Below are 144,179 nucleotides of genomic sequence, written 5' to 3' on the forward strand. Positions count from 1 at the left end.
CTCTGGATTAAACCGAAACATTCAGAATGAATAAAGCTCGACTTTATTCTTCCAGTTCCCACACAGATTTATTTGATCTATGCTAATGAAATGTATGTTTGTGGCAGAGATTCTCACATTTGTGTCACTGTTAACCTTTACAACCTTCCTGCTTCCTGCAGAGATTTAAAGCTGGACAACATACTGCTGGATGCAGAGGGTCACTGCAAGCTTGCCGACTTTGGGATGTGCAAGGAGGGAATCCTCAATGGAGTCACCACCACCACCTTCTGTGGGACGCCAGATTACATTGCACCAGAGGTAATAAACTGTTGTCACGCACAGAGAAGACTTAAACTGTTATTAGACTGTTATTCTTTGGTTTTTCACAGGTTTAAGTTCAGCAAACAGCTCAGCTCAGTTCCAGGAGGCATAGTTAAGACCCAATTTGTGCTCGCTGATTCCACGTGGGTGAACCAATTTAGGCAGAATCACCCGGTTCTATTCAATATTTTTTGGGTTAGCAACGCTAAATTTTTCTGTGCACGAGCTTGTAAATGGTCCCGGAACGTATACAGAAAACGGTGCTAAAAACAACCTACAAATGCCCACTGACAATGCTGTGGGACTTACTCAGCCGTAACTTCATATAATATCCATGGTATAAATGTTATGACAATAATTTACAATTATCTTAGGCTATACTGCACAGCACAGGCTGGCGGGCAACCTGCCCTGCTGCTGCCGCGGTACCGGCCTCCTGCCCTGGCTTGGCTTGCTGTCGGTGAAGTTGGCTAGGTGTCGGTGAAGTTGGCTAGCTATCAGTGAAGTTGGCTAGCTGTCTATGAAGTTGGCTAGCTGTCGGTGAAGTTGGCTAGCTGTCTGTGAAGTTGGCTAGCCGTCTGTGAAGTTGGCTAGTTGTCAGTGAAGTTGGCTAGATGTCAGTGAAGTTGGCTAGCTGTCTGTGAAGTTGGCTAGCTGTCGGAGAAGTTGGCTAGCTGTCAGTGAAGTTGGCTAGCTGTCGGTGAAGTTGGCTAGCTGTCGGTTAAGTTGGCTAGCGGCTGCGTCCCTAGTCTCCTGCTGTAGCCGGTTTTGCTTGTCAGCATGACCGCTGCAACTGCCCTTGTCTCCACTTGTCGAGGCTTTTGACTCATTTTGAAGCGTTGTGCAACTCTTCCTTCTTTTTGAAAAAAATACAGTAAATTCAACTGTCTTTTTGACATGTTTGCATTGAAAAGGTAAATCTTTGTTTGTTTTGTCTGCGAAGCGGGGTTTGATGACCAGTAGTTTTCAGAGCATCATCAACAGATCTCAGAGTCTTTCAAATGACGTCGTCTTATCTTAATAAACAACATGAAATTCATGGGATTTGTTCGGAATATTATTGTTTTATTTTATGCATTTCTTTAAAACTTTTTTTTAATATTAATATTTTTTTCGAAACAAGAGGTACCGGATCAGCCCAAATAAGTCCCGGAACACGGGCAGGCCAAAACCAAGCGGTGCCGGAACAGGATCCGGCACAAATTAAGCCCTGAGTATGACAGGTGACTCTCCAACAAAGTCTCTCCATGTCCTTCAGTGGCTGGTAGGGCTGCAGCGATACACTAATCTTACGATATTCAGCCAACGATTCGATGCGATTCGATTTGATGCGATTCGATGCAATTCGATGCGATTCGATTCGACAGTGTGATTTGACATGAATCGTCGCTGATTGGACCGGTGGTCCGACCTTTGACCCAGAAGGACAACACCGCCAGACAAACAGAAACAAACAAACACTTTATGCACTTTATAACATTTTTATTCACGAATTTATCACTGTTTTGTAAAATGTGACCCCTGGCATTGTATTGTATTATATTAATGTTCTGTGTTTTCACTGATTGTAACATCTGACTTTTCAATAAAGTTTGCTTTACAAAAAAATATATATATATATCGATACTTTATCTGGAAACAAAGTATCGATATATATCGCAGTATAGATAAAATTGCTCAGCCCTAGTGGCCGGTGGGTTTTCCCTCTATTGATCCAGAATTATTCTATTTTTCTTTTGAATTCATCACTTCATTCCGTCCTAATTGTTTAAAAGTGTATGTGGAAACTGTGAGTTCGATCTGTCGGGGCAGAAGGTTGCATCCCTGTTGTCGTTCCCACCTGCAGAGCAAAGCCAGGAATATTTGGACTTTGTCACTAAATTCATGTCTTCTGGCACGTAAAAACCAACCTATCTGTGTTTGTCTGCATGTGATTAGATCCTGCAGGAGCTGGATTACGGTCCGTCTGTGGACTGGTGGGCGCTGGGGGTGCTGATGTACGAGATGATGGCGGGGCAGCCGCCGTTCGAAGCCGACAACGAAGACGACCTGTTTGAGTCCATCCTGCATGATGACGTCCTCTATCCGGTGTGGCTCAGCAAGGAGGCCGTGTCCATTCTCAGAGCGGTCAGTTCACCTGTTTTAAGACATTTTGTGTTTGGTTTTTCAGCCACATTTTACCAGGATGTTCCAGGACCTTATTTCTCTCAAACTGCACTGATTCAGAGCCAGTTCCTCATGCTAAAGCAGCTCTGGACCAGGAAACTGGATCAAAGACAGGTTTACATCTAAAAAGCCCATACATTATGGGCCAAATAACAGTAACTAACTGTAACAGTAACTTATTCCACCCTTGTGTCTGTAAACCGGGATGAGATGCTGGAAGTTTAACTGTTACCGTACTCATTGATTAAGCTTCATCTGATCATGTAGAAGTGCGTCCTGCCATGTTGCATGTTCGGAAACCTTTTGAGGTATAGCCTTTGTTACTGCGTCTGCTAACTCAGTTAACTACACTAGTTACACTTTATGGTGTTTAATCTTAAAGGGATAGTTCGCCTCTTTTGACATGAAGCTTTGTGACATCCCATATTAGCAATATAATTTATGAACATTTTCTTACCCCCTGTGAGCCAAGTTCCAGCCTCGTTTTGGCGTTGACAAAAGTAGTCCGGCTAGTTGGCTGGGGCTTAAAAAATAAAGCGTTTTGCTTCTCAAAACAACATGCGTTCAAAAGAGTAAAACATTTGCATCACAAAATCGTTCTCCAGGAAAAAGTCAGACCTCACAATCGCTTGGCGCTATTTTCTCTCCCTTCGTATCACTGCCTGCTGCTGCCTGCTGACAGCCGCGCCTGTTACGGTGTTTGCTGCTCGGTCTGCACGGTCTACACAGCAGGCAGTGATACGAAGGGAGACAAAATAGGGCCAAGCGATTGTGAGGTCTGACTTTTTCCTGGAGAACGATTTTGTGATGCAAATGTATTACTCTTTTGAACGCATATTGTTTTGAGAAGCAAAACGCTTTATCTTTTTAAACCCCTGCCAACTAGCCGGACTACCTTCATCAACGCCAAAACGAGGCTGGAACTCGGCTCACAGGACGCAGCAGGGGCTAAGAAAATGTTCATAAATGATGTTGTTAATATGGGATGTCATACAGCTTCATCAAATCAAATCAAATTTATTTGTATAGCACATTTCAAAACAATTCAAAGGAGGCGAACTATCCCTTTAACAGTTGGTCAGAGCAGTAAACCAAGAGGCTCAAGAAAAGCAGAAAGAGACAATCTGTCCACACTGATATTCCTGCTGATTATAATCCACATTTTTCAGATGGATTTGATGCACTTTGTCTGAGTTAACAAGTTATAAATAATGTTGTCATGATGCACTAATTTGCAAGCCGGAGTTCAGTCAAATTCAGATTCCTTTTAGCATCTGACCCCCCTCTTTTTGACCTAATTATTACTGCAGGATGTCCGGTGCTGAAACACACATTTACACTGATGGAATGACACGATTCTGGCTCCCTGGAACATGGAAAACCAGTTCTCGTAAGGTTTTAAGGTTGAAACGGCTCCATTCTCCCTCTGCCGTCCCTAAACACCGGCGAGCCGCTGCTGATTGAAAACAATGAGGAGGATGTGTTTGTGTCCTAATATCAGTTCTCCTGTTTCTGTTTTTTGCCACATGGGAGCCGAGCTTCAGCTTTTTTCTCAGTGTCATCAGTTGATCCGTGTTTCCTGTTCCTCTGCTGGAAGAACACGAGATAATTCCCTCTATTCGACTCTTTGTGTTATTGCTCGTGTGCTGAATCGTGTGTGTGACACTCGTCCATTTGTGTGTTTGTTCACGCGGTGTTTCCATCACAAGCCCTGCGTTTACCTTGGCTGTGGGTGCAGTTTGACTGCAAAGCCTTGTGGGAAAGTGTGCGTGTTTATGTTGGACTCTGACCGGTCACATGACCAGAACACTGGACTCTTATTGGACAAGCAGGAAGGATTTCTTCCTGCATGTCCAAGGAAGGGTCAAGTAGAGCACAAAGACGTCTCGGTGTGTCTTTGTTGACTCTTAAGCTAACGTTAAAGCACATGAGAACAGTATTACAGGGATGTTAATGAGGCTTTTAGGAAATCTTCAAAACAACATTAAAACAAAGTGGGTTTTTTTGCCCTTTCACTGGTTTCTTATCAAACTGACTTATTATCTCATCCTGGACCTGAACTCTATACTTTAGCTCAATGGCTGTTAGCTGGGCAGCTCATTTGCTGCCTGCTGCCTTCAGTTCGTGCTTTAATAAGTGAGCAGTGACCAACAGTCAACAAATGAAGCTGAAAGCAGGACTTTACAGTCCAAATGTATAGCTTTTGGAGGAGTCTCAGACCTGGAAAAGTGCAGAAGGGGACAGTCAAAGCTTTGCCCCAAAGCTTTGTTTTAAATGATTTTTTGGGCTTTTATGCCTTTAATGGACAGTTTAAGAGTTTAAAACAGGAAGCAGGGGGCAGAGAGAGGGGGAAAGACATGCAGCAAAGGGCCGAACCGGGGCCAGCTGCAGCGAGGACTATAGCCTCTTTACATGGGGTGCCTGCTCAACCCACTACGCCACGGACCACCCCAAGACCTGTGACGTTTGAGGTTTTTTATCAATTAGAAAGTTAGTTTTTAGTGAAAGAGCAGGAGCTGCTCCAAGCCCACCGCTCTGAAGCTTAAAGGGATAGTTCGCCTCTTTTGACATGAAGCTGTATGACATCCCATATTAGCAATATTATTTATGAACATTTTCTTACCCCCTGCTGCGTCCTGTGAGCCGAGTTCCAGCCTCATTTTGGCGTTGACGAAAGTAGTCAAGTAGTTAAGAGTTTAAAACAACCAGAGTTGCAGCTTAAGTACTGCTTTAAGCTTTAAACTCCTAAAATTCTTAAGAATGCACTTGCATTACACATTTCTAATGGTCACATCCACAAATAAGCCTGTTAATGGCTGTTAATGTAGACCGTGCAGACCGAAGTGCAGACCCAGCAGTCCCCTGCTTCCGAGCAGCAAACACCGTAACAGGCGCGGCTGTCGGCAGCACGCAGTGATACGAAGGGAGAGAAAATAGGGCCAAGAGATTGTGAGGTCTGACTTTTTCCTTGAAAACGATTTTGTGATGCAAATGTATTACTCTTTTGAACGCATATTGTTTTGAGAAGCAAAACGCTTTATTTTTTAAACCCCAGCCAACTATATTCTCTCCCCTCTGACGGTTCCAGGAACAAACTTGGTGAAAAACCTGATTTTAACCTTACAGACGTCACAACATCGACACCCACATCTCTGCATCACATAGAAAGTGCTCTCACAAAGATAAGGACACATGAGGAGGACTCTTTCCAACCACAACTCAGCAAAGTTAAGATAAAGTCAGGATAAGATGATACATATAACGTCTTTTCTCCTTTTCCTGCTGAAGATTTTCAACAATAATTATCTCAGTGTGGTTACGAGTGACGCTTTTACTGCCTCATGGTGAAAGATGACAGCTGTGTTTCACAGGCAAAGCAGTGTCTTTTTCCCCTCGTTATCTGTTAAATATATCAATTTGTAAGTAAATAACTAAAACCACATTTATAGAAAATAACAGAAAATCCGTCAAATTGATTCTGAAAGTAATCAACAAACCATATTCTCTGCCAATCCCCTCAATTTGAACTTATACAGGTTGAGAATCGCCAAACGGCGTCCTCTGAAGTGTCCGTAGCTCCTACCTGTAGAAGTACGTCACTGTTGCTTTCTCTGCTGGTGTGTGACGCTCTGTGCTCTAAACAGGGTTGTTTTTGGTTTGTTTTTGGGGTAATTAAGTGCAACAAATGTTCTTTTCTCACACTTTCTGGACACCCGTCATCTCATTTGCTTCGGCGAGTGCATGAAATGAGTTCTGCTGCAGTCGATCAGCCGCCAGCTGTTGTAATCAGGAGCAATAAATAGACCTTCACACACGTGAAAACATATTAACGATGCCTTTAAATGAAGAAAATAATGAGACCTGACTGTTCTGCGCCCTGTTAGCACCGGCAAATTGATAAAATTGTTCTTCACTACGTCATAAGAACACCTGTTATCCTTTCATGAAGCCATTAGTGTTCAAATTTAGTCCGAACGCGTTGGATTTATGGAGATCTGAAGGCAGAAACACAATAACTGTGTTTTCAATCATTTAGGATCAGGGAAATAGGACTTTTTCATGTAAATGTATTTTATTTATACAGCCCTTTACAGATAATCCTTACGGTGTACCAAGTGCTTTACAGCAGGTAATAAATAAAGAGAAGAATAAGTAAAAACAAATAAAAGAACAGTGAAAGCAATAAAATAATATAAGAGTGCCATCATACTACTGGGTATTAAAAGCCATCCTAGAGTTAACAAATTGATAGATTTGGTTTTTGTGGTGGTGTTTTGTCTTTTTGTTTGTTTTCTTTCTTTCTTTCTTTCTTTCTTTCTTTCTTTCTTTCTTTCTTTCTTTCTTTAACTCTTGAGATTTATTTGCTTTGTTTCAGTTTTTCTCATAATCTAATACACAGCTCTACTGTCTAAGGAAAAGGTTGCTTGGTCTCCAGTTTATTTTATTATTTTATTTTTTGTTTAAAGAAACCCAGATGTTGATGTCCCAACATACCATGTACATTTCTGTTATATCCCTCTGTTCTTTTTATTTTAATAAAAAAAACAAAATGGAAAAAAAAAAAAACATAATAAAAATAAAAGCCATCCTAAATAAGTAGGTCCAGGTCAGAAATAAGACGCAGCTGGACGGGGGGCTTATTCCAGAGCCCGGGGGCAGCTTTGGAAAAAGGCTCGGTCACCCCAGGGTTTGTATTCTGACCTGGGCACTTCCAGCAGAAACTGATCTGCTGACCTCAGAGCTCTACCAGGACTGTTAAAAGCTCAGATAAATACGATGGGGCGAGGCCGTTAAGAGCTTTAAAAACCAACATTAAAAGTTTAAAACCAGTTCTCTAAAGGACAGGAAGCCAATGGAGGGAGTTAAGAACAGGAGTGATGTGCACACGTCTGTTGGTGTTGGTTAAAAGACGGGCAGCAGCGTTCTGCACCAACTGAAGGCGACTGAGAGAAGACTGGGAGACGCCCACATAAAGAGCATTGCTATAGTCTGACCTTGAACTTATTAGGGCATGGTTGGCTTTCTCAAGGTCATGACGACTTAAAAACATTTTAACTTTGGCCAGGAGACGCAGCTGGAAAAACTAGTCCTGAAGACATTGTTAATTTGTTTGTCCGACCTCTTCATGACTGCAGAACGAGCTGTTTCATCTCAGAGTCTGGCTTGTGTTTAAATCAGGGGCAGAACAGACGAAGCAAACACAAGTCGTATGTTTAGAATCAAGCATGAAGCGAAAGTTTGACAGAAGGGACGCACCAGGGCACGTTGAGGGTAACAGTGTAGGTTAACTGAGGTCATAACTTCATCCTCGACGGCACATTTTCTTTTCACCCCCGTCCTCCAACAGCTTCACTGGCTCCCGGTCAAATTCAGAATTACTTTCAAAACCCTACTTTACACATTTAAGGCTATCCACAACCTCGCCCCCCCCATATCTGTCTGATCTCCTCTCCATTGTCATCCCATCTCGCTCCCTCAGGCCTTCCTCCTCCCTACACCTCTCTGCACCAACTCTGGAACTCAATCCCACCAGACATCCGCAGCATTGACTCTTTACCCCTCTTCAAATCAAAACTCTTTTTTAGGGCAGGGCAACGATTAAAATGTTTAATCTAATTAATCACATGATTTCCCTGATTAATCACGATTAATCACATTTGGACGCAAATTCCAAAAATGAATTCAAAAGTAGTGTATAGCCTTTAGCATTTAGCTTTGTTTTAAATGTGCTGCCATATGAATGAAAGTGCCATAACATTTGTTGTGCAAACTAGAGATGTGCGGATGACGTATTTTCCCACCCGCAACCGCTGCAAAAAATATATATCCGCCCGCTATCCATTTGCACAAACATTTTTTCACCGATTTTCAAAACCGAACCCGCCCGCCATCCGCCGATAGGTGTAGGTCTATTGAAGGTGCCTTGGCTATTTGTATCGGCTTTTTCAAACAGCGTAGTTCATTATATCTGGTCAATAAGTCCGCCTACTACTATGTAGTGGATAATAGTGCTGTCAAAATCACTCCCAAGTGCTAAATTGAACACCTTTAAGACACACAGCCGTCACAAGCGATTGAATTCCTTCCAAGGCATTCACATTATCACTAGTTACAGGTTAGCATACCCTACGTCTCCCCACTTGTATGTGAAACATTAATACAGAATATAACTATATAGTTCTACATTTTGGATTAACCGATCTATTTCCAAGCATCACACAACCCTTCCATCACCTTGAAAAGGTGCATTCCACTGTCGTTTTGACATGTCTGCATTGAAATACTATTTGCAGCTATATTTCACACTCCATCAAGAAAAAAGTAAAACATGATGAGCACGGGCACACCGTTTTGAGTGTACGAATTTTTTTAAAGAATCTAGACAACAAAGTCCGTCTACATAGCACGATAAATCCATCCTTTAGCGCAAATGTTCCCAACCTACTTCAGAGAATGTAAAACAACTTCAAAGCACATAGTCTAAGCCCAAATCAACATGCCATGGCAGGCAAAATGAATAACCAGATGGCCTACCTTAAAACGCTGTCTTGATCACAGGATTCTTGCAATTATTCCACTTTAATCCACACGGTTTAACGCACCCAACACTGCTAGCAAGCAACGTAGAACTAGGGTCCTATGTGCTAACTGTATGGCCTTAGTAAGAGAAGACCTTGGCAACGAGAAGACCTACGCAGGAAATCTAAAACGTGGTTTTGTACTGTTTGTAATGTATGTTTTCGTTCGTTACCTTTGGAAAATTATTATTATTTTTTTTTTTAGTGCTTCAACCGCAACCCGCCCGAATTTAATTAAAATACGATTTTTCGGCGTGTCATCCGCCCGATCCGCGGATTCAACCGCCAACCGCGCATCTCTAGTGCAAACACACTTTTAACATCAGCATCTTTATGTAGTTTTTATGTAGAAGCCTCCCTCCACTGTCTGTTTCCTTGAATGACTTGCTGCTATCAGTTGTGTGTTTTGCCTTTAAGTGATATTTTAGACTGGAACTACTACGCTGAGAAGACAATTCAACTTGGCAGTGTTTACAGATGACTTTGGTTCTGTCGACTCCGCCGTCTGGAAGAACTTTAAAATGAAAATGGCCGAGTAAAAGTTCCGTACCCTTCTCCATGTTTGGTGGATCCGCCGATTACTTTCTTTTCCGGTTCCGCAGCAGACAGCAACAGACTTTTACAAAATAAAAGCCTGTGAGCGACACTTTTACAAAATAAAAGCCTGCGAGCAACAGATTTTTACAATAATAACAGCCTGTGAGCAACAGACTTTTACAAAATAAAAGCCTGTGAGCAACAGCCTTTTACAAAATAAAAGCCTGTGAGCAACAGACTTTTACAAAATAAAAGCCTGCGAGCAACAGACTTTTACAAAATAAAAGCCTGCGAGCAACTGACTTTTACAAAATAAAAGCCTGCGAGCAACTGACTTTTACAATAATAAAAGCCTGTGAGCAACAGACTTTTACAGTAATAAAAGTCTGTGAGCAACAGACTTTTACAAAATGAAAGCCTGTGAGCAACAGACTTTTACAGTAATAAAAGTCTGTGAGCAACAGACTTTTACAAAATGAAAGCCTGTGAGCAACAGACTTTTACAAAATAAAAGCCTGTGAGCAACAGACTTTTACAATAATAAAAGCCTATGAGCAACAGACTTTTACAATAATACAAAAAAATAATAAAGCCTTTGTTAATGTGCGATAAAACATTAATCGGCGTTAAATAATTAACCCAGCCCTACTCAAAACCCGTCTGTTTCAAGCTGCATTCTCCCTCTAGCCTCTTTTTAACTTGTGTTATTTTATTTATTGTGTTTTTAATGTGTTGTAAAGTGTCCTTGAGTGTTGAGAAAGGCGCTTTAAAAAAAAAAAGTAGTATTATTATTTACTCTTTTTAAATGTTTTGTGGCTCCTCAGTTCATGACGAAGAGTCCCAACAAGCGCCTGGGCTGCGTGGCGGCTCAGGGTCTGGAGGACGCCATCAAGCTCCACTCCTTCTTCAGAGAGATCGACTGGACGCTGCTGGAGCAGAGGAAGGTCAAACCTCCCTTCAAACCTCGCATTGTGAGTTCGTACACTGCATTACATTACATTACATTTCAGTCATTCTGCAGACGCTTTTATCCAAAGCGACTTACAATAAGTGTTTTCCACATCGGTGGACAAAAGAACTTCAGGTCACAAGAAATCATAAGTGCATTTCCTTCCAAAAGCAAACAGCTAAGACCATAACTAGCGGTAGAGTAAGTGCAGTACACTGAAAAAAACCAACTCGTAAGATTTACTTAAAAAACCCTTTGTAAGTATTTGCACTCAAATGATTTAAGTAATATTTAAAGCTGCAATATCAAGTAACACTCACTTGCCAGTATCAAGTAAATTTTACTTACCATAAAACATAGCAGTTTTGAAGATATTAAGTAACATTTACTTAATTACATCTAAGTTCTATTTATTTAAACAAATTAAGTAAGGTCTACTTGTTTTTCATAGGCAGGAACATCATTTTACTCAAAATTTTAAGTAAATTTTATATATCTGTAGTATTTGCTGTTATGAAGTAACTTAGTATATTTTAACGATACACTTTCAGAGTAAAGTTTATGTAGTATTTCTAGGTTTACGTACATACAACTATTAAACATTTAAATTGTATGAGGAAACCTAAGTAAAACTTACTCTTCCCCCATAATTCATGTATTACGTTGATAAAATGTTTAATTTTACTTAAGAAGCTCTAGTTCTTACTGAATCTTAAAAATACAAGGTAGAAATTATGACAGTTACTCTAAATAGAATTTACTTCACCAAAAAGTCACCTTTTTCAGTGTAAGTTAGGTACCGAGACAAATGGGAAGACAATTTAGGAAACAAATAAGTGCGGAAGAAAACTGCAACAATTTACAAATTAAAAGCCTGTAAGCAACATACTTTTACAAAATAAAAGCCTGTGAGCAACAGACGTTTACAAAATAAAAGCCTGTAAGCAACAGACTTTTACAAATTAAAGCCTGTGAGCAACAGACTTTTACAAAATGAACCCTGTGAGCAACAGACATTTACAATAATAAAAGCCTGCAAGCAACAGACTTTTACAAAAATAAAAGCCTGAAAGCAACAGACTTTTACAATCATAAAAGCCTGTGAGCAACAGACTTTTACAATAATAAAAGCCTGTGAGCAACAGACTTTTACAATAATAAAATAAATAATAAAACCTGTGCTAATGCGCGATAAAATATTTATCGGCGTTAAATAATTAACGAGTTAACGCGATAATAACGAGTTAACTCGCCCAGCCTTACTCAAAACCCATCTGTTTCAAGCTGCATTTTCCTTCTAGCCTCTTTTTAACTTTATTTATTGTGTTTTTAAAGTGCTGTAAAGTGTCCTTGAGTGTTGAGAAATGCGCTTTTTTCAAATAAAATGTAGTATTATTATTATTATTTACTTTTTTAAAATGTTTTATGGGTCCTCAGTTCATGACGAAGAGTCCCAACAAGCGCCTTACAAGCGCAAAAACATGGATTCTGTTTTCATGCATTGTGTAAATAAATTGTTTGCTCTCTTTTTGGAAAGAATAACTTATTTATCTTCCTTTCGACTGTTTGCACTGCTGCACAAGCAGCCGTCAAAGGTCCAAAGGCTGCAATCAATCGGACTTTATCTATCTATTGTTCTGCTCCTACAGAAAACCAAAAGGGACGTCAATAACTTTGACCAGGACTTTACGCGCGAGGAGCCCGTTCTGACGCCCGTGGAGGATAGCATCACCAAGCAGATCAACCAAGATGAGTTCAAAGGATTCTCCTACTTTGGGGATGAGATTGCAGCCTAGATGCACACACGCCGACACACGTACGTGTGGAGATTAACCACCACGCGGCGGTTAAACAAACACGGCCTTCTTGAGCTTCCCAGATTCAGGCTGCTCCGGGAATTATACCAGATCATTCGTCTTTCTCATTGATGATCCACTGCTCGTGTTGTTTGTCCATGAAACTGTGCTTCAGCAGCATGTGAGTGCAGGTCGGTGGCTGTCGGAGATGAGTCAGAACTCAACACGATGTTAGCGTGTTTGTCCGTGCGTGCGAGAGAGGGAAATAAAATGTGTGCAAGCGTGCATGCATGTGCTGTCATTCCTTCCCACCATGTGCTGTATCCCATCTGTGTTTATAGAATGTTTTATCCTCCTTAAACGTGTCTGTGAACGGAAAAAAAAAAAGAAATAATTGAACCGATGATTGTATTTAAAGATGAAACAGGCTTGAAAGTCCTTTATTCGCCTTGAAAGGAGGCGTTTTAAAGACCGCGCGAGATTAGAGACTCGGTCGCAGCTTTTCACTTAAAAAGCAGCTGCGACACTTGTGCGTTTTAAGGAACGCTTTTGCTCTTTTTGTGACGTTATAAGAGCACTGATGTTCCGGTTCCTCGTTAAAAAACCAAATGGTACCATCAGCCGCTACAGTAGCTTAACACTGGAAGCTTCCATTGTTTCAGTAACTCGTACTTGCAGTGTTAACGAGCTGTTTTCAATGTACCATAATACTTGACACTTGTCCAATGAAATCCAATAACAATCTGAAATCTATAAATCGTAATTGGGGAATCAGCAGGGGGTCTGTGTTCTGAAGCAGACTGATAAATGCAAAGCTCCCTTCTGTTGGGTCTCACAAGACTTTCTTCCTAAAAGCATCTTCCTAAAAGTTTTCTTTGCCAGCTTTTTCAAAATGTGCACATATTCATCCATTTTTGAAGACATCCGGCTTAAGAAATGTTTTTTTCTACATTTTAGAGACTTGGAAAACGAACTCAAACTCAATGTATTCACAAGTAAATAAGCCCTAAACTGCGTTATAATAAGAGTTTAAAACAATCAGAGTTGCAGCTTAAGCACCGCTTTAAGCTTTAAACTCCTAAAAGCCTCAAGAGTGCACTCGCATTACAATAATTTGTTGAAATACACATTTGTAATGGTTACATCCACAAATAAGCCTGTTAATGGCTGGTCAAAGTTAACCAGATAACAAAGTGATTAGTTGAACCTGCTTCATACTACAGACCTCAGGTCAACTCTTTAAATACTTTTAAGACCACCGTGTCTTTGAGAAGCAGTGTGCACGTGCATGTGCACGTGCGCAGTAACTGTACTCAGTTAATTTACTGGACCTGCGAGCTCCAACATGACAAACAAATCCACGGTTCTGCAGGGGAGTCGTGGATCGTGATGCAGGAGAATGTGACTGAAGAACGTGTGAAGCTGAATGTATTTGCTCGACTGTGTGTGCACGTGTGCGTGCACGTGTGTGTGTGTTTACCTATGCTGCGAGCCCTCTTCATGTTGTCGTCATGTTTAAATTTTTATTTAAAGCATCTTCATGTAGTCCTTGTTGTTGAGTTGTTTTTACCGGACGCCGTCTTTGGATTTCCTGTAATATGTTTTAGAGACGCTCTTCTTCCCTCCTCCTCTTCCTCTGCTTGCAGCTCACACTCGGAGGTAAAATAAGCTTCGATTAAATAAACTTTGATTAAATAAACTGTCCTCAGAGGAAACTTCTGAGTTGTGGCTCCATCTTGCAGGTCAGACAGAAAAGCTTCAGGAAAACTTTTTTTTCTTTCTCTCATCTTCCCTCTGAACTCTTGGACCTTTTGTTGCCTTCAACATTCACAGCCCTTTCAGTAAATACTGTAGCAAGATGTGCATGTAACACAGTGCACGTTTACATCTGAACAACTTTTAAAACAAATGCTAAAACATGTTAGTCTGTTAGTTAATCATACAAAAGCTGGACAGACGCATCCAGGTATCGAGTCGCTCCAGCATCTGTACAATCAAATAGAATCGAATGATCCTCGGTGCGCTCCTAGGTGTGCTCCAAAGTTCTGGCTTTTTGCTTCTTTTTGTGGTGTGCACGTACAGCCAAATTCCCAGTAAAGCTGTCGCTCTGCTCTAATAAAATCCTGCTTTCATGACCACAACGTCGCCTGACAGATTCACCGTTAAAGTCACTTAAAGGGATAGTTTGCCTCTTTTGACATGAAGCAGTATGACATTCCATATTAGCAACATCATTTATGAACATTTTCTTACCCCCCGCTGCGTCCTGTGAGCTGAGTTCCAGCCGAGTTTTGGTGTTGACGAAGGTAGTCCGGCTAGTTGGCTGGGGTTTAAAAAATAAAGCGTTTTGCTTCTCAAAACAATATGCGTTCAAAAGAGTAATACATTTGCATCACAAAATCGTTCTCCAGGAAAAAGTCAGACCTCACAATCGCTTGGCCCTATTTTCTCTCCCGTCGTATCATTGCCTTCGTATCACAACATAAAAAATGAACTCAAACTCAATGTATTCACAAGTAAATAAGCCCGAAACTGTGTTATAATAAGAGTTTAAAACAACCAGAGTTGCAGCTTAAGAACTGCTTTAAGCTTTAAACTCCTAAAAGTCTTAAGAATGCACTCGCATTATACATTTCTAATGGTCACATCCACAAATAACACACGAGCAACAAACACCGTAACAGGCGCGGCTGTCGGCAGCACGCAGTGATACGAAGGGAGAGAAAATAGGGCCAAGCGATTGTGAAGTCTGACTTTTTCCTGGAGATTGATTTTGTGATGCAAATGTATCACTCTTTTGAATGCATATTGTTTTGAGAAGCAAAACGCTTTATTTTTTAAACCCCAGCCAACTAGCCGGACTACCTTCATCAGCACCAAAACTCTTCTGGAACTCTGCTCACAGGACGCAGCAGGGGGTAAGAAAATGTTCATAAATGATGTTGCTAATATGGGATGTCATACAGCTTCATGTCAAAAGAGGCGAACTATCCCTTTAATTCTGACCTGGACGGTGTTCCTGTTCACTGTCGCAGTCGAGCTGCAACCACAGCTCGCTTCAACTCGGAGAAAAAAGACGGCAGCATTTTAACAACGTTAAGTTTACAGCAGGAGCAGATGGAAACTGATAGTGATTCTACAGGGAAACACAGAAAAGTTACGACTAAAGTCAGAGAAATTAGTTTGAAAATGGTGCAGATCATCCCAACGCTTCCAGAGAAGTTTGCTGAACTTTATGCATCATGATAAGAGGTTTAGAAAGTGCAGGTTCAGGATTTCAGAGGTTATCAGGGCTTTTTTTTCCACTCCATTTTACTGGATAAAAACGTGTGTTTTTACGAATATAATACGAGTAAATGATGGTTAAATAAATGTTCTTATGAAATAAATAAACATGTAAGTGGGCTAAACCAAATGAGTGCATATAAATAAACAGATGAATTAGTGTTTCCTTTTGGAAAAATAAACAACTTTTGTTTATTCGCTGTAAACTTTTAGTTCTAATGCTGTACATAGTTCAGTAAGAAGCAGCCCAGGGGGTTTTAATACCAATCCTCAAAAAAAAAAAAAAAAAAACGTTCATCAGACTAACCAGCAACTTACTTTGACTTATCGAGGTGATGACTGTGTGACCCTGAAGTCCAACATGGGGAAATAAAAAGAGCTGAGAAACCGATAAAAAGCTTCCTGAAACAGATCAAAGTTGATTTCAAAAGGAAACACTTAATTATTTATCCACCTGTATCTACTTGTGTATTTATTTCAAACGCTTTTATTTCATAGCAATATTTATCAGTATTTATTTTTGATTTATGATGGCCGTATATCTGAAGCTGCTGAGCCAGTAAATCTGCTTCCAGACGGGCGAATTTGCTCTGAATGATCATCATTTGATCCAGAGTTCGGGACGTTAAAACTGACTGGAACAAGCTGTCAGTATCAACTCCCTTCCGTATGCAGAGGCCACGTTGTGCTTTTTGCGGCTGGTGAAGGCCTTAAAATCTACAACAGTAACTTTGCAAGTGGAAAAGTTACCGGAAAGTCACCGATTAATGGTCAGAAACTGTAGTTTTGTTTCGACAAACTCTCGATTATGTCCTCGCAGCATTGATGCAGAACTGTTCCCACTTACATCAAGATGCATCTCAAATGAAGACATTTCCACACCTGTGGTTACTAAACGTCTTAATGCTGTAACATACTTTGCTATTATTACACAACAGTCTTCTTTCAGCTTTGTTGGAACAATATGTTGAACAATATTTGGTTTTATATGAGGTTTGTGGAGCCAGAATAAGTAATAGAATTACCATATCCTTGCATTAATGCTGATAGTTCTGTTAGAAAATCAGTATTTTGTATAGATGTAATGCTACAACATGTTGCAGGGTGATATTATTCGAGAGCCAATGGATAAAAGGGTGGAAAATGAGACGAAAACATTATTTCTTTGCTCTAGTTGGACGCTTAATATTTTGTGAAATGAACCTGTAAGATTTTAAATTGCTTTATTACTTTATTCTCTCCAATAAACACGTAAGGCATGTAGAGAGGGCATGACTGATTGACAGGGTAGTGATCCAATCATGAAGCCATTCTCAGCCTCAAGCCAAGTCAAGTGCCGAGTCTTTAACTTCCAAGTCCGAGTCGAGTCTCAAGTCTTTTATTTTTTTGTCAAGTCAAGTCACAAGTCATCAAAACAGCGACTCGAGTCCAAGTCACAGTGACTCGAGTCCCCATCTCTGGGATTTACTTCCATGCAGCCCTCAGAAGAGCTCCGGATTATGCAGACCTATTGGATTCTGCATCAGTGCGACTAAATCTGAGAAGGGACTTTTCTCCTTATTTCACCGACACTTAACCTTCGGTGTGTTGGAACAACATTTAAACCCTAAAAAACCCTGATACTGATGCCATGGCTGTATTATCAACACGAAAGATGTAAAAAAAACGTGTTTCTTTTTTTAGCTGAAAGCATTTAAACCTCCTGAACTGTACGTCCAAATTAAAATCTGTAAATGTGCACAGTTCGGGCTCTTTAATCCAGTTTTTTTTTTTAGCTTTCTACACTCTCAGAAAATAAAGTACAGAATTGTACCTTTAGGGGTACGATGGCTTGTCACTGGGACAGTACCCTCAGAAGGTATAGTTTTGTACCCTTGTGGTTTGTACCTTACAGAGACCAATGTTGTACCTCTGGTGGCAATTTTGTACCCTTATACTGAAGTAGCCTAACACAGACTGTCTATTGTACCCCAGCATGTAGAAAAAAAGGTACATATATGTACCTTTTGGACCCTCAAAAAGGTACATAAATGTACCTTTAGGTCCAATAATTAACCCTAGGGGGTACATTAGTATAGATTGTACCTCAGGGGACAAAAAAGGACTCGTACTGTACCCCTATTTCTGAGAGTGTTACCTAAATGAAACACAGACCTTTAAAGCTAAACGTATTCCATCTAATGCTACCGAAAATATATGTGAATGTGATGAATTAGAGCTGTTACACCAAAGTCAAGTTTCCCATCCTTTTATCTGCCAGTATATTACAGCTGTAAAACAGGCAGCAGTGCAACTGTAACAGCTAAAACCAGAAGCTTATTGTAGCAGCAGTATTTGTGGCAACTTTATTGCTACTCACACATGTTATAAGGAAACAGACGGAGGGCTCGGTGTCCCGTTTATCCTGTCCATCATTTCTCCTCCTCCTCCTCCTCCTCCTCTTCTGCTTCTCTTGTCTCCCGTCGCATCTTTGTTTAGTCTTTAATTTGAAAATGTCAAGTTGTTTGTCCCACTATGACCCAAAAAGAACATTGTGTCCCAGAAGTCCTCCACACACAAAAAAAAAACGCCAAATTTGGTGTCCCAACAAAAAACATGCTTCCTGTTCGAAGCTGATTTTCACATCAGTGACGGACGGATGGAGCTGGAGGTAAATTTCTCCTCGGTCTCATGAGGGCGATTTCAAACAGTGGAAACAGTATTATGATACATAAACTGATACTGAATGGACCTCGGGTCATACACAGAATGTGGCTGTGTATGTTTCGGGGTTGTTTGTGTATTTGTGAAGCTTTTTTCCGTACATTTTTGTAAACTGCTCTGTGGTTTCGGTCAGTTATTTTCATGCCCTTCGTGTGTGTTTCTGTTGATATTTTTCGTTGCGTTATGTGCCAAATGTACTGTATTTTTAAAGGATGTGAAGGTGTATTTTAATTTTTTAATTGAATTAAATATGCTGATGTCAGAATGAGATTCGTGAGTCCTGACTCTGATTGTCAAAAGGTTTTTTATGTAAGTGTGTGTGTGAAAGTCTGTCTGTGTGGCCCAAAATAATAATAATAAAATTAGGGCTGGGCAACGATTAAAATGTTTAATCTAATTAATCACATGATTTCCCTGATTAATCACGATTAATCGCATTTGTACGCAAAATCCAAAAATGAATTCAAAAGTAGTGTATAGCTTTTAGCATTATTTTAAATGTGCTACCATATGAATGAAAGTGCCATAACATCCATCCATCCATTTTCTATACAGCTGAATCCGTCGGTCGGGTCACGGGGGGGGGCTGGAGCCTATCCCAGCGGTCAATGGGCGAGAGGTGGGGTACACCCTGGACAGGCCGCCAGTCCATCGCAGGGCCACACGAGACAAACAACCATACACACTCCTAAGGACAATTTTAGAGACACCAATTAACCAAACATGCATGTTTTTGGATGGTGGGAGGAAGCCGGAGTACCCGGAGAGAACCCACGCGCACACAGGGAGAACATGCAAACTCCACACAGAAAGGCCCCAGCTGAGAGTTGAACCTGGAACCTTCTTGCTGTGAGGCAATGATGCTAACCACCACACCACCGTGCAGCCCAGTGCCATAACATTAGTTGTGCAAACACACTTTTAACATCAGCATCTTTCTGTAGTTTTTATGTAGAAGCCTCGCTCCACTGTCTGTTTCCTTGAATGACTTGCTGGTATCAGTTGTGTGTTTTGCTTTTAAGTGATATTTTAGACTGGAACTACTACGCTGAGAAGACAATTCAACTTGGCAGTGTTTACAGATGACTTTGGTTCTGTCGACTCCGCCGTCTGGAAGAACTTTAAAATGAAAATGGCCGAGTAAAAGTTCCGTACCCTTCTCCATGTTTGGTGGATCCGCCGATTACTTTCTTTTCCGGTTCCACAGCAGACAGCAACAGACTTTTACAAAATAAAAGCCTGTGAGCAACAGACTTTTACAAAATAAAATAAATAATAAAACCTGCGCTAATGTGCGATAAAATATTTATCGGCGTTAAATAATTAACGAGTTAACTCGCCCAGCTCTAAAATTTAGATATTAATTTGTTATGTAGGGACCATTTTGTGTTTGTTCATTTTAGAGTTCATAATTGAAAGACTTATATTTTAGGCTGTTGTAAAAAAACAAAGCTCACACACTGCTGATGGTATGATGTATGTTTCTAGAGGCAATGAGGCATAGGTTATTTAACTGAAACTATGCAATGAAGCCTACATGCTTATTCACATAGTTTTGGACTATATTAGTATAAATACAACAACAATGATGATAATAATTAGAAGAATTTGAATTGTAATTTTCTCAACCTCATTTAAACAAATCAGTACTTGTTTATAACATTTGTGTACGCACAAATTAAATATAATATGCATAAATATATAACTTTTATAAAGTCGATAGTCAAGCACAAATACATTTAAATACATGATTTCTATACCATTTATTTATTTTTTACTTTATTATCAGCACTACGAATAATAAAGGGAAGATTATGAATCAGCACCATGGAGCAAATTCGTAGCTATACAGCATGTGTCTTGAAAAAGTATGAAATATCACTGTGTGTGTGTTTTATGTGCATTAGATTATAGTTTATCAATCATGTTTCATTCTGCAGAGATGCCTCGTAAGGAGAGGACGTTAAAGCAAAAACAAAAGGAGTGTTTCATATTCGTGCTCCATGTGCCCCCTTTTTACTTTGAGCCCCTGCCCCTCCAAAGGTCTCTGCACGGCCCTGCGCTACGGCAATCTGCTCCATCTGAAATATTTGAGATGTTGACTCGGCAGGACAACGGGAAATGCCAGAAGAATTCATCAGTCTGTGAGCTCCTGAAAAATGTGGTGAGACCTGCTCCTGAAACGATGATTCAACCGCCCCAATGACGCCGGCTGCGCTGCTTCGGTCCTATTCATCCTTTAAATTATCTAACAGAGGTTCATATTCAAATAAGGTTGGACTGGTGCAGCCATGTTTTAACCATGTACATGTACAATGTACATATTATTATAGTGTTTTTTCTTTCTCTATGTGTTCTCTTTCTAGCATTTCTACTTATTTAACTGATCTTTTCATGAAGTAAACCAGTGTTGAGATGAGCATCTTATGACTTCTACACTTTGTACATACTGTTGTTTTTGCAGTTTTAAGGATTACCGTACATGAAGATAAGAAATCTTAAACTTTATTATTATTATTATTGTGAAAAGAATCTTATCTTCAATGTCATTTTTCTTGTTAAAGTAAAAAGAGTTTTCACAGAGTTGTGACGCCGCTCATCCTGTGATGTTTAATTTCCAATCCAATCCAATTTTATTTATAAAGCAGTTTTACAACAACCTCAGTTGACCAAAGTGCTGTACAGCAAAATAAAAACAAAAAAATTAAAAGAATAAAATACAAGAATAAATTAAAAGACATAAAACTGCTGTATAATTTAAACAATAATGATACTAAAATAAATTTAAAAAAAAATTTAATTTAAAAAATTTAAAAAAAAAATATATATATTTTTTTTTTTTAATTTAAAAAAATAAAAAAACAAAAAGATAAACCAAAAAAATGTAATTCATGAGCAGGCAGATACGAGGTGCTTTTCAACAGCAACTATTACAGACAACGCCACGACATGCACGCTCATCATGTTGTTTCGTGCAGGTTACTGAGATGATTTCATTAGCAAGGTCTAAAGCAAGGGTCTCAAACTGAATTGTTAAAGGGCCGGTGCTGCTGCAGGTTTCTGTTCCAACCCTGCAGCAACAACAGCTGACTTGTTTCATTCAATCAACTGAACCGTCTGCACTGAAGGCCTTAACCAGTGAGTCCTGACCTCAACCCAATAGAACACTTTGAGGTAAATGTCAAAACTGAGGTAATTGTCTTCAGAGCCAAAGCGAAACGATTATAGGTCACCACAGAGCTTCAATCTATACACCTAGAAACTACCAACCAGGCCAGAAATCTGGGTGTAGTGATGGACTCAGACCTAAACTTGGAAAAACACATTAAGGCAATAACAAAGTCAGCCTACTATCACCTTAAGAATATATTGAGGTTAAAAGATCTGATGTGTCAGCAGGACCTGGAACAACTAGTCCATGCATCCATCTTCAGTCGGCTTGATTACTGTAACAGCATCTTTACAGGTCTGCCTAAAGAGTCAGTCAGACACCTGCAGCTCATTCAGAACTCTGCTGCTCGAGTCCTCACTGAGACCAAAGAAGTGGAGCACATCAGTCCAGCTCTGAGGTCTTTACACCGGCTGCCTGTCCATCAGAGGATAGACTTTAAAGTTCTGATGCTGGTCTATGAAGCTCTGAATGGTCCAGGACCAGAATGCATCAGTGACCTCCTGACCCAGTATGAACCTTCCAGACCCCTCAGCTCATCTGGATCCGGTCTTCTATCAGTTCCCAGAGTCAGAACCAGACATGGAGGAGCTGCATTCAGCTTCTATGCTCCACATGTCTGGAACAAACTCCCAGAAAGCCTCAGATCAGCTGAAACACTCAGTGTGTTTAAGGCCAGGCTGAAGACACACCTATTTTCAGCTGCATTTGAATAAAGCTCCAAATCTGAAGCTGGAGTTTCAAAACTTAATCACATTTTAACTCCTGATTTTATTTCTTTCTTTTTTGTTTAAAATTTAAATCGTGCTTTTTATTTCTACTGTTTTAATGTCTCTGTAAAGCACTTTGACTCACCTTGTTGTTGGATTGAGCTGTACAGATAAACTTGCCTTGAATCAGAACAGAGACTGTGAGCCAGGCCTTCTGTCCAACATCAGTGTCTGACCTCACAGATGAGCTTCTGGAAGAACAGTAAAAAACTCCCATAAACACTCCTAAACCTTGTGGAAAGCTTGTCCTGTTATAGCTGCAAAGGGTGGGCCGATGTCATATTAAACCCTCTAGATTAAGGATGGGATGTTACTGAAGTTCATATGTGTGTAAAGGCAGATGAGCCAATACTTTTGGCTATATAGTGTGTGTATATATATATATATTCACACTATATAGTGTATATATATATATATATATCTATATTCACACTATATAGTGTATATATATATCTATATATATATCTATATTCACACTATATAGTGTATATGCGCACCATGAGCTTCAGCATCCGCTGACCCTGAATTTAATTATTTGGATGGGTGAGTGAATACTTTTGGCAATATAGTGTATAAATATACATATATGTATATGTGTGTGTGTGTGTGTATTCAAACAGATCAAAGAATGAAAAAATTACCCCCAAAACTGAGATAAGATGGGATAAAGTTAATTTATGCAAGGATTGAAGCGTAAAATATTATTTATAGATTATTTAGTTTTCTGTTATTTGTTTCATTTAATGAACTGATTTAATGCATCAATTTATATATGTATTTATTCTATTGCTAAACGTTTTTATTTAAGTCATTTCCCATTTTTTTTTTGTCATTTATGCACACATTCATTCTCATTTTACGATGTATATTTTTTTCAGTTAAATAACTATTCTTTTTTTCTTTATAGATGCATTTATTTAGGTGTTTCCTCTGTTTTTACATTTCCTTTAGCATTTCTGCCTCATTTTGCACACAAAGTGGGGCTAATGCAATAATAATATAAGGATCCTACTTTATTCTACTAAATGACATATTTACAATGTATTCGATAAAAATATATAGGCTTTATATACATATATATATATATTTATATTATATAGGCCTATATATTAAATTCATACACATTTTAATATAAATACAGTATTTATATACAGTACTTCCTGATTATGGCTGTTTTGGTTTTATTTTGCAGCCAGAATTGAAGGAGAAATAAACATATTTCACCACATTGATGTTGCCTTTCATGTTTTATGTTCAGATTCCTTTCAAACGTGTGAAAGAGTTAAATAAAACTTTGGCATTATTTCTCCGTGGCAGCTGTCAGTGGCGGGAACAGGCCTCCGGCTCGCGCACCTGTCGCGCATCAGGCTCCAACAGGTAGGGGCTCAGAGCTCACCGCGGGGGGGGGCGGGGCTGTTCTTCTGGGAGAGGTGGCTCCCGGTGGCGGCTCCAGCCAATCAGCTCCCCGGGCCGTGCTGTCACCGTGCCAGCTGACATTCAGGTCAGAGACAGAGCAGCTTCTGCCGGAGCTCTCACACCAGAGCGAGGAAAAGTTCGGACCTGAGGACCTGTGGGCGGCTTCCATCGACAGCAGCGGCTCAGCGTTCACTTCCAGCCCGCGGAGTAGGTTTCCACTGCGGGAGAGAGGCTGTACGATCCTCGGCAGTGTTCTGAGACTGTGCGGCCCCGGTCCCCTCCAGCCGAGCTTCATGGACTAACCGACCCGGTTCTCAGCGGCACGACACGGTCCGTCACACGGCTCCTCCCGACCTGAAAACCCGGCACTTTTTTTTAAAACTTCTGCTCCCTCTGAAGTTGGACTTAATTTAGATTGTTGGGGAGTTACAACTCTGAGATTGGGCTTAACCGACAGCATGACGGCGGATAAGGAGAAGAAGAGGTAAGACGGAGATTTTTGGTCTTTTTAAGCGCGTGTTTGGTGCCGGATTAAATAAAAAAAGAAGCCTGGTTAGAGAGGCAGAGACCTGTTGATATGGTCCGGATTCACACCGTTTCAGAGGCTTTGTGCAGATGTAATGTGCACAGCCGGAGTGTCCAACTCCTGCAAGTAAGTCTGCATTCTGGGATTCATTTAGATTTCATTTGGTTTTCCAGGGAGATTCCAGGGACATTTTCAATATTTTTCAGTCCAATCCAGCCTTAAAGCCTCCTGATCATCATTGATCTATTTTTATTTCTTTACTCAATTAAATGGTTTAAAGTAGAATTCACACGCCAGCGAGACGCGCCCGTTTAATGATGCGTTCACAGGCCGGGGTCTTTAAACACATCATTAACTTTTCCCTGAAGCTCTGAGCGCGCGTGCTTCAGTTAGTGTGTGTGTGTTTTTATGGCAGCTGTGGCCTCACAACACAAGAATCCGCCTTCCTGCAGGCCCACATGAAGCTGCAGGCTGAGCAGACTTCAGAAGGACACAGGTGGTGATGAAACGAGCTGATTTCAACATCCACATGAGGCTTTGACCCCTTCAGAACAGGAGCAGTGCCCCCTTTTTTTTTACGACAGAATCAGCAGTGTGGACCCCTGACTTGTTTTTGTCTGAGTGGGACAAACAATCACCAGTCGGGGACCTCAGCAGACATCAGACCGCCCGCTCAGGTTTCCAGTTCCCAGAAGCGCAGGTCCCTCCTCTGACAGCCACCTGGACTCCTTCCAGAACTGAAAAGCTGCTGCTGCCTGTTTGCAGATCTAACAGACAGAAGTTGCATGCATGACATAATTACATAATGTCTCCTGAAACCAGTCGGTCAAACAGGTTTGGATGAAAGCGCAGCTCCTGCGAGGCCTCGGCCTTTTCTGCGGCTCATCGGGGGCGCAAATGTTCGGTTTTTTGTTTGTTTGTTTGTTTGTTTGTTTGTTTGTTTGTTAATTGCTCACCAGCGCTGATGGAGTCTAATGTTGCGTAAGAACGCCTCTCTGGTTTGAGCCGGTCCCAGATTGTGTGGCTGCCCCAGCCCTCCTCTGTCCCAGCTTTCATCCCACCTGTGGAACGCTTCTTCTTTCTTTCTTTCTTTCTTTCTTTCTTTCTTTCTTTCTTTCCAATGAGATCCTGGACGGATGCTCGTGTTGGGAGGGATTCTCTGTGAGATCTTTAATCAAAAATAAAACCTATTTGGATCAGCAGCTTGTTGCCTGTCCTTTTCCAAACCTCTTGTTTCCCTCCTGCTCCTGAACACAGCAGGTTTTTTTTTTTTTTTTTTTAGACGGCGGACACAAACACCCCAGGGCCCTACGATGGTCTCAGACGAGTCAAAGACGAGCAAAGAGATGAAATGGCTCGAGGGGACGGAGGGAGACGAGCCGTTTCCTCGCTGAAAACACACATCGGCCATTTTGGGAAAGCTCTGCAGGGATGTGGGGCTGCAGCTGGTGTGTGAGAGCTCGCTGCTTCTTGCTTTCTGCCTCCCGCTCTGTGTCACGCAGCAGCTCATAATTGCTCAGATAGGTTGTATGATTCATGACAAACGATTGGTTTCATTAACCTTTCTCAGACCGGGGGAACTCACTGGAATGTCTTTGATACGACCGTCTGCTTCGTCTCGTTTTTAAAAGACCCAAACGACCAAGTTTGAGTGAACTTGTTGCACTTATTTCCAGTGAATAGCTGAGTAAATGAACCCCCCGTCGGTCCTCCTGTCAGAGGTTTGCACGTCTGACTGTGGCTGAGCGGACACAGTTTCTACCCTCGCTCGATGCGGTTTGTAACCCATCAGCAGCTACTTTCCCACCTCTGACTCCCATTAAAACGTCTTTATTTTTACACGTCGGCCGACCGACGGCAGAAACCAGCGGCAGGCGTGTGAGCAAAAGCCCTCTGGCTTCTTTCAAACATGTGATTCTGCTGGAAACAATGTCCAAAGGTCGGAGTCCGGGGCAGCTGCCAGGCAGATATACATTACATGACAGCGGGGGGGGGGGGGGGGGGGGGGGGGGGGGGGGGGGGTCCATACAGCTGGGTTCTGTGTCTGTTTGCACGGCCGCTCACCGTTATCAGTCAGGAGGGCTTTAAGTGAACTTACCTATGTCTCCACTTATACATATATATTTATCTTTGTATGGTCTCTTTCGTCTTTTATGACTTTATCATTATTCATTTGTTTTATTGGTGGCGTTTTCTTATAAATGTTTTTATGTATTTGATTGTAAAGCACTTTGTGATTTTTATCTGTGAAAGGTGCTATATAAATAAAGTTTACTTACTTTCTGGCACAATATGTGAAGAATATATGAAGATTTAACGGGATGAAAGGGCAGAAAGTCTGTTGAAAAGGGCGTGCATGATGAGTCTGCAGGGTTTTAGACTCAGCATTCTGAGTTTTCCCACATATTTATCTAAGAAATACGACTTGTGATGCGTTTTTTTATCAAAAGTGTCTGCATACCGACCCCTGTGAGGGTTTGAAGCACTGATTTGTGGCTGAAATGACATCAGTTTTTGTTGTGTGAACGGAGATCCCAGGAAAATTGCAAGAAGGATGAGGACAGAAGCTGCTCGGGCTGGTCGGCTCAGCATTTTCACACCGCCGCAGCACTCTGCTGCGAGCCGAGGCCCGGTTGGCACGGTGCCGCCGGGCCCTCTTTTGTATGCTCACCCCCGGCCAACTGGGCCTTCCAACACTACCAAAACATCACGCCACTTACAGCAGCAGCTCTGTAAGACAGAGGAATGCACGGAGGGGCAGGAAGTGGGGCTGTGTGGGTCTGCTGCTCCTTAAACACAAGTTAACGGGCTGCTTTCTGACATGATGCAGCGGCTGAAATCCTTTCGCTAGGATTAGTTACTATGAAATGTACCACATTCTCTGGAATCCCAACCAAATATTCACACATGTTGCAAAAGAAATTGAAAGTTTGATAAGCGTTTCAGCTCCATCTTCTTGTGATTTTCCCCAGTTCTGCACACGAGTGTTTGCAGGTGGTCACAGCGTGAATAATACTGGATAAATGGCTGTTTAGTGGGCAGGGATGATCTCCTGTAACGTGCTCTGTTGCAGTGAAGCTGCAGAAACCTCTGCCTGAACACACCTTGTTGTTTGTGCAGCGCTGTCCATCCCCAGCTCAGAGCCAGCTTCCTGTCTCTCTTCTTCAGGTTTTTACGGGTTGAGTTTATATTTTTCTTTTTCCCCTCTTCTTTGATTGCTTTAATTTTTATTCTATTTTTTCTTTTTTTTCTTTAAATTGCTTGTTTTTATGCTGTTAAATGCCTTGTCTTTATGTAAAGCACATTGAGTTGCCTGTGGTATGAAATGCGCTATATAAACAAAGATCCCTTGCCTTACTCTCAGAACTTCAGACCTGTTATCTCCTGAGGTTTTCTCTCCTAAGAGGAATCCTAATTAATCTTCTTTACCCCCTCTGGAAGCTCATGTCTGCACATAAGAGCACCGAGACGCTTTGATTTCTAACAGGAAAGCTGCGGAGACCTTTAAGGTTTTTTCCCTCCTTGAGTTTTATCTCATCCTGACATAATTTGGAGTATTGTTGGATCTCTGGTTCTAATTTTATCTCTGAAGTCAAAGGCACGGTGGGGAGCTTATTTTGAGCTTATTATGAGCTGCTCTGCAGTCTTTTTATACTCGTATGCAAGCCAACGTCGCACAAACACCTCAACAGAACGGCTTGAGGAGGAAAGGCCTCCATAAGAAGTAATCCTGCTGTATGCTTCCTGAATCTGAAGCTCCTCCAAAGCCTTCCATGGAAGGAAGACGTCTGCAGTCACGCTGCATCTCTTCCTTGTTTGTAATCACTTTGTTTGGAAGTGGTGAGGGATTTGGAATTTCCCATTTGGGATCGGTTTGATGCCCGTAATGACTCTCCGACCTGAACTGAACTTTGCCGCAGATGTCTGGTTTGGGCCGACTTTAAAGAAATATGGCTCTGACTGCAACACACGGCAAGATAAAAAACCCAAATTTAGTTTATTTTTTGTTGTTTTTCTTGTTGAGCAAACGGCAGCAACACCAAAGGCCACTTGAGTTTGTTTTGTGAGGTTTGAGTGTGCGGGGTTAAGCAGTTTAAAGCCCTCATTCAGAGTTTGTCTGGGCGTAAACAGGTGAGAGGAGGATGAGGACGGAGAGGCCGGAGCAAAGCGAAGCAAAGGAGCCCAGAGTTTGGTGCAGATTCAGTTTGTTTCCTGCAGTTTGGTGCGGTTGTGAGGAGGGGAATTTAAAGGCTCTGATCCAGAATTTAAAGGCTTTGATGCAGAATTTAAAGGCTTTGATGCAGAATTTAAAGGCTCTGATGCAGAATTTAAAGGCTTTGATGCAGAATTTAAAGGCTCTGATGCAGAATTGAAAGGCTCTGATGCAGAATTGAAAGGCTCTGATGCAGAATTGAAAGGCTCTGATGGAGAATTGAAAGGCTCTGATGCAGAATTGAAAGGCTCTGATGCAGAATTGAAAGGCTCTGATGCAGAATTGAAAGGCTCTGATGGAGAATTGAAAGGCTCTGATGGAGAATTGAAAGGCTCTGATGGAGAATTGAAAGGCTCTGATGGAGAATTGAAAGGCTCTGATGGAGAATTGAAAGGCTCTGATGCAGAATTGAACGGCTCTGATGGAGAATTGAAAGGCTCTGATGGAGAATTGAAAGGCTCTGATGGAGAATTGAAAGGCTCTGATGGAGAATTGAAAGGCTCTGATGCAGAATTGAAAGGCTCTGATGGAGAATTGAAAGGCTCTGATGCAGAATTGAACGGCTCTGATGGAGAATTGAAAGGCTCATAAAGGTGCTCAGTGGCTCATAAACAGCACTTTTTATGCCTTCTGTCACAACTGTTTATATTTGAGTTATTTTTCCGTTTTTTTTCTCACTAAAAGCTCCTGTTCCACCTTTGTTTTTACTGCTAATGTACAGCTGCTGTTTCAGCATGAAGCTGTGACATAACTACTCCCACGATGTTGAGCTTGACCCGCAGACTTTAAAGAGCGCAGCTGGGCTGCGTGGAAGGCGCTGACGGGTGATAAAGGAGGCTTTAGAGTTACAGAAGGTGCTTTTCTTCTTACTTTCTGCTTCTCTGTTGTGAAAGAATCCCAACAGAAGTTTAACAACAGAAATCAAAGTGCATCCTTGACGTCTTGATGCTTGTGAGACCCCCGGTCAGCTGCACTTGGAGCCCAGCTTGGCCCTCGGGCCCCTGCACAGCGAGGGGAAGCAGCGTGGGAGGAGAGGAGGGGCTCTGGGAAACCTCTCTCTGCATCTTTTCTTTGTTATTTTTATCTCCCTCTGTCTCACCTGCCCTCCCCCCCTCTCTTTAACCTTTCCATCTTTGTTTTCCCTTCTTGTTTTATGTTCCTACCTCTGTCCTTCTGCTCATATCACCATGTCTGATATCCATCCTGGACTCCTGGCCGCGCTGCTGGCCCGGCTGGCTTTGTTGTTGTTGTTGCCTCCCCTGTTCCCTCAGACCGATGCCTTCTCCTCTCCTGCTTCAGAACTCTGTCTCCCTGCCGTTTCCTTTTTCCCGTCCGCCCTGCTTCCGCTTCCTCTGCTGCCGAATGGGCCGAGCTCCACGACCGGCTGCATGTCACCTGGCTGCGCTCCATCTCCCCTCGGACTTCCCCTCCGTCAGGCCGGTCGCGACAAATCTGACTTTAAAGCTTGAGAAAGAGTCGTTGGAGGAAGGCGGCGTGTTGGGATACTCGAGACATTTTAATGAGTTCTTAGTAAATCACTGCAGCCACAGTCTGGTTCTGTAGGGCGATGGATGGCTCGCCAAAGCATCAAAATTTAAACCCAAGTCAAATGTTTCCTGTTTTGTGTTGTTAAAGAACACATTTAAGGCATTTAACAGCCTGAACTCAACTCAACTTTAAAACAAAGTGAAGTACATAAATAACAGCATGAAGTATAAGGCATAAAAAAAATAGAACAATGTAAAAACAATAATAAACAATAACAATATTAAAACAATAACAGAAACAGAGTCTCATGCTGGGTTAAAAGCCAGGGAATAAAAATGGGTTTTAACTCAATTCAATTCAGTTTTATTTATATAGCGCCAAATACAACAAATGTCATCTCAAAGCACTTAAATAATAAAGTCCAATTCAAGCCAATTGGAATTCAATTAATTGAAATCATAATTATTTATAAAATAATCCAATTCATTCATATAGAGCCAATTCAAAAACAATTTCCTAGCTAAGGAAACCAACAGATTCCACCGTTTTAAGTAGGGCTGGGCCAGTTAACTCGTTATTATGTAACACAGATAAATATTTTATCGCGCATTAACGCAGGTTTTATTATTTATTTTATTATTGTTAAGTCGGATTAGTGTTAAAGTCTGTTGCTCACAGGCTATTATTTTGTAAAAGTCTGTTGCTGTCTGCTGCGGAACCGGAAAAGAAAGTAATCGGCGGATCCACCAAACCTGGAGAAGGGTACGAAACTTTTACTCGGCCATTTTCATTTTAAAGTTCTTCCAGATGGCGGAGTCGACAGAACCAAAGTCATCTGTAAACTCTGCCAAGTTGAACTGTCTTCTCAGCGTAGTAGTTCCAGTCTAAAATATCACTTAAAGGCAAAACACACAACTGATAGCAGCAAGTCATTGCTGGGCAACGATTAAAATGTTTAATCTAATTAATCACATGATTTCCCTGATTAATCATGATTAATCGCATTTGTACGCAAAATCCAAAAATGAATCCAAAGGTAGTGTATAGCTTTTAGCATTTAGTTTTATTTTAAATGTGCTGCCATATGAATGAAAGCGCCATAACATTTGTTGTGCAAACACACTTTTAACATCAGCATCTTTCTGTAGTTTTTATGTAGAAGCCTCGCTCCACTGTCTGTTTCCTTGAATGACTTGCTGCTATCAGTTGTGTGTTTTGCCTTTAAGTGATGTTTTAGACTGGAACTACTACGCTGAGAAGGCAATTCAACAAATAAAGAAAACCTGCGTTAATGCGCGATAAAATATTAGATGTTAAATAATGAACGAGTTAACCCGCCCAGCCCTAGTTTGAGGACATCCTGAACAAAGCGGTCGTTTTAACTCCAAACATTGTGTTTCCCTGCAGGCGGTCGGGTTGTTTCTCCTGCTGCTGGGACTAAACTTCACCCACAGCCCTGTTGCATCACACAACACGATTCTGTTTTTCAGGAGCATTTGAAGTCCTTTAAGATCAGAAACACGGTTTATTTAAAGAGCTGCTCCCCAACACTCGCAGAGTTCATGGAGAACTTGTGGCCACACGTGCTGAAAAGGCCTCATGCATGGCACACACGAGTCCTCGGCCATAATCCCCTCTGAGCCCCCCGCGGCCCCTCAGGGCTCAGTTTAGTGCTACCAGCTGTCAATCTGCGAAAAAAGACAGAAGCTTTCAACAAAAACATCACTCTCTGAGGTCAAGGAGGTCTCCGGGATCAGAAGGATGAATAACACGTTTGTCAGTTGGTGTTGAAAGGTTTTCAGCTCCGACTTTTAGGAGTTCTACAAATAACTCGGACACGGTTCAGGATGTGGCGAACACTTAACTTACACTTTCCAGGAATATGGGAGCTTTTTCCCCGAGTGGTTCAGCCTTTCAGTGCTGAGAGGAAGCAGAGAGATAAAGGTTTCCCCTTCCGTTTGTCCTCCACATACATTCAGAAAGCGTCTCTGCAAAGTCGAACCAGAGCTGAAAAAAAGCTGAGAGCCAGAAACCGCCCGACAGAGCAGATCCCCCTCATTACTTTCTGTTTTCTGCCTTCAGATCGGGTCACAGCAGGGGTTACAAACGCCCTTAAAATGCAGCAAATGGATCAGTAAATCACAGCAAACATAGGACTTAAGATGGGTTTTTATTTTTTTTATCTTTGTTTGGACACTTTTGTAAAGAAATGAATCAAAACCAATACTTCAGTCTCAAACTTCCTCTCAAGCTTAATCTCAAACCTAAAGCTGGAATGTTCCTGTGGGAATGATGACAAAGTGAAAACCTCACATTCCTTCGTCTTTAAGTCCCTGTAATCCTCTTCTGCAGATTACATTTGGTCCTGTTTTCACTTACAGTATTAAAGCTAATGAAACTCTTTTCTCCTCACACCTGCAGCATGATTCCAAGCCAGCATTTAGAAATGATATTTCTATTTCCAAAAAAAAAAAACATATACAAATTGGAATTGTTTGTTCTTCCATGCAGGAAAGGTCTAAGGAACAACAACCAAGGACGACCAGAGCTTCGAGTGAATCAACTTTTGATCCCAGATCTGGATCCTCTTTTTATTTTTTAATTCATTCTCTTATTTGTACGTCTTGGTTCAGTGTCGGCAGAAAGGATTTTAAGGCTGAAACTTGAGCTCTCATGTCACAGTTTATGCACACAAAGCTATACGAGCTGAACTTAAAGTTTGGAAATGTTGCATCAATTCAATTAAATTCAATTCAGTTTTATTTATATAGCGCCAAATACAACAAATGTCATCTCAAAGCACTTAAATAATAAAGTCCAATTCAAGCCAATTGGAATTCAATTCATTGTAATCATAATATATTTATAAAATAATCCAATTCATTCATATAGAGCCAATTCAAAAACAATTTCCTAGCTAAGGAAACCAACAGATTGCACCGAAATCTGAAATGCATCACTGTGCATTAAGTCCTGATTCACTCCTCATTTTCTTTTGCTTTTGCCTCCAAGCAGCCGGACTCTCTGGAACTCTAAAAGTGGTTTTGATCAACAGTTCTCCAGCTTCCTGAAGGTCTTACAAAGTTTTTATTTTCTGATTTTTCTCTCATTTTCTGTCCTTGTACCTGACCTTTTTTAAGAGGAATGCGTTCTTTCTTTGTTAAGCCACATAACTCTGACCCCTGAATGCTTCAAACACAAAAAAAGGCATTTCACTAAGAGCCCACTTTAAACTGGATCTTTAGGCACTTTGTTCCCAGCAGCCTGTCACAGAGACACATCATTTGTTCCCATTTCTTTAGCTGAATCTGTGAAAAACAGCTTCATAGTTTCAACTTTGTTGAACATTTACGTTAAAACTGCTTTCAGTTACCAAAAGAGTCAAATTAATATATGAAATTCAGTTTAAAAAAAATCCTAATCCCAAAAAATGAATGTTATCACGTCTAAAAGCAGGAAAAAACAGACAATAAGAATTAGGTTATTCAACATCAAGAAAAAGTAAATAAGATTCATTTTAAAGCTTAAAAAGGAATATAAGATATAATCTAATGACTAATTATGGAACAATTAATATAAATTAAATGATTAAACTGTTTTATGCCACCAGAAATGAATAATCTAGAAGCTCTTTGTGGGTATTAGACTGGAATTAAGATTTGTTCCCATTTCTTTAGCTGCATGTGTGAAAAACAGCAAAGATAACACAGTCTGACAGACAGAAAACAGGATTTCTGCAGCAACAAGGTGATTCCCAAAGAGCTGTTAGCTGAAAACTTGGCATATCTCAGCATGGTGTGTCCTTAAAACATTTGAGGAAACTGGACGAGTGGAGGACAAAAGAAGAAGTGTCAGGCCTAAAGAAGTATCTGCAGCAGATGAACAGGATCTGAAAGTGATGTCCTTAAGAAAGAGGAAAACATCCAGCAAAGACCTGACACAGGAGCTGAGAGATGCATCTGGACCTTCAGCTGATCCATCTGCTGTTGGCCCAAGCCTCATCAGAAATGGGCTCCATGGAAGGGTGGCTGTCAGGAAGCCGTTCTTAAGGAAGGGAAACAGGGAGAAAAGGCTGAGCTGTGCCAAAGGACACAAGAAGTGGACTGAAAATCAGTGGCAGCAGGTCTGATGGAGGGATGAATCCTCCCCAGAGCCCGGAGCTCAACATTACTGAAGCAGTGTGGGATCATGTTGGCAGAGAACGGAACAAAAGGCAGCCCACATCCAAAGAAGAGCTTTGGGATGTCCTTCAAGAAGCCTGGAGAACTGTTCCTGAAGACTCCTTAAAGAAAGGACAGAAAGCTCGTCTGAGAGGGTTCAGGCTGTGTTGGAGGAGAAAGGAGCTCAGAGCACATATTCACTTTAAAGCTGCTCAGAACTCTAATAACTGTGCTTAATGCCTTATTTACTGTATTTCAATATATATTTACATATTTCTTAATAAATCGCTGCATCTATATCCCATCTTTCTGTAAATATATAAAGAAATTAGGGGTAGCTCAAACCCCTGTAAGGTACTGTAAATAAGAGGCAAAAACTGCTTCCTGGACACACTCAGATGTTATGATTTGTGGAAACTCTCCAGTTGAATTAATTGCATGTAAATACTGACAGTGAGATAGAGCAGATATTCACTTTAAAGTTGCTCAGAACTGAACAAACTCTGTACATGTTTCAGTAAATAACTGCATCCACTTCCTGTTTTCCTGGAAATATAGAAAGAAATAGAGTTTGGGCGGAGAGACTTTTGACTTTTGACCGTGGTTCCTGGCGTTAAAATGATCAAATACGCCACAAGATTATCTAATTATAGCATTTTCATCTGTTTTAAACCGACTGCTGGAGGGGAAATATGGACTCCGACAGAAAGCTCGTCTGAGAGGGTTCAGGCTGTGTTGGAGGAGAAAGGAGCTCAGAGCAGATATTCACTTTAAAGCTGCTTTAATGACAGAATGTAAGAAAATAAATTGTATAACAGTAATAAGCTGAGATGCAAAGTGTGGAATTAATGGAATAAAAGTTGTCTCAGTACACTGGAAAAAAAATGCCCCTCCAAAAATAAGTAAAAAAACAGCAAATACAAGACGTTTTTGCTTGAAATAAGCAAAAAACATAGAAAATATCTCAAACTATTCAGTTTCACTGGAAAAAATCAAAGTCTTAACAAGTAAATTTGTCTCATTTCTCGTCAAAATATCTCATTACACTTGATATAAGACACAACTGCCTAACAAGCACTATTTCAGCCAGATATAGGGACTTGTTTGAAGACAATACATCTGGAATATCTTGTGAAATGAAAAAGTCTTGAAAACAAATAGTTTTGAGTCATATCATATGAAACAAGCTTTTTTGACATTTGAAGAGGTTTTTAAGCTAATTTCAAAATCACTTTTAACTCAAAAGTCCCAAATATCACATCTTATTTCAAGAAATCTTGACAAGCCGATTTACACTAGTTCCATTGGCAGATTTTGTTTTGTGCTTATTTCAAGCAAAAACGTCTCGTATTTGTTGTTTTTTTACTTATTATTGGAGGGGCATTTTTTCCAGTGTTGGTGGAGGAGGAAGTTCCCATCATCTGTTATTATTATCACCACTTTGCTGTAATGTGGATCAACCGGCTGCACAGGTCGACCAACATTCAGCTCGTCTCGCTGAACGTTCTGATCCACACATCCACACGACTCGTTTGATATTCTGCAGCAGGGTCTGCCCAGCTGAGGCCCCCCGTCCTCCACCACCTGTGGTCTGGCTCTGGCTCGGCCTCTCGGCCCCCTCTGTGCCTCTTTCAATCAGCCAGTCTATCCCGACCATCAGCGTGGTGTGGGCGGGTTTGCTTGTTTGTGCCAGACAGAGTGTGTGTGTGTGTGCGCCTCTTTCATGGACTATCAGAATCATCAGCAATCTCCTGCATCGTTCTTCCCTTGATTGAGCCAAAGTCGGGGCCCCTGTCTGGGATAGCTGTTTGTTCGTGTGTGTTTGGCTGCGTTTCCAGAACTCTCTGTTCCTCAGGATCACAGATTAGCCTGTACTGTATTGTTGCTCTGTGTTTGTGTTCGGCCAGGCGCCACAACTACAGGAAGAGCCACTGTAAGCAAGGAAAGGTGTGTTACGGGTGTGGGCAGCTTTAAACCACTTTCTTAATTCACCGTAAAACAACCTCGAAATACTTAAGAAAAAAAACAAAAACAAACTAAAAGAGTAGTTACCGTCTCAGACACATCAACAGAATGAAAGGTTTTCTCTCCCAAAAAAACCTCTGTGACCGCTGTGTTCGAAACCGCATACTTCTCCTACTTCTCCTACTAACTTTTTGAGTTAGTAAGCGAGTTTGAGTAAGCGAGAAGTTCCTGGATGCATACCAGATTCTCCGAAATGTTGGGTATGCATCATGAGGTTACTACTCATACTCAAACTACCCAAGATGCAACGTAACGTGACGTCGCCGATCGTCATGTCCTGTCAAAACAGCAGTTTCAAGCTAGCTACAACGAGGGTAGGTTCACTTCCTGTTTTCAAAACAAAAGCACCAATTGTATCGTAATGGCTTTCCCTATGATAAAAGGCAACGGGTATTTTATTTTGTAAAAATAACCGGAAGTGCGTTGCTCACTGCGGCTAGCTTTAGTAGCGCCGAATTCGTGGGAACAAAATTGTAAATAGCCGGTATTTTGTCAGATTTTCAACACGTTGGGGATCTAAACGACTACTTTCTCGCCTGAAAATGTTTCAAATGTTGCTAAAGTTTACAGAGTTTAGAGCTTAAGTGAAATCAGCTTCGAGCATTTCGGCTCGAGCAGGAGCGAAATGCATTGTGGGTAAACACTCTGCATACTGTCTGATCGATGAGTATGCCGTTTGCTTGTTTCGAACACAGCCCTGGAGAAACTCATCCATGCATTCATCTCCAGTAGACTCCATCACTGTAACGCTCTTTTAACTGGACTTCCCAAAAAGAGCATTAAACATCTGCAGCTCATCCAGAACGCTGCTGCTGGAGTTTTAACCCGGACTAAGAGATCTGAACACATCACAGCAGCTTTAAAATCTTTACTCTGGCTTCCAGTCAGTCATAGAATAGATTTTAAAAGCCTGCTGATGGTTTACATCTGTGATCTGTTCAGAGAATATAAAGCCAGCAGAGCTCTTAGATCCAAGGACTCAGGTCAGCTGGTCCAGTCCAGAGTCCAGACTAAACATGGAGAAGCAGCATTTAGCTGTTCTGCTGCAAACAAGTGGAACAAACTGCCAGTGGAGATTAAACTTTCACCAAATGGAGACATTTTTAAATCCAGGTTAAAGACATTTCTGTTCTCATGTGTCTATGCATGAAATCTGCACGATATCTTTGAACTTATCTGGACTGTTGCTTGCTTTTAATCATTTAAATGATTTTATTTGTTTCTCTTTATATTCTTTTATGTATTTTTAATGCTTCTTCCACTCCCTGCTGCAATGCTTTTATTTTATGTAAAGCACTTTGAATCGTTTGTACATGAAATGTGCTATACAAATAAATTTGATTTGATTTAATTAGTTTTATTCGCACAAACCTAGAAAAATAGATCCAGATGATCCCGTTTGTACCTTTTGTGACGGTTACAGAATTGCATTTTAGGTCTGAGCAAAGCGCTTTGACAGTCTGGCGCCCTCATTGTCCACTGGCTGCAGAGTTCAAGTTGCGTGCATCAATTTCAAACGGCGACGACACAAATGTGATCGCATTTCGGAGCCGTGTATTTTCGATGGAGCGAGGCTCACGAGTCCTTCCAAAAGAAAGATTCTGATCTTTTTCAAACAAGTGCACTGTCCCTTTAAGAGGGGGGTGGGACGGGTGTGGTCTAATGTTCAGGTTTCAGCCGATGTCAATGAAATCTGTACATCTGGAAACAACAACAAACTGATTACAACATTTTTAGTTACAGAGCAGAACAGCAAATGATCCATGCAGAGCTGTGGTGAAGCTGTGGCCCACACACACTGACACCTGCTCCGGTTACAGGATCCGTTTCCTACGAGCGCCTCCTGCCCCGTTATCACAACAATCACACGGACACCAGGACCTGCGCTCCGTGCATTTGATTGCATGTATTTTTTCCTGCACTTTGTGTTTGTGTGATGAGAAAGCAAAAAAGAGTAAAATGTATAAGTTTTTCTGTTTTATAGCACCTGCACTGTTGAGTGTGCAGGATAAAGTACGGCAGGAGAACAGAACACTGTCAGTAGTACAACTGCATCCTCTTTTCCAGGGTGTCAAATTCTTCAGTTTAGTCGAACCCTTATGACAAGGTGTTCTTTGACGTCTGCATCCTGGGGTCTGAGCTGCGGTGATATTATACCCAAACAACAAACTCTATCTCTGTATTGTCTTCTAAAGAAGCAACAAGGTCCTCATAATGCAGCCGGATGGTTGCGGGATTTAAAAAAAACCCAGAACCACCGGCTTTTTATTTCCACTCGTTTAGGTTTAGGCACTAAACTGACTTGCTTAATTTAAGACAACATTTATTCATTGTCAGAATTAGAATAACACCCTTTTACTGCTCTGACAACTGCAGATTATGACAATGTCAGAGTGAGAACAAGATGTTATTCAACGATAAGAAAATGTACCAGAATGATTCAGATCTGTACGTCCAAAAGTAAAAAAATGTGAGTAAAAGTGAGCTTTTTAAATGTTGCTCCACAGAAAACTGTCACAGGCTGACTTCAGTGAACAAGCCAATCACGAACAGAGTAGTGGTCGCTTACTGGAAACTAAACTTGGAGCAAGAAGACAAAACCAGCGGCTTTGGGTCATATACAAAAGCCAAATTAAGCTCCAGGAGCTGTTGTGATTACTCTTTCACGGCAGCATGATGCACAGCTTCAAACTACTGATGCGTAGAGCTGGTAAAGAAATGATCCGGATCAATCTGACGAGAGCAAGTGAGGTGCTGTGAAAAGGAAATGTATTTCAGGCTTTTTTTTTAAAGGCAGAAACGGTGCAGCAGGCTGATTTATTCTAGTAAAAAAAAAGGAAGCAACTACAGTGGACACCGCTTATAGTGGTCACGGATATAGTAATCAACCGCTTATATAGATCAAAAGGCTTGGGACGGAATCATTTCTATACAAATGCTGTTTAAGTAATTCGTTTATAGTGATCAAGAAATCCGCTTATAATGTTCATTTTTGGCCATTTTATGAATGTAAACATGTGCAAAAATAATTTGAAAACTACGTGTAGCTATTTTATTTTTTACTCCCTTGATTCCTTTCTGGACGTCTGCTTCTGCCTCGCTAGCCAACGTAAAGGCTGATTCATACTCGGCGCAAACGCGCAACTGTTCTGGCTCGAGAACCATTAATAACGTCATCGAAAGCGCCAGCCCCTTCACAGTTCCTTCAGCTCATAAGTGCAGTTTGCGCTGAGAATGCGTCACATTTGCAGTTCTCTCCAGACCAGCGGGCGTCACTGTTGAGGAAACAAGCTGAAAAGCATACGAAGAAAGCATACACAATGCCACCTGTGGTGTCACGTCAGCAGAGGCTGGCACATCTGATGCGGAATGAATTTACTCTGGGTGTAGAACTGTATATGTATCTCAGAGCTAAGCGGCTGCGGCAAAAACAGAAGAGAAGGTGGAATGTTCGTCCTTTGCAACGAGACGAACTTTGTCAAACGTTGTCCCAGTGTAACTTCATAGACGTGTCGTACAGATGTTTGTAGAGGCGCACCCTCTCGGTCACCGTGGTCTCTGCAGTGTTCATGTTTTCTTTTTCTTGGTCAGCTGTTTCCGGTGGAGCGCGCGCAAAGTCAGAAAAAAAGTTGTGTGCGCGCCCTTGCGCCGCGCGAGGATTTTCTAGCTTGCGAAGGGGGGCGTGGCGGAATTTTGGGACACGTGACCGTTTGCGCCATTTGCGACCAGCTAGTATGAGCGAGGTTGCGCCGAGTATGAATCAGCCTTAACGAGTTGACACCGGGCAGCAAGCGCGCGAATCATGGCTGGAAAAAGGATGTCAAGGAGGAGCATGTGTCCGAGGATGGGTGCTGGAGAGCGGATTGAATGCGCGTGTGATCGCTGGAAGCTCCAGGCTGGTTCTTGTAAGATGGGAGGCCGGTGTTCATTCGATTTCTCCTACTTGTCGAGAATTGCTACTTTGTGGTTTTGCGCATGCGCCAAGCCGATTTTCTAAGTTTCGTTTTCACGCCAAGTACTGTAGCACAAATCGACAGAACACCGGCACGGAGGAGCATGGATCCGAGCAGGGGTGCTGAAAGGCGGATTGAATTCAAACTTTATTTTCTGACTTGTAAGACAAAAAATGCACCGGCGGCACAGCAGAGAATAAGTTACGTACTGTATTTGAGTTAGCCTACAGTTTGTCTGCGCACTGCGCAGTACTGTAATTAAACTTGCATGATAATAAAATTCAGTAAATGCTGAAGCTATCCGTTTCATTTAATTTTTCTCATTGAAAAACTATACAAATGGCATTTAGATGATATTCTGCATAAAAAAATAAGTGAAATACCTGTACTGTAATACAACTTCGGTTTTAGTAATCAACCGCTTATAGTGTTCAAATTGGCTCTGGACCAACGTGATCACTATAAGCGGTTTCCACTGTACTGTATGGAGTCACGTGGTGTTAAAACCTGACGTGTGTGTCCCTCGGTTACATGTTCCATAAGATCTTATTATTTCTGTGTCATGTAACAGTTTACCTGTGAATGAGCTGTCCTCCAACATCCTGATCATGTTAGCATGCAGACACACAGTTATTAACATTTTATTAACAGTTATTAACATTTTATTAACAGTTATCAAAACATTGATTAACACAGTTATAAACACAGTGATTAACACAGTTATTAATGTTATTAATGCAGTGATTAACGCAGTGATTAACAGTTATTTACACAGTTATTAACACAGTTATAACACGGTTATTAAGACGGTTATTAACAGTTATCAAAACATTGATTAACACAGTTATAAACACAGTGATTAACACAGTTATTAATGTTATTAATGCAGTGATTAACGCAGTGATTAACAGTTATTTACACAGTTATTAACACAGTTATAACACGGTTATTAGGACGGTTATTAACAGTTATCAAAACATTGATTAACACAGTTATACACACAGGGACTAACACAGTTGTTAACGTTATTAACGCAGTTATCGACACAGTTATCAACACAGTTATTAACACAGTTATTAATGTTATTAATGCAGTGATTAACGCAGTGATTAACAGTTATTAACACAGTTATAACACAGTTATTAACATTTTATTAACAGTTATCAAAACACTGATTAACACAGTTATAAACACAGTGATTAACACAGTTATTAATGTTATTAATGCAGTGATTAACACAGTTATTAACAGTTATTGACACAGTTATTAACACAGTTTTAACACAGTTATAACACGGTTATTAACAGTTATCAAAACATTGATTAACACAGTTATAAACACAGTGACTAACACAGTTGTTAACGTTATTAACGCAGTTATTAACACAGTTATTAACAGTTATTGACACAGTTATTAACACAGTTTTAACACAGTTATAACCCAATGCAGGTTTCTTTTGCAGGGCTCGTAGACACAATGTGTCCGAGAGCACATCTCGCGCGTCGTCTTTGTTGAGGTTTAGGCAGCTTTTACGCTGTTATTTGTGAGCGTCGGGGACGCTGCGTGTGAGCATATGTGCACATGCATCCCCTGAGGCTCTGGTTGCCGCCATTGACGGACGAGTTAATCACACACGCGGTGAGGAAAGTGAGTGAAATAGTTGAAGGGTGTGCAGTAAAAGGGAAAAAGAGGGGAGTGCTGCTCTCACACCATCTTAGCTCGGCTGCATTGTTTCAGTCTGAAGCAACCGGCTGGGAGGCCCGGTGCTGATTTATTACTCTTGATGACACACAAGCTGTAATAAAAACAAATCCTTAAGAAATATTCTGAGTACTCTGGCCCTGGAGGGGACTTTAACATGTTTAATGGTGATTTCAACAAATGGAGGGTTAGATGAGGGGGTTACGAAGATGGTTTCTATCTGCTCGATGTCACTTTAAAGGCTTTTAATATCCACTCAGGAAAAGATGGAAAAGGCTCTCTGAGCTGGTGATGTTTAAAGGACCAAATGTGCAGGAAGTTTGCATTGATGTCCCGCAGCTGCAGCTGAAGGTTTAGGATAATCACAGCAGTAAAGTTTGAACTAACACCTGAAGACCCCATAGCTCCAGCCGATGGAAAACCTGATGTGTTATCATCCAGCCACAGTCTGACCAGATGCATCGCAGCAGAAGATTATATCCTAAAGATTCTACTTCATCTAATGATATTTAATTACTCTGCTGACAATGTTCACTTATAATAATATATATATACTGAATATATATACTTTTTTGAGAATAAGTAGTTATAGAAGGAAATAATTTCCAGTTTTATGAGTCCTGTTAAGTGTGTGTCTTGTGGATACTTTTAAACAGCAAAGCTCGCCTTGAAATAAATCCTGTGGCAACATCTCCCACATGCTACAAATCTCCTTTATTGGCCGAGTGGTGAGAAGTGCCTGCAAGTCATCTGTGGAAAAAACCGCAAACGCCCAGCAGATGTAAGAGAAACGGCCACAGACGTAATGATGATTTATTTTTTTTTGTGCCCGTTTTAAGCGGTTTTCCTGTGGGAGAATCCCAGTTAAAGGCAGCTGACTGTGGAAAGCTCCAGTTTATTTACTGCGTCTGTTGCTCGTTTTGTTTCAAACTGCTTTAATCATTCAGCATCATGTGGAGCCACAGTTTCGCCAGTGTTTCGCCAGTGTTTCGCCAGTGTTTCGCCAGTGTTTCGCCAGTGTTTCGCCAGTGTTTCGCCAGTGTTTCGCCAGTGTTTCCCGAGTGTTTCCCGAGTGTTTCCCCAGTGTTTCCCCAGTGTTTCCCCAGTGTTTCGCCAGTGTTTCGCCAGTGTTTCGCCAGTGTTTCCCCAGTGTTTTGCCAGTGTTTCACGAGTGTTTCACGAGTGTTTCCCCAGTGTTTCGCCAGTGTTTCACGAGTGTTTCCCCAGTGTTTTGCCAGTGTTTCACGAGTGTTTTGCCAGTGTTTCCCCAGTGTTTCGTCAGTGTTTCACGAGTGTTTCCCCAGTGTTTTGCCAGTGTTTCACGAGTGTTTTGCCAGTATTTCCCCAGTGTTTCGTCAGTGTTTCACGAGTGTTTCCCCAGTGTTTCGCCAGTGTTTCACGAGTGTTTCCCCAGTGTTTTGCCAGTGTTTCACGAGTGTTTTGCCAGTGTTTCCCCAGTGTTTCGTCAGTGTTTCACGAGTGTTTCACGAGTGTTTCCCCAGTGTTTTACGAGTGTTTTGCCAGTGTTTCACGAGTGTTTTGCCAGTGTTTCACGAGTGTTTTGCCAGTGTTTCGCCAGTGTTTCACGAGTGTTTCGCCAGTGTTTCACGAGTGTTTTGCCAGTGTTTCACGAGTGTTTCGCCAGTGTTTCACGAGTGTTTCGCCAGTGTTTCACGAGTGTTTTGCCAGTGTTTCACGAGTGTTTCGCCAGTGTTTCACGAGTGTTTCCCCAGTGTTTCGCTAGTGTTTCCCGAGTGTTTCGCCAGTGTTTCGCCAGTGCCTCACCACCGTTTCGTGCGAGCCGGGCTGTGTGTGTGTTACACGGACACATGTGACCAGCTGTGGTTTAGAGTGACGGCCTGACTTCTCTCACCGAGGTTTCAGAATGCCTGCTATTTGTTTTCTACCTGTCTCACTCTGCATGTCTTTCCAACTTTTTCTTTTTTTTAAAAAATACTTCAACCTGTCTCTGAGACCTTCAGTAAGAAGTACAAAGAATCCTTTTTGTGCACAAACACAGCTGTCTTGGCAGGTTTCGAGCTCCCCGTTAATGCTCGCGTGAGTGCAGGACGATGAAAATAGCCGGCGGCCCGCATTGTCCCGGCTGCGGTTGCTATTCTCACAGGTCTAAAAGCATCATCATGTGCCAGAGAACTGAGGCAGAACAGAGAATGTTATCTGTGCTTTTATATCATTGTCTGGTAAAAACAGAAGTCAGTGCTGGGATGTTTTCATGCTGCATGACTGCGCTGAGAGTCTGCTTTTTGGGCTTTTTGTGTTGGCGTGCGTTCAGCTTTCACAGTGAAACCTCCGAGTGAAGACTTGTTGCTCACCCCCCCTCTGCTGTGACCTCACTGCGTGTTGTTGTGTCGTGATTGCATGTTTGGTGTGTCAGGCTGAAGGGGCAGAAACATGTGGTATGTTGGGGTCGTGGTATGTTTGAAATGTGGCCCGAGCACAGATGATGGGGGCCGTGCCAGTAGAGAGTTTGGAGCTGCTGAGACCTTTTTAATCATCACAAGGGCTGCTGCTGTTTCCCGCTCACATATCTCAAACTGGCTCCAGTCGAGATGCTGCGTCAATGAGCTGCATAAGAGACCGAAGCTCAGTACTGGCAGCGCTGCGTATGACTGACTGTTAACAGCCAACAGAGGTGGGTAGAGTAGCCAAAAACTGGTTGCAGGATTTAAAAAAAAGCTGAGAACCACCTGCTTTTTATTTCCACTCAGTTAGGTTTAGGCACTAAACTGATATTATACCCAAACAACCAGTGGTGGGTTGAGTAGCCAAAAATTGTACTCAAGTAAAAGTACTGTTACTTCAAAATAATATGACTCAAGTAAAAGTAAAAAGTAGTTATCCAAATAATTACTCGAGTAAGAGTAAAAAAGTTCTTGGTGAAAAAACTACTCAAGTACTGAGTAACTGTTGAGTAACGTCTGATTTATTTGTTAACACAAGCATTCAATCAGACAGACAAAAATACTAAATAATCAACTTTAGGCAAATTAGAGTTCATCTAATTGATAAAATAAATTAAATTAATTCATTACATATTATCTTAAATTAAAATAATCCAGGTAAATTCAAAACCTTCAATAAAAAATAAGAGAGACTTAGGAAATGTTTAAAACATATGTAACCCATATGTAACCTAAAAAACAAACATTCACCTATCCATGGGGAAAAAAAACGAATTTAGGAAACTTACCGCTACATGTTTCCTCAAGTTAGATGTTGAGTTTCTGCTGAAATGTGCGTTTGTTTTGGTTGACACAGAAGACACATAATGTAGCTGCTGTTTCTCACTCTTTGTAAGGTAAACATGCTTTCAGTATGAGGCCTCGTCTGCGTCTTCATTTCCCACCGTTGATTCTGACATTTTTCATCTGTTTCTTTGTTTGTTTGCTACGACTGTAAACTGTAAAGCTAACCCGTCCCGCCGCTGAGATTGAGTATGGTCACGTGACCAGACTGCACGGCTACGTCTGATTGGTGAAACACAGTCAGGTGGTAGAGCCTTTGGCGGAAGTCTCTCTCTCTGTCAGAATAAAACATTAAAATGAGGCGTACGCGGGGGGATAAAAATAATGAGGCGTAGAATACCAAAGAGGTAAGAAGAGAAGTAACCAGCTCATTGTAGCCTAATGTAGCGGAGTGAGAGGACAGTTTCTTCTGCACACATCTACTCAAGTAAAAGTAAAAAGTATAGGGATTTAAAACTGCTCCTAGAAGTATAATGTTTTCAAAAACATACTTAAGTAAATGTAACTCGTTACTCCCCACCTCTGACAGCCAAACATACCTGCAGTGCATTGGTCACCTAAACAAGATTATGCCTCTACTAGTTCTATAGTTAAACAGCTGATAGTTCAGGATCACCAACTCTCTGAAATTGATTGATTTTCACCGTCAGTGAGATTTTTTTTATGTCTACAGCCTGATTATCTCGGCTGTCCAAGCTGGATGCCAAATGATGTCATCCTTTCATGTGATGGGCCTGGTTACCCAACACAGGTGAAGGAGGTGTTTTTCCCTGTCCTGCTTCTGAGCACGGAGGCTAAATGCGTTGCTACCGGTAACAGGAATTTATCCAATCGGCTTGTTTTTGCAGTTTTGAGCCCAAATTTAAAACGTTTGCTGCTTTTGGTGTGAAACCTGGAGCATGTTTTGTGAAATTCATCCTGGTATTTTTACACATGTTGGGATGATTGTGATATTTCTGATATAAAAACGTCATTGTATCGATACATTTAATGCTTTTTTTAAATTTTTTTTTATATCCCATCTGGGGAGTTTGGAGGCTGCGTAAAAAGTGTTGTTGTTTTAATATAAATTCTATCTGTCGGTGGTTTAAACGTGGCTGATTATTGGCCCTGATTTTTCTTCTTGTGGTCGTCTCACCGACTGCTGCTCCATCTCTAAAAGAAAAGAGGCGGCTTCTCTCTGCCAATCAGAGCCGAGGGCAGGAGTTTGGTTTGGTCCTTTGGGTGCACTATAATGGTGTAAATGAAAGCCCTCCATAAGCTTCCATCCACCCGCACCAAATGTGCCAAGAACAACAATTTCAGCAGCAAACAATGGTCAGAATAAACTTTACTGCACTCCGTGAACTTCTTTCTGAAAGCGTCCTCGTGTTTGACTGATGGGCTTCAAACTCTGGCCCAGTGCTACTGTCCTGTTTGTCATATTTTCTGATTTTACAGTTTATTTTCTCAAATGAATATGGATTAAATGATAAAAGTTTTGCTCTGTGGACAAAATGCACATAGAAAGGCCGTGGGTGGCAGCAGGTGGTTTGATTCTTGCACTTCCGACTTGATTGTTTAAAAAATATATGTAGTTTATTTCCAACAAAAACTATGAACAAAACAATAACTAAAAAAATCTCCTACAATTTAGATCAAAAACGAAAGCTAACTTAATCTGATTCTACAAGCTCAAAAAGTGGTAAAAAAAAATATTTTTTACCAAAACCTCCCGTCTTCACAGCGGACATCTGACAAACAAAAAGCTCCTCCAACACGCCCCCCCCAGGTGTGTTCTTAATCTCTCTAATTAATGGGTGGGTCTAAAAGTTACCAAAATAATCTAAATGATTTCAAATATAAAAATTAATTACAGATTTTGATTCCAAACTAACTAAAGTATATCCTAACTGCCTAAAGAAAACTAAATTGATAGAATTTATGATTTACAAACATAAATGGCCACAACAACATTTATAGTATAAATAATCAGAGGTAAAATAATCTCTCTTTACGCTTATTTTCACCCTGTTTTCTATCTGATAAATGTTCGTGAATGAGCCTTCATGTGTCGTAAGATCAGAGTTATTATAACATTACGAGCCCTCTGAGGCTAAAACTGTTTATTCAATTTCACATTTCTACTTTAATCTTGATTTCATTTGTTTAAATGAACCAAATCTTTAGGAGATACTTTTATTCCAACTTGCAGAATGTGTGATAATAACATTTTTGTGTCCTAAATACTTTGTAATCGTGCGTGTGAAGCGGTCACATTTAGCCTGAAACGATTTAAAGCATCACATCTGTTTCCTCACATCTGTTTGCAGAAGTTTAATTCTTTTCCGAGCCTTTAGTGTGCAGCATCCAGCTCCCGTTGGGCTGAGCAGAGCAGAGCGTCTGACTGTAATTGGCTGAGCTCAGTACAGTGTTTTCCACATGGTTGGATCACATGAACTCTGTCCCCTCTGCAGCCAGACTGTTGTGTCTCGTCCTCTGAGTGGTTGATCCTCGAGTGTTACGGTGTTTGCTTGGAAGCAGGGGGCTGCTCGGTCTGCACTTCGGTCTGCACGGTCTACACAGCAGGCAGTGATACGAAGGGAGAGAAAATAGTTCCAAGCCATTGTGAGGTCTGACTTTTTCCTGGAGAACGATTTTGTGATGCAAATGTATTACTCTTTTGAACGCATATTGTTTTGAGAAGCAAAACGCTTTATTTTTTAAACCCTAGGCAAACTAGCCGGACTACTTTAGTCAACGCCAAAACAAGGCCACTGCTGTTTTTATAAATCTTTTAGCTTGTATATGTATTCTTTTAAAATTTTTTCTTTTTTCTTTACCTCCTACTTTATATATATATATTTTATTTCATGTTTATTGCTGTTTTGCACCAGGGATATGGCACCACATATGGCAGCATTGACAAGGACGCAGCAGGGGGTAAGAAAATGTTCAGAAATAATATTGCTAATATGGGATGTCATACAGCTTCATGTCAAAAGAGGCGAACTATCCCTTTAAGGACATGATAATGTAGCTGACATGTTTCTATTCCATCACATTTGCACATTGATCGTGTAAAAGCAGAGTTTCTTCATGCTTTGCCTTCTTTCGTTGAGGTCTGGATGGAGAATAGAAAGATGCGATGACAGGAGGAAAGGAGGGAAGATGTACATTTTTAAGCTGCACCTAAGTGCACTTTGTAGTGACCTTTGACCTCTAGCGTGTGTGTTAGTGAGCTGAAGTGTGTGCAGGGTCAGCCAGTACATCAGAAGACTCGGTGCCCTGGTGAAGCGCTGCGACTCCCATTGTTTGGTATCCTGAAATAGTCGGCTGCAGCAACAATGGGCCCAGACAATCAAAGCGTGGAAATGCACACACACATGCACACACACGTGCACACACACGTGCACACACACGTGCACACTCACATCCAGGAGCTGGTTGAAATGGGCCCTTCCAGTTGACTTGATAGCGCGGCCCCAGCCAGTAGCTGTCTGCTGTCAGCGTGCTGGCTCAGCAGTAACGAGGGTTCGGGGTTAATGAGTTTAAACCTCAGAGAGACGAGCAGAGAGACGATGGGACACGATAAGATAAGATGAGGCTGCTCGGCCTTTCCTGTTAACTGTGTGCTGTCTTCTCCCTACTGTGTGTTTGCATGTTGGGTTGTGTTGTGTCTGCGGGTCTGGATCCCTGCCGGAGGGATTTTAATATATATTTCATGCATTGTAACCACATTGGTTGGATGGATGATTTTAGTCTGTTTGTTTTCATCAGAGCTCCGTGTGGTTTCCTCATCAAAACAGTCAATTTTATCACCTCATTTTAGGGTGAAAGTATTCTAGAAAATGCACGGATCAGCCACGATATTAAAGAGGTTGTATCTTGATTTTGTAGCCAACATTTCTGCCACAAAGTCCACAGCAAAGAGATGTATTCCCTAACAAAATACACAAATGTTCAGGCTTCTTTGACTTTAAAAAAGCCATCAAACATATTTGTTTTGACACCTCAAACGAGCAACGAGCCTTTACACTCCATCATGTTGGGTCAGTCAACTCGACAGCTGACATACAGAACGAGCTAAAGGGCAGCAGCATCTGCCCGCAGGCCGCCTCGAAGCTTCTGAAGGACACAACAAAGAGCTTGAGGCCATAAGTCAGCATTTCCAGATCCTAATCTGACTGAGCATCCCACAGCCAAACACCGTGCAGACCTCACAAACGCTTGGCCCTATTTTCTCTCCCTTCGTATCACTGCCTGCTGTGTAGACCATGCAGACCGAAGTGCAGACCGAGCAGCAAACACAGTAACAGGTGCGGCTGTCGGCAGGCGGCAGCAGGCAGTGATACGAAGGGAGAGAAAATAGCGCCAAGCGATTGTGAGGTCTGACTTTTTCCTGGAGAACCATTTTGTGATGCAAATGTATTACTCTTTTGAACGCATATTGTTTTGAGAAGCAAAACGCTTTATTCAAACCCCAGCCAACTAGCCGGACTACTTTCGTCAACACCAAAACTCAGCTGGAACTCGACTCACAGGACGCAGCAGGGGGTAAGAAAATGTTCATAAGCGATATTGCTAATATGGAATGTCATACAGCTTCATGTCAAAAGAGGCGAACTATCCCTTCAAGATGTCCTCTGTTTGGGCTGAAATGCAACAGATTTGTCCTCTGAGTGCAGTTTATAAACTGGTAATCGGACTTTTGGCCTTTTATCAAGACCCCACATGTAAAGTCTCGGTGCATTTCTGTGTGCATGTCGTCACTTTACAAGCTTCTGAGGACTAAAGGATTCAGTTGTGCTGCGTTCAGGCTGCAGGGAGCTCCGGCTTCTCCTGCTTGCACACAGGTCGCTGCTTGTCTGGGAATGATAACGCGGTGCAAACCCAGCAGGATGTGCTGTAGGTGACGTTATGTTTATGATGGCGTTATTAGTTATGAGTCGCATGCTTGCATGGGCACCTCAGCCTGCTTTCTGAGGCTCATTCGGATCATTTCTGCACCCGGCTTCCCCAGAAACACGCTGTACACTCTGGATAAAGGCTTTAAATGTGTTGTAACAGGAGCACATGACAGAGGCCAGATGAGGCCAGACTCCTAAATATGGACGGTTGCTGCTCGCTAGGATCAGAGGTTGAACTTTTGGCCATTTTTCGTCTGTTTGAGTTTTCAAATCAAATCCGACTGATTTCAGAAGGCAGAGCCAGAAAAGGGAGCGGATCCTTGGAAAAGCTTCGGATTCGTTAGAATACAGACGTTACAGCTGCAGCCCAAATCTGCCCTCAAACAGCTGCCTAATCAAGCCGAGGAAACTGAAGTAACCACCCGGCTCTGCAGTCTCTAAGCAGCCAAAGCGCCCTGGTTTCCCTGAGGTGGCGTAGACCAAGTGTCCTCCTGTTTCCAAAGTTCAGATGGAGCTAAATATGCAAACAAACCGATGCAGCAGGGTGGTTTTTTTTCAGTATTATCTGTTGAGTTGATTAGAATAAAAATAGGGGCTGATGGAAAATGAGGCAACTTTTTATCAAAGCTGCAAACACGGATAAACTTTGAGTTGTCTCTCATCTTCTCTCTTTATTCAGATAATCACGTTGTATTTATTGTGTTTTTGTTATCATTGAACTGATGATATAAAAAGGGTTGAATGAAGTAGAATAAAAGGATTAAAATGCCTTCAGGGTAATCGTTGGAGTGTATCATTTCACCAGCACCAACACGTCGTGAGCTCCAGATTAACCTGATAGAAGTGATGACACGCCTCAGTGGGGGGAAAACGGCTTTGTGTCATGAGAAACTATCTTATCTGGTTAAAAGTCCTTCTATTTCTGGCTCTTCTATTGTACCTGTGCATGTGGTTACTCTTTCCATCGCACTGGAAGCGTTGCGTGCGACTCAAAGCTGCCAAACCACACCAGCTTCAGCCTGTTCAGACTTCCTGCTTCGTGTGAGACGGGAGATCCCCTGCAGCTCAGAGGCCGACTGGCTTCACAGCCAGATGAAAAGCTGGAGGAAAGAACGTGGAAATGCACAGATAAATGGCCGTTATCATGCTGAACTAAGGCTCTTTGCAGGTCAGGGTGGAATCGCATCATAAAAACAGGGGAACGGAGGCAACAAAGAGCTCTGATTCCCTTTTATTTATTAAGGGACCCCGGATTATTTACAAAGTGGTGACCAGTGGCAAGGTTGACGACAACAGGTTTCATCAGCTAAAGCAGTTTTTATTCGCATCAACGATCATCAACAATCAAACATTATGCACTCCAAAAGTAGCCGAACTATGAATGTTTCTAAGTCAACCCTTGAAAAACTACATGTAAGTGACAAATAACTATTACTACGGAAGGCCAGCGCGGACGTGGCACGTATAAACTTTTTTCTGATGGTTTTCTCGAGATAACGAGTTAGTTTACCGATGGTTTTCTCCCCAGTCTGCCCCTGTTTATATGTGTTTATATGTATTTCTGGCAAAGGTTTGTACCCATTTTTTACCCCCCTTTCATTAAAAACTGAATAACCTTCTCATAAAGTTAGTTCTGATGGTTTTTAACCTCATGAGCAGTGATGGTGGACATGTGCGCTGCTCTCACTGCCAGATCTCAGCGTGGAATCTGACCGATGGGCAGTTTAAATGGTGCCCCGGCACCAGAGCCACATTTATTCTGACAATCTGACTCAGCTTTGGATCTGCAGGTAAACCGTAGTCGATTGACTGAAATGTATTTGATCCAAGGTTCCATGTGCTGATGAAAGAGTGCTCAGCAGTTTGTAAGATGCAGCTCAAACACAGCAGGCGCATTAAATGATCTGTGACTGAAATATATAAAAGTAGGTGTGAAAGATTTAAACTGGAGTTTAAAGTCTGGGTTCTGTCTCAGTATCCGTCCGAAATATTCTGTTGTGGAGTGAAAAGGTTGCTATTTCCATAAAGTATGCGTTAAAAAGAGCTGTTACCCTGCGTTTAGGCTGGTGGATGCTGTGTTTTAACCAGCAAATGACCCTCTGTTGCATGTGGAGCTTGTCGAATCACATATAAGGGTCAGTTTTTACTGTGCAGTCTGCCTGCAGCGATGTGTAACGGGGATCTGGGAAGACAGTGAGTGCATTCATACCAGATTATTGATGAAAAGTGAAAGAATCTAAAGCATAATCAACAAAAACCTGCTCGATAAATGTATTTTATTTATACAGCCCTTTACAGACGATCCTTTCGATATACCAAAGTGCTTTACAGCAGGTAATAAATAAAGAGAAGAAGAAGTAAAAACAATAAAAGAACAGTGAAAGCAATAAAATACAACAAGATAAAATAAGATAAAAGTGTCATCATACTCCTGGGTATTAAAAGCAATCCTAAATAAGTAGGTTTTTAGCCTAGATTTGAACCAAAAATGAACCAAACGGGTCGATCTCAGCAAATTGATTTCCAGGGAAACCCTGGAACGAACGGAGGGTGTAACGGTTTTGTTGTGTTTGTGGTGCAGGAGCAGCTCGGAGCGGCGCAAGGAGAAGTCCCGGGACGCGGCGCGCTGCAGGCGCAGCAAAGAGACGGAGGTGTTCTACGAGCTGGCGCACCAGCTGCCTCTGGCCCACAACGTCAGCTCTCACCTGGACAAGGCCTCCATCATGAGGCTGGCCATCAGCTTCCTGCGCACACGCAAGCTGCTCACCACAGGTACGAGCACTCTGACACGCACAGAAACGCTGCACGCTGCAGTCAGGGAGGTGGAAATGTCATGCAGAAAGGGGGAAAATGCAAATGTTCCCACAGCTCGTTCTCCGACACGTTAGCGCAGATCACAGGTTTGTGTGCGGGCGCTGGTATGCGTGACCTATTGTCCAGTTCAGTGGGAAGGTACGAGCGGACCACCTCTCCTTCTTCCTCTTGTCTTAGTTAAAATTAGAGGCTGAGGAAGCTCCACAAAGCAGCGGATCCATTGTTCCTCCTCCTCTCCAAATGAGATCAGAGGTAGGGAAAAAAAACAGAATTCTAACATCGGTGCTCGACGCTGCAGTTTGTAAAGAAGTGTTTATTTTCCCTCAGCAGGGTGTTTGTGTGTTTGGTTAACACCGGAGAGGAGGCTGAGAGCAAAGAAATGTTCAGTCCTCCACACCTGAAGAACATCAAACTTCCTCGTGCTTCATTCGCGGTCAAATCTGAGTTTTCATTTTGGGAAATTTTACGCCGTAGAAGCACGTTGGTGGGCAATGCAGGCTTATTTGTGCAGCACCAGGGGTGGAGCAGTGATTTTAAATGTGGGGGTGGCACATGAGCGCCACATCAAGCCCATAGACACCACGCTGAAGTTGGCATCCGATTCGCGAATTAAATGGATCGGCATAAAGGGGCATTTCACTGCATTTTTTTGCATTTTGATCACCCTGAACTTGGTCCTGTATGGAAACTACAATAGTTACACTGCTCAAATCTGGATGGAATTATTCTAAAGAGGCTATAGACTTATTAAAATCTTGTTTGGGATTTGTGAAACCTTTTTCTGATTTGTAAAAATGCAGAACAGGGCCATTTCGCTGCATTTTTTTTGCATTTTGATCACCCTAAACTAGGTCCTGTATGGAAACTACAATAGTTAGACTGCTCAAATCTGGATAGAATTACTCTAAAGAGGGTACAGAGTCGTTAAAACACATTTTATGATTTGTTAAAACTTTATTTGGTCATTGAAAATTCAAAAAGGTGAAATCATCTTGCTGTAAAAGTGGAGGTGTCGAAACACCCCCATCCCCCACGAGTGCGACGCCCATGTACGGCACAATTCAACAACAAGGCGATTCAAAGTGCTTTACAACTACATTTTAAATTTTAAACAAAAAAGAAAGAAAGAAGAACAATAGATAAAATCAGGAGTTAAAATGTGATTAAGTTTTGAAACTCAAGCTTCAGATTTGGAGCTTTATTTATAATCATACCATCAACACATTAAAAAGCCCGGTTGGGAGGGAGACAGAGGAACACATAAAGGTGGCAGGTTTAGGCATAAAAGGAGTATCCACCAAAGAGTTAGTCCTTCCAAGCAGGGATGAGTCGTGGCTCAGCACTTTGTCCCAAACTGTGTCAGAGAATCATCTAAACGCTTCAAAAACACTCCGTGGGGTCACATGGCACTGAAAGGATCGGATAATTGGCTAAATTACAATAAGAATGAGTTGAGCAAGGGTAATTCTCCTTGGATATATGGCGGTGAATAAATGGGATCAGAGGCACAAAGCGTGTCATACCCCGGTATGATAGGTGGCGCTGTACCCATTCCAACTATTGCTAATAGAGCCACTTCCTGTTGACCTCTTCACCACCAACAACAACAACAAACTCAGGCATTGGAGAAAGATGGAGAACGCAGAGCAAGATGAAGCTACGTCCCTCTACATTTGGTCTGTGATGAGCTGCTTGTTGCACAAACTCGATGCCCAATGGAGCATTCTCCATCGTGTTGTTTGTTTCTTTCTGACGGCGACAACAACAGGAATATCGTCTCCTGTGACTTCCGGGTCACGACCCCGGGAAAACATCTGGAGCATGCTCAGAACGCAAAGTCTAATTCACCACGTGCTTCAGCGTCTACAAGCAGGTTTAGAGTGTCTTTCAACCCAGTTATCTCAGGGTCTTAATCCAATCCAATTCTTAGTCAGATTAAGGTGTATACATGCACTTAATAACTCAGTCTGATTGTAATTTAGCCAATAATCTGGTCCTTTCAGTACCATGTAACCCCACTGACTATTTCTCAATGCAAAACACCCATAGAGCAGAATAATGTGAAAAGATTCAGGGAGTCTGGGGAAATCTCAGCGTTGAAAGGCCAAGGACAGAAAGCAGAAACCGTCGAGTCTCAAGTCTTTTATTGTTTGTCAAGTCACAAGTCATTAAAACAGCGACTTGAGTCGACTCGAGTCCAAGTCACAGTGACTCGAGTCCCCATCTCTGCTGATTATATACACTTTATACAGTAAGTGCTGTTTAGGAAGGAGAGCTGAACAATAACGGGCAGCTCAACAGTCTGTTATAATAATAAAATGTCAGTTGAACAGGAAAGCATTTCTGATTTATATAAGTTATCTTTACACAGGCTACCGCCATCAGTCTGCTCTTATGCAACCTTTTGCTGTTCTATTTCTGTTTTAATGAACTGCTGTGCATTGTGTGCAGAGGAAACGGTGATGCATACAGGCGACGCTTCCTTAAACAACAGCGATCGCTGCTTCCCATCATTTTTTTTATTTATTTGTTCTCCATAGTGAAACGAGGAATTAATCATTTCTTTATTCCTTCAGCGGCTGAAGGACTCTCAGTCGGTTGCAGTAAATCAGCTGAAATATGTAAAGAATACAGGGGGAAGGAATCAAAAAGACCTGAAAGTTTATTTCTGTAATTCCTAAAAGTCCTTTTAGTGCCGTGAACCCATTAATCAAGTTAATTTGTGTAAAGTTTAAAAAGTTCACATCACTCCTGTTCTTAACTATTATTATAATAATAATAATAATAATAATACATTTTAATTATAACGCACTTTACATTTACAATAAAATCTCAAAGTGCTAATTTTGGGATAACAGTTAATAATAAAGTGGGATAACTCCCTCCATTGGCTTCCTGTCCTTTATAGAACTGATTTTAAACTTTTAATGTTTGTTTTTAAAGCTCTTAACGGCCTCGCCCCGTCGTATTTATCTGAGCTTTTAACAGTCCTGGTAGAGCTCTGAGGTCAGCAGATCAGTTTCTGCTGGAAGTGCCCAGGTCAGAATACAAACCCTGGGGTGAGCGAGCCTTTTCCCAAAGCTGCCCCCAGGCTCTGGAATAAGCCCCCCGTCCAGCTGCGTCTTATTTCTGACCTGGGCCTCTTCACATCTAGGCTAAAAACCTACTTATTTAGGATGGCTTTTAACACCCAGTAGTATGATGACACTTTTATCTTATTTGATTTTGTTGTATTTGATTGCTTTCACTGTTCTTTTATTGGGTTTTTTTGTCTTTTTTTTTTTTTAATAGGGCTGGGTGAGTTAACTCGTTATTTTCGCGTTAACTTGTTAACGATAAATATTTATTTTTTTTATTTTTAATTATATTTGGGGCTTTTGTGCCTTTTAATGGATAGGAAAGTTCAGAGAGACAGGAAGCAGGGGGCAGAGAGAGGGGGAACGACACGCAGCACTGGGCCGTCCTGTTATATTTTATTGCTTTCACTGTTCTATTATTGTTTTTATTTGTTTTTACTTCTTCTTCTCTTTATTTATTACCTGCTGTAAAACACTTTGGTACACCGTAAGGATTGTCTGTGAAGGGCTGTATAAATAAAGTACATTTACATTTATAATTGGACAAAAGGTGACCTAAAAAAACAGATGTTAGTGGTTGCAGTTTTATCTGCTGGGACCAAGACTCGAGGCCCAAAGAAGTTCCCCTTTAAGGGGGTAACCTGTGGATGGAAGAAGGGGGGAGAGGTGCAGGAGGAAAGAATGTGAGGAAGAGGAGGGGTAAAGGTAATGAGGGTAGGAAAGCAGTGGGTGAGAGGGGAGGAGAGGACGGGGAGATCCGAGAGATGCAGCAGCAGATAGCGTTATCGGGCCGGTCTGATTGCTCCGTGATGGAGGGTGAGATTGGAGAGGAAGCAAAGAGCTCTGCCCATCGTTGGGCTGCTGCTGGCATTATACCCGCTAGCCATAACACCCGACTGCCTTGGCGCCAAACGAGCTGGCATGCATGCTCCAACACACACACATATCGGTGTACGTGGAGTCGAATACACACATAGGAAACACCTCTGTCGCACACCACCAGCTCGGCGGAATCTGAAGAACGAGATCAAGAGCTGTTAGAAATTTTTTACACTGAAGTTGGATTAAAAATATTCAGAGTTATGAGGAGTATTTAGCAGTGTTTGTGCTTCTTCTTCCCTGTTCTCTGATCAGCTGTAAAATCCTGATGGGTCCTGAAGCATCATTATCCCTCACAAGTATCTGAGCTAACAGAATAAGTTTGTTAGCTTTTTTTCACTACCGATACAGAATAATGGTAACAAAACGGTGTGGAAAAGACTGGGGTCATTCTGTTGTGCAAGGTGACATCACACTGGACTTAAACATTTCTTTGCTATAAAACAAATAAACAGATATAAATGAACTGAATTACTTATTTATTTAATAATTGTATACCAGTTAAACAATCTTAACCTTAAAAATTATAAGAAACTGATGCAGTTAGGGATTAGTTAGGGGGGGGGGGGTGAAAAATAAAAAATAAATAAAAAATCGGCCGATATGGATCAACCCATTGTCACGATACCCGATCTCGTATTTTCTTTGATACCGGTACCGATATCCGATCCAAATATCGGATTGGTGCATCTCCAATAATAAGCCATGCAGACATGATTTGAACTATATTTCTTTATATTGTCTCTTTATGTAGCCAGAAGGGTTTCACTGAAATACAAAAATCTCCTCGTTTAATCTCGGTTAAGATGGCAGCCTAAAAACAAAAAGCACTGATGCATGATACACTGAATTAAAGCTGCATAAAACGGAGAAGCTGCATGCATATACACACTATATCCAAAATTGATTTGATTTGTTTGTCAAATAAAAGCCACTCCGTATGAATGTTAAATGAGAGCTCGTTATCTATCCACACACTGAAAATAATTACCTTTTATTATCTGAACATTTAAAACAAATTGAAAGCTAAGTCAATTAAATGCAATATAAAGCTCCTTGCATAGCCTGTGTTATAGAGTGTCCATGTAACTAATGGTGTCATCAGCGTAGAGGTGTGTTTTTTTTTTTTTTATTTAAACAACCTTTGTTAAAGAAAAAGCTGACTTTCATTCGGATGACTTATAAATACAGAAAACCTTGGGGATCGTCAGAATTGTGACCCATGACCCTGACATGTTGGATGCTTTCATCCTTAAGAGCTTCTAGAGTTCCAGTAGCTATTTGAAAAACAGTGTCGACCCGACAGCCTTGCAGGAATTTTCCGATTTTTACTTTTTTTTAAATTCTTGGGATTATTTTCAATAATGTAACGAGCAACCTGGCAGTTAAAGGTCGACTCTGCATCATCTCACTCTGGGCAGGGTGAGTAACTTTTCAGGTTTTCAGTCAGTTCTTAGCTTATTGGATCTAAATGAACTTTAAGTTGTAACAGGACCATTCGTATGGCTCCTCGTTGCACTTTAAGTGTCTTATTTGTAAGATTTATTGCCTCACATGCTGTTTTTACAACTTCATTAAGTGACACTGAAGTCTGTCTGTATTTTTTTTTTGGTCCCTTGTTATGAAATCCCAACATGGAAAACATGAAATATGTGCCTCAGTCCCTGAAGGCCAGATCAGAGAGTAGGTGATGCTATCGAGGTTTCCTGAGTTTTGCTGGGAGTCACCCACCCTAAAGTTGGTCCTTTCATGTTTTCTGTTTGAAACGGTTATGAGAGCAGGCGTCAGAAGACCAAAGAGCCTTGAGCTGTCCTGTCAAAATATTCTGTCCAGAACAGCAGAGCAAATGTCACGAAAAAGAGGCAAAATGATCTGCTCTGCAGCTGCCCATCGGACTCCGTTCTGCACCTCATTATTTTGGATCGAGGGCGGTTACGCAACCAAAGAACAACAGAGAGAAGAAAACTGCTACTCAGTCCAAATGACTGGTAATCACAGCTAAGTATGTAGGCCAAAGGTGATGCTGGTCACTGGATTGGGTTTTTCTGCTTGCCGGGGCCCATGAGAAAGCTGTGGGCTCCCAGGGGAGCTAACGCTAACAGGGCCGGGCTCCAAACTCGATCCCCAGGCCTCGCTGGGAGCCTTGAGAATGCCTCTCTTATCACAGGGAAGCACGGCGGAGGAACTGCGAGCTTCCCACCCTCCACCCTCGACTACTGGGCTTTGTTCAGCATGAAGCCACTGTCCACACACACTTGCACATGCACGTGCACGCCCTTCTGAGGGGCGAGATGTGTTATTTCGGAGGATTTTTCACTGAAACGAGACCTCATGGACAGACTGAGTCTCTGTGTGTAAATGTTTGGATACTGCACTGAGTATATTTGAACATAATTGCATAACATGGGAGTTCTGCTTTAAAAGTGGGCTGCTGTTATACTGTAAATGGCAAGGCAATTTTATTTGTAGAGCACAATTCAAAGTGCTTTACAGCTACATAAAATCACAAGAAGGCGATAAAATCATTCCAAAAGAACCCCATAAAAAATAATCATTAATTAATTCATTTAAAAGTGCAGATAAAATACTTTCAGGTGTCATATGCACAGCTAAATAGAACTGTTTTCAGCCTGCAGTTTAGATGTAATTTGTTTGGGTGGAGGATCAGGTGTGGCCCGAGCTGCAGGAGGGAAAACAACCCTGATGTTCACACAGATTTACAGCCATGCTCTGAGAGAATCCCGTTTGTAAGTGTAACCTTTCTCTCCTGCCAGGTGGCAGCGGCAGTGGCAGCGGCAGTGGCAGTGGCAGCGACAGCTACGAGGACGCAAACATGGACAATCTGTACCTGAAGTCTCTGGAGGGCTTCATCACCGTGGTAACGTCAGACGGCGACATCGTCTTTCTGTCCGAGAACATCAACAAATTCATGGGCCTCACACAGGTACACGAGCACTTCCAGATGACTGGAACAGAACCTCAGACACGTGCGCGCACTTTATGAGCCTCGTTCCTCTGAGGATTCGCTGCTGGATTTATTATTTATTATTTTATTATTTATTTTTCTTGGTGCATCAGTGTCAACAGCACAACATGCATCAGAGACGATGAAAGCAGGGGGAGCATACTTTGTAGTCCTTATAAACACTAAATGGTATTTAAGATGAAGACATTTAATTATTAACGACTGAACAACTTTATCACCTGAAGAATTTTATTGAAAAACATTTCTCCTGTTCCCCAGATGTTATACCAGAAGGTAGTTTTCTTTTCTTTTCAAATCGAAATCAAATCAAATTTATTTGTATCACATTTCATGTACAAAACAGTTCAAAGTGCTTCACATAAAATAAAAACATTGCAGCAGGGAGTGGAAGAAGCATTAAAAATACATAAAAGAATATAAAGAGAAACAAATAAAATCATTTAAATGAATTTAAAAACAAGCAACAGTCCAGATAAGTTCAAAGATATCGTGCAGATTTAATGCATAGACACATGAGAAAAGAAATGTTTTTAACCTGGATTTAAAAATGTCATTTGGTGAAAGTTTAATCTCCACTGGCAGTTTGTTCCACTTATTTTTGCCTGATATTATTGGATTTGACATAGATCGCATGCACATAACACATTAATTTATGAACGTACTCCAGAGTAAAAGAAGCAACAGATGCTATTTGATTAACAAATACATATGACGACTCCAAGCTGCAAAACACGAGAACATTTCAGGTCAAAATAAAAGCAAAATGTGTAAAAAAAATTTTCCTTTTCTTAACTTTTAGTTGTTGCTTTTCTTGTTTTGAAGTTTGTTGCATTTGGTCATCATAAAAGTGTCTACACTTTAAATTTAGTTTTCCTCGTTTATTTACCAAAGAAGAAGAAGAAACGACACAAAGTTTCTGCTTTTCTTTCTCCTGCGCACCTGTCTGAAGAGACGGGCTGTGTTCGAAACCGCATACTACTCCTACTACTCTTACTAACTGTTTGAGTTAGTATGCGAGTTTGAGTAAGCGAGAAGTTCCCGGATGCATACTAGATTCTCCGAAATGTTGGGTATGCATCATGAGGTTACTACTCATACTCAAGCTACCCAAGATGCAACGTAACGTGACGTCGCCGATCGTCATTTCCTGTCAAAACGGCAGTTTCAAGCTAGCTACAACGAGGGTAGGTTCACTTCCTGTTTTCAAAACAAAAGCACCAATTGTATCGTAATGGCTTTCCCTATGATAAAAGGCAACAGGTATTTTATTTTTGTGAAAATAACCGGAAGTGCGTTGCTCACTGCGGCTAGTTTTAGTAGCGCCGAATTCGTGGGAACAAAATTGTAAATAGCCGGTATTTAGTCAGATTTTCAACACTTTGGGGATCTAAACGACTACTTTCTCGCCTGAAAATGTTTGAAATGTTGCTAAAGTTTACAGAGTTTAGAGCTTAAGGGAAATCAGCTTCAGGCCGGCTGATTTCGGCTCGGGCAGGAGCGAAATGCATTGTGGGTAAACGCTCTGCATACTGTCTGATCGATGAGTATGTAGTATGCGGTTTTGAACACAGCCACAGATGTGCAAACTCTTTGCTCGGCCTTTGCGCTCCACACTTTATTTAAAAGACGACGGAAGGAAGAAGGACATTAACTCGAGACGTGGACGTAAACTGGCAGCATCACGAGCCCGTCGTATCCGTGTGTATTCTGCACAAACAGCCAGAGATTCAACTCTAAACACAATCAGCATTTTTCTTCTGTCATTGGTACGGACTTCGGAAGCGAATCATCGAAGAGCGGAAGTTTACTGTAAACGACTGTGCTTTTTTTTCTGGGCTCGCGGTGATGAGTTTGTTTTGTGTTGACACGATCTGGGTTTCTGAAGGTGACACGGTTCTCGTTTTTCACGCTCGCCAGCGGTTTCTTCTCCAGTTTATCTCAAAACAAACTGTTGTTGCTCCGCCAGAATTCAGAGACGGGACCGGCGGGTGTTTTGTTAAAAACATTCAAACGTGTCTTCTGTGTCTTAACTCATGAAGTTGTCTTTGATGTGCAGGTGGAGCTCACTGGTCACAGCATCTTTGACTTCACCCACCCGTGTGACCACGAGGAGATCAGAGAAAACCTCAGCCTGAAGACAGCAGGTCAGCCACCATAATTCCTTCCTAAACAAATCTCTGTGCCGAGCCATTTGCGTGGCAAACCGCCCACAAAACTGATGTGATATCTGCTCAAAGTTGACATTTTGACCTGATGGAAAACTCATGGAAAGACCTCTGGGGAAGTGTGAGCGATCCACTGATACTCATGAAAATCTGGCCGTGAATATTCAAAGTCCCTTGATGTGGAGCAAGAGCTTTGTCATGGAAAATCGCAGGCAAAACAATCCCCGACTGTACGAGTGTAAGTGTTGGGTTACACAGCAGGGGAAAAAACTGAGAAAAATGGGGTAAAAATGCAGAATTCCCACTTAGATCACACCAGATGAATGTGAGGTATCACAGTGCACGTTCATGTGGATACATGTCCTTTTAAACAAAAAGCTTTTGCATGATAAAAAGGATTTTATGTATGTTCGCCTGTGACTGGCTGTGATTTTCCAGCCATTTTTCTTTCAGTGAACACTTTAACTGGATTTTGAGGTTGAACTTTTGCGACATACAAGGTAAAAGAAGCAAAAAAGGCATTATTGCGCATTAACGCAGGTTTTATTATTGTAAAAGTCTGTTGCTTTCTGCTGCGGATCCACCAAACATGGAGAAGGGTACGGAACTTTTACTCGGCCATTTTCATTTTAAAGTTGGACATCACCGTTACAGGTGCTCCTCGGTCTCTGTGGGAAGCTCACGGAGCTAACCGGCGCTACTTCCTGTTTTACTTGTTTCAGTAAATGCAGGAATTTTAAAAAAACTCCTGCATTTACAGCCAAGTTGAATTGTCTTCTCAGCGTAGTAGTTCCAGTCTAAAATATCACTTAAAGGCAAAACACACAACTGATAGCAGCAAGTCATTCAAGGAAACAGACAGTGGAGCGAGGCTTCTACATAAAAACTACAGAAAGATGCTGATGTTAAAAGTGTGTTTGCACAACAAATGTTATGGCACTTTCATTCATATGGCAGCACATTTAAAATAAAACTAAATGCTAAAGGCTATACACTACTTTTGAATTCACTTTTGGATTTTGCGTACAAATGCGATTAATCGTGATTAATCAGGGAAATCATGTGATTAATTATATTAAACATGTTAATCGTTGCCCAGCCCTAGTAAATATGTAATATGAATGACCAAAGAGTAAGAAATGTGGTTATTAAAGCCCAAGATGAAGAGAAGAAAGAGTAAACAAAATAATTTAGCATTCAGTGTTGAATTTCTATGAAATTATCTCATTTATGAGGCTTGAAGACAGTTCAGCGCATCAAGAAAATCGAGTCCGGTCTTCTGCTCTCGACCGATAAAGGACTCGGTCATCTTCCTTCTTTGGGACCTTTTCAACGGACGTCATTGCAAGTCTTGCTTCTCTGAAAGGGTAAATCTTTTGTATGCAGCCTTTCAGCCACTAAATCTTTATCCACAGCCGTTCGTTCAGAGCTGCGAGTGATGACAAATCTCACATGGCGATAAATAGACGCCAATATGAGGGCCAAGAAGTCAACGCCCTGCAACTTGGGGAAATAAAAGTGCAGCTAATTTATGTAAAACAATGTCAAATCAATTCTATTTGACATTTCTTTTGCTAATGCGTGCAGAACGGTTTCTGGGGGCACAAAAAGGGTTCTGAAGAGGGATTTCAGCTAATAATGATAATACAACTCAAATGACCAAAGCTAGCAGGGCTCCAAATCTAAGGCACTTAACTGGCTGCCTTTCAGCCACAGTTTCAGACTTGGTTCATGCTCTGAAACAGAGAAATATGTGAATGAAAAGCAGCTTCATTGGGAAGTCGGTGTATGAACAGACGGATGCAAAGGACTGGATTCATTTTCCAAAACCACTCGAGAAAAATCAACTTAAAAAACATTAGGGCTGGGCAACGATTAAATGTTTAATCTAATTAAACACATGATTTCCCTGATTAATCCCGATTAATCGCATTTGTACGCAAAATCCAAAAATGAATCCAAAAGTAGTGTATAGCTTTTAGCATTTAGTTTTATTTTAAATGTGCTGCCATATGAATGAAAGTGCCATAACATTTGTTGTGCAAACACACTTTTAACATCAGCATCTTTCTGTAGTTTTTATGTAGAAGCCTCGCTCCACTGTCTGTTTCCTTGAATGACTTGCTGCTATCAGTTGTGTGTTTTGCCTTTAAGTAATACTTTGTAACTTCTCAAAAAGCCCATTATGGAGCTCCCCCTATAGGCTTGGAGGTAATGTACGGTTAAGACACTGTCGTAAATGTCTTTCTCTTCCTTGCTTCATCAGTCAACGTCTTCTTCTGTTTCTTCAGTGCCTCTGCCATGATGATCGTACTGACAATGTTGCGCTAGCTTAGCCTTATACCTGGGAGCGTGAGAGGGGTCTATTTGTTTTTGCGGTAGGTGTGCCAGAAAGCAAGTCGAAGTACTTCCGCTCAGCTCCCGGGCCGGTCCAGCAAAGTTACATAGCGCAGTTTTTCCAACTCAGACCCCCGAAGGGCATAGGAGACAGGCCAATCGTAATATTAAAACTCATTCCAGCCGCACAATTTTTTTCAAACTGTTATTTTAAGGTAGAAATGTTACATAGTATTGCTTTAAGTGATATTTTAGACTGGAACTACTACGGTGAGAAGACAATTCAACTTGGCAGTGTTTACAGATGACTTTGGTTCTGTTGACTCCGCCGTCTGGAAGAACTTTAAAATGAAAATGGCCGTACCCTTCTCCATGTTTGGTGGATCCGCCGATTACTTTCTTTTCCGGTTCCGCAGCAGACAGCAACAGACTTTTACAAAATAAAAGCCTGTGAGCAACAGACTTTTACAATAATAAAATAAATAATAAAACAGGGGTGGTCCGTGGTGTAGTGGGTTGAGCAGGCGCCCCATGTACAGAGGCTATAGTGCTCGCTGCAGCTGGCCCTGGTTCGAGCAGCTGGCCCCGCATCGGATGGCCCTGTGCTGCATGTCGCTCCCCCTCTTTCTGTCCCCTGCTTCCTGTCTCTCTGAACTTTCCTATCCATTAAAGGCACAAAAGCCCCCCCCAAAAAATTATTTTCAAAATTTTCTTTCAAATTTTTGAAAACATTGTTTAAAAAAAAAAAAAAACTACGTTAATGCGCGATAAAATATTTAGCGGCGTTAAATAATGAACGAGTTAACGCAATAATAACGAGTTAACTCGCCCAGCCCTAAAAAACATTAATAAAAACATGCTGCTTCAATCACTCAGTTTCAATCGATTGAAAGTGCATTTCTGTGTTTGCACGTGTTCTGTTGGCTGCAGCAAAGCGTGCCTTCGAATGAAACATGCTCGTCTGTTTTCACACGTTCAGCTCTCTGCACCATCTTCCAGTGTGGGATGTTATGTAATACCGTAGATCTAATTAACAAGCGTCCAGTAGGAACATGAGCACAGAGGGTCAGAGGCCAGAGAGGGTGTGTGTGTGTGTGTGTGTGTGTGTGTGTGTGTGTGTGTGCGCACAGAGGCGAAGGGAAGAGGATAACAGACCTCAGCATGAGGACCAGGAAAGACACTGATAAAGTGGGATGGAGCATTATCGGGCAGAGATAACGAACCTGACGTTCGTCTGCTGGTGAAAGTCGACTCAAACTGCAGCTTTTTTGCTTTTTCATCGACGTCTAACAGCGGACGCTTGTGTAATGATATCCGTCTGACTGCGGTTTACACGGGAACGCCATCTTCTCACACACATGCAGTGCGGTCGCTTTGCTTGATAACTTATCAGCACTGCGGTTTAATTTACGCTCCCTTCCTGTTTCACATACTTTCACCGACTCGCATGTTTGAATCCACGCCGCGTTCGTTCTGGCATTTTCTGCACCGTTTGTTTTAACTGAGCGCGGCCACACGGAGATAAAGACATACTTGAGAGGAGACTGACATAAGACACACTTCACCACTCGGCTCTGCGGCTGCAGCTCCAGGCTTGAACTCTGACCTGTGACGTCACAGCTCGACCTACTTTCACGTCCTCTTGGAAGAAGCCCTGATAAGGGGAAATGTTGACTCTAAGCAGCAGGATGCACATATTTTCATTTTCAAGAGACAAAAGTGTGTGAATGAGGGTTGAACATCTTTAGAAAGTTGAACTTTAGAGATTCACATGATCTGTGCCAATGGTTTAGTCCATTTCAACTCAATAATCTTTTTTTCCTCATGATGTACGGATGCAGACATTTGAGTTTGTTGTTGTTTGTAGCTGAGTTTGGACTCCACCTCCACTTCTGTCCGTTAATACTGTTAATACTGTACATTTCAGATACCTTATACATTTATTTTAGGGCTGGGCAACGATTAATTTTAAAAAGTAGTGTATAGCTTTTAGCATTTAGTTTTATTTGAAATGTGCTGCCATATGAATGAAAGTGCCATAACATTTGTTGTGCAAACACACTTTTAACATCAGCATCTTTCTGTAGTTTTTATGTAGAAGCCTCGCTCCACTGTCTGTTTCCTTGAATGACTTGCTGCTATCAGTTGTGTGTTTTGCCTTTAAGTGATATTTTAGACTGGAACTACTACGCTGAGAAGACAATTCAACTTTGCTGTGAATGCAGGACTTTTTAAAAGAAAAAATTATTTTGAAATACGTGCTTTTATGTTGAAACAAGTAAAACAGGAAGTAGCGCCGGTTAGGTCCGTGAGCTTCACACAGAGACCGAGGAGCACCTGTAACGGTGACGTTACCTGCTAGTTTATCTTTATTTTATCACTCCATGCTTCGTGGTGTTTGCTGTAACTGTGTGAATGTGATGCATTCAACAGACTTTTACAATAATAAAACCTGCGTTAATGCACGATAAAATATTTATCAGCGTTAAATAATTAACAAGTTAACGTGATAATAACGAGTTAACTCGCCCAGCCGTAATTTATTTTATATTTTTTATTCATTTTTATTCACATTTCTTATTCAATTTTAATTTTCTTTTTATTGGTATTAGGACAAGGAAGAATTTCACTGCACATTGTACTGTGTATCATTGTGTATGTAAATGTAAATGTGCTTTATTTATACAGCCCTTTACAGACAATCCTTACGGTGTACCAAAGTGTTTTACAACAGGTAATAAATAAAGAGAAGAATAAGTTAAAACAAATAAAAACAATAAAAGAACAGTGAAAGTAATAAAATATAACAAAATCAAATAAGATAAAATAAGATAAGTGTCATCATACTACTGGGTATTAAAAACAATCCTAAATATGTGACAAATAAAACTATCTTGAATCTTGAATCTCTTGTGTTTGCATGTGTGTTTCTCCAGGAAGTGGCTTTGGTAAAAAAGGCAAAGAACTGAGCACGGAGCGCGACTTCTTCATGAGGATGAAATGCACGGTGACCAACAGAGGACGCACCGTCAACCTAAAGTCAGCCAGCTGGAAGGTAGCGTCTGCACACATTCCTACACACTCGTCACTTTGAGTTGAACACGAGGCTAAAGAGCCGATTATGCATTAGGCCGATTTATCGGATTTTCATTGTGAAGCTAAAATATCCAGTCTTAGGATATAAGTCTTAGAATTTAGATTTATTTTATATTATTTGCTTATTTTTTGGTTGATTATTAGTTTTTTAGATAATTAGATTTTTGTTTCATTTTAGTTGTTTAGGATAAATTGGTTGGTAATTAATTTAATACATTTTTTTGTTTGGGAAATGGGCGTTTCTCACATAAATACATAGGTTTTAGGTAGCTCTGAACGCACTGGGGTGGTCACATGGGTTTTTTACCAGTCGTCAGTCACCCAGTCAGTCAATCAGTGGGTGAACAGGTGAGGCCATCAGGCAGAAAGTGCGGGGATCAGAGCAGGAGAAGCAGGAAGGGATCCTGTGAAGCTTGCCATGTTTGGTTTTGCCTGCAAACTTGGAATAAATCCATGATGAACTACATTTTTTGACTTTTTGGACCTTTTTGTACTGCGTAAAACACAGTGCATCAAGTGACTATTTGAGTTATGTTTATTTTCAGTTTGGTCACCTTTAAGTTAAAAGTTTTTTTTAATTTTTTTTTTATTATTTTCATAGACAAATAGTCACTACACAGTTAATGATAATTTTAACAATAAAATGTTGTGTTTTTTTTAACAATAAACAACGCAAAAATGTTCCCTCCATGACTCCCTCCAGGTGCTGCACTGCACCGGCCACCTAAAGATATACGACAGCTGCCCTTCACGGGTGATGTGTGGCTACAAAGAGCCCCCGCTCACCTGTGCTGTCCTGATGTGCGAACCAATCCCGCACCCATCCAACATCGACACGCCGTTGGACAGCAAGACCTTTCTGAGCAGACACAGCATGGACATGAAGTTCACCTACTGCGACGACAAGTAGGCAGACAACACACGCATGCAGGCATTTACTGGATGTTACAGGAAGTAAAACTGCTGTGCAGTCAGGAGGCTGAATTTATGTCGACTCTCAGCTTTAGGGCAGGGGTCCCAAACTGCTCCGTTAAAGGGCCGGTGTGGCTGGAGGTTACTGTTCCAACCCTGCAGCAGCACCACTGACTTGTTTCATTCAATCAACTGAACTGTCTGCACTGAAGAACTCTGTTCGAAACCGCATACTTCTCCTACTTCTCCCACTAACGTTTTGAGTTAGTATGCGAGTTTGAGTAAGCGAGAAATGCGTACTAGATTCACCGAAATGTTGGGTATGCATCATGAGGTTACTACTCATACTCAAACTACCCAAGATGCAACGTAACGTTACGTCGCCGATCGTCATTTCCTGTCAAAACGGCAGTTTCAAGCTAGCTGCAACGAGGGTAGGTTCACTTCCTGTTTTCAAAACAAAAGCACCAATTGTATTGTAATGGCTTTCCCTATGATAAAAGGCAACGGGTATTTTATTTTGTAAAAATAACCGGAAGTGCGTTGCTCACTGCAGCTAGCTTTAGTAGCGTCGAATCTGTGGGAACAAAATTGTAAATAGCCGGTATTTTGTCAGATTTCCAACACGTTGGGGATCTAAACGACTACTTTCTCGCCTGAAAATGTTTCAAATGTTGCTGAAGTTTACAGAGTTTAGCGCTTAAGAGAAATCAGCTTCAGGCTGGCTGATTTCGGCTCGGGCAGGAGCGAGATGCAATGTGGGTAAACGCTATGCATACTGTCTGATCGATGAGTATGCCGTATGGAAGTATGCAGTTTCGAACACAGCCAAGGTTCAGTTGATTGAATGAAACAAGTCGGCTGTGCTGCTGCAGGGTTGGAACAAAAACCTGCAGCAGCACCGGCCCTTTAACGGCTCAGTTTGAGACCCCTGCTTTAGAGCATTAAAGTGTCTCAAAACTCACAAAACTGCCCGAAACGGCTCATTTGTAGGTCAGAATTAAACATTTTAATCATGCTGCCAAAAAACTGGCACTTAACATCTTACTGTGTCGTAAAAATGGAGACAATTTACCAACTTTTCTGGAATATAGTGAGCTGATAAAAGCCCACATTTTCAGTTTCTGTCCCTTGGATTTCATGAAAAAGAGGAATTACGAGTTCCTGAGTTCTCCGTCAAACAACTGACCGAAGGTAAACGATCTTAATGCAAGAACAATTAACAGGATGTAAATCAAAGATTACAGCCCCTTAAGAAAAGAAACAGTTCTCTTTTTACTGATATCTTCACTTTTTAAGATATTATATTGATTGAGAAATGCCAATTATTTAGGAAAATCTTTTATTTCACAGAAAAGAATCACTTTAAATGGCACGGAGCCAGAAAACCAGTTGGCAAAAGAACCTGAACAGAGTCAGGTGGAGCTGAAATAAAGCGTGGAATCCTTCCAGTTAAAACACGACCATTAAAGCACCAAGAATGCAGATTGTGTTGACTGATCAGCTTGACTTGGCAGGGACCTCAGCATGAACCCCTCAGCCAGAGATTAATACTTTAATGGGATGCTGTCACGATATTGTCGGTGCGCGCCAAGTCTTACAGCTCACAGAAAAATGTGTCGACTCTGTATAAATCCACGCCGGATAACTCGTCATCCATCATGGTTCCTTTCCAGGTCACCTGTTTGTTGCACATGTGAAATGTTTTGTCCGTCAGACGCGCAGCAGCCGTCCTGAGGCCAGAGATCTGGTCAGTTTGCACTCGGATGTTTCTTTCCCACCGGCGCACCGAGTTGACAAACTCTCCCAGCGGACTTACACGAGCACATGTGTAATTTTATCAAGCTGCTCCTGCTGGACAAAGGTTTCTTATGCAGGAAAAGTGCAAACAAGGACCCGCTTTCATTTTCTGGCCTTTTTTTAGTGCAGTTTAATAGTTTAATTACGCTAATGAGTTTGCTGTAGGTGGGTCACCATGCTGCGCCGGGCAGGGACCTGGAGTCGTTGGAAAAGGGACAGAAAGCTTCTTTAGCTGGTTTCTGGCAGTGTGAGAGGCTGCAGAAGGAAGCAAAGTAAGAGAGGGAGCGGGGAAATGGAAGCCAGCTTCCAACAAGTGACAACAAGTCCACACAACTCCAATCCAATCCAATTTTATTTATAAAGCACTTTACAACAGCCTCAGTTGACCAAAGTGCTGTACAGAAAAATAAAAACAAAAAATTGAATAAATAAATAAAAATAATAATAAATTAAAAGACTTACCACAACTATATAATTTAAAACAATAATAATACTAAAATAAATAACAATTAAAAAAAAATAATAAAAATGATAAAAATAAAATAATAAAAAATACAAAACTCATAGAATATATACCCTGAATGTAACAGTTTCCTGGATAAAATACTAGGGCTGGGCGAGTTAACTCTTTATTATCGCGTTAACTTGTTAATTATTTAACGCCGATAAATTTTTTATCGCGCATTAACGCAGGTTTTATTATTTATTTTATTATTGTAAAAGTCTGTTGCTCACAGGCTTTTATTCTATAAAAGTCTGTTGCTGTCTGTTGCTGTCTGCTGCGGAACCGGAAAAGAAAGTAATCGGCGGATCCACCAAACATGGAGAAGGGTACGGAACTTTTACTCGGCCATTTTCATTTTAAAGTTCTTCCAGACGGCGGAGTCGACAGAACCAAAGTCATCTGCAAACACTGCCAAGTTGAATTGTCTTCTCAGCGTAGTAGTTCCAGTCTAAAATATCACTTAAAGGCAAAACACACAACTGATAGCAGCAAGTCATTCAAGGAAACAGACAGTGGAGCGAGGCTTCTACATAAAAACTACAGAAAGATGCTGATGTTAAAAGTGTGTTTGCACAACAAATGTTATGGCACTTTCATTCATATGGCAGCACATTTAAAATAAAACTAAATGCTAAAAGCTATACATTCCTTTTGGATTCATTTTTGGATTTTGCGTACAAATGCGATTAATCGTGCTTAATCAGGGAAATCATGTGATTAATTAGATTAAAAAGTTTAATCGTTGCCCAGCCCTATAAAATCCAAATAAATATGTAAACTCTAAGTTTCCACCATGTAAACTACATGTTACTGTAATGGGTCACCATCATAAGCGTGCACCAGTGTTACGTCCTGTTCAGGAAATGTTGTGTTAGTGACAGCATAACAACATAAATACGTAGATAAAAATTGTGATTTAATTTAAACAGATTTATCAGAATCAGGGCCATTCTGTCCACTTGTGTTCTTTAACTCGGCGGTTGGGGAGAAATCCCAGGATGGGTGTCAGTGCTGGTTAATGCTGCTCCGTGGATTCCCTTTCATGTTCTCATTTCTGAGGAAGGATTTAAAGGAACAGTCCGAGTGCTGCTGCTGTCCTGATGAGGGAAGGTTTTATTTGGGTTTTAAGATGCATGGACGCTGCTTTATCAGGACAGATGCTTTGAGAGCAGTGGAACAGCTGGAGGCCATTTTAGATGTGCCCATGTTGGGATGTGATTCAGTTTTCTGTCTTCTTCACACATTTCATCTTTCATCCTTCCTGTTCCTACGATCACAGCTTCTTCTTCTTCTTCTTTTACCAGCTTTGTTCTCTCTGAAGATGCAGCTCTCTGTAAACTCTACTCGCTCCTTCCCTCCTTCCTTCCCTCTCTCCTCACTCACTGCTTCCCTCACTCATTCCTTCCCTCCCTCCCTCCTTCCTTCCCTTCCTTCCGCCCTTCACTCCTCTCCTCACTCCTTCCCTCCTTCCTTCCCTCCTCCCCTCCTTCCTTCCTTCCTTCCCACCTTCCCTCTCTCCTTCCCTCCTCCCCTCCTTCCCTCCTTCGCTCTCTCCTCTCCTCACTCACTCCTTCCTTCCCTCTCTCCCTCCTTCCTCCCATCACTCCTTCCTTCCTTCCTTCCCTCATTCCTCCCCTCCTTCCTTCCCTCTCTCCTTCCCTCATTCCTTCCCTTGTTCCTTCCCTCACTCACTCCCTCCTTCCTTCCTTCACTCCCTCCTTCCTTCCTTCCTTCATTCCTCCCCTCTCTCCTTCCCTCATTCCTTCCCTTGTTCCTTCCCTCATTCACTCCCTCCTTCATTCCTTCTCTCCTTCCTTCCTTCCTTCCTTCCTTCCTTCCTTCCTTCCTCCTTCCTTCCTTCCATCCTTCCCCCCACCCTCTGCCACTGTGAGGGCGACACTCTGCACCACTACCTTCCTTCCTTCCTTCCCTCCTTCCCTCTCTCTTTCCCTCCTTCCTCCCTCCCTCTCTCCTTCCCTCCCTCCTTCCTCCCCTCCTTCCTGTGAGGGCGACGCTCTGCACCACTACACACCCTCTCGGCTCTTTCTCCCACCCGGTCCACCACATGAACCATCATGCTCACGTTGTAAATCTTTATTTAACTCAGCCTTGACGAACAGATTCATCTTCACATGTCCTCGTACATCCTGCAGGAATCCGGAGAATCTGAGCTGCCTGCTTGTGTAATGGAGCCTGAGTGATGGATGATGGCTGGGAACTCGCAGCCCTTCATATTCGTGTGCAACGTGGAATCAATCACAGTTAATAATAGTTCAACTCTGGGCTAAAAAAACCCAGAATTAAATGTATTTATTTATTTTAGGTTGGAATTATTCACCAAACATTCAGATGTCTTTTACTGACAAATAAGGACGAAAAGCAACATTTGAACATTTCAACAACAACAAAGTGAGAAAAGTCCTGATTTAGTCTTTCAAAGTGAAACTGAACAAAATCAGATGAATTCAGCACGAGTTGCTCAGGTTTAGAGCAAAAGTGAATCCTGTTCCTGTTTGTCTACAAACCAAAACTGGTGAACAAGCAGTCTAATTCAGTGAATGCAGGACAGGTTCAGTAACTGTCTCCATGCCAGAGACGGATTATGGTGCCAGTTAGCTCTCACTCATGTGTTCAGTACCAATAAATCTTTGTTTTTTTCTCTTTAATCTTTTCTGATTTGGGGATATTTGTCAGCAGGGGGGCTTATCTGAGAACGCGTATTACATCATCAGTCTCAAAAGCGCCGTTGCTTCATCCTGCTTATTCTGTTATTAGCAGTTATTGTAAGAATTCCCCCCTAAAGTACAGTTTGAATTTCACTTCAGCTCCCAGTTCTGCTGTTTAACTTCAGCCTTGGTTCGGGGGTTGAAGGTTTGGGTCGGGTTCTTGTGTCCTGTGAGCCGATCTCGATGATTTACACCATAAAAGCACATCTGTATTTAAGTTCTGCACTCCAAACAGATGAATGCATGCTGACAGAGAGCCTGGGGGAAATGAAAGAAAAGGGGATTCCTTTGATGAACAAGGTGAACTCGTGATGACGGACAGAAAGAGATTATCTGTTCCCAGAAGCTCAGGCAGTCAGCACAGAGGGATGTGAACCACTCTTATTTTTGGAGGCACCGTCCACCTTTCTGTGTGGTTTTCAAATCACGTGTGATGGTGCAGGATGGGATGCAGGATCTGTCTCTGAGGCATAGCGTGAGTTACATAAAAGGTCAGATTAATAACCTCAGTTAAATGTGTGTCGCAGGGTGACGGAGTTGATGGGCTATGCTCCGGAGGATCTGCTGGGCCGCTCGGTCTACGACTTCTATCACGCCCTGGACTCTGACAGCGTCACCAAGAGCCACCACAACCGTAAGTCCCATCACAAACTCACAAGCTCACGGGCTGAACAGGGGCCTGAATCCCAGCTGAGGGATGTGCTGCAGAGCGCTGACCACAAGCTGCTCCTGAGCACTGCTTCCTTTTCTTCTGTTGAGACTAAACCTCCTTTTTTGGATGAAGAATCATCAAAACTACAAACCCCAGCTCCATAAAAGCAACAAAACCCTAAAACTGTCAGATTTAAATAGTTTGAACCTTCACAGACCATCTTAACTGAATAACAAAACAGAAGCAGACGTCATTCATGATGTTCTGATGGAGTTTGGCACAAAGCGGTGAGCCACAACCAGCCTGGCAGGGAAAGACCAATCCTTTTCTTACCCCATCCTGACGCCCTCACCCGTCATTAATCTGAGGGTTGGACAATCTTCCAGGATGCTCTTACTTTTATATATTCTATAAACTTTTGAGTGTGCTACTACATCAGTTCTACATTTACAGTTTAAAGCAGGGGTCTCCAACTGCTCCGTGAAAGGGCCGGTGTGGCTGCAGGTTTCTGTTCCAACCAGCTGACTGCTTTCATTCAGTCAGCTGAACCGTCTGCACTGAAGGGCTCAACCAGTTCAGCTGATGGAATGAAACCAGTTCAGCTGATGGAATGAAACCAGTTCAGCTGATGGAATGAAACCAGTTCAGCTGATGGAATGAAACCAGTTCAGCTGATGGAATGAAACCAGTTCAGCTGTTTTCCCAACGTCTCTGGAAAGAAAAGAGAGACGGAGTCAACCATATAATTCCTTTCCCGATTCCTTCCCTCGTTCCTTCCTTCCTTCCCTCACTCCTTCTCTCCTTCCCTCCTTCCTTCCTTCTCTCCTTCCTTCCCTCACTCACTCCTTCCCCTCGTTCCTTCCCTCTCTCCTTCCCTTCCTTCCCTTCCTCGTTCCTTCCCCTCTCATTCGTTCCTTCTCTCGCTCCTTCCTTCCCTCGTTACTTCCCTCGCTCCTTCCTTCCCTCACTACTTCCCTCGCACCTTCCCTCACTCTCTCCTTCTCTCCTTCCTTCTCTTTTTCTCCTTCCCTCACTCCTTCCCTCCTTCCTTCCCTCATTCCTTCCTTCCCTCGCTCCTTCCCTCACTCTTTCCTTCTCTCCTTCCCTCTCTTTTTCTCCTTCCCTCACTCCTTCCCTCCTTCCTTCCCTCATTCCTTCCTTCCCTCGCTCCTTCCCTCACTCTTTCCCTCCTTCCTTCGCTCGCTCCTTCCCTCGCTCCTTCCTTCCTTCCTTCCCTCGCTCCTTCCCTCACTCTTTCCCTCCTTCCTTCCCTCGCTCCTTCCTTCCTTCCTTCCCTCCCTCCTTCCTTCCTTTGGTCCTTCCCTCTCTCCTTCCCTCACTCTTTCCCTCCTTCCTTCCCTCCCTCCTTCTTTCCTTCGGTCCTTCCCTCTCTCCTTCCCTCACTCTTTCCCTCCTTCCTTCCCTCGCTCCTTCCTTCCTTCCTTCCCTCCCTCCTTCCTTCCTTTGGTCCTTCCCTCTCTCCTTCCCTCACTCTTTCCCTCCTTCCTTCCCTCCCTCCTTCTTTCCTTCGGTCCTTCCCTCTCTCCTTCCCTCACTCCTTCCTTCCTTCCTTCCCTCGCTCCTTCCCTCACTCTTTCCCTCCTTCCTTCCTTCCTTCCTTCCCTCGCTCCTTCCTTCCTTCCTTCGGTCCTTCCCTCTCTCCTTCCCTCACTCACTCCTTCCCTCCTTCCTTCCGTGTCTTCCCTTCTACTTCCATAAATCCAGAAACAATGGCTTCTAAGTGTTGTTTGATGAGATAAATTTAAAACACAAGAAGATACTAATTGCCTCAGAAGCACAGCCATATCAGAGCTTCAGCAGAAAGCAACTAATTCAGAAAGCTGCTTTATCTAAAGTGTGCAGTTGGAACAGAATGTCTCTTTTATTTTCACAGATATGTGGACATCCCTGCAGCTCCGTTTCCCTTTCTGTTAGTTTCTGTTTGTGTTTGAGAGCAGAGGAGGGTATTAAGCTGTCTTTTATCAAATTAAGTGAAGCCACGGCCGGTCTGATGAGGTTTGCACACATCTGGTGCCGCAAACACGGTGGACAAGGGGAGCAGGTGGCTTCTGTTCCAATCTAATGACACTGTTTGTGTGCCTGTGTGCAGACAGAGCTCTGACGAGTCATGGCTATTCTCTGCATTGTTGGATGCTCTGAGCAGCAGTGGCAGCAGCTCATGTAAAGAGCATCAAGTCTGTGGTCCTGTGGATAAAAAAAAGGAAAATCTAACCCTTATATTGGTGCCAAAACAATTCCACACATTCAAAAAGTTGCAGAAATCTTTTATTTTACATAACAATTAGGGCTGGGCGAGTTAACTCGTTATTATCGCGTTAACCCGCTAATTATTTAACGCCGATAAATATTTTATCGCACATTAACGCAGGTTTTATTATTGTAAAAGTCTGTTAAATTAAAAAAAATTAAAAACTTTTTTTTGGGGCTTTTGTGCCTTTAATGGATAGGAAAGTTCAGAGAGACAGGAAACAGGGGGCAGAGAGAGGGGGAACAACACGCAGCACAGGGCCATCTGATGTGGGACTCGAACCGGGGCCAGCTGCAGCGAGGACTATAGCCTCTGTACATGGGGCGCCTGCTCAACCCACTACGCCACAAACTACCCCTTTTTTATTATTTATTTTATTATTGTAAAAGTCTGTTGCTCACAGGCTTTTATTTTGTAAAAGTCTGTTGCTGTCTGCTGCGGAACCGGAAAAGAAAGTAATCTGCAGATCCACCAAACATGGAGAAGGGTACGGAACGTTTACTCGGTTTTATTTATATAGCGCCAAATACAACAAATGTCATCTCAAGGCACTTAAATAATAAAGTCCAATTCAAGCCAATTGGAATTCAATTAATTGAAATCATAATTATTTATAAAATAATCCAATTCATTCATATAGAGCCAATTCAAAAACAATTTCCTAGCTAAGGAAACCAACAGATTGCACCGTTTTAAGTAGGGCTGGGCCAGTTAACTCGTTATTATGTAACACAGATAAATATTTTATCGCGCATTAACGCAGGTTTTATTATTTATTTTATTATTGTTAAGTCGGATTAGTGTTAAAGTCTGTTGCTCACAGGCTATTATTTTGTAAAAGTCTGTTGCTGTCTGCTGTGGAACCGGAAAAGAAAGTAATCGGTGGATCCACCAAACATGGAGAAGGGTACGGAACTTTTACTCGGCCATTTTCATTTTAAAGTTCTTCCAGAGGGCAGAGTCCACAGAACCAAAGTCATCTGTAAACACTGCCAAGTTGAATTGTCTTCTCACCGTAGTAGTTCCAGTCTAAAATATCATAAAATATATAAGGCAAAACACACAACTGATAGCAGCAAGTCATTCAAGGAAACAGACAGTGGAGCGAGGCTTCTACATAAAAACTACAGAAAGATGCTGTTAAAAGTGTGTTTGCACAACAAATGTTATGGCACTTTCATTCATATGGCAGCACATTTAAAATAAAACTAAATAATAAAAGCTATACACTACTTTTGAATTTAATCGCGATTTAATCAGGGAAATCATGCGATTAATTAGATTAAACATTCTAATCGTTGCCCAGCCCTAATAATAAGCCTTCCCTAAAGAACACACCTTTCTACTCACAGGAGTGGAAATCACAAACCAAACAGGAGTTGAGTTTTTCTCGCCGCAGAGTGCCACATTTTTAGGATTTTTGGGCTACCGACAGGATTCTGTCAGCACATACTGATGCTGTGATACAATGTTGAGAAGTTTCAGACCTGAAAAAAGAAGTTTTCATGGTCCTGGACCAGTTTAAATTAGTGTGAAAGGGGGGGGGGGCGCTTTAGTGCACTAAATCATCTGCGCAGTTTGGTCTGAACTGGCTGAAATTTGTGGAGATAAAGGGCTCTCTATCCCAGTGTCTCATGCACATGCACATGCACACGCACACACACATGCACATGCACGAGCCGCTCTCACGGCCAGCGTGACCAGCCTGTTGATCAGCAAATGCTAACTGTGTTCTGTGCTACATGTAACGTTGCCCCAAAGCTCTCTCACACACACACACACACACACACACATACTTGCACACACACATGCACACACACAGTGTCAGTGGCCTAATGTACGCTTTCTGACCTGTCCTGCTCGTTTCCCACGCCAGCGCTGAACTCTGGACCGCAGCCAGCACATCTCCTTTTCAGCTCAAAGTCAAACATCCAGCTTCGTCCTGCCAACAAATATTTGATTATATCGAAGCTTTATGTAAAACAAATACGTAAGATGTTTAATAACTGAAATACAGAACTGTTAATCTGTAAATAATGGGATGTTATTGCCAGAAAAACAGGAAGTAGGTGCAGCGATTTATTAAAAAAAAAAAACAGAGTTAGTTCAGATCTGAGCAGCTTTAAGGTGAATATGTGCTCTGAGCTCCTTTCTCCTCCAACACAGCCTGAACCCTCTCAGACGAGCTTTCTGTCCTTTCTTTAAGGAGTCTTCAGGAACAGTTCTCCAGGCTTCTTGAAGGACATCCCAAAGCTCTTCTTTGGATGTGGGCTGCCTTTTGTTGCGTTCTCTGCCAACATGATCCCACACTGCTTCAGTAATGTTGAGCTCCGGGCTCTGGGGAGGATTCCTCCCTCCATCAGACCTGCTGCCACTGATTTTCAGCCCACTTCTTGTGTCCTTTGGCACAGCTCAGCCTTTTCTCCCTGTTTCCCTTCCTTAAGAACGGCTTCTTGACAGCCACCCTTCCATGGAGCCCATTTCTGATGAGGCTTGGGCCAACAACAGATGGATCAGCTGAAGGTCCAGATGCATCTCTCAGCTCCTGTGTCAGGTCTTTGCTGGATTTTTTCCTCTTTCTTAAGGACATCACTTTCAGATCCTGTTCATCTGCTGTAGATAGTTCTTTAGGCCTGACACTTCTTCTTTTGTCCTCCACTCGTCCAGTTTCCTCAAATGTTTTAAGGACACACTGCACACCATGCTGAGATATGCCAAGTTCTCAGCTAACAGCTCTTTGGGAATCACTTTGTTGCTGCAGAAATCCTGTTTTCTGTCTGTCAGACTGTGTTATCTTTGCTGTTTTTCACAGATGCAGCTAAAGAAATGGGAACAAATGATGTGTCTCTGTGACAGGCTGCTGGGAACAAAGTGCCTAAACATACCATTTAAATTGGGCTCTTAGTGAAATGCCTTTTTTTGTGTTTGAAGCATTCATGGGTCCGAGTTAAGTGGCTTAACAAAGAAAGAACACACTCCTCTGAAAAAGGTCAGGTACAAGGGCTGGACTGAAAATGAGTGAAAAAGCAGAAAACGTCCAAAGAAAAACTTTGAAAGACCTTCAGGAATCTGGAGAACTGTCTGGCTGCTTGGAAGCAAAACATAAAGAAATGAGGGATGGACCAACACTTTTGTGCAGGGACTGTAAATGTAAATGTATTTTATTTATACAGTCCCTTACAGACAATCCTTACGGTGTACCAAAGTGCTTTACAGCAGGTAATAATTAAAGAGAAAAACAAATAAAAACAATAAAAGAACAGTGAAAGCAATAAAATACAACAAAATCAAATAAGATAAAAGTGTCATCATACTACTGGGTATTAAAAGCCATCCTAAATAAGTAGGTTTTTAGCCTAGATTTGAAAAAAAGTAAAAAGGGAAGTAACTCAAAACAATCCTTTTTTATTAAAGGGTTTTAAGTGTGCTATCCAAACCATGAAACAGGTGGAATGCATCTTACTTAATCTAAAGGTCTTTTGGGGTAGCAGCTGTGCTTCCAACATGAACCCAAACTGACTGAAAGTAGCTTCGGTTAGGCAGCACACTCATTGCTCTGTGGTCCCTTCTGTCTCTCTGCAGTGTGCACCAAGGGCCAGGCGGTGAGTGGTCAGTACCGCATGCTGGCCAAGAGCGGAGGCTACGTCTGGGTGGAGACCCAGGGAACCGTCATCTATAACAGCCGGAACTCTCAGCCGCAGTGCATCGTGTGCATCAACTCCGTCCTCAGGTGAGCAAAGTCCAGGCCAAAGAATGTACCCGAGCTGGTGGAAATTCCAGAAAAATGAGCCTGTCCCATCAAAACATTTGTTTTAACAAGTGTTGTGGCTCTTTATCCAACTCACTGTGACCTCATTAATCCTGCAGCGACATCGAGGAAAATGCCAAAATCTTTTCCCTGGAGCAAACTGAGTCCCTGTTCAAGCCGCAGCACATGAGCGGCTTCTTCAGCACGGGTGGAGTGAGCGCGAGTCCCGAGCAGGAAGACGGCCTCTTCGCCACGCTGAAGGAGGAGCCAGAGGACCTCGCTCAGCTGGCTCCGACTCCTGGAGACGCCGTCGTTTCCCTGGACTTTGGTTAGTACTACAGATGCTGCCTTTATCAGGGTTTGATAGGAGGAAAAATCACATGTCACATGTGGAGTTCCCCAAGGTTCCATTCTGGGACCTCTTCTGTTTAAATTCTACATGCTCCCACTGGCACAGATTGTAAAAAAACAACAAAATAAACTACCATAGCTATGCAGATGACACGCAGATATACATTACAATGTCACCAGGATACCGAGGCCCTGTACAGGCTCTTAGTAAATGCATTGAGGAGATTAATGACTGGATGTGCCACAACTTTCTCATATACATCAGTGACCTCCTGACCCAGTATGAACCTTCCAGACCCCTCAGGTCATCTGGATCCGGTCTTCTATCAGTTCCCAGAGTCAGAACCAGACATGGAGGAGCTGCATTCAGCTTCTATGCTCCACATGTCTGGAACAAACTCCCAGAAAGCCTCAGATCAGCTGAAACACTCATTGTATTTAAGTCCAGGCTGAAGACGCACCTATTTTCAGCTGCATTTGAATAGAGCTCCAAATCTGAAGCTCGAGTTTCAAAACTTAATCACATTTTAACTCCTAATTTTATCTATTGTTCTTTCTACTGTTTTAATGTCTCTGTAAAGCACTTTGAATCACCTTGTTGTTGAATTGTGCTGTACAGATAAACTTGCCTTGCCTAAACTTCTCTTCCATTTCCAACTCCTCCTTGCAGGTCGCTGTCAGTTCGACGAGCCGCAGCAGCCGGCAGCTTTCACCCCGGTGTCCGCTGCATCCATGCCCCCTCCGGGACCTTCATCCTGGGCCAGCGACAGCCACCAGCCTGCGGCCCAGGCCCAGGCCCAGGCCCTGGCCTCGGTTCCAGGGGACATGGCGAACATGGCGTTCACTGTGCAGCAGAAAACTCCAGCGGGCAGCGCCACCCCGAGCCTCAGCAGCTGCTCCACGGTGAGCAGGGTTCAGAGGCCGATTGTTCGGCTCAAAGGAGTAATTAGTTAGTGAGTCAGCCACTGGTTGATTGGGTTTATTTGGTTTGTTCTCTGCATGTTCAGTGAGGGCACTAAAGTGTGTGAGAACATCGGGGGTGGACATTTGGACGGGACAGGCTGTTAGTATAGCAGTGAATGGAGCCTTTGTTGGAGCTCGTCTCTCTTTTTGTCTGCCCTCATCTTGTTCCTCTGTTTTTCTTCGTCCTTCTTCCTCTGCAGCCCAGCAGCCCAGGTGATTATTACAGCTCAGCGGAGAGTGACCTGAAGGTGGAGCTCACCGAGAAGCTGTTTGCTCTGAACACAGAGGGAGACGGCTCCGAGGTACGAGTGCGAGAGCAGCTGAAGAACTCAACTTAACCTAAAACTGAAGTTTTTACCAGCAGAGAGTCGGCGAGTTGCATTTTATTTGTGTTGAAGGGATCATACAAACCTTTAAGACATCGAGTTCACCTCTCCTACTGTGTAAAGAGATACCACGATTTTTTTACGCCTTTCAGGCAACAAGATCACATTTTATTTCCATCTTTAACAGTTTCACTGGAACAAAAAAGGGAATCCAAAGCAAAGGTTTTACTGCTCTGACTTCTGCTTTTGTGAAATCATTTAGAAATATAGCTGCAAGCAGCGATGGGGGGGCCTAGCAGCATGGCACAATAGGCAAGGCTTGGGCTGCTCAGGGAGGCGTCATGAGTCCATGCACCAAGTTTGGCATCGATACATAAATGCATCGCAGAGATATGGCCTAACGTCCTGTTTGCGCGTCAGCGTAGAGTTTGATTGGCTGCCACGGGCAAACAGAAGCAAAATGAAAAAATCCACATCATAACTTATGTGCAGCTTGGTCTGAAGATTCTATGTGCCAAGTCCCGTGGAGATTGGACAATAGGCGTGGCCTAAAATGCTTTTTTAAGGTTTTTGATAAAAATTCAAAATGGCGGAAAATGACGTCATAGGGTTGGACTCGTCTTGATCCAAGGATTCAAACGATGCCTCATTTATGAAATTTGGATCGAAGGAGTCCAAAGTTATGCAGCTGAATGCACTTCGAACTTTGACGTGTTGGTGGCGCTAGAGAGCACACTGTTGGGGCATGAATATTCTTGAGGTCGACTTTGACTTTGGCACTGTGCTGAATACGTGTGCCAAATTTCACAACTTTTTACCATAGCGTTCATGGGGCTGCCATAGGCTTCAACTGCAGCAGAAACGGATCAATAATAATAGGACAAGCTACTAACACAATGGGTTCCTGCAGCTTTGCTGCTCGGCCCCCAATTACTGCTCTTTGATGCTCAGGTTGTGTGGCTGAGTGCCACGTGGAAACCCTCAGTGTGCCCTCTTTAGATTTGGAGGCATATTTAGGATCATTGTCATGTTATAGAAGCCATCTTCTTGCTGCATTTGGGTATTTATTTACTTGATTTGTCCCTCTGTTTAACCTGAACAATCCACAGAACTTTGGGCTGGTTTAAATGTTAATTTGGAAACTCTGAAAGCTGAGTTTTGGGAAGGCAGGAAAGGTTTTCTTCCATAAAGAGCAGAAATAGTGCCACAGTTGGAGAGCATTCTGGATCTCCTTTATACAGAAGCCCTAAACGGCCATAGATACATACATTTTATTCCATCCTTTTCCCGTTTTCAATGAAAGGGGGGTAAAAATGGGTACACCTTTACCAGAAATACATATAAAAACATATAAACAGGAGACTGGGGAGAAAAAGTGGCCTCGAGAACCATCGGTAAATTATCTCGTTATCGCGAGAAAACCATCAAAAAAAAGTTCATACGTACCACGTCTGCTCCGGGCTTCCGTATCTTGAGGCTTTTTGACAGATTTTAAATTATTTGAGCATCTCTTTCAGACCACATCATGAGCTGAGCAAACAGCTATCTGATAAAACACTATAATTTGTCCAGATAACGTGCACATATGAGCCTGATCTGGGTTACTTTTTTTTACTTATGGCTCAATCACAGCACATCTCGTGTCATGAGGGTCGGGAGCTGGGCCTAACTTGGGTTGTATGGGCCAGATGTGGGTCGGGAGCTGGGCCTAACTTGGGTTGTATGGGCCAGATGTGGGTCGGGAGCTGGGCCTAACTTGGGTTGTATGGGCCAGATGTGGGTCGGGAGCTGGGCCTAACTTGGGTTGTATGGGCCAGATGTGGGTCGGGAGCTGGGCCTAACTTGGGTTGTATGGGCCAGATGTGGGTCGGGAGCTGGGCCTAACTTGGGTTGTATGGGCCAGATGTGGGTCGGGAGCTGGGCCTAACTTGGGTTGTATGGGCCAGATGTGGGTCGGGAGCTGGGCCTAACTTGGGTTGTATGGGCCAGATGTGGGTCGGGAGCTGGGCCTAACTTGGGTTGTATGGGCCAGATGTGGGTCGGGAGCTGGGCCTAACTTGGGTTGTATGGGCCAGATGTGGGTCGGGAGCTGGGCCTAACTTGGGTTGTATGGGCCAGATGTGGGTCGGGAGCTGGGCCTAACTTGGGTTGTATGGGCCAGATGTGGGTCGGGAGCTGGGCCTAACTTGGGTTGTATGGGCCAGATGCGGGTCGGGAGCTGGGCCTAACTTGGGTTGTATGGGCCAGATGCGGGTCGGGAGCTGGGCCTAACTTGGGTTGTATGGGCCAGATGCGGGTCGGGAGCTGGGCCTAACTTGGGTTGTATGGGCCAGATGCGGGTCGGGAGCTGGGCCTAACTTGGGTTGTATGGGCCAGATGTGGGTCGGGAGCTGGGCCTAACTTGGGTTGTATGGGCCAGATGTGGTTTAAGTGAATAGAAAATGCAGTTTTGGGTCATGTCTGGTGCATAAATGGCTGAGTTTAGGCACCCATACTTGCCTGACTCAAGGCGACAACCCAAGGCCAAAGCTTGCACATCTTCGCCAGGACAATTTAAAAAGAAATTTTTACATAAATCGTTTTATATTTCCTGGTTGAATAGAATTTAAATAAGAAATGTTCTTTGCTTCTTGGGTTGCAGCCTCCTTCACGCTGTACTCATTAATTAGAGTGAAGCTCAGAGTGCTTGTATGAGAGTTTATTGCTCCTGAATGTTCAGTATTTATCACAAAAATAAGCTTACATCACCTGACCTTGTTGTTTTCATGCAACAGTTGCATTAAATCAGAGGAACTGCCCGTGTTCCCCATCGTTTGCTCACACAGAGGCAGCACATTAAAGTAGGAGATATCTTGGGATAATTAGTTCTCACAGTTCTCTAATCAATCTTTTAAACTCGAGTTAACTTTAATCCATAATTTATTTGAATGTACACAGAGTAATCCTACACTCTCAGAAATAGGGGTACAGTAGAAGTCCTTTTTTGTCCTCTGGGGTACAATCTATACTAATGTACCCCCTAGGGTTAATTTTTGGACCTAAAGGTACATGTACTCAAGTGGTACCTTTTTTTCTACATGCTGGGGTACAATAGACAGTCTGTGTTGGGCTCTACAAATGGCAGTAGCCTAAATATTAATATGTTTAAATAATTACTTAGTATTTTTTCAGTAGGCTAGTAGTTATGTTTTTTAAATGTGAGGGTTTCACTGTTTCCTTAAGTATTCAATGAAGATTTTTATCTTCTAAGCCATTTTTTAGTATCCTTGAAATTATTATTTTTTTCTAACTGCAGAGAGCTCTGACAGCCAATCACAACCTTTGTAATGTAGATTTTACAGACAAAGCTATCCAACGTGTGTCTGAAGTCTAAGTCAACAATGCGAATGTTATCATTTCTGTAATTTCCAGTGTTATTTTCATGTATGCAGTTTTAAAGTTGGTGGAGAATGGAGTTGCCTGCAATGGACAGTTTTACATTGCTTAAAGTGAAATTAAATTGAAATGTGAAAATAAAAAGAATACATTCTGATAAATTTCAAAGTTATTTATGGATGGATGGATATACAGTACCCTATGAAGGCAAATTTTGTACCTTTTTTAAAGGTCCATTTTTGTACTTCAGTATAAGGGTACAAAATTGCCACCAGAGGTACAAGTCTGGTCTCTGTAAGGTACAAACCACAAGGGTACAACACTGTACCCTCTGAGGGTACTGCCCCAGTGACAAGCCATCGTACCCCCAAAGGTACAATTCTGTACTTTATTTTCTGAGAGTGTATGAAAACACTCACTTCTGCTTCTCCTCTCCCAGAAGGACCTGAGTGACTTGGAGCTGGAGACTCTGGCTCCTTACATCCCGATGGATGGAGAAGACTTCCAGCTGAGTCCCATCGTTTCCAAACCTGAGCCCACTGAGGCGACTCAGGCCGGATCCATTGGGAGCAACCTGCCCACCCAGCTGAGCTTCAGCAACATAGCCAACCTCTTCCAGCCGCTGTCCTCCCCTCCCCATCCCCAAGGCTGCTACCAGCACCAGGCACAAGCATCCTGGGCCACAGGGGACAGCAGAGGCTCCAGCCAGGGGGCCGTGGACCCCAGTGGAAGCCTGTACATGCAGAACCCCTCGTACAAGTCCCCAGCCAGCACCCCTCTGTCTTCCATGCAGTGGCCTCCAGATCCGCTCATAACCTACCAACAACAGCCCCGGCCCACCAAGGCCTACCTGCTGGACAGTTTGTCAGGAGAGGAGCGCCCGTCCTGCCAGCAGAACATGTTCCAGCCCATGCAGAAACAGAGGTGATGTAGCTCCAAATAATGACTTTAAACCCTTTAAAGCCACGTTTTCCATAAGGAATCCAGCGATAAATTAAAAGCAACGTTATCCCACCGCCTTTCAGTATACAATGTGGATTTAAAATGTGGATTTTTCTGCATTTTCTGTGTTGCAGGTCCATGGACAATTTTGTCCAGGCTTACAAAGACATCCAGAGTCCAGCCCGATTGGCCATGGCCAACAGCATCAAGCGCTCCTTCAACCAGATGGCTGAGGTGAGCTTCTCTTAGACCTTGGCTATGTATTTAAACTAGGGCTGGGCAACGATTTAAACTTTTTAATCAAATTAATCACACGATTTCCCTGATTAATCACGAGTTTCAGTCAGACAAAATAAATCTATATCAGGGGTAGATTTCAGTGCAATCTGTTGTTTTCCTTAGCTTGGAAATTGTTTTTGAATTGGCTCTATAGGAATGAATTGGATTACTTTATAAATAATTATGATTAAAATTAATTGGACTATATTATTTAAGTGCCTTGAGATGACATTTGTGGTATTTGGAGCTATATAAATAAAAATTAATTGAAAAGATTTGTTTAAAGAGGTTAAAAATAGGGCTGGGCAACGATTTAAACTTTTTTATCTAATTAATCACATGATTTCCCTGATTAATCACAATTAATCGCATTTGTACGCAAAATCCAAAAATGAATCCAAAAGTAGTGTATAGCTTTTAGTATTTAGTTTTATTTTAAATGTGCTGCCATATGAATGAAAGTGCCATAACATTTGTTGTGCAAACACACTTTTAACATCAGCATCTTTATGTAGTTTTTATGTAGTAGCCTCGCTCCACTGTCTGTTTCCTTGAATGACTTGCTGCTATCAGTTGTGTGTTTTGCCTTTAAGTGATATTTTAGACTGGAACTACTACGCTGAGAAGACAATTCAACTTGGTAGTGTTTACAGATGACTTTGGTTCTGTCGACTCCGCCGTCTGGAAGAACTTTAAAATGAAAATGGCAGAGTAAAAGTTCCGTACCCTTCTCCATGTTTGGTGGATCCGCCGATTACTTTCTTTTCCGGTTCCACAGCAGACAGCAACAGACTTTGACAAAATAAAAGCCTGTGAGCAACAGACTTTTACAAAATAAAATAAATAATAAAACCTGCGTTAATGCGCGATAGAATATTTGTCTGCGTTAAATAATTAACGAGTTAAAGCGATAATAACGAGTTAACTTGCCCAGCCCTAGTTTAAACTATCATCTAAGCCCAATGCAATATTTATGCACCATGAGGCCACAGTGATGGATGTTTTTCTTTATCTCTTAATGATCAAACGCACGTCTTACAGAGTGAAGGTAAGCCAGCGGATTTCATGTGGAAGAAGATGAGGAGTGAGAGCTGCATGGACCGCTCCCTCAGCATGGGATCACTGATGGGTAAGTTGCTGCCGTGCAGCTCCTCCGTCTCCCCGGGCAAACTCACCTTTAACCTCCGGCTCTCCTCTCTCTCACACAGAGTCAGGGATGGGGAGGATGCTGCCAGGCAACACGTCTTCATTTTTCAGCTCTCTGCAACAACACAGGAAGTCTCAGTATCCAGGAAATGGGTTAAGTGGTGCAAATGAGAAAGCGTTTGCCCCAAAGAGCTGCAGCTACACAGAGTATAACATGATGCCTTCTAACAAAGCAGAGGGTGAGCAGAAAGGACTCCACGACTTAATTTAAACTTCATTTAAACCTGGCTGCCATCACTGATTTCAGCCTAAAGGGATAGTTTGCCTCTTTTGACATGAAGCTTTATGACATCCCATATTAGCAACATCGTTTATGAACATTTTCTTACCCCCTGCTGCATCCTGGGAGCCGAGTTCCAGCCTCGTTTTGGCGTTGATGAAGGTAGTCCGGCTAGTTGCCTAGGGTTTAAAAAATAAAGCATTTTGCTTCTCAAAACAATATGCGTTCAAAAGAGTAATACATTTGCGTCACAAAATCGTTCTCCAGGAAAAAGTCAGACCTCACAATCGTTTGGCCCTATTTTCTCTCCCTTCGTATCACTGCCTGCTGTGTAGACCGTGAACAGGCTCAGCTGTCGGCAGTGATTATGAAGGGAGAGAAAATAGGGCCAAGCGATTGTGAGGTCTGACTTTTTCCTGGAGAACGATTTTGTGATGCAAATGTATTACTCTTTTGAACGCATATTGTTTTGAGAAGCAAAACGCTTTATTTTTTAAACCCTAGGCAACTAGCCAGACTACCTACGTCAACACCAAAACGAGGCTGGAACTCGGCTCACAGGACGCAGCGGGGGGTAAGAAAATGTTCATAAACGATATTGCTGATATGGGATGTCATACAGCTTCATGTCAAAAGAGGCGAACTATCCCTTTATAACTAGTGTTTGGAACGCTGTTCAGCTTCCAATGCACATTAACCAATTGCCTGTTTTTATTTAGGAAATGAACTTGATTAAAATAAGAATGTCTCTTACGGACATTAACTCCCGTTCTGTCCTTTCAGGCATCGTCAGTCGTCTGCTGGGCCCCTCGTTCGAGCCCTCCTGCTTGCCGCAGTTGACTCGTTATGACTGCGAGGTCAACGTCCCCCTGCAGGGCAACCTGCACCTCCTCCAGGGCTGCGACCTGCTGCAGGCCCTGGACCAGGCCACCTAGAGCCCGAGATCCAAACCCTGACCTGGACTTACAGCCCGTGAAGCTTTAGTCTTTCTTTACCTTTTGTACCTCTGAGGCTAACCTACCCACAGAGAATGGTATTTATGACCACATCCTGCCTTACTCAGCCCCCACGCCATTTCCCGTCCTTCTTTCTTTTTATTTTTTGTAGTTCTCTATATAAACAACTTAAATATGCAGAATCTGGGGATGAGCAACTGAACCCCCCCCCTCAGTCAGATCCAGTAGAAGAGTTTGTGTTCGAAACCGCATACTACATACTTCCATACTGCATACTACATACTTCCATACTGCATACTACATACTACATACTTCCATACTGCATACTACATACTTCCATACTGCATACTACATACTTCCATACTGCATACTCATCGATCAGACAGTATGCAGAGCGTTTACCCACAATGCATTTCGCTCCTGCCCGAGCAGAAATCAGCCGGCCTGAGGCTGATTTCACTTAAGCTCTAAACTCTGTAAACTTTAGCAACATTTGAAACATTTCAGGCGAGAAAGTAGTCGTTTAGATCCCCAACGTTTTGAAAATCTGACAAAATACCGGCTATTTACAATTTTGTTCCCACGAATTCGGCGCTACTAAAGCTAGCCACAGTGAGCAACGCACTTCCGGTTATTTTCACAAAAATAAAATACCCGTTGCCTTTTATCATAGGGAAAGCCATTACGATACAATTGGTGCTTTTGTTTTGAAAACAGGAAGTGAACCTACCCTCGTTGTAGCTAGCTTGAAACTGCCGTTTTGACAGGAAATGACGATCGGCGACGTCACGTTACGTTGCATCTTGGGTAGTTTGAGTTTGAGTAGTAACCTCATGATGCATACCCAACATTTCGGAGAATCTAGTATGCATCCGGGAAAAAAGTCAGTAGGAGAAGTATGCGGTTTCTAACACAGCCTATATGAATAACATGGGTCAATGCTGGATATTTAACAGATTATACAGCACAATATTACTCTTAGTTTATTAGTTGTCAGACTGGGTTCAGACAGACGGGACAGAATTTGGCTCTGATATTAAAGGGGGTGTTGGTGGGGTGGCATTAGAACAAACCTCTGCATCCCCGGACCCCGACCGTCAGCCCATTCCTGCTGAGACTGTACAGTATATGCAGCTTATATCCGCAAACCATGCAACTCCCAGGAGAACACACTATACTACCTACACCTTAGCAGAGACACTGTTCTTTCATTTTGTACATTTGATCTGCAGCTCGTACACACAGCCCCGTTTTCTGGGTTGACTCTTAATCCTCTAAAAGCCAGAGCTGGGTATCATGAGTTGGAGCCATTTTATTTTTTTTTTGTTTAAACGTACTCCACCTGATTCTGAGGCCCAAATATCCCTTTTCAACGTCTGTAGAGCTTTAGAAAAGTAGCTAAACGCGATAACTGGGCCAGTGTGAATGATAACTCGCAGTATTTGACTTTTAAATACTCGTTAGAGGTCAATTCATTTTTATTTTGACCCCCCGCATATCCGGATAAATTCCACAATAAAAATAATGTTACAAAGATTTCTACCGAAAGTAAAAATATGTAACTTTGACATGGCAATAAAGAGGCTTTCTATTCTAGTTTTTAACTGTTTGATACAAAGATTTTGACCTAAAGTAAAAATATGTAACAAAGATTTTGACCTCTTTCACTGCATTTAGCATCAGAATCAGCGAAGTGATACCCAGTTCAGCCTGTAGCATCCTCCTGCTCTCTTTTTAACGACGTATGCTTCATATTCTCATTTTGCTCGTGATAATCGGTGTGTGCTTCTGTTACTGAGATGTTTTAGCTTTTTATCAACCGGCCCATGTTGTTTAGCTCTGATCGACTGGACACTTTTCTATAGAAATACCGCTTCCTTTCTCCCATATTTTAGGCTCTCACTCAACCATCCAATCTCTCTTAATTGGGTGTTTTGTCTCAGAGAGATATTAGTAAGGCATATACTACAGTACATGTATTTTATTTTAAGTTGAATATTAAGTTTTTCCCACATTCTTTTCTTTCTAAAAATCGGATTTGCGTCAATGCGTTCAGTTAGAAACAGTAGCTCGAGTGACGACAGGGTATTTTATTTAATTGAGCTAAAGTTTAGCGAGGAGGCAAGAGTTTATTTACTAAGATAAGAGCTTGGTTTGGTTTGGGTTTGGCCAAACGCTTCACGCAGAGCAGAGTCGTATAAAACGCAGTGGTGTGCACAGAGAAGAGTCACATGATGTCCGTGAATGCAAAAGTGTGCTGTTTTAACTGTTTTAGCACACTTTTCCAGTTCCAGGCAGCACAGAACCGACTCCAGTTCTATAGTCCATTAAAGGGAAAATCCAGTTAATTTGTCTATGAATATTATAATCTTTTAGTTAAGTCTGCAGTAATAGCTCAGTTTCACAGGTTTAATGCCTTTTTTATTTAACCCATTTTCCAATAATAAAGAGAATTATTAGGAAACAGTAGCATGGAGAGAATATAACGTAAAGAATGTGAAATTTTCTCTTTTAAAGCCACACAGGCTAATGATTAAGGCCCTAACAGGGACCAAAGGGCGGTTTTAATTTCAGCCAATCAGCAGGGTCCAAACTGAGCTGTCTGGATGAGTAGCTGGAGGGTGTTACGAGTCCTGCAGAGCCCAAAGATTGATTAAAAATAATAATTTTGTGAGCTCTGTGGCCCCTTTTAGCAGAGATGATTAAGAAGGACATCAGAGGTGACCCCGCTGTGCTCACCACCGCAGACAGCAGACATCAGCAGAGTCAGACTTTCCATTTGTACATAGCAGCAGCCCGTGTTCGGACATCTTTCCCGACTAGGACAAGGCCAGTTTTTCTTAATTCAGACAGCTGCCGACAACAGAACTTTGTTACAGAATATTATCAGCTGTATGCGTTGTGTGTGAGGAGTAGATTTTCACCCGATTTCCTCTTCTGTTCCCTCCAAAGTATTTCTCTTAACCTCCTTAAGAGAACCTTTTTAACATTTTTGGAGGTAAATGTCTTTGTGTGGTGACCACTTTTGAGTATGACTTATAGAGCTTTGTCCACCTAAACGTTATGTATTTAATAACAGAACTAATGTTGAACATAGTGTTTTTAGTGTTTATGTGTCCTGGTACTTTGTCCTCACCCCCCCCCACCTCCGTAGATGCTGTTTCCTCCTGTGCCGTTTCTGTTGTGTTGCCCCCCCCCTCTTGTCCTAAACTATCTATTGAATCTTTTGGCTGGCCAGTACTGTTGTTGTCCTCGCTTTAAAAGAAACAGAAAAAAAAATAAAGACTAAAAAAGGTAAATATAAGTTTTCTAAGTTTCACTTTTCAGATATGTAGCATTTTGAATATTGTAAGGAAGGTGAAGTTGCCACATAATCGCGTAGTTTAAGCTACATACATAAAAGCAACGGTGCTTCATAGAGCATATATGTCATTTTTACAACTTTTATTACATGTCTTGGATCCACTAACACTGTATTTTTTTAATGTTCTCTGCTTTATGTTGTTTCGAATCCATACAATGTGCCTTATCATGACTTCACACACCGAGTTCACCCTTCAAGTGCACAGTTTGTTCCCTCCGACCTGTAGACGGCGTCCTTCAACCTGGGAGGCTATTATTTAATCCAACTTTACTGGTGATAAAAATCACAGAAAAAAAAGTCCAAATTGTGGCTACAATATAAATTTATAAACTTTAAAAAGCAGAGATGTGATTTTTATCGTTGGATTAACTTTTAACCCCAAGATTAATTCCCATAATTAAACTTTTCTTCGTACATTTAGCTCCTAATAGAACTGCAGGGCTGGAGCAAACAAGAAGTCTCCCAGCTTCTGCTAGAACCCTGCTGGAACGCATTCTTGCGATGAGAAGTTAAACTTTGTGGAAGATTTTAAGGAAACAGATTCCCCGGCTCATCCGATGACCCAATAGTTGGTTTTTAGGCAAAGATTTCAACTCAACAGTAAAGGCTGAGCTCTCTTTTTTTGACGGCTGCAACATGAATATATTGACATCAAATCAGATATTTATGGCACTTTACAAATTGCCAATATTACAAGATGTTAGGTTTTAAAAAGTCAAATGATCAGCATTTAAACCAATCGAGCTCGTCTCCTCTTTAAAGGAAGTAGAGGATCATAACGGGGAATTTATATTGGGACTCATTGCAAATTGGGAATAGAAGAAAGCCAACGCTCAGTTTGTACTGTAAGACCTCATGAGCTATATCAATAAAACTTAAGTAGTGTTTCACTTTGCAAGCATTACCGTGAGTGCAGTTGACTTTAGTGTCTGAGGAATAACGTTAACAATGAAGAATGAGTCGATAAATACTGAATTCGTAGGGTTCTTGTGCCTGCTAGCTGTCGAGAGGGATAAAGTTTCAGTAAATTCAAGAGAAAAATCATGACGCTATGTCCCATCTCCCAAATCTAAAAGTTTATTACGTTAAACTTCTTGTTTTGTTTTAAATGGTATAGATGGTACAATTTAAAAGATGTCGGCAGACGCCAAATACGATTAAAAAACCAGGGTAGGAATCTTACTTTAAAGGATGTGCCCACTTTGTTTGGACAGATTTTAAAACAGGCATGTGAGGAAAAAGTGATGTGGAGTCGAGTGAAGAGAGACTTCCTGCTCAGCCTGCCCACTGATGCACAACTCTCCACTCTGTGCACTCAACGCGTCACCGTTTCTCCTCGTGCCAACTTTCTTTAACCAAAATAAAACAGCGGCGGCCATTTTTTTAAATCATTGGTCAAATTAGAGGTTCCTTATATTTCAAACTTGCCAGGGAGGTTTTTTTTTTTGTTTTTTTTTGTAGGATAATGTATAGTATTTTAAGACTTTATAATTATAGAAATATAGGTTTCAGGAAAAAAGCACCTTACTCTATGTTTAAAGCAGGTTTGAGAAAATTGCAATGAAAATAATTAAAAGTGCAATATTGTCCAATTACTAAGTTAATTCTTTGGAGACCAAAGATGAATGAAAAGCAGGAAAGAAAAAAAGCACAGGGAATGAAGAACAGCACCTAAGATGGATTTTTCTTTTTGTTTAGCAGCTCTTCAGATAAACGAGTTGAATTAATGCATGTGAATAAAGTTGGATAAAAGGAAGTCGATTTAGAAATGCCTCCTTTGAAAGCTAGCTTCTGCTCCAATAGCGTCAGCTAGATCCATTTAGAGTAGTTTCAGAGTAGGAAATGAAATGCCCAAACGTTTTATCCGAGTCAAAAAAAAAAAAAGAATGCATTGCAAGACAATTCTGTTATTATTAACAAACCCTTTAATAAAAAGGGATAGATATAAGAGAACCATGCTGAAGTGCTCAACATACTGTGCTGCTTGAAGGGTTTTCCCAAAAAGCTAAAATGACAAATCATTCAGGAGTTAATCCACTCACTCACTGCGCTTCCTCTTTCAAGACAATACTTACCTTGTGTCACAACAGGGTCTGTGTTATACCTTATGGGATCCATGTTCAACTACTTGTATTCTGTTGTCATTGTCAGACAGTACAGTTATATTAGCTCATTCAGATTTTTTTAATATGCTAAAGTTCATATTGATATTATTATTATTACCATTGTTATTACAATATGGGGGCTTTAACCCAATAAGAAGTTTGTGTTTCTGCACTGATATCTTATTAAAGCATACTGATCTTACCCTCCCTCGAAGGCTCAATGTGTTTTTGTCCAGATCAAAGTGTTGGAAGCATTTAATAATTAAATATTTTCCATTACAAATAAAAGCTTTGATTTCACTCATGCAGGTCCAGATGTATAAGATTACAGATGACAGGGGTGATGGGAAAAACAAACATAAATCCACCTTAAATTTCTCCCTGAATTATTATTATTATTATTATTATTATTATTATTCGAAGCAAATAACAGAGGTCCCAGTACAGAACCATGTGGTACCCCTTTTTGAAGCTTCTTATTGTTTAACATATACAAACGAATGATACAGTAATTATATCCATTTTCAGGCATGACTTATGTAGCACTAATGTCTGTTAAAGCGACACCATTGTGTGCGTGTGATATTTGCCAGTCGCGAGCCTTCACATGAGACCTATCACTAAAGTTCTTACAGAGTAAGCGTCTTCTCCCAACTAGGGCTGCAACTAACGACTATTTTAGTAGTCGACTAGTCACCGACTATTGAAACGATTAGTCGACTTAATCGGATAATTATTCATTTTTTCTTAAATTTAGCATGAAGTTGCTTTAATTATGTGGCAAATGATAATAAACACAAGAAAGATGGGTACTTCAATGAAAAATGCACCTTTTATTCAAATTTGCTGCTGATTCATACAAAAAGTGAATAAAAATGTCCCATCTAAAACCAATTAGGCACAGTGCTCGGTCAGTATAGACATAAATCCATAAATAAATACACCTCTCCAACCTCTCCAAACACAGGCAAATGTGTTTTATAAAAAATAAATAATTAATTACAATCAAGTAAAATGGTAAAATACGTTTGTCAAGCATAACGTTAAAGCTCTCTTTTAAAGCGAAAAAACGCTTACAAAATGTACATCAAAAACAAAACGTATTGACTTGAATGTTACTTGAATCTTACCGAGGTGAGTCAGACTCCGTTTCGTTCGACTGCCCGTCGTACTTTCTCTTTTAATCTTCGTGTATCACCGAGGTGCTGCTTTGCAAACCTTGCAAGTAATCTTTTTATTCGCCGTATCCAGGCTAAAATGCTCCCAAACTTTAGAAGTTTTGGTACGCGAAGCTAATGTGTTGGACGCCGCCATTTCTGTGTACGTTATCGTGCATGTACGACTCTCGGCAGAGATTGTAATTAAGTGAGATGCCTCACTCTGTTGGAAAAACACGTCTGGCGACAATAGTCGACAATGGACTTCATTGTCGACTATTTCTGTTATCGATTTTTGTCGAGAACGTCGACGAATCGTTGCAGCCCTACCCCCAACGCGTCATTAGCGTGCGCAAAGGTTATTTGAAACCATCATGGAGAAAGGAAACAGCTGAAATATCACTATTCTACATGAAAATTAATTTCCCTACCATAACGATATATGAAACACGGTCAATATACTTTTCCATAGATTACATTCGTCCATCTTTTGACAGACAACACAAACAGCCAATGACAACGAGAGTTGCGCCGCGCTGAACCAATCACGTGGCTGGAATAGAGCCATGCCAGCAGCTCGTTGTGGCGTGTTTGTTTGTGCTGCTGCAGCCGTATAAAAACTGAAAATGAGTGCTCCCTCTGAAGAAACGACGGAAGACGCAGCCCAAGGTGAAAAGTTCGGGGGTATTTTGGTTTTTTGAAGTTCGACACCAAACTATGAGGTGCCACCAGGGACATAAATCAGAATTAACTTCCATATACACATATGAAATTAAACTCTTCCACATACTATACTCAAAACCTTGCACAAACACTAGTGAAAAGCTCTCATAAACTAGTGAAAACATTTACCTCTTATATAACCTACTCAAAAGCTCTCATACAAACTAGTAAAAAGCGTTATATAAACTGGTGAAAACCTTTAACTTTCATATATAGTGGTATGAAAGTTTTTCAGATAATTATCAGCGTTAAATAATAATAATAATACATAAGTTAGTCGACTAATCGGATAATTATTCATTTTTTCTTAAATTTAAAACCAACGTGATTCAGAATATGCAAAGCTCTGAAGTTGAATTAAACGGCTTCATATAAACTATGAATTATCAGCTTGTGTTAAATCGTGTGTAGTTTATTAAGACATGCACATATTCTAACATGTTTTACATCATCTAGCCTCTAATTACCAATAGATTTTAGTTTGAATTAGGTAGCTTTTATCAAACAATAATTTATTAAATACTCCTGACTGACCTTTAAAGCCAGGTTCATATATAACGTGTTTTATTCTCACATCTGCTTTTAATGTTACACTTCAACGTATCCACTCCAACCTGATCTTATCTCCGTTTGAAGCGGGAAGCTGGTCTGCTTCCCCGTTTTATGGAAAACATGTTTCAAAGCTTTAGCTCCACCTTTGTTGTTGTGCCCGATGTTTTTTTGTTGCATTATGACGCACGTCCTCCATTTGCCTTGGACAGAAAATAAAAAAAAAAATCAACGCAAATGAGCCAAAACTGGCCTGACTCTGTGTCTCCTACCTTAAACTTCTGTGGTGCTGCTCAGGACGACATGTACCGAGGACAACCTTTGGAAGCCAACGGAACAAAACACAAAGCTTTAGAAACACTGGTGGAAAAGGTGGAAATGGCCCCCACTGCAGCACGATGGCAACAAACAAGTCAGGTGAACCAATAAATGTTGCACTTGTACAAAAACAAACTAGAAATCAGCAGTTTCTACGTTAAGCATCAAAGGAGTGATTTATATAAACTTTGTCATATGTTGCAATTAGGGCTGGGCGAGGTAACTCGTTATTATCGGTTAACTCGTTAATTATTTAACGCTGATAAATATTTTATCGCGCATTAACGCAGGTTTTATTATTGTAAAAGTCTGTTGAATGCATCACATTCACACAGTTACAGCAAACACCACGAAGCATAAAAATAAAAAAATAAACTAGCAGGTAACATCACCGTTACAGGTGCTCCTCGGTCTCTGTGTGAAGCTCACGGAGCTAACCGGCGCTACTTCCTGTTTTACTTTCAAAATAAAATCATGTATTTCAAAATAAAAATAAATAAATAAAAAACTCCTGCATTTACAGCCAAGTTGAATTGTCTTCTCAGCGTAGTAGTTCCAGTCTAAAATATCACTTAAAGGCAAAACACACAACTGATAGCAGCAAGTCATTCAAGGAAACAGACAGTGGAGCGAGGCTTCTACATAAAAACTACAGAAAGATGCTGATGTTAAAAGTGTGTTTGCACAACAAATGTTATGGCACTTTCATTCATATGGCAGCACATTTAAAATAAAACTAAATGCTAAAAGCTATACACTACTTTTGAAGTCATTTTTGGATTTTGCGCACAAATGCGATTAATTGTGATTAATCAGGGAAATCATGTGATTAATTAGATTAAAACTTGTAATCGTTGTCCAGCCCTAGTTACAATGAATCTGCACATTCAGGAAGGAAAGATGGAGGCAATGGCCCTCATTTATCAAGCCATCGTAGAAAGCATCGTAGATATGAGCGGAGAACTCGTCGTATGCAGAGGCTCAAGTGAGATTTACAGAACATGCGTACCACACCAATCCCATCGTAAAACAGAGCGGCTGTTGATAAATCCGGCGGCTGAAATCCATCGTAATGATCCTAACCACGCCTTCTAAAAAAGGGGGTTGAGAGGCCGCACCTCTAGAGTCTGCGACATGGATAGACGAAAGGCGGCAAAGAAACGCTCTCAACGCTGTTGACAGCTGATCAGGAAGAAGTGGTCCGATATGAAATTGGCCAAAAAAAGAAGGTCGCAGCTGTCCCACGCAGCATGTCGGACAGCTGCGAGGGGGGGGGGTCCGATCCAGGTTTGGATTTGAGTGCCTTGGAGGAGAGGGTGGCTGGCGTGATCGGAGCTACGTCCTCACCAGGCGTGCCAGGGAAACTTGACACTGATGCCCCCATGTCAGAGCTCAGAATGGTAAGAATGACTGCACACCCATGACGTTTAAATAAAACAGTTTCTTTAATATTCAACACAAATGAGGTTCCTAATCAAACTAATATTTTTCATTCACAGATGAATCCGAAGTGGCATCCGGGCAACCTGACCCGCGCAACGAATACTCGGCCCCGTCAACATCCAAAGCCTCTGCCTCTGCCTCTGCCCCCGGTCTGCAGCGTCACACAGGCCAGCCGTGTTGACCACAGAGGTCCTAGAAAGACAAACAGAGATCGTGAAGTGGATGATGGCTTTAACACACACAATGCAATCTATCGACAGTACATTGAAAGACATAAATGAAACACTGAAGTCACAGAATAAATGCTGAAAGAAATCGTTGTTCTCCTTTCTTTTTTCCTTGAATAACAGAATGCTTACCAAAAGTCAGAATCGCTGAATAAGTTCCTCTCTCCTCCTGAGCGCTCTTGGCTGTGCAGGCTGGTGGTAGGGATCTCTGGGTACGGGGTCCTCTGGATGTACATCTGGAAATGGCACTCCCTTTTTTTGGGCAATGTATGGAGAACCCCGCATGCAATAATAATATTGCACACCTTTTCGGGCGTATATAGAAGGGTTCCCCCCGCAGCCGAGAGACAGATCCAGCTTTAGGAGCCCTATACACCTCTCCACAGTGGCACGCGTGCGCGTATGCGCAGTGTTAACGCGCCTCTCCTGTTCGGTGTGAGGGTGCGCGGTTGAATAATGAGCCATCACTCTTCCAATTACGGAGTTGTACTTGTTTAATTTATTTAATTTGCGTTTATGTTTATATTTATGTTGAAGTCAAATAAAACATGGGCCTTCTTTGAAGTGATAAGTGATAGTCTGTAATTTTAACCTAGAGATTTGTTGCGACTCCTGAGCACGCACTAGTGACGCTGCTGTTTATGTATGCTATTGCAGTCACCGCAAGTCAAAATGGAAAAGTGCGTACACGCCCTCAGACCTGTCGTGGCGATTTCATCTTTCCTGCGCTCACGATGGATTTGATAAATGCCAACCTTTGCGCAGAAAAGAACGTACACACGACCTACGCACGTTTTTCGTCTTACGCAAGTTTGATAAATGAGGGCCAGAGTGAACAAATCCCTGTAATAAACTACATAAATATGCTTCCATTTGTTGGGAAAGCATCAGATATGCAACAGATGCACTCTTCTTTTTTTATTTTAAGCACCTCAACCGCTGAACACACTCCTATCGGGAAAATGTCGAGAGCAGATTAACAGAACCCAAGATGAGAGGGTACATCGTCTCCTCTTCAGAGGACATAATGTGGGTCCGACGACCTTTAGAACTTTGTACAACTCAGCGGTTCGGATCATTCTTTTCCATTTCCTTTTAAAAACCATCAAATCAATGCCTAACTTTTGCCAACGCTGGCATGTGATCACATAGTTTTACTATTCAGCTTTACTTGGGGGTTCAGCATTAAGCTTCAACTTCATATGCTCGTTAAACTTTTTAAGGAGCTGAATACATTGTACGCTACATGCTACAGTACTGGCTTTATCCCTTTCAAACATTGATCATTCATTTTGTTGTTGTTTTAAAGGCTACTTTAATATCTCGCAGTGAGCCAATTAGAAATTAGAGATTATTACATGAAATAGACATGTAAATATAATTTCTATTACATAGAAATTACATGCTACTAGGGCTGAGCAATTTTATCGATACTGTGATATATCGATATTTAGTTTACCGATAAAGTATCAATTTTTGGGGCGGTTGGTGGCATAGTGGGTTAAGCAGCCGCCCCATGTACAGAGGCTACAGTCCTCGCCGCAGCGGGCCCCGGTTCGACTCCCGCACCGAGCGGCCCTGTGCTGCATGTCTTTCCCCTCTCTCTGCCTCCTGCTTCCTGTCTCTCTCCAACTGTCCTATCATTAAAGGCATAAAAAGGCCAAAAAAATACTTTAAAAAAAAAGTATCGATTTTTCAGCCGCAAGTATCGATTTTTTTTTTTTTTTGTTAATATTGTTTTAAAGCAAACTTTATTGAAAAGTCAGACGTTACAATTGGTGAAAACACAGAAACATTAATATAATACAATGCCAGGGGTCACATTATACAAAACAGTGATAAATTAGTTGATAAAATGAACTAATTAAAAGTGCACAGCTCTCACGTTTGTGACATGTTCGTTTGTTTCTGTTTGTCTGGCGGTGTTTTCCTTCAGGTTCAAAGGTCGAACCACCGGTCCAATCAGCGACGATTCATGTCAAATCACACTGTCCCTTTTTTTCCCCCAGAAAATGATGTAAGTTTATCGCATCGAATCGTATCGTTGGCTGAATATCGTGTATCGTATCATGAGATTAGTGTATCGCTACAGCCCTACATGCTATGGTACTGGCTTTATCCCTTTCAAACTTTTGTTATTTGTCATTTTGTTGTCATTAAAAAGGCTACTTTAATATCTCGCAATGAGCCAATACGAAATGAGCCAATACTGGCCCGTGCACATGAAGGGATATATAGAGCTCAGAATAGGAGGTCTCAGTTGCAGCCGTTTAGTGGATAAAGAATGTTAAAAATCGGGCCAAGACTTACTGAAACACCCACCATCAAACGAGCAGACTCAGGCGATTGCTGCTGGTTACACCAATATGAATGTCATATAAGTCATTTGAATTAATAATGTGAAGAATATCATGAACAAATGGATCCAGGACTGTTTCAAAATAAAGAAATAGAACAAAAAATCCCTTCAGTTGATCCCAAAACTAAGAGCAATGGAAACAATGTCAAATCACTGAAGGATGCTGCCAACACATCCTGAGAGGTCCTGCTGTACGGTTATCAGCTTAAATACATTCCACTTTTTTCCTTCCTCTGCACGAAGACAGGAACCCAAACTTTTTGGGCACACAAAGCAAACATGTGGGCCATTCATGGAGAAGTGCAGGTAAACACCACACACACAGACGTCTTGCATCCCTTTGTTCCAGCTCGCTGCAAGCCTTTTGTTTCCTTCAAGGGAGTCGGACAAACATGGTGAAGGTAAAATGGGAGGAACCGGCGACTCGGGCCGACCAGCTTCCTCTAGTTTCAGGTTTCCAAGGCGATTCTTTATCCAGTGTCTGCTGCAGAACAATTGATGCCTTCCCAGACCTTACCAATAATCTCACACTTCCACACAACATCTACCTTAAATGACTGTGAGACGCTACTTTTTTCCCAGGCTTATATTACGATGTGGCTAACATACGTTTTTTTCATGCCGCCAAAAACATTTTGTCTTGCAACATTAGACCAATAAAATTAACGAATAGTTCACAGTGGTCCAATGAAACTGTACGATAAATCAAACACACTTACGCTGCTAAATGACTGTAAATGGGTCATTTGTACTCATCCTCAATATGGAAAACAAAGAAAAGCACATGATGCAGCTTTTAAAGTAAAGGCAATCAATGACTTTTCCTAGTAGGCTACCGTCTTTTATTTTTATTAATTTTTTTTTTTTTAAAACCAGCCGTGTTACAGGCACTGTTCGAAAACAACAAAAAAAGCATTTGCTATTATTTGTATTTTTATAAATACAAATATTCAGTATTTGTATTTATTATTATTATAATTTATCATTGTATAATATATAATATTATACAAATATACAACTATTTGTGCGTATGTAAGCTAAAACCATCGGTGTTACAGGCATTGTTTGGGGGAAAAAAGCATTTGCAGTTTGTATTTGTTTATGTTATCATATGCATTTGAATAAAAGTTTTAAAATCCTCACGTGTGACATCTTTCTGTGTAAATATCTCGTATTACAATGTGAACACCCACGGCTCATAGTCAACTTCTACATGTAGGAACATTGCAGAGAAAAAAAGAAACATGGATAGTGGCATGAACGATGTAAAACAAAAGATAACAGGATTTAAAGTGGGCGTGCATACACGGTATCCACCTTTATGATGACCTGGAAGGTTGCAGTGTTTCTTTATGTCACTTTGGAGGGATGTGCTGTGGTGCATTTTTTCTGTTACAGAATGAATATACCGCTTCAATTTCTGTTTTCCTACAAACAAACCGACGTGAAGCTTTTATTTAGAGCAGCTTCGACTGTATCCTTCTTCAATAAGATAATACAATCTGCCCAAACCACATATGGAGATAATCACCTGGACAGCGGAAGTACTTCAGACAAAGAAAGGCAACTACAACCAGCTAAAACGATGACGAGCTGCCTACAACAGGCACTACAGAAAGAGTACGGCCAACTACTTTCATTCATGCAACCATGGCTAAGATGATAGATCCAAGTCGAGCAGATCAATTTAGAGGCATGGAGTGACCAACATGGGTTACATGGCACTGAAAGGATCGGATTATTGGCTAAATTATAATAAGACTGAGTTGAGCAAGGGTAATTCTCCTTGGATATATGGCGGTGAATGAATGGGATCATAGGCACAAAGCGTGTCATACCCCGGTATGATAGGTGGTGCTGTACCCATTCCAACTATTGCTAATGGAGCCACTTCCTGTTGACCTCTTCACCACCAACAACAACAACAAACTCAGGCATTGGAGAAAGATGGAGAACGCAGAGCAAGATGAAGCTACGTCCCTCTACATTTGGTCTGTGATGAGCTGCTTGTTGCACAAACTCGATGCCCAACGGAGCATTCTCCATCGCGTTGTTTGTTTCTTTCTGACGGCAACAACAGCGGTAATATCGTCTCCTTTGACTTCCGGGTCACGACCCCGGGAAAACATCTGGAGCATGCGCAGAACGCAAAGTCTAATTCACCACGTGCTTCAGCGTCTACAAACAGGTTTAGAGTGACTTTCAATCGAGTTATCTCGGAGTGTTAATCCAATTTCTTATCAGATTAAGGTGTCTACATACACTTAACTCAGGCTGTGTTCAAAATCGCATACTACATACTACATACTTGCAAACTGCATACTGCATACTTCCATACTGCATACTTTCATACTGCATACTCATCGATCAGACAGTGTGCAGAGCATTTACCCACAATGCATTTTGCTCCTGCCCGAGCCGAAATCAGCCGGCCTGAAGCTGATTTCACTTAAGCTCTAAACTCTGTAAACTTTAGCAACATTTGAAACATTTTCAGGTGAGAAAGTAGTCGTTTAGATCCCCAACGTGTTGAAAATCTGACAAAATACCGGCTATTTACAATTTTGTTCCCACGAATTCGGCGCTACTAAAGCTAGCCGCAGTGAGCAACGCACTTCCGGTTATTTTCACAAAATAAAATACCCGTTGCCTTTTATCATAGGGAAAGCCATTACGATACAATTGGTGCTTTTGTTTTGAAAACAGGAAGTGAACCTACCCTCGTAGCTAGGTTGAAACTGCCGTTTTGACAGGAAATGACGATCGGCGACGTCACGTTACGTTGCATTTTGGGTAGTTTGAGTATGAGTAGTAACCTGATGATGCATACTCAACATTTCAGCGAATCTAGTATGCATCCGGGAACTTCTCGCTTACTCAAACTCGCATACTAACTCAAAAAGTTAGTAGGAGTAGTAGGAGTAGTAGAAGAAGTATGCGGTTTCGAACACAGCCTCAGTCTTTTTGTAATTTAGCCCTTAAGCTGATCCTTTCAGTGCCATGTAACCCCACTGCCTGTTATCACAGGTCACATCTTCAGCAGGTCAAGCTGTTAAAACACCGATCAAAGAATAGAACCGCTGGCGGGTTAATGACACCAACTCGTGTCATAGTTTGTCACATGTCGGCTCTATAAACTCTGAACTTCACTGTGTTCCGTTTACGTTTTTCAAGATGAATATTAAGAACGGTCACGCCAATGTTTCACAATAAATGTTTTTCATTATAGGTTTTAGGCTCTCAGTAGCCGTTACCTCGGTCCCTCATAAGAATTACTTCCTGCTTCTCCAAATCGATGATGTTCTGACCGCCATCCACTGCAGGTGAGGTACCAACTACTAAACTATACTATACTTTAAATGCATCGCATAACCCTACTTAAAAATAAATATATATTCCTTTACTGTATATGTTGGACAAAAACTCGAGTTACCGCTATATAATTTTTTTTGGGGGGGATTTTGAATAAATTCCTCATGTGTTGGACATCTCCTGCAACTCTGAGCATCTTTTAAAAGAAGTATTTAAAGACGAAACAAACTAATCCACCATAATCCAGCAGATTCACTGTCAGATGAAGCAAAGTATGGCTCTGAATCTTTCCTCTGTACATGCAAACATAAGTGCTCTCTGATTTCAACATGGGAAACTGCATGTTTGTTTACGGTGTGATCCGAGCTGCGGGGGGGGGGTGACTCGTCCCAGTTGGAGCAGCTCGATGCTTTGGGACTGGATCACAAAATAAACAAGCTGTTCTTGGACCAGCTTATTGGACGACTGTCCTGAGACATGCTGTGGTCCCACAGGACAGGCAGGCTGGGGGCTGACAGAAAAATGAGTGGGTCAGATCACAGCATGACTCAGCAGTTTCCACATTTCTCAGAAGTAACAGCACTGCTTTTTTTTCCCTTTGGCTGTGTTTAAGTCCATTTCACATGTTTAGTGATGCTAAAATACATTCTGTAATATAATATAGTAGGACTGGTGCTGAATACCTTAACTTTAAAGGGGACATATTGTGCATTTATTTGGGGGTCAGAAGTCAAACAACCCTGACATTTTGTTTTTTACTCCACATACCTTAAAATGGGACAGTCGTTGGACTGTTCATATTTGTAGGGAGAACTTGTGTCACGTTACAAAGTTATCCAGCCTCCTCCCTCTGTGACTTCATCCAACTTTAAAGTGATAGTTCGCCTCTTTTAACATGAAGCTGTATGACATCCCATATTAGCAACATCATTTATGAACATTGACTTACCCCCCGCTGCGTCTTGTGAGCCGAGTTCCAGCCTCGTTTTGGCGTTGATGAAGGTAGTCCGGCTAGTTGGCTGGGGTTTAAAAAATAAAGCGTTTTGCTTCTCAAAACAATATGCGTTCAAAAGAGTAATACATTTGCATCACAAAATCGTTCTCCAGGAAAAAGTCAGACTTCACAATCGCTTGGCTCTATTTTCTCTCCCTTCGTAGCACTGCCTGCTGTGTAGACCGTGCAGACCGAAGTGCAGACCGAGCAGTCCCCTGCTTCCGAGCAGCAAACACCGTAACAGGCGTGCCTGTGTAAAAGCAAAACTGATTAAAATAAAAGCATAGAAAGAAATAAGTTGGACAGGGGACGGCAAGGCAAATAACTCTTCTGCTCCTCCCTACAGTCTCTAAATCTTGACTTTATGTGTTGCCATTTTAAATGTCTGGAAACCAACAATAAGTATTTAAACTTTCCTTTTTTATAAAGCTTATAGTTAGGTCTGTTGAATCTGATAGTGTGTCTGCTAGTGTGTCTTGTTCTGCCTCCACCTCTGGCACCCTCTATACTTTCATTACCCCCTACCCGAACCAGGGTTTGAATCCCATTCCCACTTATCTTTACCTCTTTTATTTCTCCCCCTACCCGAACCAGGGTTTGCATCCCCACCCCGCTGTGACTGGTGTGCAGTTGGTGAGAGGCTGAGGTAGCTTGTGGCTGTAAAAAGATGGTTGTTGTGGTGTGAGGAGCAGATCTATATAGGGAGTATAGGGAATTACTCACTGAGTCTGGTCCTTTTTTTTATTATTTATTTTTTCGTTAGCACAAGTTTCTTGTGTTTACCTTGAATAGGGATGGCTCAGGTAATCCTGAAACATCCCATAGTTAAGCTGCTATAGGCCTAGACTGCTGGGGGGCCTCATCTGTCACACCTTTCCTCACTTTACTCTCTTTATGTATATGTGATATTATTGTGGTCATTAACTCGTGTTTCTCTGTTCCAACAGATATCCTTTGAATGGTGTTACAGTGCCGCCGCCGGCCCTCCCCCCTCCACTTCCACCGCCACCACCCCCCCCCCCTTTCTGTCTTCTCAAACCCCAGCTGGTGGAGGCGGATGGCCACCCTTCCTGAGTCTGGTTCTGCCAGAGGTTTCTTCCTGTTAATAGGGAGTCGTTTCTCTCCACAGTCGCCTCAGGCACGCCGCTCAGGCCGGGAGATTGGACCGAAAAACAAAAAGTTTTCAGTGCAATCTGTTGGTTTTCTTAGCTAGGAAATTGTTTTTGAATTGGCTCTATATGAACGAATTGGATTATTTTATGAATTATGATTATTATTAATTAATTGAATTCCAATTGGCTTGAATTGGACTTACTATCAAAGTGCCTTGAGATGACATTTGTTGTATTTGGCGCTATATAAATAAAAATTAATTGAATTGAAAATGAATTAAAACAGACGTACGGTGCGTCGACAGTCATTACGGACGCATTTCACTCTGGGTCCATGTGAGAAATAGGATCAAGTTTCAAGAAGTATAATCTTTCTTTTCATTGTTATGCCGATGATGTTCAGATCTATTTACCTTTGACATCTAAATCCAAAGATTCTGTACAGACATTTCTTGATAAAAACCAAAGGTGACCGAGCCTTTGTGGCTCTGGAATAACCTGCAGGACCTTTCGAGGTTTTTAAATCCTCCCTAAAAACACACCTTTTCTCCCTGGCTTTTAATCAAGCTTAAGTGGCTACTTGGCAAATGTTTTAATTTAAACTTTAATTTATTCTTATTCTATTTTATTGCATTGTGTTTATGTATTTATCTTAATTTCTATCTCTTACCATCCATGCTTTTGAACCTGTGCAGCACTTTGGCCAACCCCAGTCATTTTTAAAAACAAATGTGCTTTATAAATAAAGTTTGAGTTGAGAACAGCAGCTTCATTAACAGTCTCTTTGTTTTGTCTTTTATATCGCTGTAATCGTGTCAATGTTGTGTTGGTTTTAGTCCCATCACTGCAGTTTCCATGCACGCTTTCATTAAATATCAGCCAGGATACAAGACGCTGTGCAGTTAAAATACATGAAATACCAAAGAACAGAATCAGATCTCTGGCTTCCACAAGTGTCAAATGGCATTAAATGGGTTGATTACTACTTTTCTGGAACAGTTTTGTAAAACGTTGTGTGTAGGGATGTCCCGATCCGATCACGTGGTTTCAGACTTGATGGAAATCGGACGTTTCATCCCGATAAGGGATCGGATATGTAGCCTATCTATATATGTACATTTTTTTCAAACCTGACAAGGTAGAGATGTTGGTTTTCATCAAGAAAAACGTACATTTCCTTCTGTGAAGCCAGAGGAGGAGAGGAAGAATTAGGAGTGCAGTTAAAGCACATTACTGGCCTTACTTTAGAACACTGGGGCACTTTGATTTGCTTCTTTGTTTCCATGCCTGCAGGCATTTCAGGTTTTTATATTAGACATTGTTGCACTGAACTACAATGTGAAGAATTTGTTTATTACTCGATTACTTTTGTTGTTCCAGCTACCTCACAGAAGTGCTCTGTTTATAAGTGTTAATGATAAAATGAGTGAAGAAAATAAAGAATCGGGGACATCCAGGATCCGTTTCTTCGCCGTTCTTCATTTTTTTCATTTTTTAAAAAATTTTTAACGACTCGGTATCAGCAGATACACCAAATCAACTGAGCCGGTTGTTTCTCCCTCTGTAGTGATGTCCCGACTTTAAGGAATAACTGATGTGAGAAACACCCGATGCCAACTCCTCTGGCCCTTTTGTGATAAAGTAAGACAATGGATGTCTTTACTATTGACAAACTGAATGTTCCAAGTCTGTTCCTATTCTTTGCCTTCTGTGAGAATACTTTCATTGAGCATTCATACAATACTTTGCCAAATCAAGCCTTTCCAGCCTGAAACCGTGTTATCAGCGATTGTTCTGATCTGGGAAGGACAAAGACAAAGAGCTTACGCAATGATTACTCAATCATTCGACTGTTTGACCCCTTCGGATCCCAGTTTGGCTTGATCAGGAAAAGAGCCAAAAATAAGCCTTTTGATGGGATGTGGCGATGAAGGGGTCAGCGGTTGAAATAAATAGAATAACACTTCACGTCGAGGGGATATTACATCTTTCAAGGATGCAAATATACAAATTTGTTCAAATAATGAAGTTATTTGCCAGGATACACAGAGACGGAGACAAAAACGTTTATCTTTTCTGTTCCTGTTCCTCCGTTATGTAAGAACTGTGCAACCACAAGTTGGGACTCCCCGAGACCTTAAAATGAACAGATGGACGCTAACGGTTAGCATGAAATTAGCTTCCTTGCTGCTTAAAAACTTTAAATTCAAAGATCTCTTTTGTGATGCCTTCAGAAGCCTGATAAGAAATAAATAAAAGTACCACGTGAGAAATGATAATGCAACGACTTGTCTTCAGTAGAACTGAAGAATAGAAAGTATGAAGCAAAGAAATTCTCTTCATTTGTTTCACATGTTGCATCTCATTCCAAAAAAAGTTGGGACTGTAAAACTTTGATATTAACATTAAAAATCTGAAGACTTTTTGGCATTTATGAGTCCAAATGAAGGATTTCAAGTGTTCTTTTTGCTCCATTCCTCCTGCAAACACTTGTTAAGACATGCAACTGTCCAAGGTTGTCATAATCAGACGTATTATTTCACATTTACTCCCCATTGTCCATTTCCTCCTCGGAAAAATCTGCAGTTAATTTCTGACACGCTCAGCTTTCTGACCAAAGTAACAGGAAAATGTGTAAATGAGTGAAGCTTTACTGGGAATTCAGCAGGTATTAACATAAACTAATGCTTTAATGTTCATTAAAAAAGAAGGAAAAGGATAAATCTGGATGTGAGGAGCGTCTCGGCCTGTTTGAATGTAGTTAATACACCCCTACACACCCCCCAACTCATCATCTGTGCATTAGTCCAGGCTTTAGAGCTTCAGTCACCGCTGGACTGATAGTAAGGCATACTTACATACATTTGCCCGCTGGCCTGATGACTTACTGGCCTGCGCTTTTTTTTTTTTTTACGAAATATAATATAATAAAGATTTAAAACATAACGCAATATGTGGATAACGGTTTATAAACCCTCCTATTGGTGCATAAACTGGTAGATCGGCCTTTTAGTCATGATTGATTGAAGCCTGGGCCAATGAGGTGAGGGGCAGGGCAGGCCAATTAGGCCTACCCCTCCATCTCGTCCTCGGTTGGTAGGTTGGTAGTGCCAGGCAGAGCGATAGTGGGCAATATGGATGTTAGTGGGAAGAAAAGGAAGGGTGGCGCTGAAAGAGCCAGGGATCAAAAGAAAGCAGCCCTTCAGGCAGATGCTGCGAAATGCCTGAAAATATCGGATATGTTTACTGTAGTTTAGCCAACAGTATTGCATTTATTATAATTGTATTAACTAAAATGAATGAATTAATCTTTTAATATAATTCCTTAACTTAAATTTAAGTAACAAGGCTGAAAGAAATGACACATGTCTAAAAAGCAATGTGACCTACGGTCAATAGATCATAATTTTGATAAGCCTATAATAACAGTATTTTGGGAGAACTTTTCATAATGCTTCTCATAGTGTTAAAAATGTTTGTGTCTCCTGGTGCACATTGATCGTTTAAGGCAGTGATTCCCAACAAGGGGTTAGGGGGTACGTATACCACCAGAGGTACGCAAGCACACTGCAGGGGGTATGTGGAAAAATGAACAAATGTGTGCAGCATAGTCACATGGAGCATGAGTGAAGGGGTACTCATGGTATGACAAAAAGGCTTAAGGGGTACGCACATCAAAAGCAGTTGGGAAACAGTGGTTTAAGGAACCAAAAAAAAAAACATGCTGTCACAGCGCACTTAATTTTTTCCCCTTTAACACCTGGTGGTGGCCTGGTCTTGGTTAAAAATGCCCGGCCTGAAAAATTTCCCCAGTCCAGCCCTGGCTTCAATCCACATAAACTTTGGTCAGACTCACTAAAAGTTTTGGTTTATTTTACTTTGCTCAATGTGACCAACAGCCAGTACATACAAGCATCTGTTGCTGGTTGCAGAATTAGCCTTTTCTCACCAGAAAACAGGTGGCTAAAGCCTGCAATGTGTGCATGTGACACCAGCTGGAATAATGCAGTCAGAGTGAGAACAGGCAGAGCTGTATCCGGCTGTAGTTTTGGCGTTTTGTCACTTAAAACTGCTTCTTTTGGCTGTAACTTGTGCTGTGAGAGGTGCGAGTGTGAGCCAGAAGTGTAAAGTTGTACCTCAGACGGATGAACATCACACCGTCTGCTTAATCAGATCATATCTACACCCTGTGCTACATATACACGTCGTCTGGATTCACTAAATATGAGAAATGTGGCTCAGTTTCCTTTAAACAAATTGTAATTTTGACCCGTTTTCTATTCATAACTACATCATTGGACTCAGTGGACTTCCTTCTGTCATACAGCCACTGTTCTTACAGCTGTTAACACTCAGTGGGGTCACATGGCACTGAAAGGATCGGATTATTGGCTAAATTACAATCAGACTGAGTTATTAAGTGCATGTAGACGCCTTAATCTGACTAAACATTGGATCGGATCGGATTAAGACCCTGAGATAACTGGGTTGAAAGTCACTCTAAACCTGCTTGTAGACGCTGAAGCCCGTGGTGAATTAGACTTTGCATTTTCCCGGGGTCGTGACCCGGAAGTCAAAGGAGACGATATTCCTGTTGTTGTCGCCGTCAGAAACAAACAAACAACGCGATGGAGAATGCTCCGTTGGGCATCGAGTTTGTGCAACAAGCAGCTCATCACAGACCAAATGTAGAGGGACGTAGCTTCATCTTGCTCTGCGTTCTCCATCTTTCTCCAATGCCTGAGTTTGTTGTTGTTGTTGGTGGTGAAGAGGTCAACAGGAAGTGGCTCTATTAGCAATAGTTGGAATGGGTACAGCGCCACCTATCATACCGGGGTATGACAGGCTTTGTGCCTCTGATCCCATTCATTCACCGCCATATATCCAAGGAGAATTACCCTTGCTCAACTCAGTCTGATTGTAATTTAGCCAATTATCTGATCCTTTCAGGGCCATGTGACCCCACTGTGTGAAACCACCTCAATGCTTCGATAACTTTTTAAAATCTCAATGAAACCGTCTTCTATCACATGGAACCCCCTGCAGAGGTTGTTTACACCACATGACTTTTCTGTTTGCCCAATTAAATGAAGAGAATTAGGAAACTTCCTGACACCAGACTATCGTCTCTGATCTTTTGTGTCCGTCTGCCTCCTCCAACCTCTCAGTAACCTTGAGGGCACTTCCTGTGTGTAAAGGCTGCACACAAACATATGGCAGAGACAGCATTTCACCCTCCACAGTGTGTGCGACAGTGAAAGCCACAGACAGTGCAGACTGTATAGCTTCCGCAGGGTAAACATCAGCTTTCTCATGAGAATGTTTCCGTCTTTGCTGCTCAGATCCTTTCAGAGTGTGTGTGTCTACTCAGAATTTCAAGTTCTGTGAAAGAGGTCATCAACAAGGCCCCATTTATTAACATGCACATGGCTTTTCTCTAAAAGTTACTGATATATTAGCCGGAGAATTCTAAGGATCTGTTACACTAGGACTTGTTTTTGCAAGCTGGTCCATTTCTGGATTGTAAAAGCCAACAAAATCCCAGAAAATTGCTTGGTAACAATGAACTAAATTACTTTTGGGAAACTGTATCAATAAGAAGGTAAATTGGCCTTTTAAATGGAACAATTCAAGAGTAACATATTCTTAATAATTAGCATTTTAATGATCTAACTGTGTTGCAAATGTTTTTATTAAACAATTCTATTAATATTAAGATCTGTATTCATTATTGCTTTTTCCAAGCACATTGAGTTTATGCCTGGTGTATGAAATGTGCTGCGAAAACAAACTGAAACTAGCTTTTGTGGATCTTTCCAACAGCCTTTAAAGGGGAAGTTAGTTTTTTTTTTTTTAAACCTGGACCTTACTTCTGGCATAACTCACCGATAACAGTTTGGTGAAAGTCGGCGTCCTTCGGAAGATATTTAGATCACTGGAGATCGGCGTATATCCATATAACATATAATACGATGAACAGCTACAGACCTGTCTCTAACATCACTTTTATATCTAAGATTATTGAGAAAGTTGTATTTAACCAGCTCAACGACTTTCTGAATGAAAGTGGAAGTCTTGATAACTTTCAATCAGGCTTCAGACGTCATCACAGCACTGAAACAACTCTGGTCAAAGTGTTAAACGACATCAGGTTGAATACTGATTCTGGTAATGTTTCAGTCCTGGTTCTGTTGGACCTCAGCGCTGCGTTTGGTACTGTAGATCACAGAATCCTGTTGCACAGGCTGGAAAACTGGGTTGGACTTTCTGGAGCGGTCCTTAACTGGTTCAGGTCCTACTTAGAAGGCCGGAGTTATTTTGTTACAATTGGCAGCTATGAATCTGAGCGAGTGGCCATGACTTGTGGAGTCCCCCAGGGGTCAATTCTTGGACCTCTTCTGTTTAACTTGTATATGCTCCCTTTGGGTCAGATATTGCAGAACTTTAACATCAATTATCACAGTTATGCAGACGATACACAACTTTATGTGTCTCTGTCACCGGACGACTGCAGCCCAGCAGACGTACTGTGTCAGTGTCTGGAGGAAGTAAACACCTGGATGAGAGAGAATTAGCGATAGCCCCGGATAACAACAGCACGGCAGCTCTGAGCTAACAGTACAACACTACGCGTTCATTCATTCATTGGTCTTAAAGTATTGGTGAAATAAAGACAGATAACGCCTTATTTAGGGGCTGTATATTCTCTGCCCTGTTCTCTCCCGTTATGTGGATATACGCCGATCTTCAGTGATCTAAATATCTTCGGAAGGACGCCGACTTTCACCAAACTGTTATCGGTGAGTAGATGAACGCATTTTTGCCAGAAATAAGGTCCAGGTTTAGAGAAAAGCGAACTTCTCCTTTAAGAAGTTGGTCACTGGTTCGTATATGTGGACGACACCTCAGTTAAAGACGGAGGCCTTCACTGTACATATCATGATCACAAAGAGGGAAACAACACAACATCCTCAGACAGAAACTGGTCAAACACCCAAACACGAGTTGAGCTGTGCAGTCCAGGGCAGAGAAAAGTTTATAAAGGGGAAACTAGATCAGGGATTAAAACTCTCCTTTAAACAGCGCCTGACACTTCCAATGCAGCCTTAGTTCTCCTCCACAGGCAGTTTTATTAAAATCTTTTGTGAAAAACATCTCAGATGCTGGTCAGGAAGGTAAACAACTCACAGGTGACAGTGGCCTAACCCATAACCCGTGTGCATGGGTGACTCAAAGTGGGAACGACCCAACGACAGCTTATAAGCCGAAACATCCGGTGACATCAGAGAGCCTCTACAGCTCCAAACCAGATATTTGTGCTGCCTTTAAAGCTGATAACCACCACAAAAACATCTTCTCATCCACGACTCACAGTGAGATCCACCAATGACCTGCAGTGTTGATCTCATACTGGCAACAACAAGTGGAGGGTTATGGTCATATGAAACATGTTAGTCATTGGTTATACAGCACAGTTATTGCAGAAATCCAGTGTGGCCGATGTGCTTCTTCTCCTGTCTCAGGTGCACGAGTTGGTTAAAAGTGATGACAATCAGTGAGGTTCAGCTGTTAAACAGAGGGAAATAAGTTGGCCAGCAGGAGGAGGCGTGTGGTTAAAGCAGCGATAATCTGTCAAAATGATTCATGTTGATTTGGTTTTTAACCTTTGACCAAAAAAGAAACAAGTCCTACAGCCTGGAAAGAAGCAGATTCAGAAGGAATGGAATTTGGAAACCCTGTTGTGTCTGCATCAACCGTACGACCGAGGTGGGTGTAGATCTGCTCAGATCTGAGGGAGCGTTAGTAGCACAGCATGTGATGATTGATGCTCTGTTCAAACGATGCGCAGACTCTGCTGCCTCAGTGTTTCAACGCTCGCCTCTTCCTCTTTGAGGGTTAAAAAGTCATCCGACTGTGAACTGCCCAACTCTCACCCCAAAGATAAAAGATGCTGCTGCGACAGAGGGGGTCGGTGGTGGAAACACATCACAAATCAACGGAGAGGCAGGTAAACACAGTGAAACAGTCATTTCCTCATCTTAACCAAGTAGTTTTGCCAAATTAAAAATGAAAACTTCAAACCCTCAAACATCAGTCTAACGTCTCCAAGTCCTCCAAGTGAATTGTTTCGCCTTCAGCCACCACAGAAGGACCTCGGGTCTGTTCATAAGTTTACTCTAGAGAATGGAAAGAAACCAGTTGGTATCAAATCTCACGTTACTCACACAGCTGATTTGAACTCTCACCAATGTGGATTCTAATCCGAGCAGCCGGTAACTGTAAAGAAGATCTCTTCTTCTGCTGCAGGGGAAACTTGGCCTTGAGATTGTACCCGATAAACAATTAGACTAAACTTAGTTTAGCTTTAAAGGGAGGTAAATGCACATTTTCCTCTAAGTTTGAATATTTAAAGTCTAAGTGTTGCCCATAACGATGGGACATTTGATACGGAGCAAGGTTTTCCTTTCATAATGGAAAAGAATGATACCGTTACTCTGCTCAACAGTTCCCTTTAAGATGAGCCTACAGCTCCATCTTGTGGGCAGACCGGTGTACTGCAGCTGTGCACACCCAATGTGAGCAGAACTTGGATAAATCTCAAACAAACACCAACCATCAGTCAGCAAACACAGACCACAAATCTGATGGCAGATTATCCCAAAGCTCCTTCGTGCAGCCTAATCACCTGACACTTTGTTTTAGGAAACAACAGCCACTTTAACCTATCCCTGAACTCTACTTGGCCCCTAATACAAATACTGGTAGCATGAAGCTACAAAAGAACACGTTATGATTGCTGAAACATACAATCAAAGAGTCAAATCATGGTCTGTTTTAGTTAAAGTTCAGCTTTAACTTTAAAAAAAACTACGCTGAAGTTGGCATCCAATTCGCGAATCAAAAGGGTGGGCATAAAGGGCCATTTCACTGCATTTTGATCACCCTAAACAAGGTCCTGTATGGAAACTACATTACTGAGACTGCTCAGATCTGGATGAAATTATTCTAAAGAGGCTATAGATTCATTAAAACCTTGTTTGGGATTTGTAAAACCTTTTTCTGATTTGTGAAAATGCAGAACAGGGCCATTTTACTGCTTTTTTGGTATTCTGATTATCCTAAACTGGGTCCCGTATGGAAACTACATTAGTTAGACTGCTCAAATCTGGATGGAATTATTCTAAAGAGGCTATAGATTCATTAAAACCTTGTTTGATATTTGTGAAACCTTTTTCTGATTTGTGAAAATGCAGAACAGGGCCAAAATTAAAGATCAGTACAAGTTCCTCCAAACTGTATTTGCAGTGCTTCAGTAAATAAACTTTCCAGCCCTGCTGGTGTGTCAAATAAGGCTGAAATATATGAATTAAAAACACAAAAGAAAGCGCTTATAAAATAGATTTACCCTCAGACCAAACTGTGGAACAAGCAGGTGTCCAAACTAAATTTATCATATTGTTACTGATTCCAGTGCAAAACATTTAATTGTTTCAGGCATTTCTACATTCATGTGGTCATAATTATTACTATTCAGCAAACATTACTTAAAATATACCATGCACCTGCTGTTTCTTCGGCCACTTTTGTTCCCACGTTAACTGTCCGGGTTTTATTTCAGGGCTATAAACCTGCATGTCTGAGCTAAAAAACGACCAAACAAGCCACGTTGGATCAGCGTCGCTCCCCAAAACGTCTCCACAATCACGGCCATGTCTCCCAGGTGTGTCGCGTCAGTGATGACTCACATTTACCGTAATAAAACTTTCTGAAGTTTTCAAAGAAGAAGAATGTATTTACATTGTTTCCTTTTTTTTTTTTTTTGCTGATGTTTTCCTTTGTCCCTTTCCTGTATTTTTATTTATTCACTGATTTTTGTATTCTCCTTACTTTTTTACTGTTTTTTTTTACTGTACAAATCAAATCAAATCAAATTTATTTCTATAGCACATTTCATGTATAAAACAATTCAAAGTGCTTCACATAAAATAAAAGCATTGCAGCAGGGAGTGGAAGAAACATTAAAAATACATAAAAGAATATAAAGAGAAACAAATAAAATAATTTAAATTAATTTAAAAACAAGCAACAGTCCAGATAAGTTCAAAGATATCGTGCAGATTTCATGCATAGACACATGAGAACAGAAATGTCTTTAACCTGGATTTAAAAATGTCTACATTTGGTGAAAGTTTAATCTCCACTGGCAGTTTGTTCCACTTGTTTGCAGCATAACAGCTAAATGCTGCTTCTCCATGTTTAGTCTGGACTCTGGACTGGACCAGCTGACCTGAGTCCTTGGATCTAAGAGCTCTGCTGGCTTTATATTCTCTGAACAGATCACAGATGTAAACCATCAGCAGGCTTTTAAAATCTATTCTGTGACTGACTGGAAGCCAGTGTAAAGATTTTAAAGCTGCTGTGATGTGTTCAGATCTCTTAGTCCGGGTTAAAACTCCAGCAGCAGCGTTCTGGATGAGCTGCAGATGTTTAATGCTCTTTTTGGGAAGTCCAGTTAAAAGAGCGTTACAGTAATGGAGTCTGCTGGAGATGAATGCATGGATGAGTTTCTCCTGGTCTGTTTGGGAGAGGAAACCTTTAATTCTGTTGATGTTTCTGAGGTGGTAAAAAGCTGCCTTGGTGACAGCTTTGATGTGGCTGCTGAAAGTCAGATCTGACATGGTTCGGTCAGGTTTGAACATCCTCATAAACAGACACCATCCATTAAGTCATGGATGTTCGGATACTTTATAAGCACTAATAAAAACATTAAAACAGAACCAGAGTTAAGAATTTATATTATAGTTTATCTAATAGCAGAGAATAGAAAAAAAATTATCAGAAAGTAGATAAAAGGGGAGAAAATGGAGAAAATACATCCATGGACTTCACCCTGTTTAATATAAAGCAGGTAAATCAGCAACTGGGCAAAAATGCCATTCAGTTTTATCTGGAAGGGGCACAAATCCCAACAAATGTCCTCTTAAAGCACTTTAAAGAAGCCTGGAAAGAAACCTTAACTGAACATCTGGTGGTCACACTGTGACAGTTTTCAAAAGTATTTCATAAAAAAACAATACAACAAAATTCTGGGGTGCCAGTCAGGTATCCCTCCTGACAAATAGGATCATTTAATTGCAATACTTTTCATGTATTATACGGACACATAAGGAGCGAACACGCAAAGGTGTCGACCTTTAATTGGTTAAATGACAACCAAACAAAAAAAACAAAAAAAAACAAAAAAAATGAACAATCAAGTCCTTAGCGAGGAGAAAAAAAAAACGTCTTTACGTGTCTCCTCAAAGGAGGTACAGACTCTTGCACAACTCTTCCCCCGCTCCACAGCAAGAGAGTGTAGAATTCAGATGATAGGTATGGAAATACGAGATGGTTCCTTCGTTTCTGTGCGGAGTTTCAGTGTTTAGGGATTTAACAGCCTCAGCGCTGTGCCAAAAATAAGAGTTTTTATCTGGAATGTCCGCTTGTGACAGTAAGTATGTTTGTCCGCGCTCGCGCGTCAAAAGTAAACTGCCATTTAAAAAGAAAATGAGGCGTCAACTTAAACACGGACCACTCAGGTGTATCGCAAGCGATACAGGTGAGTACACGACCACGCTTGGGGCGTGTTCGTAATGGCAAATAAAAAAAAAAGAAAACAATAAGAGAAACGAAAATTGTGCAACACAGCTCCAGAACTGAGCGGGTTGTCACAACACGATTAAAAAAGCAGAGAATTTCCGAACTAGTAAGGGAAACTAATTTTATTCGCCTTAATTGTCGGTCACTTTTTCAAGTAGGCCTAGAGGTTGTATTTACAAAGCTAAATATAAGTTAGAAATACATTTATTTTTCCAATCGTTCAGAAGTAGTGAACTCAGGAAAATCTTCTTCATCACTTTCTTCATTGATTATTTCCAGGATTCTTTTGCGCTGTGCTTTGTCCACTTCTTCGGCTGTGGGGTAACACAGTTTCATCTGTGAAATATGAACCACACGAAGATCTTCACCAGTGTCTTCCAACACCACTTCATAATTAACAGGGCCAGTTTTCCTGAAAATGCGATAGGGTCCCTTCCATCGTGGCGCAAGATTGGCAGTAAAGGATTTGTCTGCTTTAGACAGGGGGTGAGAGCGTATCCATACTGCCAAAAAACTGCCATCTCTTCTTCGACGATCGTAGTTTTGTTTTTGTCTTTGTTTAGCTTTTTTCTGATTAACATCCGCAAACTGACGGAGTTCAGCGATCTGTTTTGCAGTGGTGTAGATGGAAGTGTCAGGATCACATAGCGTTGGATGGAGTTCTGCATCCAAAGGTCCTTTAAGTACGCGTCCTAGATTTAACTCAGCAGAGGTCACGCCTGTAGATTCATGAACTGCTGAGTTCAGAGCGAATCGAAACTCTGGTAAGTATTTATCCCAATTTTTATGTTTTTCACTGACATAGGAAGAAATCATAACTTTGATGTTACGATTAACTCTTTCCGTCAGGTTGGTTTGTGGATGGTATGCAGATGTTTTCTTCGGTGTGAGATTCCATTTTTTGCAGGTTTCATTAAAAATGGAGGAAACGAATTGTGGACCCTGGTCAGAAAGTATGTATTGTGGTACAACCCATCGTGTCAATATTTCTTTGATCAAGTGATGAGAGACTGTTTCTGTAGAAGCTTTGCGGAGGGGAAACATTTCGACCCACCGGGAGAAATAATCTACAAAAACTAGGAGGTAGATGTTGCCACTGCTACTCCGTGGAAAAGGTCCCATGAGATCCACACCTAACAATTCCCATGGTAGATTCACTTCCGTTTGTTGTAATTTTCCAGGAGGTTTCCTGACTTCAGGTTTATATAGTTGACAGATTTGGCAGTTCCTCACGTAGTCTCGAACATCAATGCTCATCCTTGGCCAATACACCAAGGCTTGCAAACGTTTGTAGGTTTTATAACGCCCGAAGTGTCCGGATAGTGGGTCATCATGATGGTGATGCAACAACTGCTGACGTAGTGCAGGGGGTACATAAACCTGATAGAGGGTTTTATGTGGTAACGTGACAACTCTGTAGATTTTGTCTTCTATAATGGTATACTGAACGGCTGGTGATTCTTGTACTGGCCCTTTTTCTGTGATTTCTTGGTACAGATCTTGTGCAAATGGATCTTCTTGCTGGGCTTTCAAGATATTTTCATCGGAAATTTGTAGTTGACGAGAGGTGTCTCGCATGGACCGTGGTACAACTGCACAGGTAAGTCGAGAATGGTTAGAAGTGTCAATCGGGGCTCGTGACAGAGCATCTGGAACTGTGTTGTACTTTCCTTTTCGATATTCTACACTAAAAGAGAATTCCTGGGTAATGGCGGCTTGCTGAGAGGACGTGCTCGCTTCGGCTCCGCTATCTTTCTGTAAAATTCTGGACAATACTCGGTCTATGAGACACTGAGCGACGTCTGAGGACAGCTGTGATGCCTCAAGTTAAAAGAAACACTAAAACCGCCAGTAAGCCACCGGTTCAGTTGAAGTTAGCCAACTTCACTTCTAAACCGAGCCCCGAAGCTAGCAAGGAAGCTAACGAGGCTAATACAAGCACCTGTGAGGCAACGGAGGAGGAACTCGGCGAGCGGACAGGGAGGGAAATGACAGCCGAAGTAGGCTCAGAAGCAGTACTCGCTGCAATTGCAAATTTGAAATCTGACTTTTCCTCCAAGCTCGATGGCATTCTGTCAGCAATAGAGAATGTGAAGAAAGATGTTAATGAGTGTACTGAACGGGTTGGTGAGGCGGAAATCCGGATATCTGCAGCAGAAGACAGCATCACTAGTCTGCAAGCCAGCGTTCAGGCTCTTGAAAAAAAGAACAAGGGTCTCGAGGAAAAAGTGCTGGATTTGGAGGCCAGATCGCGACGATCTAACCTGAGACTGGCTAATCTACCCGAGGACGTGGAGGGAGAGGACGCGTGCGCCTTCTTGGAAAACTGGCTGCCGGACGCGCTGAACTTGCCGCCATTAAGGCTGATTTATGCTTCAGACGCAAAGCCTCTGACGCTCGGACGCAGAGCCTCTGCGAGCGTCAAAATCTTGACCACTTGTCGTGCACCTCAGAAAAATCCTGACTACGCGACAGACGCACGCAGACCACCAACGGAAGTGCGCAGACAAAAGCGGCTGTGATTGGTCCTCGGTGTGCCTTTCCGGTTGTCTGTGTGGCTTCCTCCTTTGCATTTTCGCCAACTCCAATAAAAGAAGCTGTTCTTCTTCAATGTCGAGCAACTCCAGATCCATATCTTGCATACACTTTTTTTTTTTTGAAAAATAAACACTTCCGCCGGCGCCCCCGAAGTTCTCGTCACCGCCCACCGAAATTCTCGCGAGGGGAAACTGCTGTGCGTCCCGAGAAATTCCAGACCGAGGTTGTAGAACCATAACATGAAAAGTGGTTCGCGACCAGAGCAAAGCAACACGTCAAGACGATAGACGCAGAACTATAATCCGCCCTTTACGCACGCCTCTGATAGTGGAGAGAGCGCATCGGATCGGCCGGAAGAATACATCAAACACTGCTGCGCCAAGGACTTTAATCATGAAGTTCTTAAACTACAAGGATAAAACGACCATGATAAAAGCTGCCCGGGCAAAGAAACAGATTCTTTTCAAGAACCACCACGTGAGACTTTACGAGGACCTCGCCGCCGGCGTACACAAAAAACAGAAAAAGTTTGATGATAATACTGGAGCCTAATTTTCTATAATACCGAGTTTCCTATGTAAATAGTGGGGTGGGGCAGGAGGAACCGTGTTTAAGCACAGTCGGTTGATCCTCACTTTTGTGTGGAACAGCCTTTAGCTGTTAGATAGGCACCATATATATAGGGGGGAGGGAGGTGGGTAACCATGCTCAAGTTTAAGTTAAAGGGGATATGTTGCTCATTGTTCATTATTATGGATGCAGTTTTTAACATCCAGGTGTTTTTTGTTTCTCTATCTTTAAGTTATCTGAATGTATTGAGAAGCTCATGCAATGTTATACATTATGTCTGGTGGGTTAAGAATTAAAATATCATCTTGGAACTGCAGGGGACTACAAAAACTGAAAAAGGTAAAACAGGTAATGACTATGGTGAAATCTATACATTCTGATATCTTGCTACTTCAGGAAACCCACCTATTGTCTAGTCAAGAGGCAAAGATTAGAAGGAGGTGGCAGGGCAATATATATTCAGCACCCTATACTTCCCAGGCAAGAGGGGTTATGATTTTGATTCATAAATCCATACCATTTCATGTGACAAGGGTCATGAAAGACAAGACTGGGAGGTACATTATTCTACAGGGTGCACTTATTACGGAAAAAATAAACCTGATTAATATATACGCTCCTAACATTGATGACCCCAAATTTTTTCATGATCTCTTTCTTACAATTTCATCTCTGACTGGTAGCTGTATTATGGCAGGGGATTTTAACTGTACATTGAACCCAGAATTGGATAGAAGTTCAGGTATTGATAACTCTCATACCCAAAGTAGACAAACTATTCAGCATTTTATGGAGGAACTTAATCTGACAGACGTTTGGAGGGATATGAATCCCAAGGGCCTAAAATACTCCTGTTACTCAAACACATATAAATTATATTCACGTATTGATTACTTTTTAGTTTCTGGCAATTTGAGACATAAAATAAAGGACTGTCACTATGATAGCATATTAATATCTGACCATGCACCAAATTCATTAATATATGAAGATTTAAAACTAAGAAGAGACCCCCCTAGATGGAGATTTAAACAAAAATGGCTTCTGGACTCAGAATTTATATCTTTCATAGATAACCAAATCAATATCTTCTTCGAAACCAATAAAGATGAAACGCCACCCTCTTCAAGGTGGGAAGCCTTTAAGGCCTACATAAGAGGTCAGATAATTAGCTTTACAAGTTATAAGGCAAAACAAACCTATCAGAAAACAAAAAAGTTGGAAATAGAGATCGGACTGCTCGAGGGGGAATACTATCAAACGTTATGTCCAAACACTCATCGAAAACTTCTGCTACTAAGAACACAGTATAATGAACTATCTGCCTCTAAAGCAGCCTCACGTCTTTTGCGTCTTAAGCATGCATTTTACGACCAGGGGGAAAAACCCGGGAAACTATTAGCCTGGCGCCTCAAACAGTTACAAAATGAGAAAAACATTACCTCACTTGAAAATAGTGATGGACAGATTATTGTTGACCCAGAAGAAATCAGTGAAGCTTTTAAGGACTTTTTTGAAAAATTATACAGCTCAGAAATAACACATGTGGGACTAGAACAAAATCTTTTCCTAGATACCCTCCAAATACCTAACATTGCGGGATTTATAGGTGCAGATCTTGGGGCAGATATAACTAAGGAGGAAATATCTATAGCGATAGATCATTTGAAAACAGGCAAAACCCCAGGCCCAGATGGGCTGCCAACAGAAATTTATGAAAAATTAAAAGATAAATTGCTGTCCCCTCTTTTCAACATGTTCTCAGACTCATTTGAAAAAGGAATCCTCCCTATTTCACTAAGAGGAGCTCTGATAACTCTACTGCCCAAACCTGGTAAAACTTGCAACAAATGTGAAAACCTAAGACCAATAAGTCTTCTTAATGTGGATGTAAAAATACTTTGTAAAATTTTGGCTAGAAGGCTGGAGAGAATTTTACCAAGCATAATTGATTGTGACCAGAATGGGTTTATTGTAGGTAGACAGGGATTTCATAATGTGAGACGAGTGTTGGATATTCTTCATAATCGGGAAGAAAAACCAGACTCTGCTTTGCTATCACTGGATGCCGAAAAGGCCTTTGATAGAGTTGAGTGGCCCTATTTATTTGAAATGCTTAAAAGATTTGGCTGTGGGGATCATTTTTGTCGGTGGGTTAAACTTCTATATAATGAACCATATGCTGAATTAATAACAAATGGAATTATATCTAAATCATTCAAAATCAAACAGGGATGTAGGCAGGGGTGTCCTTTGTCCCCCTTATTATTTATTCTAGCAATTGAACCATTTGCCATTGCAGTGCGGTCTCATGAAAACATAACTGGTATGTCAATAGGCCAACAGGAACACAGAATTGCTTTGTTTGATGATGACGTCATTCTCTTCTTGGAAAAATTAAAAAATTCTATTCCGGCCCTGTTAGATCTAATAAACATATTTGGAAGGATATCAGGATATAAAGTAAACAAAGACAAATCTTCATTAATATTACTTAACTCGGAAGAAAGAAATAATGCCGAAAACTCCTTCCAATTCAAAAAGGTCGACTGTTTCACATATTTGGGAATTAGGATAGTACCATGTATAAGAGATATTGTTCAAGTTAACTACAACCCCATGACAGATTCAGTTACTTCCTCTATGGATAGATGGAACTCCTTGCCTTTATCACTTATAGCAAGAATTAATGTTCTTAAATTAAATATAATGCCCAAACTTCTGTATTTGTTTCAGAACATCCCATTGCCACCTCCTGTTAATTTATTCCCACTCCTGAAGAAAATTTTTGTATGTTTTTTGTGGAATAATAGACGACCAAGACTACGTTTATCACTCTTGTACCTACCGTATGATCGAGGAGGCCTTAAGTGCCCCAACCCACTTTGGTATTATTGGGCACCTCAACTGAGAACTATGATGTATTATTTTACAGATAAGCCCTTCCCACCTTGGATGAATATTAAAAACTGCTCCATGCCTCTCCCTCTCCCTCAATACATATACTCAGCAAAAGTCAAAATGTTGAAAAAAAAGACAAAAAAATCCTATAATCAGAAATATGATTAAAATTTGGTATCAGGTTAAGAAATATTTAGGTGAACCCTCCTCTCTGTCACGGTTCAGCCCAATATGGGGTAACCAGTTTTTCCCTCCAGGCAGAGCAGACCCTGGTTTTAAAAAGTGGGCTGAAAAAGGTTTAAAGTCAATAGGAGATCTCATGGGACCAGATGGTGGGATTTTGATGTCATTTGAAGAGTTGATTACTAAATATGATATTCCACGCAAACATCAATTTAAATATCTGCAGGTGAGAAACTTTATTAGATCATCTCAAAACCAGTGTTTGTCGATCCCCCCGCTGTCCACTTTGGAAACGGAAATGAAAAAAGATTGCTCTGGAAAGGGAATTATATCAAAGCTATATAACATATTGGCAGAAGGATCCTCTGAGTCCTCTTTGAAGAAACTTGATGCCTGGAGGGAAGATTTACAGGAGGACTGGACCTCCGAGGACTGGGAAAAAGTATGTGCTGAAGCACAAACACAAACTACCAATACTCGTCTTAAAGTACTCCAATACAATTGGCTAATGAGGACGTATGTAACACCAGAAAAACTTAGTAAATATAACGATACCATCCCAGACCTGTGTGTCAGGTGTGGAGAGGAGAAGGGGACGTTCTTCCATTGTGTCTGGGAATGCAGTAAAGTCCAACAGCTCTGGCGGGAGATTAAACAAGCTTTAGAAACTATACTAGGTATAAAATTAGTTCTTGACCCAAAACTATTTATTCTAGGTTTATATCCTGATAGACACCACATGTCTAGAAAAATAATCACTGCCCTGGACTTGTGTTTACTGCTGGCAAAAAGAGTCATAGCAATCTCATGGAGGAGTACCAGTAAACCAAAAATCATCAACTGGGTTAAGGAAATATCCACAACTTTACCTATGGAGAAGATAACTTACATTATAAAAGGGAAAATATCACTATTTCAAAACATTTGGGGTCCTTTTATAGAATATATGGAGAGTGTAGATTTAAGTAATGTGGGTAACGAAGACGAAGAGGCGTAGTTGTTGGTAGTCCTTTCTGTGATTTAATTTGTTTTGATATTTTTTATTCTGTATGGATCTGAATCTGTATTTTTTAACCATATGGGTACAATAGCGAAATAATATGGGCTTATTCTTGACAAGATAGAGAAACGTTTACTGTTCTGATTGTTGTTGTTGTTTCTTTTCTTTTCGTTTTTCTTTTTGTTTGTTTTTTTTTGTTTTTTTTTGGTTTTATACTTGTACTAAGTGTTGCTCTATATTATTTCAAAAATATCTGACTTGCAAGGAAGGACAATTTGAATGTTGGATAATAACTTTGCCCATGATGTCTCCTTGAACATAAGAGCACTCTTATTTCTTAATGTATGTGTGTTTTGGAAACATGTTAAACTCAATAAAGATAATGTTGGGGAAAAAAAAAAGAGAATTCATGTAGTCGAAGGGCCCATCTAATCAAACGAGTACTAGGTTTTTGAGTTTTAAACACCCAGACCAAAGACGAATGATCTGTTACAACTGTGAAATGTCGTCCTTCCAGGTAACATCTCCATTTTTCAATGGCCCATACCACAGCAAGACATTCTTGGTCAGTTGTTGAATAATTTCTTTCCGCGGTGTTAAGAGTCCGGCTGGAGAAAGCGATGATCTGCTCTGAGCCCAGCCCAGTTGGTTGAGTTAACACAGCGCCCAACCCTACATCACTGGCATCTGTGTAAACAATGAAGGGTAACTTCAAGTCTGGATGACCAAGGATAGGTGGTGAAGTCAGATGTTTTCTCAGAGTTTCGAATGAGGTTTGACATGATGGTGTCCAAATGAATTTTGCCCCTTTCCGCTTCAAAGCGTTCAGAGGGTCTGCTAAGGCTGAGAAATCAGGCACAAAACGGTGGTACCAACCAGCCATGCCTGGAAATCTCTGAAGTTGTTTGAGATTCTGTGGGACAGGAAATTCCTGAACAGTCTTAACTTTGTCTGGGTCCACTGCAATTCCATTTGCAGAAACAACATGTCCTAGAAATTTTAAGGTAGAGCAAAAAAACTGACTTTTTTTCATATTTATGGTGAGGTTGGCTTCCCGAAGTTTATCCAGGACTGATTGGATGTCTATACTGTGTTGTTCATAAGTGGGAGAGAAAATGATAATATCATCCAGATATACCAAACAGCTTTTTCCACGGAGCTCACCTAACACTATTTCCATTAACCTTTGGAAGGTGGCGGGTGCATTTTTTAATCCAAAAGGCATGACTTTGAACTGAAAAAGCCCATGGGGACACACAAAAGCAGTTTTTTCCCTGCTTTCTCGGTCCATGCGGACCAGTAGCCGCTATTTAAATCTAGAGTGGTAAAAACCACGGCTCCAGAAAGGGATTCTAAGATTTCCTGAAGGTTTAGTAATGGATATGCATCGGTGTGGGTGTTTGCATTAAGTTTCCTGTAGTCGCCACAAAAACGATGTTTGGGGTCATTTTTTTTGGGCACCAAAACAACTGGAGCAGCATATGGTGATGTGGATGGTTCAACGATGTCCTTCTCCAACATTTCACTTATATGTTATTTAATGAGCTGTAGTTTCGCAGGTGAAACTCGATATGGTTTCTGTTTGATCGGCACATCGTGTGAAAGGTAAATCTGGTGTGTGACTACATTTGTACATCCCAGTCTGGTGGTACATACATCTGAATTTTTACGCAGTTGGCACAACAGTGACTGCTTTCCAAAATTATCCAAATGTGCATTGTTGACTGCCTTTTGGAAAAACTCTTCATTTGTCCCCAGTGTAGCCAGATCGGCAGGAGCAATCGCTGAGAAAAAAGCAAGCTGTTGATGAATTTCATTAGACCATGATGCAAATTCATGAAGAAAATTGTATTGCTGTTTTCTGTTGACTTTGAACCAGTAACGTTTTCCAGAAACATCAAGCTGTAGACCAGAAAGGGAAATGAAAGCAAGGCCAACAACTGCAGGGAAGGTGAGGTGTTGAGCAGACAGGATAACACAAGGTAGGTTTATGGACTGACTTTGTAATGTAATGGTAATTTCACTCCATCCCAAAGGTTGTCGTCCTTCTCCATCTGCTAAATATAAAGGTCCTCTTGTCCAGGGTTTGATTACTCCATTCAGTTCATTCCAAACTTTCTCATTTATCAGGGTATAAGAGGAACCTGTGTCCAAAATTGCAGCCCCTTTCCAGGAGTTTATGCTAATGGAAATGAACAGCTGACTCGGTAGGGCGTTTGCTGAAGAAATGGGTGTAGAGCAGAGTTCACTGGTAAATCCGGTGTTAGTGAGAGAACCAAGCATTGCTGGGCCTGAAGCTGATGGGGTGTGTGATAGACTGCTCGTCGGGTGAGGAGAGTTTGAAGATGAGGGGGGCCTATTGGTTTCAGCCCGTGGACAGGTTGCAGGTGAATGATTGTCTTTACAACGCCAACAGAATGGTTGAGATGGACGATTGTGATTCTGGTTGTAATTTATTTGTCTTGGCCGTACTGTGTTGTCGTGGTGAGGAGGAGGTCTATGTTCAACAGATCTAGGTGGTAATTTTGCTTGTTTCTTGTGTTCATACTGTCGTTGATTGTCTCGATCTCTCTCCAGCTGCTGTCCCAGACGAACAAGCGCATCCACAGTTGTTACCCTGCTACTCCTCAGCCGGCTGGCCAACATGGGATTTATGTTTTTCAATATTAATTTGACAATATCCTCTTCTTCCATCTATGGTTTCCAGCGTCTGCATAAAGATTGATACATGTATATGAAATCTCTGATGCTTTCATTTTCTCCTTGAACTCTGGTCCTTATTCGCTCTGCTAACTCATCTTCATAATCCTCAGAGAGAAAAGCGGTCTGAAACTGCCTTTGAAAATCAGCCCAGGTATGTACGCGGTGTCTGGCTACATCCCACCAATCTCTGGCTGTGCCATGCAACACGTTCCTTAATGTAGCCATAAGTTCCTCATCTGTTAATGAGTTCAACACCAAATAATCTTCACACCGCTCCAAATACTGTAGAGGATCAGAGGGATCTTCTAATTTTCCAAATGTTGGAAACAACAATTTTACAGGATTTTTCCCCAACTCCCGACTCCTGTGTAAAGAAAAAGTAGCGCCGCCTGCAGTTTTTGGGTTTCTTGTTAACCCAGGCCGAGCAGTAGATTCCATCTGTGGTTAATTGTAAGTGTCATTGTTTCTGGCATATCCTGATACATTGTCTGAACTATTTCATCCATTATTGTGGTCTGGTGGCAGGTCTGGGTTGGTTGGTTTATTTTCACGATCTCCTTTGTCACAGATTTGATTGTGGTTTTACATGCTGAAATCTCCTAGCCTGGCGACGCCATCCTACGTACTTCCGCCCAAAGATTTTGGCTCCGCACATAGTCTGGCCAATTCCCCCTATCTCGGTTCGCTCAGTGTTTTGCCAATCAGCAAACAGTTGCGAGTGGTGACGCAGAACTCACGCGCGGAGTCCATTGTAGTCCATATAATTGTAGTTCAACCGCAGAAGAAATAAACATGGCGACGGAAGAACGCTAGAAGCCATCCATGAAGTTGTCTCAACTCTGGAGAGCATTACACAATTAAAACGAGAGCAAGAGGAATGCCTCGTCAATTTTGTTAGTGGCAAGGATGTCGTAGCTCTCCTTCCAACTGGCTTTGGGAAAAGTTTGATTTATCAAATGGTACCGGTATAATGAAAGCGGATGTGGGAAGCGTGATTCGCGAGCTAGAGCCTCGCGAGAGTAAGCATGAACCTCGGCGCATAACCTACGTCATTTCTAAACATTATGATTGGTTAAGGGAACTCCGTTACTCCAATGAATTTAAGTTGCTGGGTAAGGTCCCGCCCTCCATGGAAACGGATTCCTCTTGGGTTTTCCCAGACTGTTTGACAGAGGCTGTGTTCGAAACCGCCTACTACATACTACATACTTGAAAACGGCATACTCATCGATCAGACAGTATGCAGAGCGTTTACACACAGTGCACTTCACTCCTGCCCGAGCCGACATCAGCCGGCCTGAAAAGCTGATTTCGCTTAAGCTATCAACTCTGTAAATATATAACTTTAGCAACATTTGAAACATTTTCAGGCGAGAAAGTAGTCATTTAGACCCCCAAGGTGTTGAAAATCTGACAAAATACCGGCTATTTACAATTTTGTTCCCACGAATTCTCCGCTAGTAAAGCTAGCCGCTGTGAGCAACGCACTTCCGGTTATGCCGTTTTGACTGCTCTCGTCCCGTTAACGGAATTTGACCGTTCAAATGGCGATGGGCGACGTCACGTTACGTTGCATCTTGGGTAGTTTGAGTGTGACAAGTAACCTCATGATGAATACTCAACATTTCGGCGAATCTAGTATGCATCTAGTGTACATCCGGGAACTTAAAAAAGTATGACTAGTAGGAATAGTAGGAGAAGTAGGCGGTTTCGAACACAGCCAGAGTCAACAGTCGGCTTTCGCCCAGGCTAGAAATCTCCCCCTGCAGGCGGAAAACATGTTCCTGGAGAGCGGTAATGCTGTCTGTAACTGGGTTAAGCATAGATTTGAACTCATCTAATAACTCAGTTTGGTGGTGTTTTAGTCTCCAACCAAAAGTAGCTTTTATTTGCGAGAGTAAGTATTCCAACTGCGCATCCATGCGTTCATATTGTGAATGTCCATGAACGTGAAGTAATTCTTCCACTCTTTTCGTTGTTGTGTCTCCCCTATTGCCAATTCACGCATAACACTGACTTTTAAATTTTCCATAGCCGTTTTTAACTCTTTTACTGAGGTATCAGTTACAGTCTGTGTTCTACGTTGAGCGCGAGGAAGTGGCTGTGGTGCTAAGGGAGGATCCAACATAAAGTCTGGACCAATTCCATGTCCAGGAGAGAATATGCTGTGGAGCGTATCGGGGAGCGTAACACCGTTGGGGGAGAGGAACTAATTAAAGGGTGCTCCATTATATTCGCCTGTGTGCTCATTTTTTAAAATTTTTTTTATATATATTTGTTATCCAATACAAAAACCTAAGTCCCATCTGGGGTGCCAATTTTTTATGTGACAGTTTTCAAAAGTATTTCATAAAAAAACAATACAACAAAATTCTGGGGTGCCAGTCAGGTATCCCTCCTGACAAATAGGATCATTTAATTGCAATACTTTTCGTGTATTATACGGCCACATAAGGAGCGAACACTCAAAGGTGTCGACCTTTAAGTGGTTAAATGACAACCAAACAAAGCTCTCCTTAGCGAGGAGGAAAAAAAAACGTCTTTACGTGTCTCCTCAAAGGAGGTACAGACTCTTGCACAACTCTTCCCCCGCGCCACAGCAAGAGAGTGTAGAATTCAGATGATAGGTATGGAAATACGAGATGGTTCCTTCGTTTCTGTGCGGAGTTTCAGTGTTTAGGGATTTAACAGCCTCAGCGCTGTGCCAAAAATAAGAGTTTTATCTGGAATGTCCGCTTGTGACAGTAAGTATGTTTGTCCGCGCTCGCGCGTCAAAAGTAAACTGCCATTTAAAAAGAAAAATGAGGCGTCAACTTAAACACGGACCACTCAGGTGTATCGCAAGCGATACAGGTGAGTACACGACCACGCTTGGGGCGTACGTGTTCGTAATGGCAAATAAAAAAAAAAATAAAACAATAAGAGAAACGAAAACTGTGCAACACAGCTCCAGAACTGAGCGGGTTGTCACAACACGATTAAAAAAGCAGAAATTAGATGAGAGTTGAGGTATTTCTGCATTGGCATGTTGCACTAGCAGTTAAAAGAGCATTACAGTAATGGAGTCTACTGGAGATGAATGCATGGATAAGTTTCTCCTGGTCTGTTTAGGAGAGGAAACCTTTAATTCTGTTGATGTTTCTGAGGTGGTAAAAAGCTGCCTTGGTGACAGCTTTGATGTGGCTGCTGGAAGTCAGATCTGAGTCTGTTTGTTTAAACCTTCACTTTTATCTTATCGTCGTTGTTCTCCTTTTCCTGGTTTGGTTACAGTAATCGATAACGCAGTTGTTGGAGCGTAGATAAACCTGCAGACATGTTAACGGGAACTAAAGGATAAGATATCAGTCGGATTAAAGGGTTTGAGTCCCACCTGCCGAGCAAATGCTGGTTCCTAATCTCTAAATACATCAATACTGTATGACCCTGCTGTAGAAATGTGTAACTTTCTTCAAGGCCAAGTTTGTGAAACCAGATCATTTCTGCAATCAGCCTTCATAAGAAACACAGACTGTGTTCTCCCCACATTGTAAAGTTAGATTAAGATAGATTTCAGCCGGTTAGAATCATGCTAACCTTTGCAGAATTCAAGGTTTCTGTCGTAGGAAACACACAGCACAGAAGACAACCTGTACTGTACTGATTAGCCCAACCTGTAACCTCTTTTACGGCATTTTCCCGTAATATTTCACAACAGTCTAAAGGTGACGCAGAAGTTAATGATCAGGTTGATTCTGTAGAACAGGCTGCAGAGCATAAATCCAGCTGCTGTAAAACTCAGCTCTACTGTATAACCAACATGTTTAACTGCGGATGTGTGGTTTGGCTTTTGTTCTGATAGATTCTCCAAAGTGTTTATTCTATTATTTTTTACATATTTTTTTCACTTTAGAAGCCCTAATCAAAAGTGAAGATGAAGTTTGAGACTATCCTGGAGGAAATCAACGGCTTCGGGCCTTTCCAAATCTTCATCCTGGTCCTGCTGGTCACCCCTCGGATAGTTCTTCCCTGTCACTTCTTACTGAACAGCTTCATCGCCGCGGTGCCTCCTCACCACTGCGACATCAGCTCGCTGGACCACGGAGGGCTTCTCGGGAATTTAACTCAGGAGCAGCGGTGGACGGTCGGCATTCCGGAGGGAGACGATGGACATCCGAAGTCCTGCGAGATGTTTGCGGAGCTGCAGTTTCAGCTCTTATCCAACAGCTCCAGCAGCACCGACCTGCCCGTTGTTCAGTGCAGCAGTGGCTGGATTTATGACAACTCTACCTTCAGTTCCACCCTGGCAACTGAGGTACGATTCAGGCTTTTTTTTACACTTTTTCTGTGTGTCGTTAAGAATTTCTGCAATTTATTGAAGTCTGTATGACATGTACCTAATAGGGCTGGACAACAATTAAAATGTTTAATCTAATTAATCACATGATTTCCCTGATTAATCGCATTTGGACGCAAAATCCAAAAATGAATCCAAAAGTAGTGTATAGCTTTTAGCATTTAGCTTTATTTTAAATGTGCTGCCATATGAATGAAAGTGCCATAACATTTGTTGTGCAAACACACTTTTAACATCAGCATCTTTATGTAGTTTTTATGTAGAAGCCTCGCTCCACTGTCTGTTTCCTTGAATGACTTGCTGCTATCAGTTGTGTGTTTTGCCTTGAAGTGATATTTTAGACTGGAACTACTACGTGAGAAGACAATTCAATTTGGCTGTAAATGCAGGAGTTTTTTTTTAATTTATTTTGAAATACGTGCTTTTATATTGAAACAAGTAAAACAGGAAGTAGCGCCGGTTAGCTCCGTGATCTTCACACAAAGGCTGTGTTCGAAACCGCATACTACATACTTCATACTTCCATTCTGCATACTGATCGATCAGACAACTTCAGATTTCCACCTTGGACAGTACTGAGAGAATGGCTGTGTTCGAAACCGCATACTGCATACTGCATACTGCATACTGATCGATCAGACAGTATGCAGTGTTTACCCACAATGCATTTCGCTCCTGCCTGAGCCGAAATCAGCCGGCCTGAAGCTGATTTCGCTTAAGCTCTAAACTCTGTAAACTTTAGCAACATTTGAAACATTTACAGGCGAGAAAGTAGTCGTTTAGATCCCCAACGTGTTGAAAATCTGACAAAATACCGGCTATTTACTAGCCTGGGTGCCAGCCCAACTTAGCCCCGCCCATAAAATTTTTGGTCGGGAAGTTCGGTCTGGCTCTGCTCAGTTGGGAAATCATTATGCCCGACATCAAAATCGGTCGACCCAATCAGATTGTCAGGGCGGGCTTTATACGATGATGGACAGATGATCAACAGGGACATTATCGACTACGTCACCAAAGAACGCTTGGTTTGACTTCGTTTGAAACAAACATGGCTGCTGCTGGAGAGCTAGGGTGTGTAGATTCTGCCATCGAGTCTGTTCTACAGGATCTCCACATTGCATTCATTTTGAAAGACGAACAGAGGAACGCGATAAAGGCTTTTATCGATAGAAAAGATGTTTTTGCTGTCCTTCCTACAACAAGTGTGTGTCGCTTAATCTACGTCACATACTACGTTGCTCTGATTGGTTGTAGGTCTATCCAATTGAGCGAAGAGGCATTTTTTTCTCCTGGTTTGGTTGAAACACGCCCCATACCCAAAACTCTATCCAGCAGTATCAGACTCACATTCTGACTAGAATCATGAGTATGACGTAGTCAGGCTAGCTATTTACAATTTTGTTCCCACGAATTCGGCGCTACTAAAGCTAGCCGCTTCGAACAGTCAGAGACCGAGGAGCACCTGTAGCGGTGATGTCCAACTTTAAAATAAAAATGGCCGAGTGAAAGTTCCGTACCCTTCTCCATGTTTGGTGGGTCCGAAGCAGAAAGCAACAGACTTTTACAATAATAAAACCTGCGATAATGCGAGATAAAATATTTATCGGCGTTAAATAATTAATAAGTTAACGCGATAATAACAAGTTAACTCGCCCAGCCCTAGTTCCAAATAACAAATGATCACATTTGAGACATTTTCACTTGTCATAAATGATCCAATTTTGTTTAATTAAATGTATTTTACATTTACTTTGTGTTTGTGCTAAAAAAAAAGAGGAAAGAATGGAAAATAAAAGAAAAACCACACCTGGAAATATCCAACTTATTCCTGTGATTATGAGTTCTGTAAAATACTGTGTAAAAGTCTGGAAACCTTTCTTTTATATATATATTGCCAGGAAAACAGGAAATAGGTGCAACAATGTAATGAAACACGTGCAGAAACCGAGTTAGTTTAGTTCTGAGCAGCTTTAAAGGATAAGACCGGTTTTTTGACATTGGGCCCTTGATTTCACATTACTCACATACTCTACACTAGCACTGATAACGTGGAGGTGCGTCGCTTACTTAAAAAAATCTGGGTTACTGTAATTTTGAATTTTTGTCGTAAAGTGGGTGTTACTGACGTCCTCCTCGTGCTACTGCCACAGACAGCCCACAGACCTGCTGCCTATTTATTCATTCGGCTAAAATTCAAAATTAGTAACCCGGATTTTTTTAAGTAAGCGACGCACCTCCACGTTATCAGTGCTAGTGTAGAGTAATTAATAAATTATAAACAGCATAGTTTGTGCCTGTATGAGCTTGCCCATAGGAAACCGTTTCATGGCCGAATATCTCAAGAGAGCAGCCAGACGCCTCGCGAATATCTTCGGAACAGCTCCAAATGACCAACAACAAGCAGGGGTGAGTAGAACATCATGTTATAATGTGAAATCAAGGGCCCAATGTCAAAAAACCGGTCTTATCCTTTAAAGCTGCTCAGAACTAAACTAACTCGGTTTCTGCACGTGTTTCATTACATTGTTGCACCTATTTCCTGTTTTCCTGGCAATATATATATAAAAGAAAGGTTTCCAGACTTTTACACAGTATTTTACAGAACTCATAATCACAGGAATAAGTTGGATATTTCCAGGTGTGGTTTTTCTTTTATTTTCCATTCTTTCCTCTTTTTTTTTTAGCACAAACACAAAGTAAATGTAAAATACATTTAATTAAACAAAATTGGATCATTTATGACAAGTGAAAATGTCTCAAATGTGATCATTTGTTATTTGGAACTAGGGCTGGGCGAGTTAACTTGTTATTATCGCGTTAACTTATTAATTATTTAACGCCGATAAATATTTTATCTCGCATTATCGCAGGTTTTATTATTGTAAAAGTCTGTTGCTTTCTGCTTCGGACCCACCAAACATGGAGAAGGGTACGGAACTTTCACTCGGCCATTTTTATTTTAAAGTTGGACATCACCGCTACAATGTCAAAAAACCGGTCTTATCCTTTAAGGTGAATATCTGCTCTGAGCTCCTTTCTCCTCCAACACAGCCTGAACCCTCTCAGACCAGCTTTCTGTCCTTTCTTTAAGGAGTCTTCAGGAACAGTTCTCCAGGCTTCCTGAAGGACATCCCAAAGCTCTTCTTTGGATGTGGGCTGCCTTTTGTTGCGTTCTCTGCCAACATGATCCCACACTGCTTCAGTAATGTTGAGCTCCGGGCTCTGGGGAGGATTCATCCCTCCATCAGACCTGCTGCCACTGATTTTCAGCCCACTTCTTGTGTCCTTTGGCACAGCTCAGCCTTTTCTCCCTGTTTCCCTTCCTTAAGAACGGCTTCCTGACAGCCACCCTTCCATGGAGCCCATTTCTGATGAGGCTTGGGCCAACAGCAGATGGATCAGCTGAAGGTCCAGATGCATCTCTCAGCTCCTGTGTCAGGTCTTTGCTGGATGTTTTCCTCTTTCTTAAGGACATCACTTTCAGATCCTGTTCATCTGCTGTAGATAGTTCTTTAGGCCTGACACTTCTTCTTTTGTCCTCCACTTGTCCAGTTTCCTCAAATGTTTTAAGGACACACCATGCTGAGATATGCCAAGTTTTCAGCTAACAGCTCTTTGGGAATCACCTTGTTGCTGCAGAAATCCTGTTTTCTGTCTGTCACACTGTGTTATCTTTGCTGTTTTTCACAGATGCAGCTAAAGAAATGGGAACAAATCTTAATTCCAGTCTAAAACCCACAAAGAGCTTCTAGATTATTCATGTCTGGTGGCATAAAACAGTTTAAACATTTCATTTATATTAATTGTTCCATAATTAGTCATTAGATTATATCTTATATTCCTTTTTAAGCTTTAAAATGAATCTTATTTACTTCTTTCTTGATGTTGTATAACATATAATTCTTATTATTGTCTGTTTTTTTCCTACTTTTCTACTTTTAGACGTGATAACATTCAATTTTTGGGATTAGGATTTTTTTTAAACTGAATTTCTTATATTAATTTGACTCTTTTGGTAACTGAAAGCAGTTTTAACGTAAATGTACAAAAAAGTTGAAACTGTGAAGCTGTTTTTCACAGATTCAGCTAAAGAAATGGGAACAAATGATGTGTCTCTGTGACAGGCTGCTGGGAACAAAGTGCCTAAAGATCCAGTTTAAAATGGCTTCTCTGCTAAGTTGTCTGTTCTGTGTGGACACAACACTGGTTCATCCAATATTCCTCTAAAAATGGTCAGTATCTGTAATAAATGAGGGAAGAAAAAGTTCAGAAAGCCTGAAAACTATTGCTGAACCACACAACAGTCAAAATATAAAGATATGAGGGTTGGATCAAGACTTTTGCAGTTCCGTGTATTTATTCAACCACTTGTTTTACATTTTTTTCTTGAATTAAATTACACGATTCCTGTTAGAAAATTGCTTCTGGACATGTTACAGCTTTTTGGAACTGTTATCCTCCTGAAAGAGCCGCGTTAATAAGCCGTGTTTTCTCTGTGGTTTGCTATTTCAGTGGGACCTGGTCTGTGATAGTAAGAGCCTGACAAAAGCCACAAGCACAATATTCTTTTTTGGAGTGATGATGGGGGCCATAGCTTTTGGATACCTCTGTGATAAGTACTGAAATGCAAAAATAATTCATGTTTCTGCTTATTTTAGATGCCTTTGTTTCCCCTTTTTTTCCACAAATATGATTAAAATAAGATGGATTAGTTTAATTTGGAGCAGTGTCATGTAATAAATACCTGAACCTGCACATTTAAAAGGAAACAGTTCAAAATTATTTGCTTTTCCCGCTCCTTTTTTCCAGGTATGGGAGGAAGAACACTCTTCTGGCCTCATACATCATGACGGTCCTGTTTGGTTTCTCCAGCACCTTTGCAAACTCCTACACTCTGTTTGCTGTGCTGAGATTTTTCACAGGCTTCAGTCTGGCAGGAATCAGCCTGAACTCTATAGTTCTCAGTAAGCTTAAATTGACCGAACCACCATAGATGCTGAAGACATGTTGCGTGTTGTGCTCAGAGGCCCAATTTACAGCAAAATGATCTCTCAGTGATGACTTCTCCTGGCCTTGCAGGCATCGAGTGGGTCGACACGGATCACAGGTCGTTTATCGGTGTGATCGGCAGCCTTGCCTGGTCTGCAGGTAACATGCTGCTGGCCGGCTTTGCCTTTCTGATTAAAGACTGGCGGAGCCTGATCATGGCTGTCACCGCCCCATTGGGACTTGCAGTTTTGACCTGGTGGTAAGTGACCTGGACGCACAGCCCTGTAATGCTGTTAGTGACCAAGACTTTACTTTTCTTTACCTCTTAGCATCACCAGGAGACACATTTGTACAATGCCTTAATCACCAAACTGTGGTTAGTTTGTCTCACCATTTGGGATCAATCAGCTGACCAATCAGATTCAGCATGGGTGCCTTAAAAAGTTAAAAAGAAAAATGTTAAAGCTGTAAAAACCCACTCTGGTAGAAATCTTAAACCTGTAAATGAACACAAAGGTTGTTTAACGGTTGCTAACTGTTTTTAAATGATTCTGATTGCAGGTGGATTCCTGAATCTGCTCGGTGGCTTTTAGCTCACGGCAAAGTGGAACAGGCCCAGTTTTACCTTGATAACTGTGCAAAGTTCAACAAAAGACCAAAAGTGTCCAAGTTAAAAGTGGAGGTAAGTTTAAAGGAATAGTTCGCCTCTTTTGACATGAAGCTGTATGACATCCCATATCAGCAACATCATTTATGAACATTTTCTTACCCCCTGCTGCGTCCTGTGAGCCGAGTCCTAGTCTTGTTTTTGGCATTGATGAAGGTAGTCCGGCTAGTTGGCTGGGGTTTAAAAAACTAAAGCGTTTGGCTTCTCAAAACAATATGCGTTCAAAAGAGTAATACATTTGCATCACAAAATCGTTCTCCAGGAAAAAGTCAAACCTCACAATCACTTGGCCCTATTTTCTCTCCCTTCGTATCACTGCGAGCCTGCCGCGCCTGTTAGGGTGTTTGCTGCTTGGAAGCAGGGGACTGCTCGGTCTACACTTCGGTCTGCACGGTCTACACAGCAGGCAGTGATAAGAAGGGAGAGAAAATAGTGCCAAGCGATTGTGAAGTCTGACTTTTTCCTGGAGAACGATTTTGTGATGCAAATGTATTACTCTTTTGAACGCATATTGTTTTGAGAAGCAAAACGCTTTAGTTTTTAAACCCCAGCCAACTAGCCGGATTACCTTCGTCAACGCCAAAGCGAGGCTGGAACTCGGCTCACAGGACGCAGCAGGGGGTAAGAAAATGTTCATAAATGATGTTTGATAATATGGGATGTCATACAGCTTCATGTCAAAAGAGGCGAACTATCCCTTTAACCGTGATGCTGAATCTTTTCAAAGCTAGGACACTTATCTTGTAAGGCAGGGGTCTCAAACTGATCCGTTAAAGGGCCGGTGTGGCTGCAGGGTTGGAACAAAAACCTGCAGCCACACCGGCCCTTTAACGGAGCAGTTTGAGACCCCTGCTTTAACCCTCATACCTGATTTAAAACAAAACTTCATTTCTGAATGGGGACATTGTTGTCCCCTTTTAAAACAACATCATTTGTTAATATTTTTTCCGCTTTTTTTTTCATAGATCTTTTCTTCCACTTCAGTTCTGATCATAACCACCAAGTTTTCAATTATTTTGAAAAATGTAACCCTTTAAATACTGGTTTATATGATGTAAATGCCAATTTCTGTAAAAAAAAAATTCCCCTTTTAAAACGACCTAAAAACATCATGTATTAATATTTCTTTCCACTTTTTTTCATAAATCTTTTAACTACCATAATTATCCCTACTCAATAATTCCACTTTTTATTCCATATTTTGAAAATATTGGCACCTAAAGGCTTAAAATTTGGACTAAAAAGTTCAAATTGGCATTGTTCATTTTTTCGAAAATAATTGGAAACCTGGTAGTTACGATCAGAACTGAAGTGGAGTAAAAGATTTATGGAAAAAAGTCGAAAAAAATATTAATATATGATGTTTTTAGGTCGTTTTAAAAGGGGACAAAAATGTCCCTTTTCAGAAATTAAAGTAATACTATGTAACATTTCTACCTTAAAATAACAGCTTGAAAAAAATTGTGCGGCTAGAATGAGTTTTAATATTACGATTGGCCTGTCTCCTATGCCCTTCGGGGGTCTGAGTTGGAAAAAACTGCGCTATGTAACTTTGCTGGACCGGCCCGGGAGCTGAGCGGAAGTACTTCGACTTGCTTTCTGGCACACCTACCGCAAAAACAAATAGACCCCTCTCACGCTCCCAGGTACATTTGATTACTCTTACCTTCTCGGTCAACATGGCTTGCACCTTCTGACTCCTCGCCGGTTCGTCAACAAACGTGAAACGTGAAAGCGAAAGGGTGTTGTATTTACGACAGTGTAACCGTACATTACCTCCAAACCTGTAGGGGGAGCTCCATAGTGGGATTTTTGAGAAGTTTCATTGTATTGCTTTAAGGAGTTTTTTTTCTACACAATGAAAAATTGCATTGTATATGATGTGTGTTTGAAATTCGAAAAAATAGTCAAAAATGCACCACTGGACCAAATATGATGAGTATCACTATTTCCAGTGTGAAATTAGAGGAGAAAGTACATCCCAAGTGGTTAAGGATTAGGGTTAAGGGCTTATTTACCACCAGAGGGCGACAGTCTGCACAGTTAAAATCTCAAAGAGAGAATCCCAGACTACAGAAAACAAAGGTCCGCTCACATGTTTCCTCTGTGCCTCTGTAGACTCTTTCCAACATAGAAAGTCTGGAAAAGAGGGACAAAAACTACACTTACTTCGACCTCATAAGAACCCCAAAGATGAGACGATTAGCGTTGCTGTCCGGATACGTTTGGTGGGTATCGTCTGAAAAGAATGTGTTTAATATGAGCATAGAAACGATCAGTTATCATCAGCTTTCACTGTGCTCTGCAGGTATGGAGTGGCCTCAACGTATTATGGCATCAGTCTGAACATCACTGGATTTGGACTCAACATGTACCTTACACACTTCATCTATGCAGCCATAGAAGTTCCTGCCAAGCTGATGACTTACTGTTTTCTCAACAAATTTGGACGAAGGAAGTGTCAGGCAGGCACTCTGCTGCTGACAGGAACCTGCATCGCTGTCAACATCTTCGTCCCAAAAGGTCTCCCAGAGTTCTTTTCAGGTTTCCCAGAAGTTTGTTAAACCTTCTCCTGGCTCGGACTTCCTGCTCCGTGGGTTATAATTAGGGCTGGGCGAGTTAACTCGTTATTATCGCGTTAACTCGTTAATTATTTAACGCTGATAAATATTTTATCGCGCATTAACGCAGGTTTTATTATTGTAAAAGTCTGTTGAATGCATCACATTCACACAGTTACAGCAAACACCACGAAGCATGGAGGAATAAAATAAAGATAAACTAGCAGGTAACATCACCGTTACAGGTGCTCCTCGGTCTCTGTGTGAAGCTCATGGAGCTAACCGGCGCTACTTCCTGTTTTACTTGTTTCAACATAAAAGCACGTATTTCAAAATTTTTGTTTTTTTTAAAAACTCTTGCATTTACAGCCAAGTTGAATTGTCTTCTCAGCGTAGTAGTTCCAGTCTAAAATATCACTTAAAGGCAAAACACACAACTGATAGCAGCAAGTCATTCAAGGAAACAGACAGTGGAGCGAGGCTTCTACATAAAAACTACAGAAAGATGCTGATGTTAAAAGTGTGTTTGCACAACAAATGTTATGGCACTTTCATTCATATGGCAGCACATTTAAAATAAAACTAAATGCTAAAGGCTGTACACTACTTTTGGATTCATTTTTGGATTTTGCGTCCAAATGCGATTAATCGCGATTAATCAGGGAAATCATGTGATTAATTAGATTACACATTTTAATCGTTGCCCAGCCCTAGTTATAATGTGACAGCTAGTCACTCCAGATTGAAACCTTCGGTGTAAAAGGTCTGGAAAGCACGAGTGAAACCCGTCAGGTTTATGGACTGCTGGGAGGAAATGGAAAATCTGAGTTTGAGCCTGATCAAGCTTTCATTTTATGGAATATTCGGCCAGATGTTTGGCGATTAAATTCAGTTAATCACCGTTTTTCCTGAGCGTTTCCCATAATTCTCTCTTCACTTTTGCAGATCTGTGGCACATCCGTATTGTTGTTGCTATTCTTGGAAAAGGCCTTTCCGAAGCTTCCTTCACAACCATTTTCCTCTACACAACCGAACTCTACCCCACCGTCATCAGGTCGGTGTTTTAGTTCAATTCTCTTTTCTCCAGCTAAACAAAAACAAAACTGAGGTAATCGTCTTTGGAGCCAAAGAGAAACGATTTATAGGTCACAACAGAGCTTCAATCTATACACCCAGAAACTACCAACCTGGCCAGAAATCTGGGTGTAGTGATGGACTCAGACCTAAACTTGGAAAAACACATTAAGGCAATAACAAAGTCAGCCTACTATCACCTTAAGAATATATTGAGGTTAAAGGATCTGATGTGTCAGCAGGACCTGGGAAAACTAGTCCATCCATTCATCTTCAGTCGGCTTGATTACTGTAACAGCATCTTTACAGGTCTACATAATAAGTCAGTTAGACACCTGCAGCTCATTCAGAACTCTGCTGCTCAAGTCCTCACTGAGACCAAAGAAGTGGACCCCATCAGTCCAGCTCTGAGGTCTTTACACCGGCTGCCTGTCCATCAGAGGATAGACTTTAAAGTTCTCATGTTCTGATGTTGTTATATTAACATGAAAAACCAATAAATATATGTTAAAAAAAAAAGAAAACCTTTGAAAGTCCTGCAGCTTTCCTTCCTGCAGCAGGTGGAGAGGTGTCCACGGGGAAACTCTGGAGAAAAACTCATCTGACTGACTGCATGTTTCCCCAGGCAGAACGGTTTGGGCTACACCAACTTTATGAGCCGTCTGGGCATCTCTGCGGCTCCGCTTGTCCTGCTGCTGGAGGAGGTTTGGACGTTCCTTCCTCAGATCATCATCTGCACCGTGGCCATCACCTCCGGCCTGGTCTCTCTGATGCTTCCAGAAACGCTGAATGTGACGCTGCCGGAGACGATCGATGACATAGAGAAGCCAAGGTTGGTAAATTCATGTCTGAAAGGCCCAAAGCATAGAGCTTAACTTGGTGGTCGTTTGCAGAGTGTCTCCAGGATGCAGCAACAGGTTTTTCTCACGTTGACTTTGTTACAAACAGGAAGCACCAGATACCACAAAATAATAAATAAACATCCCCTGATATTCAATGCTATCAGCTTTGTGGGGGCCCCTAGTTTGTCAAACTAAAATCAAGAGATTCCTAACACTTCCATTAGACTTCATAAACAAAACAGGCTATAGTTAAAACCACTCAAGCAAGTTAAACTCATAAAAAAAAACTATAATACAAAGAAAACAACAATTAATAAATAAAACAGATTATAAGGGAAGTAATAAATACATGAGACAGCTACAGATAAATGAAGGGTGTGTGATGACATCAAATATAATCTGACCATCAATCGAAACTTCTTTGCATCCATTGATTGATAGATTTTTATTTTCGAACATGTATGAAAAAGAAAATGCATGTAACTATTTGTACATACAAAAGAAAGAAAAAGAGAGATTTAAAAAAATGTAATCACATTAAGTGCTAATACATAACAAAACACTGCACATTGTTGGAAGAAGGAATGGGAAGAAGTACAATACTTTAGTTTCCCAGCCCTTTTTAGCTACTCTTCAGTTTGTAAATATCCTAACTACAATACCTATATAAATATATGCCATATATACACTTCCTAAATATCTAAATAAATATATAATCACAAAAATAAATATATACTACACACATATCCTTGTAAATATGAATATATATGTATGTATGTATGTATATATATATATATATATATATATATATAAAACTCTCCCCATAAATAAATATATACCATATACTAATTAAATTACAATATAACAATTAACCCTATTCTATTCATATATTTATCCCTCATCGTCCTCCGTTAACATACTTCCTCTTCCATGTACTTGTGTAAAAATATTTTTTTGTATTATGCATCCATAATAAAAGCCATCCCTAAACCTACTTTACATTTAATTCAAGTGATTGCTTCCAACTCACATCACTCCTAATTTTCCACTTCCTCTAGTTGGAAATTGTCATTTTAAGGCTATTAAGATTCCTAATAAAACAATTAGAAAGATGTCTGATGACATCACGCACCCTTTATTGTCATTTCGTAACTCCATTAAACTAATTTTCTCCAAAGAAGACATATTTTCGTTGCGTTCTAAATATTTAAAGTTCCCCATTAATCCCAAAGTAAAAGAAATTCACTTTAAACTCCTAAATGGTGTATATCCTAATTGATGTACATGACTGGCTGCACACGGGGATCCGTCTCTAACCCTTTTCCCTAAAAGACATTGTTTATGGTGTTATGATGGTTAATAGTGAATGGGACTTTCTGGTCAATAACATCTTATTATTTGGAAAATATTTCATACATAAATGTAAATATATGAATATAAAACCCAGATTTTTTTGTATTTCATAAAGATTTTCTTTCCTTTACCAACGCCCCTTAATATTATAAAAAGTAAAAATGCTATGAAACTTTTTAGTTTGTTTGAAAACTACGATTTGCGACAAAAGCCCTTGCAAACATTATTTTGACTTTATTTATTTTATGAAGATTTTATTTTCATGTTTTCTGTTCTGCATTCTTCATATGCACCTGCTCCTTTAAAATGTATACAAGATCACGAAAGCCATGTATTTTGTACATGATTTAATAAAAATAAATAAAAATTAATTAATTAATTAATTAATTAATTTAAAAAAAGCTACAGATAAATACAGGACATTTTAATTCTCCTCGGATGAGGCTGAACATGCAGCTTTGGGGGCCCCCTGGTGGCCAGGAGGTCCCTAAGCATTTGACCCTGATTATACAAGTCATCACACATTTCATTAAGTGGTTTAATGTTGTACGGTAAAGTCTGCCTCCGCTTGGTGAACCAGTGAAATGATCAACATCCCTGTTGCATCATTTTGTTTCATTTCAGAGGGAAGGCCGCCTCCCCCGACACCAAAGAGTCTTCAGCTGTTTTCCTTGAATCAAAGAGC

The 144,179-nt window shown here is 41.4% G+C and overlaps 3 protein-coding genes across 3 annotated transcripts in view; all 3 read left to right on the plus strand.

Annotated features, from left to right (window-relative positions):
* LOC142397576 (protein kinase C epsilon type-like) overlaps positions 1-13,874 on the plus strand; it is a 145,768-nt gene extending 131,894 nt beyond the window's left edge. Inside the window, exons 12-15 of the mRNA XM_075481046.1 lie at positions 162-300; positions 2,242-2,430; positions 10,409-10,555; positions 12,183-13,874. Coding sequence (XP_075337161.1) covers positions 162-300; positions 2,242-2,430; positions 10,409-10,555; positions 12,183-12,329 — 622 coding nt within the window. The 3' untranslated portion in view covers positions 12,330-13,874. The remainder of the gene's footprint in view (positions 1-161; positions 301-2,241; positions 2,431-10,408; positions 10,556-12,182) is intronic.
* Positions 13,875-23,756: 9,882 nt separating this feature from the next.
* LOC142397585 (endothelial PAS domain-containing protein 1-like) lies at positions 23,757-94,153 on the plus strand. Its single transcript, XM_075481058.1, has 16 exons — positions 23,757-24,156; positions 52,475-52,665; positions 59,438-59,607; positions 61,706-61,793; positions 67,088-67,206; positions 67,951-68,153; positions 73,718-73,824; positions 79,694-79,841; positions 79,979-80,187; positions 80,881-81,113; positions 81,374-81,475; positions 85,314-85,798; positions 85,951-86,050; positions 87,137-87,224; positions 87,304-87,480; positions 88,305-94,153. Exons 1-16 carry the CDS (start codon positions 24,131-24,133, stop codon positions 88,454-88,456), a joined length of 2,598 nt encoding a protein of 865 aa, XP_075337173.1. The 5' UTR covers positions 23,757-24,130; the 3' UTR covers positions 88,457-94,153.
* Positions 94,154-130,270: 36,117 nt separating this feature from the next.
* The window catches only part of LOC142400473 (solute carrier family 22 member 7-like), a 14,961-nt gene continuing 1,052 nt past the window's right edge, over positions 130,271-144,179 (plus strand). The window contains exons 1-11 of the mRNA XM_075485385.1: positions 130,271-130,528; positions 131,565-131,966; positions 136,521-136,624; positions 136,818-136,972; positions 137,088-137,256; positions 137,559-137,679; positions 139,783-139,892; positions 139,973-140,187; positions 141,171-141,279; positions 141,925-142,131; positions 144,119-144,179. The exon at positions 144,119-144,179 is cut by the window's right edge and continues 1,052 nt beyond it. Coding sequence (XP_075341500.1) covers positions 131,586-131,966; positions 136,521-136,624; positions 136,818-136,972; positions 137,088-137,256; positions 137,559-137,679; positions 139,783-139,892; positions 139,973-140,187; positions 141,171-141,279; positions 141,925-142,131; positions 144,119-144,179 — 1,632 coding nt within the window. The 5' untranslated portion in view covers positions 130,271-130,528; positions 131,565-131,585. The remainder of the gene's footprint in view (positions 130,529-131,564; positions 131,967-136,520; positions 136,625-136,817; positions 136,973-137,087; positions 137,257-137,558; positions 137,680-139,782; positions 139,893-139,972; positions 140,188-141,170; positions 141,280-141,924; positions 142,132-144,118) is intronic.

The sequence above is a fragment of the Odontesthes bonariensis genome, chromosome 2 (assembly GCF_027942865.1).
Source record: "Odontesthes bonariensis isolate fOdoBon6 chromosome 2, fOdoBon6.hap1, whole genome shotgun sequence".
NCBI lineage: Eukaryota > Metazoa > Chordata > Actinopteri > Atheriniformes > Atherinopsidae > Odontesthes > Odontesthes bonariensis.

Coding starts and splice junctions, on each gene's coding strand:
- LOC142397585 (XM_075481058.1), top strand. CDS start 24,131: ATGACGGCGGATAAGGAGAAGAAGAG. Junction 79,842..79,978: donor TGCATCAACTCCGTCCTCAG/GTGAGCAAAGTC, acceptor TTAATCCTGCAG/CGACATCGAGGAAAATGCCA. Junction 81,476..85,313: donor CAGAGGGAGACGGCTCCGAG/GTACGAGTGCGA, acceptor CTCCTCTCCCAG/AAGGACCTGAGTGACTTGGA.